Genomic DNA, 144,179 nt, shown 5'->3' with positions numbered 1-144,179 from the left:
GATACCTGAATCTAAAGAGAAACAATATCCAAAAACTGATTTCCTAGAATCAACATCTCTAGCCCAATCTGAGTCATAATGACTAGCCAAGGAAGTGCCCGTACCATAGGTGATGCAATAATCAAGAGTGCCCTTCATATACCTGAGCACCCACATCCCTGCATTCCAATGATTCTCCCAGGGCTTATTGGAGAACACCAACAGCAAAACTGATGTCCAGTCTGGTGTTGCATAGATAAATGAGACTGCCAACCAACTTTCTACACCTCCCGATGTCTGCTGGTGGTGAGGCATCCTCTAGAGACAGCCTCACATTTACCTCCATAGGTGTAGCTATCTCCTTGCTTTCAGACATACCAAATGCCTTCAAGATCTCCCTTGCATATTTCGACTGGGAGATGAAGATCTTGCCTGGCTCTTCAAACAGTAGTGCATCAAGCCTAAGTCTATCATCTCAAACTCCATGCTCAATGCCTTTCTAGTCTGTTGGATCATGTCTTCATAGTCACCTGTAATAAGGAGATCATCCACATATAGAATAATAATAGCATATTTTCCACCTTTCCTGTACACATACAAGTTAGCATCTGAGGCACATCTTTTGAAGTTTAATTTATGAAAGAATTTGTCTATCCATTGGTACCATGCTCTTGGCGCCTGTTTTAGCCCATACAGAGCCTTCTTCAGCTTACATACCTTGTTCTCAGAAGGGGGGGCTCAAACCTAGGTGGCTGAGCCACGTACACCTCCTCCTTGAGGTCACCATTCAAAAATGCTGATTTAACATCCATTTAATAAACTGGCTACTTTTTATGAGCAGCCACCGATAGTATTGTGCGAATAGTAGTTATTCTGGAAGTTGGAGCAAAAGATTCCTAAAAATCAAACCCTTCAACCTGTGAAAATCCTTGTGCAACCAATCTGGCTATGTACTTTTCTATACATGGTGTCATCATTTGTCACTTGATCCCTTTGCTCTTGCAAAAATCTCCAAACTCTATAGAAATAAACTCACCACCACGATCTGATCTGATTTTCTACACTTTTCTCCCTATTTCATTTTCAACAAGTTGTAGCCATTCTTTCAATTTACCAAAAGCTTGAGCTTTTTTGCGAAGAAAGTACACCCACACCTTCCTACTATAGTCATTGACAATCAATAAAAAATAGGAAGATCCCCCCAAGGCCTATGTAGGCATCTTACCGCACAAGTCAACATGCACCAAGTCTAGAGGAGTGTTTGCTCTATTCTTGCTTTCTTGTGGGAATGCCTTTCTCTGTTGCTTACCCATCATGCAAGCTTCACACGGTTCTTTGATTTCTACGAGTGTAGGTAAGTGAGCAACCATACCTTGCTTCTGCATCTCCTTCAGCACTGTAAATCCGATATGGCCGAATCTTTCGTGCCAAAGTCTACTTGTGCCCACTCCAGCAGTGGCTGTAAGAGCACTTAGCTCATACAGGTTGTTCCTCCTTACTCCTGTGCCAACAAGATTGCCTGCATTATCCAAAATTTTTGCTCCTGTCTTGTTGAACCTCACCTCATGGTCAAGGTCAGTTATGGAAGCAATTGATAGCAAATTTCTCTTGATTTGTGGAACACACAACACATTAGATAGTTTCTTAACATCTCCATTTATAGAAACAAATGAAATCGTACATGTACCCTCAACAAGGGATTTTGAGTTATTACCAACTGTCATGGTGATGGGTTCTTGTAGAGGTTACATGGAACAATATAGACCCTTCTTGTAGGTCATGTGATGGGAGGCACCACTATCCAACACCCATGAATCAATGGTTGAAGCTTCTTGAACTGAGGAACACTCTTCCTCAATGGCTAGAAATAGATTCAACTCTTCTTCCGCTCTGTTAGTTGTCTCTTTCCCCTTATCTATCTTCTTCAGGGTACCATTCTTTTCATTTGCTTTCTTGACCTGGAAATCTATAATCACATGGCCCTTCTTCTCACTGTAGAATCATTCTCCTTGAAACTTCTTCCTGTCGCCCTTCTTCTTTTTATCACCATGGATCCTTGTCTAATTCTGCATCTCATACTGACTCTTCAATGTGTTCTAGGCCACAGTTGCCTTAGATGTATGCTGAATTAAGGTCAAAACACTATCAGTAGTACTTATAACCAGGGCACATAGGGCATTTGCGTTCTTGCATTTCCAAGCTCATAGAAGGTCGGCATTAGGAGGTATCGTACTCCCTGGATTTGCTGGGTCGGGGATTCCTTGTGGTTCTAGGTTAGTCCCCAGTACTATCTCCAGAAGCTCATATGAATCTAGAATAGCAGTAATTTTAAACTTCCACAGAGTGTAGTTTGTACCATCTAGCTTGCCTCAGTGAAGGCTGGTGGGCGAATCCTCAACGTTTGGATTGTTGGTGTAGCTGCAGCTGTTGAACTTGAGCCGCGCTTCCTATTACCATCACTCCGTATGCTATTGAAGCCCTTACCTCTCTTCTACTCTTCGATCCTTAGAGCTGCTTGGGCTCTGATACCATGTTAAATTACACGGCGCAGTGGAACATAAACTGAACAAAGAATAGAGAGTACACAGCAAACTGGAGATGAACAAAATTTTTCTTCAATACTGATGTAGTATAGATGATGGCTCCATGCACCCGTGTGCTTTCACAATGGAGCTTAGATGGTGATCTAGACAGATACTAGGTGAAGAGCTACTAGTTGGAAGATCGGATCCGGTATAGTGGACTGGGGAGGTCTCCTCTTTATAGCTATGAGGGCGGTAGTCGGATCAATGTAGTTAGTGTAATCGACTAGCCAACCTAGTTGGTGAAGCCAACCAGTCAACCTAGTCAGTGGAACTGGCTAGTCATCCATGGAATATTTAGGGAATATTCTCTATACTGTCGCCTTGGGGGCTCTTGCCCCCAAACCCCCACCAGGGGGGCCACTAGCCCCCTTGGGACCCCCCAGCTAGCCCCCAGGCCCCAGCAAGAATAACGGGCTCCCACACAATCACCTTTCTACCATCAACGCTCTCATTGATAGACCTCATCTGACATGCAAGTCAGGATCCACATCCAATGTCTCGAGCTCACACATGGCTTCTCCTCATATGGGGGCCTTACAACTTGAGCACCTTGGACCATTGGGGGTTAGTAGGAGGGTGGGGCATTGAGCATATCTAACAGGTAATCCACTCCCAACACCTAGAGAAAAATCCATGGGGGGTCCTCCACACCCGAAACTGATTTCACCATACTTTTTAACAAGAACTGAAAAGTAGGACACATTTAGAATAAACATAATCATGTGAATCCATTCCTAAACTATAATTAGGCTTAATGCTACTAAGGAAGAATAAAGTAATGGATATCCTATCCATTACTTTATTCAAAATGATATCCTATCAATTACTTTATCCTATCAATTATTCCAAATGATATCCTATCAATTACTAAGAAAAATCAATCCATGTAATAAATAATTTGTTTTATGAACACCCATGTAATAAATAATTTTTAATCCACCTTTATCTAAGCTTCGTGTGCCATGTTGTTAAAAGGTTTTTTATTTTAAAAACACACACACACACACACACACAATCATTTTGTTTCTCACCCTTAGTTTCAAACTAACCCCTCTTTTAAGAATCTTTTCTTCATTATTGGCACACCCCCCTGATTTTATTTTGATAATGGAGTTTGATAGGAAACTTTGGTGGTGAACTCATACAAGTTTTGTAGGATTGCTGGGATGTTTATAATCACAAACTTGGCCAAAATGGCAATTATTTCGCAAAAGATGATGGATGCATGAAGAGAAATGGAAACAAATGGACAAGAGAATAGAACTAGACCGTTTCCCCCTCAAAAAGCAAGAAATGATATAGTACTTATGACATGTGGTTCTATTTAGTATACATTTAGAATCTATCTATAGTTCTAAGTCTCTTTGGTATAAGCAATAACAAGTTGGAGAACACTGGCATTTCATGTCTTCCTACATGATTCCAAATTTGTTCTACCAAGTGGTTTTCTATGGATGGTGACAGATAAGTGGACCCCAACCTTGGAGCATGGACTATTTGATGGATTCTACCATTTTGGTACCAGTTTTTATTATATAATGAGACACTTTTTTTGCCAGAGCTTTTTGTGCCATGTTTCTGAAAGGTTTTATTTTTTAAACACACACACCCAAACCTTGTTAACCCTTGGCCTAGTTAAACGTGTCTCATGTTAGTAACCCTTGGTTGGGTTGCCACGTGACGCATGCCATGTGCCACATTGGTCGTTAAACTCTTTTTAGGTCATGAAGGAATGTTGGAATGATTGCCTACAATGTCTTGGTTTCAAAGATGACATCGGTCCCCCTTGTAAACAAGGCATTCAAACTATTCTCATGTGTTTTCCTGGCAAACGATTTCATTCAAAGCTAATACAATTTGAGAAGGAAGCAAACGAGAAAGATACACCCTCGACTATCGGCATTGTGTCCATCTATGATTGGTTATAACTACTTTTAGCTTCCTAAAATGAACCACACATTTCTAATGCCACATTTGACTCCTTTCTTTGGCAACTCATCGACGTCAATACTTCGGATGAGTAGGACCTTGAATTTTACCACAAGTCACTCCCCTCCATTGTCAACAAGCACTTGCTAGTAAATAATCTACCTTTGATTCCCCTGCCTGCATAGGTTGCTTGTGTTCCTCTGAACTTAGTTGTCAATGCTAACGATCTTGGTCTGGCAAAAAAGGAAGCCTTAGCTAACCTAACACAAGACTTTGCCTTATGTGAGAGTGCTTATGACAATCCCCTTACCAAGTTTGCCTCTTTCATCCCTCTTCTTCCCACGTGTCAACTAGAGTTGGATTCCATCAGACTTGTGCACAAGCTTTGGGCTTTTGAGACCATTAAACACCGTGCCCCCTTCATGCTTGGGTCTCTCATTATCATTTGTAGTCTTTCTTTTGATGCTGTCAACCAATGTAAGGTGTCGGTATGGCAAGGCAAAGTCTTCCTCTCTGTAGATCTTAATTTTACCCTCCCCCTATTTTCCCTCCAAACCTTTGATCATTTAAAGACCAAGCAATCCCTACTGAAAAGTTTGGCAAGAGATATGTTAAAACTAGACTTTGGAACATAGGCCGCATATCAAATGCCACTATTCTACTCGGGATGGGTATGGATGCACTTCCTCGATTATGTGGTGGGACCAAGTCCTTTGGTATATGATCCATAACCTCCATCACCTTTTTAAACTTGAGTCCCCCAAAGGTCAATTCTGTGCCTTTATTGTATGGATTTCTTCCCTTTCAAGAGTGCTTTGAGTTCAAGACCAGTCTCATTGCGTATCACTTGTTTCAAGAGAAGCTTCTTGAAGGGGCTCATAACCTAACCTGTTCCTCTCCAAGTTCCCGTGTTCTCCCCAATATCAACCACACCCCTCTTGCTCACATCATTGGACAAATATTGAAGCCTAACCTTGTCATTGAGTCCTCCAGAGGATCTTTCAAGAAATCCAGATTGTCTACTCCGCAGGGGTCGCCATCTTCCACCTCCCCCAAGCGACCTATGCGTGGTGTCAAGAGATACAATGACAACACCGACATTCCCAAGCAAATCACCTTTGAATGATGAGCCCCAATGGAGTTTGAGTACTCATATTAATGGTATGAAGTCTCTTTTTGTGTAAAGAAAAAAAATTAAAAGGTTCATTCATGTGTGTTTTTTCGTCAAAGCTTTTGAGTTTATAAAGCCAAGGTGGGTTTTGACGGCAGAGGTTGTTAAAAGTTTTGATCTCTCAAAATTATATATTTTCAATAACATTGGATTTGCATGGTCTTACAATTCAAGTATGCCCAAGTGGTTCTATATTCCTTTGGACACCTTTACCTCTTCCAAAAACACTTCTTGCATATGCTTACAAAGCAAACACTTTGCCTCCTTTCTCAATGGTGGTTTCTTAAATGAGTCACATATCCTTGCCATGGATATATCTATATGCCATCACCCAAAGTTAAAGGAGTTTCTTTGTAAAAGTCTTAACCATATTCCCCCACTTCCTCCTAACACATTTATAGCCATTGAAGAATTGTATAAAGCATGGTGTGACTTATGTAAGATATTGGGTATCATGCCCAATACACTTCATAAAGATAAGATCAGGGCCCTATGTCTAAAAATAATTAATAGACGATGCCCTAATTGGAATGCCTCTCAACCTTGGTATAAAGATGAACGCATCATGAATGAAGTTAAGTATTTGAACTCACATCTTTTTTTGGTAAGATTGGATAAATCACCTCAAACCCCCACTTTTATTTGCAAAAGATTATGCCAAATGTTAGCCTTGAAGAGGATTTTTGGAAACAAACTCGAGGACATCCTATGGAATGAAGAGGAAATTACAACGTGTATTAAAGAAAGATTAAGATCTTTTGAGATAGGTAAGATGGATATTATGACACTTCCATTCCTCATGTGTAGTTACAAAGCCATAAGAATAGTTTTAGTTGGATCACAAATGCTCATTAATATATTTTCTTGAAAATCACGAGATTACGAGACTCAAAGAAGATCACGTCTAATATGCACACTGGAAGCTTTGCCACAAGAAGACTAATGCTTTCTGGTTAATCAATAGTTCTTGTGAATTTTTTATTAATATTCCATCATCTATGGTCTCTATGCACACATTTGACATTACCACATGTAATGAGGCCATCCCTCACACATGAGAAGATAGCCTAATGCATGCCTCGATATATCACATGGGATTTCTCTGGAGAAAAGGGTATTTTGGATTTAGAATGCATAGACATGTGGTGATACTTACCAAGGATAAAAAGACCAAAATTTCCTTTGATACATTTTTGCAAATCGATCTATATAGTTTGACTAATGCCTTTGTGAAGGTTGGAGAAAACATTGTCAAACAAGTGCTTGGGATACCCATGGCGTATTCTTGTTCCCCCTCATGGTGCAATCTATACCTACTCAGATTTAAGATAGCATTCATTAAAATACTTATGAGCCTTAATGAATGGGATGTGGTAGAGGCCTTCCTATACTCATTTAGATATAGTGATGATCTTAAATTTTGCAACTATGCATTCTAGCATGTGCAATGGGTTTTTTTAAAACAAAAAGGCATGTGTAGACCTGTTTATGGGATAATATTTGGTATGATACTTGGTTATGATGTGACTTTGAGGTATACTAAATCTCAATCCATTACGGGATATAGAGCCAAGGATTTGACCTTACCCTATAAAAATTTATTTAGCTCATAGTGTGGGAAAAAAATTGATATCTACCATAAAATAATATGCTACGCTACTCCAAGTGCAATAAAACTTAGCCAAACTATTTATTCCATGATGTATTAGAGTCTTATCAAGTTTCATGTTGTTTCTACCATCAATTTCCAACATGGTTAAGAAAAACCAATGTTTGTGACCCACATGTGTTCTAACTGTGCAACAGGGATTTTTTAAAACAAAAAAATATGTATGGACCCATTTATGTAACAAGATTTAGTATAGTGCTTGGGTACAATGTGACTTAGAGGCCTACCACCTCTTGGTACATTATGAGATATAGAGCCATGGATTTGACCTTACCCTATAAAAAATGTTTTAGCTTGCAGTGTGGCACAAAAATTGTTATCTACCCTAAAATTGTTTTGAAGTGTTTGTAAATTTCCCAATGAGAGGTGGAGGAGTGGTTTTTGTGTTGGTTAAGAGTGACTTAAGTCCTAGAGAGGTATTCAGAGATGCGAGGGGTTGCGTCTTAGGAGTGAAGGTGTGTTTCGAGGGCTTTTGTTTCAATGTAGCTAGAGTTTATGCCCTGAACAGTCTGTCGAAAAGGCAAGACAAAAAGATATCAGTTGCACAAAAAAAGCCCATCACATTTTGCCCTCCCCCCAACTGCTACAGCATGCACATGCTCAACAACACAAATCCTTGTCCTCCTGTTGTCATCCTACATCAAAAGGAAAAGATGAACTTGACCATTTCTTGAGCTTGATAGAGGAGGTGGACCCTCTAGGATCAAAGACCTGTTTTTATACTAGGAGGAAAATGGTGTATAATGCGTGATTGAGCATGCAAATCATATCCGATGGACACAATATTTTGCACGCATCCATGAAAATCAATGAAAAATTAAATGCTTGCTTTTAGACACTCTTGTTGCCGGAGACCCCAACTCACTACCTAGGGATTCTCTGTAATACGGGCTAACAACTACGGTGGCAGACTATACAACCATCTGATCCCTCTTAGGGTGATGTATAAAATGCCTCTGCAGGCCAAGCCTTGCAAAAATGTTCCCGTTGTGTGATGGTAGCTCAAGAACCTGGAGAGCCTTGCTCCTAAATGGCATGAAGCATGAAAATGATGTCCTGCCAGATGGCTACCGAGATGGTCGATGGTGGAACATGGTGCCTAGCCCATAAATCAGTTGCATCAAGAAACCCGGATGTTCCATGCCATAATGTTGGCTACTATCTCCCAAACGCCATCCTCTAACAAAGGAAGAGGTTGATGACTAGTGGGAGGGGTTGCCTCATGAAACTCAATGCTATGAATGCACAGGCCTGTATCCTATATGCTGGAGAGACCATATCAATGGGAAAGGCATGACTACCCTCTAACAACCAAGCAGCCATGCCCCTCATGAAGTCCCTCTACATGCCTGAAGCCTTGACACGATTCGAAGCACTCCTCGCCATATCCTCTGTTCAACTGGGGGTAGCTTGAGAGGTAGTGGGGGATCATCTCCAAAGTCCCAATCATGCATCTATGGCAGCTACCATCCACCTACATTTGCTCCAACCAAGGTCCCCAACCAAGGTCCAACAGGAAGACCTCCATGCGCTATCATCCAGAAAAAGTAGGAGATCTTCAAAGGTTGGAAACTGGACTAGAGGCATGTCCAGGACCTAGATCTCACCTCTTGAGGTACCTGCAATATTGCCCAATGCCTCTCTCTTGGCAAAGTCTAGGCTATTGACTCCAACTACAGGCGGCATCCTATGCATGTAGTATAAGAGAAGAAGTGCACCTCCTCCATAAGCGCCAGTGAGATGCATCCAAATCTGAGATGCTAGAGAGGTCGATTGACCACTCCTTTCCCAAACGGCCCACTACTCTGACCCTCTACCACCCTAACTGATCCAAGGCTCCATCTATCTCTGGATCTCCATTTGTTAGAGACTGCAAGAGTCCACTTAAACCCACACTGTAGAACCGGGCTTGCTGAGAATGGGAGGGAGGGGGCATAACTGAATTTGAAGAGGTACCCCTGTCCCTGAGAATTGGCCCAACCACTATGCTGGTGTGAAACTTTGAAGGCCCACCCACCAAGACTCTGGGGTAGCTGCCTCAATCTCTGCCATCCTTGGTTCTGCACCCCAAAGATGTGAGAGGGTCTCTTATCATACCTCTACGTCAATCGAGAGTCTTGCCCATGTCCTAAAAGATCAAGCTGGGCTGATGTCCCACTGTGCCCAACCAATGTGTAACCTCTGTCCTAGCATGCAACCATCCAAATCCCAGACCTCTGGGTGCCAGATCAGAGGCTTTGTGAAAACTCCTCAGAAAACTAAGGACTAGCTCGGATAAGACCCCCTGCCAATTGCTACCAAACTCTGAAGAGACTTTGCATCAAGGGAGAGCCTTTCCATGTAAGGGGGGCCTTCGAGAAGAGCCATTTGTGTGACTACTGCCACCCACTGACCACCCATGTGGGAGGTGTTCCGAAGGAGACCGCGTTGTAGAAGAAGCTTCCAAGGCTCTATGCCTAGAGTCAGGAGATCCAGGATTGGGGCTTAGCACTAGGCTTTTGGTGGATTTCGAGGGGGCAGTACTTTCCCAACAAGTCTCTGCTCTGCATCTCTAGATCAATGATGCCCAATCCTCCCTGGGCCTAGGGCAAGATCATTGTCTGTTAGGCTACCCTAACTTGAGTGTTATGTGTACCATCCGATCCTACCCATAGCAAATTGCACACCAAGTGCCTCAGCTATCCCATGCATCCCCTATGAAAACACTAGCACGAGGCTATTTACTCACTATTTACTAGGCGGTAGCAAGGAGGACTTGGTTAGCCACCAAGGCCCTTCCTAAAGAGAGAGTTTGGCTGAGCTCCAATACAAAATCTTGTGCCAAACACTCTCTAATACTAGGGAGATCTGTTACTCTGCTAAAATATCAATGCCAACCTGGCAGCCAAGGTATCTTGCTATTTGCCCCCTCGATTAACACCGGAGGCCTAGTGCTGAGCCCCAATCCTGGATCTCCTTTACCCCCTCTATCGTTGCGAGAAAGCCAACTGATCTGGTCCAGTTGATACTAGAGCCTAAGGCTAGACAATACAATGCCAAAGCCTCCCTAGCTGCATGCAAGCTTTGAGGTGAGCCCTCTACAAAAAGGGCTATGTCATCTGCAAACTCTGAGTCCAAAAGCTCCTCCTCCTCTTGAATTTAGAGCCTCATCCCCGTGAGTCCTACCAATTGAGACCTCAGAAAATACCCTAGGGCATAGACCACAAAGAGGAATAAGAAAGGGCAAGGGGGCATCCCTACCAAACCGAGCGGGAAGGCAAGAAGGCCTCCCTGGTGTAGCCACCAATAAGTATCTAGCTCAAACTACCTGCATAAAGGGTTAAGACACCCCTGATCCAGCGATCCAAAAAGCCAAGCCTCTACATGGTTCCCTCCAAGAAATACCACTCCACTCTATCATAAGCCTTCTTGAAATCCAAAAGCAAAATTGCAAGAGGCTGCGACTCCTCTCTGGCCAATCTAGTGCCTCCCAAAAAGTAAAGATGTTGTCCAAGATGCTATGCTCCTAGACAAAACTTGTTTGTGTGTCATGGATGATGTCCACTAGGTGAGGGTGAAGCCACAAGCTCAAGACCTTGGCCAAGTTCTTGTACACAATGTCAAGGAGAGTGATCGGTCTCCACTATCTCAGGTCCGAGCGATCCCCCCCTTCGGGATCAGGCATATCCAGCCACGACTCAAGGTCAAAGGGAGAGAGCCGATTTGAAGATCTCCTAAAAATCCAAGCAGAGGGGGGTATGAATGCACTCCCAGAAGAACCTAAAGAAAGTTGGGGACAACCTATCCTCCCCGGGGAACTTCTGGGATGGAAGAGCCCAAAGGGCCTCCCAAAGCTCCGCATCCAAAAAAGGCACATCTAACTGGCTATTCACACTCCGAGAGACGACCTTCGAAACATGTGTCCAAATTGAATCTCAAGCTGCCAAAACCTACAGGGACCCCTCCTTGGCTTGGAACAAGAGCTGATAGAAATCTAAAGTCAACTCCAAGATCTCCTGCAGATCTGAGTGCATCTACCCACTAGAGTCTCTCAATCTCTACAACTGTGCGCCAGCTGATCTAGGGCGAGTGTCCTTAAAGAACTTCCTGGTCATCACCTTGCTATACTATGATGCCAAAATTTGATATTTTAGTGGCTCTCACTTATTTCTATTTTCTAAGGTATTGTATGGGATTGAGAGGATGAGTGGAATGGATCATTGTAAATACCATAGGTATGAATTATAAATACCTTGGTATGGGGTGAGAGTTATTTGTGTATGGGATATTATGGGGTTTTTAGAAAAAGGAAGAGTGAGTCATATAAAGAGGTGGGCTCATGTCCATGTCTTCCAATAATAAAAGAGAGGCCACATGCTAAGAATGTGGAAGGCATGTGGAGGAGTGTGGAGTCAAGAGGAATCCTTCTAGAATTCCCATGTGGAATACTGAGGATGTGGACATATGGAAAAGAGAGGGTCCATATGGGCTCCATGTGGGGAGACTCTTGACTTTCTCAATATTTTAAGAGTCTTGAACATCTTTTGATGGGACACATGGTAAGAGTAGCCAAAAAGGACATGGATGGTGACATACGGGCTTATGTGATTGATGGGGAAAAGAATCTACAGGCAGCAATTGTAAATGGGTGAAGGAGGGTGACAAAATCACTATAAAAGGAGCCCTCCTCTCCCTTGTTCGTTATCTCTTCCACCATTAGGCCTCATGTTGCTATAGCTCCAGTCTCCTCAAGCCTCTTCCATGAGCCTTCTCTTCCTCTTGTAGATATTCTCTTATGTAGACTCTTGAGTCATTCTCTCTCTAGATTATTCTCTCTCTATGAGTAGTCTTGGAGCTTCCGCTCCCTCTTGTACGTATGAAACCTCTTCTTCTTCCTTGTTTTTGTAGTATTTTGAGTGTATTTGAGTGGAGTCTTACTCTCATGGCAATGAAAGTCACTTCTTATCATTTTCCTTGAGTCTCCATTCCTTTTCTCCATTCCTATATCCTTTTCTCTCTCGATTCAAGTCTCTAAAGTAGTTCTTATTCGGTCGCTCACTATGCACACATGGTCCATCCGTTTCTTGAGCCACCATGCAAGCTTCTTCCTTCCTTTTAGCCAAATTCTAGGGGTATTGGATCGTTGATAATTGTGGAGCCTTGAGGGAGTAGTTTGCTCAGGCAAAATTAGCATGGGTGGAGGGCAGTTTTTATGACAGTTTGACCCCCTATTAGTGTTTTGCTCATAACTTTCTGCTCGATAGTCCGATTTTGATGAAACTTATATCAGTGCGAAGTCTCTTCAAATTGCATGTTTCTATGTGATTAGATTTTAAATCAAATTCTATTGTAAAAATTTATGAGTCTCTATGTTTGACAGTTTGTTTTCATGATAGTTTTTACCCACTTTCAGTAAACTGTCCATATCTCTTCAACCGGTTATCTGTTTTCAACAAAACTTATATCAACATGAAGCTCTCTTGAAGGTGCATGTTTATTTGTAATTAGACCTTGAATCAAATACTACTGTAAAAAGTTATGAGTCTCTGTGTTTGATAGTCTGTTTTCATGATAGTTTTTACCCCCTTTCAGTAAACTGTCCATATCTCTTCAACCGATTATCTGATTTCAATGAAACTTATATCAGCGCAAAGCTCTCTTTAAGCACATGTATCTATTTTATTAGATCTTGAATCAGATACTACTGTAAAAAGTTATGAGCCTCTATGTCTAATAGTCTGTTTTCATGATAGTTTCTACCCCCTTTCAGTAAACTGTCCATATCTCTTCAACCGGTTATCTGTTTTCAACAAAACTTATATCAGTACGAAGCTCACTTCTATATGTAATGTAATTTCTAATATCAATTTTTTGCTGGAAGTTATAGACCTTTGTGTTTTTTAGCAATTTATAGAATGATTTTGAGCCATTTCTAGAGGCTTCTGTGAAGGAGGTGCCATGTTTCCCTCGAATTTACCCATCCAACCAAATCAACCCCTTCAAGCCCCTAGATATATATCATTTCATGTCATGTGGAGCCGAAAGATCTTCTTCCAACAATGCATTTCTCTTCTCTTTGGCGTCGACTGGCTTAGTGAGATAATGGCATCTGTGGATCCTTTTCTTCTCCCAATGCTAGACTACAACGTCACTTGGGATGTTACCATATTCATTCTCCTCTAAGGGAAGCAAGGAGAAAGATATGTTGTGGTTTTCTTTGCATGAAAATATTTTCTTTATCTCTCTTTGCAAGTGATAAGGGTCTCTATTATTAAGATTGGGAAGAGCACAAAGCTAAGAGGTGTGTGACGTTTCATTACCCCCAACTTCATGTCACATTTTTTGGTGGAGATGTCGAGTACGTTTGGTATTGGATTCATCACACCTTACTAAACAGTCTCGGGTGTACTTGATTGCATGTAATGCCTAGTATAGGCATGTGTTTTCTGATGTGATAAAGAAGATGCCTAGAAGAACTCCGTTAGAAGATATTGCAGCCCATTTAAGAGAACTAGAAGATTGTGAAGGTGATGCTCAAGCTATTCGCACAGCCATTATGATCATATCCTTTATGTTTGCACTCTTGAATATGTTGGTGAATCGACAATGCCGGCAATAGGCACAATGATAGATTGGGGATTGTTTCATGCACTAGCAACTTGGTGTGAAAAAGAGTTGAGTCTTTGGGTAGTTTTTGACTATAACAGTGGAGTGGTGATTCTCAATGCTTTCAACTTCTTTTGCTATGCAAATGATTAAGAGTACAATATCTTGAAGTTGTTATGTGCACTTTCAATTGTGAGAAAGGTGATTCTTCAATGCATGTATACACAATGTTTTCATGGTGCTGATTTGTCACTTATTTTTGAAGATTTTGTTGAGGATCACATTGTGGAGGGTTTTCAACAAGTGGTTATGCATAATAAGTTGGTCTTGGTATACTAAGGTTTTGTGGGATCTTGTTTGGATCTTGGTGTTTCATTTTTGTGTTTCATCATGGTGAAGATTCCAGTGTTTTGAGGGACCCAAGGGAAAGACTCGGAGTCTTATCGTCGGGATTTCGTTCCGGAGAATTAGCCAGCCAGACTTTCCTTTAGGACAAGGCATTGGAAGCTATGACTTGTTGTCCAACCTTAAAGAAAAGGAAGTGCATATCACCTTTGGTCAATTATTTGCTTTGTCTCCAAAACTAAAGAAGGAATGGGGAAAGCTAGCAAGCACAAGAGTGTCCAAGAAGAAAAAGAAGAAAAGTGCCATTCTTGTTGTTCAAAAGGTAGATATAGATGTTGGTGATGATGTACCTGTGGTTGATGTGATCATTCATGGTCAAGTGATTTCTAATGTTTACATTGATGGAGGTGCATCAATTAATGTCATGAGTGAGAAGACCATGAAAGATGCTGATTTAAAATACTCTAGTACTACCTCTCCTTATCACATCAAACTGGTTGACAACACTAGGGTTAAGACCTTGGGAGTTGTGAAGAATCTAGTAGTGGATGTATGTGGAATTTCTGTGCTGACTACTTTTCAAGTGATCCCTACCAAGCCAGAAGCACGTGCCTATCCATTGATTTTGGGAAGGCCTTGGCTACGCAAGGTGAAGGCTGTTCAAAAGTGGGATATTGGAGATTTGATTTTGCAGGGAAATGATAAGAAGGTGTGCTACAACATCAGAAGCCGCAAAAAGGAAGTTGTCAAGGAGGAGTCTTTAACATCAAAGAGTTCAAGCTCTGACTTAACCGATGAAGAAGAAGAGATAGGGTGTAGCTCCGAGGAGTCCAGCTCAGAGGGTGAGGTGAAAGGAGTGGCTTTTGGTCTTTGTCTTGGTGCTGATTGGGACGAGTTAGGAAGGAACAAGGTGGTGGTGCAAGAAGATCCTATAGAGACACTTCATGTGGAGGATGTGGAGCACACTAAATGATGCCCCATGCATGAATGTGTTAGTATAAGACATGCGCACAAAAGAGAGTCATAAAAGCATAATCCTATATTACACATGTAAAGACAACCACGTACCTACGCACTCTCCATATCCTGGGTAGTCATGCATGGTCCACATAAGATTTGTAACTCCTCTATCAAAGGTGCCATGTCCACATCCATATTTTTTGCCTTGTACTTCCTTGGCACAAGTAGTGCCAACATGAGGTGTCCCTTCTTTATTGTTAGCCATGATGGGATATGGTAATTCACCAAGACTATGGCCCATGTTGGCCAAGATGTCGAGTGTAACCCGAAAGGATTCACACCATCCATGGCGAGCCCAAGATGTAAGTTGTGTGGCTTCCTTGCAAAGTCCATCCACTAATTGTCTATGTGCTTCCAAGCTACATAATCTGCCGAAATCCTCAATTTGTCATCAGTGGACTGATGAGATGCATGCCAAGTCATCAACTCCGCCATGGATTTACATCGGAACATGTGCTGTATTCTTACAATGATGGAAAAGTGTCTTAAAACCTTTATCGGTATCTGCTCACCTTGTAAGCCATCTCTATATCATTGTTCCCCACACTTCGAACAACTAGCCAAATCTCCATGCTCATGATGAAAGAGAATACAGTCATTACGGCAAGCATGGATGGTATCATAATCCATACCCACCATTGTTAGCATCTTCTTCACTTCATCTCTTGATGCGGGCATGGTATTTGGTGCAGGCAACATCTTCTAGAGCAACCTCATTAAGGCTGAGACACTTGTATCTGACTACACATGCTTTGCTTGCAGATTCAAGATTGAGAGACAAGCTCGTAGTTTAGACATCCTAGCACCCTTGTACAACTCTATTGATTGCAACTCTCGCATATTGACCTCAGACTCGGACATCACATGTACATGTGATGTAGTGCCCCTAAAAATAAAATCCATCATGTCCACCATACCCTCGTCATCATCTAGCACATCCGGAAGACTATAGTCTTGCTCAAAGTGTGAAGGTATATGCGCACCCTCGCTACCCTCCTCATCCTGTCTCAAGATTTCGTGTAAATATAAGATCTTGTCTCAAGGTTTCATGTCATAATGGTATGCAATATTAATCATGAACTCAAATAGCATTGACTTATCGATGATCCATCACCACGTGCAACACCAACGGTGGGTATTGGTTCGGGCTCCTCGCCATACATCCGTAAGTGGCACATGACAATATGACGTTGATGTCGTACTTCTCACTTGCAATGAGTGCAATGACAATACAACCTCTCTGTAAGCCACTATGTGCTCCCGGGCATTGGCGCATCATCTGACGAGCTTCCATTTGTCCTTCCATCTGCACACCTCCAAAATCACACATGAGCTACAAGGAAATCTATTAAGATCCAAAAAATAGCCACCCATGAGCTCCATTCCTCTCTTCTAATAATAAGTGCCATGAACCGTTGCTATATAGCGATGCTTTGTCTTGTTTCATCACTATATAGTGATGCTTTTAGGATATAAATGTCACTATATAGCGACTGACTAGCATCGCTATGTAGCGAACTTGAAACCCTGCATGACGCCGTCTTTCACATCTCTATTGTGGGAAAATTAAAAATCTCTACTCCTACCTTATATTCAACGACCTTGCTTTCCTCCTCTCTATTCCCCACACTTCTCACCCCTACCTAGCCCCTCTTCCAACACTTGTGCTCCCTCTCCATCCTTCTCCCTCTCTACTTGTGTGAAAAGAAGTTTTTCAAGAAGGTGTGTCTCTTTAAGCAATGTAGGTTCATTTTTTGTGAGATTTTGTTTTGTGAGTGTTGAAGCATGTTTCTCCTTGTATTGCTAAGCCTATGTGCTAATTTTCATTCTTGAATGTCAGAGGTTAAGGACAAAAAACGAGATTTGTGAAAGAAAGAAGACTCACCTCTTCTCTTTTTGGTATTTCTCTTCCTCCTCTTTCTCCTTGTTTGTAGGCTTATGCTTGTCTCCTCAATCCAATCCCTTTGAAAAGTTGCTTCTCCAAACTTCTTTTTCCTAACTAGTTATCTGAAAAAATGGTATGTTTCCTCTTTTTTGTAAGGCCAGTCCACGAAACACCGAGCGGGACTTTTCCAGATAAGAAAGTGCTTCTCTTTTTCCCTTTTGTTGTTTTCGTTATTTGCATTGGCCTATAGCTAACGCCTTAAGTGCTAGTGGTAGTGATGGGCGTAGGAACCCTCTCTTTCCCTGTCTTCTCTTATTCTCTCTTCTTCCCCTCTTTTCCTCTTTCCTTCTCTTATGCTTATGCTTATGCTTATGCTCTTTTCCCCTCTTCTTTTTCTTCCCTCTCTTCTCTTTTCCCCTCTTCCTTATTTTCTTTTCATAAGCATATGCCTATGCCTATGCTTATGCTTATGCATGAGCATATGCTCATATGCTCATGCATAAGCATAAGCATATGTCTCCTCCTTCTCCTTTCCTTCTCTTCTTTTCCCCTCTCCTTCAATCTCTTTTTCTCCTCTTTTCATAAGCATATGTATTTGCCTATGCTTATGCTTATGCATGAGCATATGCTCATATGCACATGCATAAGCACAAGCATATGCTCTCTCTCTTTTTCTCTTATGCTCATATGCTCATGCATAAGCATAAGCATATGATTTCTTTCTTTTTCTCTTATGCATTTTTTTCCCTCTTCTTTTTCCCCTCTTTCAATCTATTTTCCCTTCTTCGTTCTCTTATGCTTATGCTTTTTTTCCCTCTTCCTTATCTTCTTTTCATAAGCATATGCCTATGCCTATGCTTATGCTTATGCATGAGCATATGCTCATATGCTCATGCATAAGCATAAGCATATGTCTCCTTCTCCTTCTCCTTCTCCTTCTCCTTTCTTTCTCTTCTTTTCCTCTCTCCTTCAATCTCTTTTTCTCCTCATGCTCTTTTCCCCTCTTCTTTTTTCCCCCTTTTCAATCTCTTTTCCCCCTCTTTCAATCTCTTTTTCCCTCTTCCTTCTCTTATGCTCATGCTCTTTTTCCCTCTTCCTTCTCTTATGCTTATGCTCTTTTCCTCTCGTGTTGTTCCCCTCTTTCTCCTTCTCCTCCTTCTCCTTTCTCTTCTTTTTCCCTCTTTTCAAACTCTTTTTCCCCTCTTTTAATCTCTTTCCCCCTCTTCCTTCTCTTATGATTATGCTCTTTTCCCCTCTTCCTTCTCTTATGCTTATGCTCTGTTCCTCTCGCATTGTTCCCCTCTTTCTCCTTCTCCTTCTCCTTCTCCTTTCTTTCTCTTCTTTTCCCCTCTCCTTCAATCTCTTTTTCTCCTCTTTTCATAAAGCATATGTATTTGCCTATGCTTATGCTTATGCTTATGCATGAGCATATGCCCATATGCTCATGCATAAGCACAAGCATATGCTTTCTCTCTTTTTCTCTTATGCTCTTATGCTCATGCATAAGCATAAGCATATGCTTTCTTTCTTTTTCTCTTATGCTCTTTTCCCCTCTTCTTTTTCCCCTATTTCAATCTCTTTTCACCTCTTCCTTCTCTTATGCTTATGTTTTTCCTTCTCTTATGCTTATGCTTCTCTTTTCTCTTACGCTTCTCTTATGCTTATGCTTATGCTTCTCTTCTTTTTCCCTCTTCTTAGTCGTATTCGGTTCTTTTTTCACATGTTCCTTAGCCATATTTGGTCCTTTTTTTTAATAAATAGATTCTAAATGGAACAACCATGCCCTCATCCATGGGTGTCCTCCCTAAACCCCAACCCGATTCCCCACGTCGCAGGGATTATAGACATAGCTTCTCTGCTAGCTCATGTAAAAGAGAAGATTACACAAGAGTGACTAGGTGAAGTACAACGTGGGGGTGCGTGCTTTTGGGTGGGGTCCAAGCCAAAGGGTAGTGGAGCAAGGGTGACTGAGGAATGCATGACACAACCTATGGGATCTCCGTAGGTGGTGGAGAGACCACCATGACCAGTGGAGCCTCAAATATGATTGTGTAAAGGACATAATAGATTGTGTGGAGGCATTCGTGGATTGCAAGTACATAATCACTGAAGAGCATGACTGCATATTAGAAGAGGTAGAGGATGAGGTCCCCAGTGACCCGCCTAGTGATGCGGAGGAGGAAAGTACCTCAAATAGTAACACAGAGCAGTAGACCTATATTGGAGACATTTTGCTTAAGCATACTTTTGGTCTCTATATTTTATATATATATGAAAATCTTATTGGATTCCACTTGTCTTTCATTAATATTTGTTGCCCCAACAAGACTACTTTTGTTTGAGCCAAATGACACTTGCTAGGATTTAGACACCCTTTTGCTTCATCAATCCCAGCTAAGGCCATATTTAACTTCTCCATGTGATCTATGCGCCGAGAATAAATGCAAAAATCATCCAAAAACACCCTTATGAACTTTCCCAAGTAAGGCTCAAGGACTTGACTCATGAACCTTTGAAATGTAGCTGGTGCATTGGTCAACCCAAAAGGCATCACTCTGTAAGCAAAAACTCCCCAAGGTGTGACAAATGATGTTTTCTTTTGATCTTCCTCTTGAATACGAATTCGAAAGTACCCAGAATACCCATCACATATAGAATACATCTCATGCCCTGCTACTTGGTCTAGTATTTCATCTTGGAATGGCAAAGGAAAATGATCCCTCTTAGTGCATGCATTCAAAGGACGAAAGTCCACACAAACGTGCCACTTATTTCCTTTCTTTGGTGTGATAACTACAAGAGATATCCATTCTGAATCATCAACAAAAAAGATGAATCCTGCCTCAAGTAGTTATGTTACCTCTTTCTTTAGTACCTTAGCTTGAATCATGCCCAATCGCCTTAAGTGTTGCACAACTGGCTTGCTTTCTGGCTTCAACTCAATCTTGTGCTCCACAAGAGAGACTGGTCGAACCTGTGAATAGCTTGTTGCAAAGAGACATGGAAAATCATCTAACATATCCAAGTACTGGAGCTTCTCACTACCTAATAGAGAATCACCAAGAAGCTCCCCATTGCGTTATGCTTGTCCTGTTTGTGAATTGGGTTTGAAACCGCTTGCACAATACTCAAAACATATGAGGAAAAATGTTTATGAAGGTCATGCTCGATACCTTTCGCTGGACCATCTCGCGCGTGGAGGTCAACTTGATCCACTACCACCATATTTGAAGGCAAGTGACTAGATTCATGCTTGGAGGGCGAATGGAGAGGAACCTCCTCGTGGTACGAAGAGGCTATCCATCTTTCATGAGCTTCCTTATTGGGGTCAATTACAAATCAATCATCTCTTGGATCCCATGCATATCTTCAAGAATGTCGGGGCTATTATTTGGGCACACTTGGTTGGATTCAAAGACTCAAGAGGAGTGCGAGAACACTTGCGTGCTATGAATAGGATGTCTCGTTTATGGCCCCAAGTGCATGCGTCTTATCCTCCCAAAAGCAACATCGATCCTCTCCAAGAGAGAGGAGGCAGTGGTCAAGGTGGACATTGCCTCTTTTCGAACACCCATAGGGTACATGCGTTGCTTGAAAGGAGCATTTTCAAAGGATAATAAGCTAAGTGGGCTCAAGTCCCATGATTGGCACAAGATCTTACAGGTATTCTAAGGTGTAGGATTAGTGTATCGATAATTGTGATGCGTTAGTGTAATTATGATTATGTTATATTATTGACATGACTTCTTTGTTGCTTTGATAGTTCATCCTCCCAATTATACTAAAAGGGTGCTTACAAGAAGACGTTAGAAATGCTATATTCAAGATCAGTGGTATTGTGAGGTATGCTTACTATCAAATTGCATTGATTGCATTTTCTTCAATTTAAGCTAAATAATCTGTAGACCAATCATGAATATATCTTACGTGGGCATGTGAAATAGGTGGATATCTCAAAAAGAGATCTCCATATCGAGCATCAAGAAGGCTAGGGTGGACTCCATTGAAGCCGTATGCTTGCTTGAGAAGCACTTTCCTTCGAGCATTATGACAACTCAAGTGCACTTGCTTGTGCACATAGTTAATGAGGTGGCCATTGCGGGTACCATTCATAGTCGGTGGATGTTTTTTCTCGAGCGGTTTATGAAAACTTTGAAGGGATTTGTAAGGCAAAGAGCAAGACTAGAAGCATGCATGGTAGAGGGATGGCTTGTACAAGAGTCGTTAGTATATATCACGAAGTTTCTTGCATCCATAGATCTCGATATGCCACAGGCTTGGCATAAAAAGGATGATGATCGCATCATTGGCGAGGTTCCCTAAGGAAAAGGGATGGAAAGAAAGATGAGCGAAGAGCAAATGGAGAAATTCAATAAGTTTTGTATCCTCAATAGCAAGGAGATGCAGAATCGGATTGAGAGATATGAAGCGGCGAAAGCAGAAAGAATAGTTGCAAGGAAGAGATTTAGAGTAATTTATAGGCGATAGCAACCATATCCACAGGACCTTGCCCTTCTCCCCACTCACATGTCACTTGATTGGCCACAAATGGCTCTACGTAAAGCCGAATGCAATGGAGAGATAATAAACGAACGTGAGTGAGACTTATCATGTGGATGTATGATGCATGTAAGTTTCTTACCTCTTAACATAATTAAGTAATTATTTGTGGCAAAATACGCTATAAAGTAGATGCATCTTCATTGTTTTAATGATGCTCTTTTGCAGTACAAAAAGTACAGTGCATTATGGTCATATGGACGACATTTTCATGTGGAATGGATCGATTCAAAGAGAGTCACGTATGATTGTGGAGTCATGGTTAACTTCACACAAGATAGCCGAGCAAGTGCTTCGGATACCAATCTTCTCTCCTCGCAGTTGGTTTATTGTGGGACCATACGCGAAATCTATGAAATTGATTTTAGACGATTTAGTATTTTCATTCTTGATGTAAAATGGCTTAGAACTATTTACAACGGTCCCCATGCAACAGTGAGAAAAGACAGTAGCAGTTTCTTTACAATATACTCCACCAAACTTTGGACCGATGAAAGTGATACCTTTGTTCTCCCTGAGCATTGTGAGCAGGTGCATACTAATGATTTAATTAATCGAAGCTTTCGTTTTTTAATATCCATTGATACATGTACTTAAGCATAATTTCATATATATAATTGATGGCATTTGGCACCCATCTTCAATATAGGTGGTTTTTCAGCCAGATCGTTCTGATCTAAGATAGTGGTATGTGATCCAAGTTGCACCACGAAGTAAGAAAATTTTTGAAGATAGAGATATGGATATGGAGATGCCACTACCAATGCCGGATCCAATTGATCCAGATGGATCTAGCGAAGAAGATGAAGATCACAATATGAGCCAAGAGGAAGATGCACATAATGACATCATACGGGAGGAAGATCGAGATCACGATATTGAGGAAGAAGATGACGATCATCAAGAATTACCACACTTTATTGAAAAAGATGATCAAGTCTTAGGTGAATGTACAATGCTAGAGTACGATGATGATATAGGAGATCAACTTGGTATAGAGTTAGAGATAGACTTGTTTGGTGCATGACTTGGCTCAAAGCCATTGATGTAAATGCTCTTCATTGATTTTTTTCATCTCAAACTTGGACATGAATATATGAGCTTCAACCTTGATGTACATGCTCTTGTACTTTTATTCTCTCAGAGGATCAAACATGTATCAAAAGGAAAAAAAATTTATCATTGGAAAAAGCTATCTTTAAAGGTCAATACAAGAAAAAACTCTCTGTAAAACGTCACTATAGGAAACTGTCTCAGTGTCACTATATAACGACCATTCACAAGTCTAGTAAGTGTCGCTATATAGTGACACTTGTCTAAAGTTGCTATATAGCGACACTTAACTAATCCCACTTTGATTATCGATGATTAGTGCCCCACGCATGCTAAACGTCGGTGCTTAAGCATCGAAATAGGACCCATGTGTAGTATTATATGAATGATCACATGTGAGCCGTTGAGGTTTTATTTAAAAACCAAGTCATTATAACTTCTGAATACTTACACACTTTTTTACAAGATTTCATCTATGACATCCCACACAAACTAATATCTAACAATTTATCTCATCCATGCATGAATTAATATATTTTGACACCATTGGGGTTTATTAAAAAAATAAAAACTCATATCTAATTGAATCTCTAAGTTCGTCAAACAATGCATAGCCACTATACATGATAGGCTTTTTCTAATAGACCCTATTTTTATTTTCAATTCTCTTTCAAAAAACATTCTCCAATGGTCTCCTCACCAAATTTTTATTCATTGTAAATACATAATGGGGATGACAATTTGAAATAATTTCTCTCAAATGTATTTTGTGTTTTAACTCTTAATACATTAATACATTTCAACTCTTAATAGATTGATATATCAAATATTACCATGGGCATACACACCTCTATGCCCATTCTATTCACATCACATCCCAAAGCAATCCATGACCCATCATTATTTTCCAATACCTAGATCTATACTCGATCTATACCGCATTTACATGATCCTACAGACAACTTAGTAGTACCTACTAACTATTGTCACCCATGCACAACCTAGGACACTTCATCAATAACTCACATGTTAAAAAAAGTTAACATGGCTGAATAAATATAAAAATTATCCTAAAGTGCTACATTTTGCAACAAATAATATGATAATGTATAGATATCCATTATAGAAAAATTTACTTTGTATATTAAATCAAGGCATGTTTAGCCACTGTACATGGAGCTTAATGCTTCCATTCAATGAGAACTACTATAATATCCATGTGCCTTTCCAATAAATTTTTTATCTATAGAATAAATAGTAATCATCGTATAACTTTGCCATATTATAGTCATGCATTTTCTTGTCATAGATATTGTAGTAGTGCTTGGCATATGACTCCACTTGTGAGAAATTTCTCCCCAATTTCCCCCCAGCTGGGGTGCCAACTCAATATGTAATATGTTACTACCATCGTCTAAAATCTAGGGTATGAAGGGACAAGGTCCATATATAACATGCATGGATTTCCTTTTAAAAATTCAAATGTGCAAGGGAAAAATATGAAAATTTCATGTCCCCCCCACCCATGAAATATGAGTATATACCTTGAAAAATATGTAAGATTTTAAAATTTGTACATATTTTTCATAATATGTGAGGCCCAAGGGGGGGGGGGGGCTCGGGGGGGGTAAAAGAAAAAATACAATAAAATATGAAAACCCATCTCCTTTCAAATTAATGTAACTTTTTCATATGTTACCCAAATTTCAAGGCGTAAAGACATATTTGAAGCTCTTTTACTGTAGAACACAATCATGTTCATTTGAATAATTTCTACTCATGGCATATTGTTGAATTCATCTCATACTCAAGATTTTGATGTGTTTTCTTACTAAAGTGAGTTGGTGCCCCAGGATTTCCCCACTACAAGGTAATTGGCCTGAAAAAATGATAACACAATCACACATCCATTCCAAGAGCATTGTTGACCCAAATCTCACTTCCCTAAACGGTAAATTTTGATTGCAATAAGCAAATCATTAGTATCTCTTTTAAGTTAATTTATTTAAGAATACTAAATCAAAAGAACAAAAAAAACACTTCAAATCAAATTAAAGCATGCAAATCTCTACCTTGATTGTGTTCACTACACTGCAATCCATAGGACTCTCTCTCTCTCTCTCTCTCTCTCTCTCTCTCTCTCTCTCTCTCACACACACACACACACACGCACGCACACATGGACTTGGCTAAAGATACAGCCTTTGATATAAATGCTACTAATGATTCTTTTTTGATAGAAAGGGTTTATTATACTTGGTCCTTTCACTCCTATACTTGTAACACATCAAAGTCCATATATTAAGTTCATAATGAATATATGAATATACTGATCTCAAACTTGGTGAATATGTTCTTAAAATTTTGTTATTTTAAAATTATAAAACTTAGAGATCAAAATGAATTTGGTTCCTATTGCAAATTACTCTCTATAATTTTTATATTGGCAGTGCCACCATGGAAATTATTTACTTTTCTATTTAAGTTATTACTTTTTTAAAGGAGGATTCCAAAAAATAGGAGTTTAAACTAAGATTTTTTAAATACAGACAAAGGAAGAAATTATGTTTCTTAGTTTATCCATTATAAGTGCAAAATGAAATGTGAGAAAATAAACTTTTTATTTGGAAATGATAGTGTTAGAAAGTTAACTTTTGATTTGGGAATGATTTTGGGTTCTATTCAAAAATTGAAAAAGAGTCCAAAATTGATGAAATGCATGTTAGTCATTCTCCAGTATTCAAATATCTATTGTCTACTTATATAACACTTATATCATTTAGTAGAACTCCAATTCATATTGTACAAGACCTTAATTGCTAAGGCTACTCAATGTACAACTTTGGAAAGCATACTAACTAGTAAAACCCTATTTGCTTCCCACATAAACAATTATTATTAACATATGAAAATGCATGCCACATCATTATACATCTTCAATGATGATATTTTTTATATGATGATACACCTTTGGGTTTTGAAGTCAATACATAAATATTAGCTTTATGAGTGGGTTTGTATATATTGTTAGCTTGTACATCTAACTAGAAGTAGTGAAAGATTAGAGTTCGTAATGCATGATGAGACTTGGAAACATAGCTAGATTAAATGATGGAGATAGAGAGATCTTAAAGCAAGTGTGTGTACACAATTATAGCAAACATATATAGTAGTACATTGGTGATATAAGAACAAACTCCTTGGTAGCAATAATTTACATCTCATGGTTTTGGGGTCTAGTAATGTAGGTCATTTTAACCTATACACCGATACGTCATGGGAATTTAGTCCACTATACACCAAAATTTGGGAACTTCATGTTTGGGAAGTTGGAGGAGCTAGCATAAAGGTGGGGTACGGTGCCGAAGGTCCCGATCGATTTATGTGCCCCTTGGAACAACTTCCCAAGGTCTCAACGGGGATGGAGAGTAGAGATGATGTTGAGGTGCTCTTGATTATCAAGACCTGAACAAAGCGTTGACAAAGGTTTTTGAAGGTGCTTGTGGCTCCTGTTCCAACATCATCTTCATCTTGGGAGGTTCCGGCAATCGAATGGCGTTATAGATCCATGCACCCAAAATCGCTCCAAGCACTGGGCCGGTTACGTATACGTACAGCCATTTGTAATTCCTCGCTATCACTGCTGGTCCGATCGACCTCGCCGGGTTCATTGATGCTCCGCTCAACGGCCTGCACAAGCAACACTCCACAGTTTCAGTCGTCTGGATGCAAAACATGCTACTCCAAGCAATACAATCACTCGTGCTTACCCTGCATACACCCCATTTAGGGCGATCGTTGCCCCTATTGCGATTCCAGCAAACTCTCCCACCTGCTCAGTCCGATCAGTAAGCTCTGGATCAGTATCGATGCTTGTATCCAGAGCAATTTCTTAGTTAGCCATCTCATGAAGATTAGTAAGCTATAGATGTTTGCATCCGGAGCAATATCATTCACCCCAGCATGCGCCTCAGCATTGCAGGCTGCCCAATCTATCAATAGAGCTTTAAACGGGAAGATCATCAAGGGGTCGAGAAGATGCCGCAAAGAATGAAAATTCTTCGATTACCGCTCGAGAATCGCTGGCGACCCCCGAGATGACGAACATGAGGATGAAGGTGATGATGGCTTCCACCACAAAAGATTGGAGCGCACCATCTGGAGGCTGGTTGACGGCCAGCCCTACTGCTTTTGCGTCGTGGAGGATGTAGCGAAGAGTAAAGGATGCGAAGGCAGAGCCTGAAACCTGAGCGATCACGTAGGGGAGCACCTGTCCACAGCAGCAGTCGAGATTTCATCCTAGTACACGTTCATCCACAATCCACATGCTCTCTCTCTCTCTCTCTCTCTCTCTGGCTGTGCTTTCTCTCTCTCTCGTTTGCAATCCTCCACTCTTCTGCTGAGAACAGATTTACCGATGCAGCATTAATCGAATTGCTTGCCTCTATCCATGGAAACCTCCCAACTGTCGCAAATGCAAGAGTCACCGCCGGATTTATATGCGCTCCGGAGACGTGTCCCGTTGCGTATATCATTATCGTCACCGCGACTCCAAAGCTCGTTGCAATCGCTACATGGGCAATGTCCCCGCCGTGCATCTGATCCACGATTATGGATCCGCACCCGGCAAGCACCAGAAAAAATGTCGCAACGAGCTCAGCTATCATCTGCCAAGAAGCTTGCGATTGTGACTACCATGTCGAATTGGACTGAGAAACGAGCTTTTTGCCCTGCATTTATAATTCTCATTTTACCTTCTGAACTAGAGTTGTTTTAGCGGTAACGGCCTCCATAGACGCACTCATCATTGTGCCGGAGACTTTGCCTGACTCCATGATTGAGGCAGAGTCCATTTTCAAGCCCTCGAGCTCAAACATGGAGCTCTTTGACTCATTCGTTGGGCTCCTAATCGACTGACTCTGGAAACCGACGAAGTCGAATCGCATCTTGCCCGGAGACATGCCAGCAGGCGCTGCTCGCAAGTCAAAGGAATCCTGAGAAGTGCTTCTGATTTCTTCATTCATTTTCGCTGCCATCGACTTCATATCTGGCAATAGCTCGATTTAACATACACTAATGGATCATACCGACGGAGCTCATCAGCTGGCTAGCATATCTCGAGCAGCAAGCTCTGTCGAGCAACAAGCGATCTTGATCACGATTCATGTAATTCTAGCTAGTTTTTCAGCTCAACCATGCAATTCTGTTAATAACACAGCCATGCAATCTCAGTCATGAATTAAGCTTTCACCCGGTTATCAGAAGTTTCGGTGCTAACAAAATTAAACATGGAATTTCATTCACAAATCTTTGAGGACGAAACTAATAGTTAACTTACTCTCAGGAGTGCTTAAAAAAGATGGAAGCCGACAACCGTCCCCAGCCAGCAGATCACCAAGAGAACGTTGGCAGCTCCATGATGGTGGCCGAAGTGCTGGGAGTCCTATTAATCCAGTATGGAAACAAAGAGAAGCTTCTTTGTAAATACCGAGAAGCCAACCCGAGAATAAACATACAGAATTGAATGCGGTTACCTTGTCCAGTGGAACCACGCCAAAGGGAGGAGAATCGAGGCCCACGTCTCATCGGTTGCCTGTGACGTTGATTTCCGGTGCTATCAGTATCAGGGAAGCGGCTAAATACGTCATTGGTCCTGGCCGGCAATTAGTCCTAGTAGTGCTATAGAGTAATTTTGTTGGCCTGCTCTGAATATTTTGGATAGAAGGAGCTAATTCGCTAATCTTCTTTCGCTGCCATGAGGATATTCCAATAGACTAGCTGCATGCACAGATGGAACTGATGAACATAATTGGAAGCCGCTACTACTCTTTCTCATTCTTGTTAGCGTGGCTGTATCATAAGCGCAAACTCAATGACCAATGTCACCATCCTGCCGTGATTAAGACACCCTGGCCCAGCATCCTAGGAGCACTGATAGAAAACTTTACAGCTTGAATAAAAAGTTTACTGTGCTTGAATTCACCCTAGACTTTCAGATAGAATGGACAAAAGAACTTACATTCTGTGATTCCTTCATCGCCGGCCAGCACATGCATGAACATCGTCAGTTAGCTGCGCATAAGTTATAGTGGAAAATTGGGCATCTGAGAGGCAGACTACCAGCACCACACGGCTGACATTGATATCCTCGCCCTTCGGCATGCAGGAATAGAATATGAAAAGAGAGACGGTTCTTGTCCGGACGAGGGAAGCATCTGCAGCATCTTCGTGCTAAGTAACGTTCGTGCTCAATTAATTAGCGCGGTTCAAACGGCCAAACGATTTTTGTCATTTCTCTTGAGTATGTGGACTCATTTGGCTCATCAGTTCCAAAAACTCATGCCCAATGAGCCACATGACAAATTTCTTTTGGCTGCTTGCACCTCGCTAAATTAAGCACAAAGATGCTTAATCCTGAATTTTCTCGATTGTATAGTGACACCTCGCTAAATTGAGCACAAAGATGCTTCCTGAATTTAGTGAGCTGCGAATTACTTGACATAATATTCCATTGCCTTAGAAAGCAAAACATATTTAGTAGTCTATTATTCTAAGGATCGAAACTTCCGTGAAAGTTATTTTGGAACATGATGATTAGTTGTGTTGCATGTCACTTGTGAGTGGTTTAATTTACATTAGCATTGCAAATTTGCATGTGTAATTCATGTGTTCTTTATTTTGAAGTAGTTTGAGTGCTTACAAAATGATTGTTGCATGCACTAGATCACTACACACCCATCCTTAATGATAACACAAGAGCAGTTAAAGATCGAGGTTCTGATGCTTGTTCATAAGTTAACAATCGAACACTTGATAGGACCGAGTGATAAAGAAATTCGGGCCAATGCAACCTCAAAATATTTACGCAATCAAATGCTAACCCGAGTATTTGTCCTTCTGTACATGAGTTGGCTCGAATGTGGCCGAATGCCACGGTTGGATGTAAAATTGATAGTTGATTAGTATTTTCCTCGAGTGTTGGGAGATCCTATAGATCCATGGGAAATATATGCAAAGACGAACAATGTCGCCTTGCCTGTCAATGGAGAGGAGAAGATGTCCATTGCTGCTATGCTATTGCCAGTGCTATGAGAGCAGTCCATCAATAGAGATATGCGCACAATGATCTATAAGCAACCAATTACATGTTGGACTTCACAGGGGATGACGAGTCTATCTGAGTAGGGATTATTGATTGGGGAAGAAGCCTTCACTAGACCGAAAGTAGGTATCCGCAAGACCCGGCTCATGCTCCTCTAAAGGCATTTCCATGGTTAGCACCAGAATTTTATGCCAGTACAAATATACTTACAAATCCTAAGGGCACATGGGCACCAAAGTCAGATTGTTTTTCTGTTGTTTGGCTATTTAGAAAAATTGCCAACTTTCTCATAGATGCTGCAGGAGCTCTCGGTGACAAGTCGGTGAAGGGAGACATTGCAATCAAACTCTTGGTTGATTGTGAAAACTCGCTATGCAGGATTGATCCAAAGGAGCGAGCTACATGGAAGCAGTTTTGACAAAAATGCATAGTTCAATGCAAACGAGGATGTGGCAATGCAACCCATTGAGGAAAGGAAGACATGTTGAACTTAGGCTGCATCTTTTTTTATCTTGACCCATATGACCACAATTTTAATTGCCTATTTTTTGTAGTGTCTTTGGATTTAAAATTGTTTCTATAACATGCATCTTCAACTCAATTGTAATAATTTGCAAGAGTTGCTTGTTTTATTTGTTCAAATTAATCGATCGTGATAAATCCACAATTAAAATAGTTAGATAAATTCTCACATCTTGTAATCTGAATTAGTATGTTACAATTAAATGTTTCAACAACATGCCACTCATTCGTTATTGGCATTGTTATTAGATCTTCACTCGCTCTCTCACTCGCCATGGCATCCTCATTGCAATGGTCAATGCAGCCTACATACGAGTCCCAGGACCAAAACGGTAATTCCCGTTGCAAGTCTCTTTCATGATCCGAACAGTTGGAAGTATGACCACATCAACACCATGGTCTCAAACGATGACGTAGCAATAGTTTGAGATTACGGTGATGCCTCACATGGACGGCAGCCCATCAAAAATTATCACCACCATGCTATGAGGGAGAATGCATATTATATTCATTGCATGATCAAACCATAAAAGCCTCATAGCGGGGCCATGCCACTATACTCTGCAAAGATGTTATATGCAAAGCTCATGCTCAACATGCTGGTAGACTTCACCTCCTTTCCTCGAACACACAAAAAATGGCCATCACAACCGAGGACATCTGTCGCCTTTGCTATCCCCATGGTTCCATCACCCCCTGCTAAAGTGGAAAGCACTCTTTCAAGTGAGCAAAGTACATGCCAATTTGTCCCATCTGTGCTCATAGTTGTTATATCGTAGATAATGTACTCATTAGCCACGTTTTATGTATCCGTGTAGTTTCTATAACAAGATCCAAACTATTTATGAATGTGCGTGAAGCCACAAGAGATGAAGGCGCAGGGGGGGTGACGGCGGAGGGGGCCCATAACCAACATCGAAAAGTGTAGCAAGGGAAGATTTGATGTTTCCAAGCATCATAGTTCATGATGCTATGTTTGAATATCGATGGGTACTGAGATGAGTGAGAATGAGTGGTTCCTTATTGAATTGAATCGATTGAATGCATTGCTCCAAAAATTTGGACACATGCAAGACATTGAAAATGCATACGAGGAGTAATGCCACATCTCCACTACATATTATCAACAAGCACGAGATGCACAGGCCGCACTCCAACATATTGAAGAAGGAGGTTGTGTTCATAACTTGGATCCTAATTTTGTAGTCCTGGCTGTTGTAAAACCTTCTACCATTCCAGCATGTATTAGTTATGTGGAGGGTCATTGTTTGCTTGGGTGTAGCCATTTTTGGTGAGATTCACAAACTTTTCTGTATATAGGCATCTTGCATGACCCATAACTTATGCATTGCTCAACAGAATTCAGCAAACTTTGTCTTCAAGTTGTAGTACCAACTTGAACATGAGAGCAAAAAATTATGGAATAAGGATTTGTAATGAGACTATTAAATCATTACAAGTGCTATGCTTCATGTGAAACATGCATCCTGAAGACTATATGATATAGCAATTTATTCAAAAACATCAAAATTTTATTCTATATATACATGCAACCAAGTAATCACTCTAAAGTACACTACGTGAGCTTCTCCTCAACTCAAGGACACACCTAAATGAGATCATTATGCATAAGTTAATGGGCCTCCAATGTAGTGCTAAAGTGATGCATACCCATTTGAGGGCACGCTCCATACCTTTTTTTTTATTTGTTGAAAACCAAAATGGATTGAAATTTTAGAATCCAAACTATTGGGACTAGTGCATGGTGGTCTTAAAACATTGACAGTTACGTTGTTGGTATTAGTATCTAGATTCACCCTAAAATGGAAGGAGTTGGAAAAGTGCAATTTATGCATGTGAAAATATATTTTAATAAATCCAACACTATTTACAATTTTGAATTGTTTCTTTTTCCATGCATTTGCTTTCTATATGACTCATAAGCGTGCCAAAGGTCATTGCATTTAATAAGACACAGCACCAAACCTGATAGCGTGCCCTTTGGCTTATTTGTGTTTTCAAGCATTTTAGGCCACATTGCACTTGTTTGGGATATCCAATTCTGCTGGTGTGTCATCGGAGGGGGAAAAAACCGACGGCTGAAATTTTGCTATTCCCTCACTGCAACCCACACGCACCTCGACATGACCTTGCACAGACTTTGGTTTGCCATTGTCTTCTTTCGGGTAAGTTGTCTTCTATTCTTTGCTTGCCTCACTAGCTAGCTTCTCTCTATTTTGGTTTGGCATTGTCGTCTTTCGATCGTTGCCATGGAAACATGCAGCTCACCATGGATTACAAGAGAAGCAAACAGAGGCTGTGAGATAGAAAAGCTGAAAAACTTGGTCAAGGCACAAGGAACAGAAGACTCCTTGCAGAGCAGCAGCAAGAAGCAGTTGTTACAGATGCATGCATTCGATCATTGCCATCAAAGAAAAGAAAATGAGCTATGATGTCATGATTGGTGGTAGCATTCGAGGAAGCAACATCAAACCATTTAGGTAAATACCATTCTTGAGTCTTCACAAGCTTTAGCTTGCACTCTAAAGTTCATAGAGTGACAACCCTACCAAAAGCTTGTATTTTTGTGCCAAAACGTCACCACTATTGCAATGACTTTTATACTTAGGCTGTCTCTCCTTTTCTTGCATTCTGTTGAAGCCCATAGACTACTCGGATCGAGATGATTAGGCATTGCTTCCACTCTTCGTGCATCTCTTGAGAGTTTTTGCAAATAATAAGGACATCTGTAGAAAGCAGACGGGATACAAGATGTTTGACGATCACATCATACACATGCTTGATACAACACAGGTCAGTGGTTGCCTAAACCATCTCGGTGGTTGCCGGTGATTGAGCTTTGGGATAGTTTACTACTTGCTTCATTTCTTGATACAACGCAAGTTAGTGGTTGCCTAAACCAGCTCGATGGTTGTTTGTGATTGAGCTTTGGGATAGTTTACTAGGCTGGCCTAGACTTAATGTGATTGTCCTAAACCAGCCCGGTGGTTGCAATATCATGCAACCGTGTGGCTAGTTCAGCTCAAACACCAGAACCAAGCTGGCTTGGACTTAATGTGATTGTCCAAAACTAGCTCGGTGGTTGGAACATCATGCAATCGTGGTTGCGTCAACTCAAACGCTAGTTATGTGATTATCCTAAACCAGCCCAGTGGTTGGAATATCATGCAACCGTGTGGCTGGTTCAGCTCAAACACCATAACCAGTGGCTTGGACTGGCTTGGACTTAATGTAATTGTCCTAAACTAGCTCAGTGGTTGGAACATCATGCAATCATGGTTGGGTCAACTCAAACACCAATTATGTGATTATCTTAAACCAGTCCTGTGGTTGGAATATCATGCAACCATGTGGCTCAAACACCACAGCCAGGCTAGCTTGGACTTAATGTGATTGTTCTAAACCAGCTCGGTGGTTGGAACATCATGCAATCGTGATTGGGTCAGCTCAAACACCAGTTAAGTCTAGAGGAGGTAGGCACTAGCTAGAGGAGGCAGGCACTAGCTGCAACGAAATGCATTTTTATTAGTTTAAGATTACCTACAACCCCCACAAAATATAACCTTTAGTAAATCCCAAACAACCACCGCGCTTGTTTCAGTAAATCCCAATGAATAAATCCCAAACAAGGAAAAATGTAAATCCCAAACAATGAGACCAAGCTTGCTTTAGTGACAATGACTATGCATGAGGGACCATCTAATTCATAGGTTCATATTAGCATTCAGTCAAAATCAAACTATAATAACAATGATTGTGCATGAGGGACCATCTCATTCACAAGCTCAGATAAGCATTGAGCCAGAATCAGACTATAATAATAATGACTTTGCATCTAGTTCACAAGCTTAGATTAGCATTCAGTCAGCTTATCAGGCTATAATAACAATAGTTTAGAATGAGAACTAGCATTAAGGTGAGATAGACTATAAGAACACATCACACGGTTAGAATTACCATCTAATCACATGTCATGAGTGAAGTAGTCATAAGAAAATAGAACCTTCGAATCCAACTAAATGCAACATTTTTAAATTATAAGGTCCAGCTGAGTGAAGCAATCGTATCCAAGGACATATAAATGGCGAATTATTGCTTTAAAACTCAAGTTATATAGAAAAGCCAAATGTATAGTTAGCCCCTAAAGTTATATACCCAGGTAATATACAACCAAGTTTTACTCTTCTACAGTCTGAAAAGAGACCACCATCGTATCTAAGTATGGATAAATACAAAGACAATTTACTTTTTTTTTTTTCAAAGAAGACAATTTACTACTTAACTCAAGTTTTATTGAAAAGCCGACTATATTAGAGGGGTGGTCAGCCCCTAAAAAAGTCCCGGGTAATATATATCCAAGATTACAAGAGATAAAGTCTGAGATCTTTGAAGGACTTTATATTTACACAAGGATTCCAGGACACAAGCTCGACACTTCGCACAGTGGGAGCCTTCAGTAACATACTTCACAAACTGTGGGTTCTTATAGTATTGAAGGCCTTCCCACAGTTCCTCATGCAATATGACCATCTTGTGAATGACACTCTTGGGAACTCTATGTTCCTCCTCTAAGTGATTAATCTCATCTACGACAATCTTGGGTTGTTGAGGGACCCCTTGTGAAATAGCTTCATCAAGCTCAAGACAAGCGGTAAGACTGTGGCTTTCCATCTCTGTTCCTTCGTTGCACTCAAGACCTATCGGGTTTTTAAACTAGCTTGCTCTCTTGCTATCCAAGATGTAATTGTTCACATATTCTAATCTGTCAAATCAAGCCATCTTGACATGCTCAACGATGTAATCCAATGAGATCTTTGCCATCTTTGAAGACCCGCGTACCGATAGATTCCCCACACATTACATTGATGAATATGATAGGTTAGTTGTATGATAGTTAAGACTAGAGGAGGTAGGGACTGGCTAGAGGAGGTAGGCACTGGCAACGAAAGGAGCTTGTGAATTGATTCAATATTTTAAATAAACCCTTCTAGCTGGTTAACCATAATAGTTGTATTTTTTCTTAGTTATTTTATGAGGGATTGGTTCTTATAAAAAATCCCATCAAAAATATCATGTATCAACATATAGCAATGCTTGGATACCAAAATTTAGAAACCTATATTCTCATTATAGGATATCCAGGTGTTATCACGTTAAGTTTCCTGTGATCAGAGGTCCCTTCTTCTAAATCTAATAGCTATCATTTCCCTTCTCACTTTTCAACAGTTTTGTGATTGTTGTTGGTTGAGAGAATATTTAAAGGCTCCTCAATTTGGCCTGGTAGTTTTTTTCAGCTCAAAGAGCCCAGGACTAGATTTAAACCAAGAAAGACATATAGGACCCTCTCCAAAATCACAACCTAAAGGTTAATGCCAATCCACTTAAATTTTTTGCTACATTTGTTCTTTAACACCCTTGATTATTGTGCCCTTCTCTATTCATCAGTTAGTTGTGTTCTTCACCATCTTGAAGTCTCCCACTACTATAAAGTTGTCATCTTGGAATAATAATTTTGTTATGGGTTAATAATTTGTTGTTTTTCAACTCCATACATCTTTCCAAAACCTTGGAAAATCTAGGCAACTTGATCACACATATAAAGGAGTTTAACCTAGACTAGAGCCAGGATAAATTTGGGATTATCGAGAGATAATTCAAGAAACTAATGCTCTAAGTATAGTGGTTGGATTTTGATCACCCAAATCCCATGACAAATTGCTCTATTTACCCTGTTTATTATTAAAAAAGGAAAATTAGCTTGATTTTCCTAACAATGTGATATATCATATTTGTGACTGCCAAAACATGCTTGTCCATAAGTTTCTAATCCGTGATTCTATGTAAATAGGAGGGGTTCCTAGACAAGGAAAATAACAAGAAAGAGAAATTGGCATGTTTAGATGGCTGGAATTCAAGAAGGGATTTGAAGGCTTGTCAGGCATGAAATCTTTGAGATTAAATATTCATTGAGAGCTTTATTGAGTCCTGATTGAGGACTCCTCAAGTTCCCTTATCTCTTAAGCATGTTTTTATATTTTGTATCCTTAGCTTCCATGCATCTTTGAAGTTCCCACATCTCTCCAACATGTTCAGATCTCCTCTCACCTTATAGCATACCATTATGCAGCACATTGTGTCCTAACTCCCTATCAAAGTGGTCATTCTTAATTTTGCCAAGGATAGCGACATTCTTATTCTTGTGTTCAAGTGGTTGGTGCGACTTTATTCTGTTGGTTGCAAGATTTGGAGGCTGCTACTCTTGGGGCATTCTCTCATCTAAGATGTTATCGTAGGCTAGGTAGGTGATTGTCATGTATGCTTCCTTTTTGTTTTTTATCTCTTTATGGGTGTTTCAACTGAACTCTATGTTGGGTGAGCTTGCAACATTCATGTTTGGCATGTTTGTCCTCTTGTGTTCACCTCTCCAATGGTAGCAAAAATCCTACACGATGCATTTCAGTGTGATTTCCCTTTAATATAGGAAACCTCTCGTTCTTGTGTTTCTTGAGCCTATCATAGTAGAATATCATGCTGCCAAGACTCATTGTTGTTCTTTGAATTGGATCCATGTAGGTAGCTCCTTTCGGTATAGATCTACATCTATGACACTATTTGTGATGTTGCTTGCTTCTAGTTAGCCCATCGACTGGCTCGATAGTCCCTTTCTTTCTTTTTCCATCCATTGCAAATTTGGTTGGGGTCATCTCTCTCTCTCTCTCTCTCTCTCTCTCTCTCTCTCTCTCTCTCTCTCTCTCTCACACATCTGTTGCTAGTGTCTCTGGTTTGGTCTTCTCCTACTCCCCAAAAACTTAGAATGTCAATTCTAATATACCTATTGATCTTGTATGAGGAATGTAGTACATGCACTTTATATTTGGATAGATTAATTACCAAAATTTGATCATTTAAATGTCGTATGTGCATTCTCCAAAGTCCATCTAGTAGTTTAATTACCATATTTTGATCATTTAAATGTGTCAGACTTCCAACTATAACATGACCATTCCTTTAGTGTCATAATTAATTAACTAGAATAGGTCCATAACTTGCATTCACAAAATGTATGCCTACAAATCCTCGTTGTAGAGTACCCTTTTAAATTCAATATTTTCCCACATTTCTACGATTCAAGAAATCCCTAATAATTCCTCATTCGAAACTAGTGTAGGTAGGTAGATTTAGGGCCCAAGTATTACTGAGACAAAGCTGCAATAGTGAGATAGAGGAAACCTATATGAGCATGGGAACAAAATCTATGGCATAGCACTAAGGCGTGTAGTAATGTAGTCAGATACTTAACACAATTTGATATTTACAATAACTTTCTTGATTGTGGAGGCTTAATTAGCTGTACCATGGTATGTCCTATCGTGGAGCAGTTGTGTTGACTGCATGAAGCATTTTGAGAGGTATATCGTTATTGTGATATGAGGTACATTGTGAGAGATAAAATCAAATTTGTGCCACATGCCAACATTTTAGCTAGTTTCACTGGCTTGGATGAAGGATTTTTAGATAGTCAACTCCATGAGATTTGGTCACTATGTTGCTACAGATGTCACCATGGTGTAATATTTTTCTTTGATTGGATCTGTCAACCGCTTTTGGACTTTTGTATTTTTATGGGAAAAAAAATGAAACCCTTCTAAGTGTTTTATGGGAAGACCCCTTAGATTTAGTTCATTTTGTTTGTTATTTAAAGACAAAGAAAAAGTAGAGAAGAAATATATATGATGAAGGAGAATCTTGAGTTCACACTTACACCGTTGAGTGATAGAGGAGAGCTTGGAGTCCACGCAAGGAAGGTGAGAGCTTGGAGGTGTAGGGTCGACACTTGATTTTCGTTCAAATCCAAGGGAGGCTGGTGCTGATTCATTGTTTGAGTTGGAGATGTCAGGGAGGAGGGGCAATGGAGAAAATCACCCTTACATTAAACATTGAAAAATTCCTTTGAAGGCTGTTTGGAACTCCATCAACGATGGGAGGGTACTCCCATGTAGAGCTATAATGTCCACGGTGTAATGTAAGAGGAAGCAAAAAAGGAAGGTCGATGGAGAACAACCAACTCTAGTCACTCTAAACAAGGGCATAACACGGTGTTACGTCTCTCTCTTCCTACAAAACATCACTCTCTAGATTAGCATAACAAGAGCATATCCCAAAAGTCCCCAATACCATGGGAGGTAGGGGAACATGAAAGCTAGAGAACCAATAGGTTTAGAAGTTGGAACTGAGAGCTAGCACACCCAAGGCAGTCCTCAAGATAAGTTGTTGCAAAAATGGCCATGGAGATATAGCCTTATAGCTGTTGATAGCAAGTCTGATCTTCTCATCACACCAAGAATTTGTAGAGCAATTTTCTATGGCCTGAGATCAGTAGTTTGAACCAATCCATGTTCATGTATTTCTTGTTTGAACTATAATGCATTGTGCCAGTGCTTGCGTGTAATGCATTGTCTCCATGGCATCCCCCCATTGATCCCCTCATTGAGCCACATGTTGTCGGGAAGCTCACTGTAAGCCTTTACAAGCCAGGCCTCATCGGTTTGGTACTTCAAGATGACATCCGCCTTGTCGTCCTATATATATATATATACTTCCTATCTTTTCCCTTAATGCTTTATACATTTCCCTTTGTCCCTTTAAAGGGTGCTATCTATATATTACCTTTGTTATATATATAGTCATCCATATGCTTTACCATATATATATATAAATATATATATATGGTTTTTGGTGACGTGTATCATATCTTTTGTATGTAATATTTATCTAAACTTTTGTTATGTAAGGGTTTAATTATTATTTTCCATAATATTCAATCTTTCCATTATGCTTAACCCTAATGGTTGAAGTATTTTTTGTCTCTTTTATGCTCTTATGGGTGTTATTAGTGTGGCCTTTTTTTTTTCTTACACCTATATTGGAGATAAAAATATCACAACACCATAGAAATCCATTGGATGGCTCATGTTCAATTACATTGATTGGCATTTAAGCTTGACATGCTTTCTCTCTCTCTCTCTCTCTCTCTCTCTCTCTCTCTCTCTCTCTCTCTCTCTCTCTCTCTCTCTCTCTCTCTCTCTCTCTCTCTCTCTCACACACACACACACACACACACACAGATGCCCCTTCATTTGATTGTTCTGCACACAATTTGTAATGTCTTAGAATATTTGGAAGAGAAAATGTCTTGGTTTTCAGTTTTGTTTTGTGGGACTGAAATATCTTAGCTGAAAGGGTGACAAGAAATTGATATATATCATGCAGTGTCAAAGCTCCAAGGTTCAAGACCAGCAAGATAATAAGGTAAGCAACTATTTTCACATGCAAGAGCATTGCCCACACCTATGTCTTGTGGTTGATACTTAAGCTTCTCTTGGCCTCAAGGCAAACCCCTTGACTATCTGCCTTAGAGTCTGGATTTTGACTTGTTGCTTTAGGGGTGACTTTTAGTAGTCACTTGCATGGTGTGAATGTTGTTTAAGGTTATGGTGTGGCTTATACATCTTCCCAACTGGCCAAGTTGAGAGAGGCAGTAATTCTAGCCTATCCCTGAGCTAAGATGGTAGTTTGAGTTCTTAGTTTAACCACTTTAATTTCAAACGGTATGGTTGTGGAATCTCTTAAGATAGAGATAAAGCCTTAGCAATGTGTAATCTCTCTCTCTCTCTCTCTCTCTCTCTCTCTCTCTCTCTCTCTCTCTCTCTCTCTCTCTCTCTCTCTCTCTCTCTCTCTCTCTCTCTCTCTCTCTCTCTCTCTCTCTCTCTCGCCCCTTCTTTTGATTATTTTGCAAACATTTCATGAGTCTCATATTCTAATATTTGGTAGAGAAAGCATCTTGGCTTTTAATTGTCTTATGGCAAAGAAATATTTTGGGTGAAAGAATGACAAAAGCACAATTCACATGATGCAATACTTCCATGGGGATTATGGCTTGGCTTTGATGCTTGACTTCTAGCTTATCAATGAGCTAAGGGTTGCAAGGAATTAGAGCTAAGTTGCAATCATTAAAGCAATTTAAAATAACATTGTCTTACAGATTGTGATTTTCATGGGGATTACGGCTTGGCCTTTATGATTGACTTCTAGCTTATCAATGAGCTAGGAGTTGTGGGGCATTAGAGTAAAGTTGCAATCCTTCTACTTGCTACAATCTCTCCATGGGGATTATGTCTTGGACTTTATTGAATGAATTTTTTGGGGTGAAATAATGACAAAAACACAATTCACATGATGCAATACTTCCATGAGGGTTATGGCTTGGCTTTGATGCTTGACTTCTAGCTTATCAATGAGCTAAAGGTTGCAAGGCATTAGAGCTAAGTTGCAATCATTCAAGCAATTTAAAATAACATCGTCTTACATATTGTGATTTTCATGGGGATTACGGCTTGGCCTTTATGGTTGACTTCTAGCTTATCAATGAGCTAGGATTTGTGGGGCATTAGGGTAAAGTTGCAATCCGTCTACTTGCTACAATCTTTCCATGGGGATTATGGCTTGGACTTTATTGAATGAATTTTTTGGGGTGAAATAATGACAAAAACGTGATGCACATGATGGAATACTTCCATGAGGGTTATGGCTTGGATTTGATGCTTGACTTCTAGCTTATCAATGAGCTAGGGGTTGCAAGGCATCAGAGCTAAGCTACAATCATTCAAACAATTTAAAATAATAGTCTTACATATTGTGATTTTCATGGGATTTATGGTTTGGCCTTTATGCTTAACTTCTATCTTAACAATGAGCTAGGAGTTGTGGAGCGTTAGGGTGAAGTTGCAATCCTTCTACTTGCTACAATCTCTCCATGGGGATTATGGCTTGGACTTTATTGAATGAATTTTTCTGGGTGAAATAATGACAAAAACATGATGCACATGATGCAATACTTCCGTGAGGGTTATGGCTTGCCTTTAATGCTTGACCTCTAGCTTATCAATGAGCTAGGGGTTGCAGGGCATCAGAGCTAAGCTGCAATCATTCAAGCAATTTAAAATATCATTGTCTTACATATTGTGATTTTCATGGGGATTATATAATGGCTTGGCCTTTATGCTTGACTTCTAGCTTTTCAATGAGCTAGGAGTTGTGGGGCATTAGGGTAAAGTTGCAATCCTTCTATTTTCTACAATATCTCCATTGGGATTATGGCTTGGACTTTATTGAATGATTTTTTTGGGTTGAAATAATGACAAAAGTATAATGCACATGATGCAATACTTGCATGAGGGTTGTGGCTTGGCTTTGGAACTTGACTTCTAGCTTATCAATGAGATAAGGGTTCCAGGGCATCAGAGCTACATTGCAATCATTCAAGCAATTTAAAATAACATTGCCTTACATATTGTGATTTTCATGGGGATTATATATATAATGGCTTGGCCTTTATGCTTGACTTCTAGCCTATCAATGAGCTAGTAGTTGTGGGCATTAGGGTAAAGTTGCAATCCTTCTACTTGCTACAATCTCTCCATGGGATTATGGCTTTCTTGGGCTTTATTAAAATAAATATTTTGGGTGTGAAAGAATGATAAAAACATAATGTACAGGGTGCAGTATTTCCTTGAGTTTATGGCTTGTCTTTAATGCTAGAATTCTAGCTTAGCAATGAGCTAGGGGTTGTAGGGCATCAGAGCTAGGTGGATGTCATTCAAGTTATTTAAATTAACATTCTCTTACATATTGTAAATTTCATGGAAATTATGGCTTAGCCTTTATGCTTGACTTCTAGCTTATCAATGAGCTAGGAGGTGTGGGGCATTAGGGTAAAGTTATAATCCTTCTACTTGCTACAACATTTCCATGGGGATTATGGCTTTATGAGTTGTGGCATTAGTTCACAGTTGTAATCCCTTCAAGTATTAAAATATCTTTGTGTTATGTGTTGTAATCTTGCCATGGAGGTAATGGCTTAGCTTTTATGCTCGGGTTCTAGCTCATCGATGAGTTGTGGGACATCAAGTCAAAAGCTACAATTCCTTGAGATTAAGTAGCTTATTCGAACTTGATCATTCTAGACAAATGGTGCATCTCTACACCACCCTTACACCTGGAATATAACAAGCTCTTGAATTACTTTATTTAAGTGAGTATTGAGTCAACTAGATCATTGTTGAGTGCAATCATTCCATAGGGATTATAATTTGGCCTTCATTCTTGGCTTTTGGTTCAGCATTGAGCTAGGAGTTGGAGCTAGGAGTTGTAGGGCATCAGGGCTAAGCTAAAATACTGACTTATATGTAGAATTCAACAAACTCTTAAACTAATTTATTTTTGGAGTTATTTGAGTAGGAATGACATTTTAGTTGTGGTTATTAGTGTAAGCTACAATCACTTGAATTGTGAGGCATCATGATGAAGCTAGGATCATCCATAGAAATGTTGTTTCAAGTCATTCTTCTTATAGTTTCATGAGTGAAATGATTGAATGAATGGCTAATTATGGTATTCTTGCTATGTACTACAGCTTGCTATTAGTAAGATATCATGGCTCTTGAGACACAAGGATGTAAAACTGATGACAATAGAAGATACGTCACTATGTTATCAGCATCCAAATGGAAGTGCAACTTTTGTCAGGGTATATTTCATGGCTCGGGGACTAGGATGTGAGCACACCTCCTTGGTCAAAAGAGTGGAAATATTAGAAAATGTGATGGTCCTAATGTCCAATCAGCCATTGTTTCTCTCTAAGGAAAGGCCTTTCTTGCAATTGGAGAGAATGCAACATGTTAATCCATCCAACATTCCTTCAATGCCACAAGGTCAACAGAATGAGGAGGTATTTACAATTTCAAGGAGACAAGGTCCTTCCGATTTTTCTACTCATGAAACTGAAGATCCATCCTCCAATAACCTCATGGCTACACCAAAACTTCAACGAGCTGGTTGCTCACATAGAGGTCCTATGTATCAACAACCATCAATTGAGAAATTATTTAAAGGTCAATTGATCAAGCAAGCAAAAGAGGAAGTTATGGATGCAATATGCCGAACAGGATTTCCTTTAAGCATGGTAAATAGCCCACATTGGAAGAGAGCATTTGGTACAGTTGCTAAAGTTGGGCCAAGGTTTAAAATGCCATCTTACAAGTTAGTGCGCACAAGTATGCTTGATAAACTCTATGAGAAGTATAAAGGTCATGTACAAGCTATTGTGTATGAAGGCATAGAAAAAACTGGATTTACCATTGTGTGTGATGGCTGGAAAAATGTTGCTCATTGTCCATTATTGAATTTTATGGTTGTTACTCTCCGAGGTGAGGGATTCTTTAAATTAGTTGATTGCACAGGGAAGATGAAAATAGGTCGCTTCATTGCAACTGCATTAGGTGAGGTCATTCAGAATGTGGGTTCTAACAATGTGCTTCAAGTTGTAATAAACAATGCAAAGAATTATAGGAAAGCTGGGAAGATAGTTCATCATAGACATAAGCATATATGGCCTACTGGCCGCTCTTTCCATTGTCTCAATCTTGTATTGGAGGATTGGTACAAAAGCCCTGACACTACTTTCTTTAAAGCTGCCATCAATGAGGGAAAAAGAGTTGTGACTTTTTTCCTTAATCATGAATGCATCCTTGGGGCATTTGGGAATAGGAAAGAAAACAACAAGAAAGATTTTATTAGACCTATTGACACTAGATTTGGCTCAAATTATTTGATGTTGAAGCATTTACAAGATTTGTGTCCATTTATGGTCAAGACATTATACTCTTGAGATGTGATTGCATGGTGAAGTTGAACGTCAAGAGTATATGCAGATTAGAAACATGTGTCAGAGTCAACACTTTTGGAAGAAAAGGATGATGCAATTTCAATCATGAAGCTAGTTTACTATGCAATCCATAAGCTTGACCCAAAATCACCTATGATGCGGAAGGTCTACATGGTTTGGTGGGAAGCATCAAAAGCTATGCTTAAGAATGATCCAGAAGTATGTCATGAAGGACCCTATAACCTAAAAAAATGTCGTATTCTACATTCTTATCTTGATAAGAGATGGAAACAAGCTCACTCAGACTTACATCATGTGGGCCATGTGTTTGATCCTGAATGGTGGTATTATAGTCCAGAGACAGTTGAGGAGACCATGCATGGTTGAATTAATGCATTGAAAAGTTTTTATATGAATGATGTCAACTTTAACCAATGCTCTCTTGAGCTTTCAAAGTATCGCAACAACAAGGAAGGACTATTTGCAGATGAAAGGGTACATGAACAAGTGAGTGAAGTTGCTTTCAGGATGGAAGTGGTGGGCACAATGGGGAGGTTCAACACCTCTCCTACAAGCAGTAGCTATGAAAGTCTTAGCTCAAACTACTTCTAATTCTTCAAGTGAGAGGAATTGGAGTCATTATAAATATGTACACAATGCGACACACAATAGGCTCCTATCAGCACGTGCAAAAAAGCTAGTATATATCTATGCCAATAATATGTTGCTTGATCAAATAACTGGAGAGAACTACAAAGAGGCTATCCCACAATGGACGAATGAAGAAGAGTTGACTCTGATCAACTATCAAGAGAACAAGAAGAGGAAGAGGAAGAACATGGTGATGAAGTAGTACAAAATGCAGTTCAAGTAGTTGATGGAGAAGAAGTGGAAGAAAACTCAGATCATGAAATTAGTTCATTGCTTGGATATGCCGTTTAAAATTTGTAATGCCTTTTTTTTAGTGGATGTTAAGATGTCATTTTCTAATTGGAGTGAAATTTAAATTTCTATTTTGGAGCTGAGAGAATAACTCAATGATATTGTACATGATTGGCTCTTTCTACATGATTATGTGCTTGTAGTATAGGATTTCTAATCATTTATTTAATTCTTAAATCATGAGTTATTTCTTACTTGCTATGCATATTTAATTTGAAGAATCACTCCACCTTATGCACATGGCATCAAATGGCAATATTTGTGTAAAAGAAATGAATGTGAGACAAAGGCTTGGACAAGCAGACAAGGAAAATGCAATATGCATATTGCATATGGTGACACTTAGGGAGATTGGGTTACTAAATCAATCACAAATGGAGGAAATAATAAACAGCTCAGCAAACTTGCATCTCTTCAAAGATAAAATTATAGCTATAACCCAAAGACAATTCATAGAATAGGATTTAAAAGAACTTCAAGAAAAGCTCGATTGGAAGAATCAAGTCATAAATTTGATTGAAAGTTTTATAGGATGCAGCATCACCACATATGAGGAATCATCAACGGCGATAAAGAACTTGATAAATGTTTCTAACTTGTATTTGTGGGATTCACCATGGAAGAATATGAAAGCAAAAAAAAAGACAGCTAAAAAAAGATTACTGGACATTGATGCAACACTTACAAAAGCCAAGATGGCTTATTCTAAGTCTCAAAGAATAAATGATAGCATTGGAGATGAGGAACATAGCCTAAAGCTGAAGCTACATGCATCTTATTCTCACTTTGAGAATTGTCATATAATGGTATTTCTGACAGAAAAGGAGATTATAAAGGGAGATAAGCTTGGTGAGGGAGCATATGGGAATGCTTATAAAGTCAAAATCATAGGAAATCCATGGCTTATGGATTTTACTTGTGGTATGCAGGGAAACAATGCAAGGGTCAACCAACAAGGCAAGCTAGTGAAGCAAGACGAGAACAATCGATGCAAATTATGCCACTTGTTCTTGTCCGTGTAATTGCAGCCACTAGTGTAAGACCTTTTTGGAATATTACACCATTATTTAATGGAGGAAGCTTACACCAATTCATGCTTAAACTTCCATTCAGCAAGGGGAGTTACACCAGATACATCCATAGAAAAGGAATTGAAAAAAGAAAGTTTGAAAGGTTTCAAGGGAAGCTTCCTGAACTGGAGATCGCACCAAAGGACCTTGAGCAAATTTGTGATTTTGGTAAGGATTTACCAAGCTGCATGCCCGCGTACAAGGAATGCATGCACTACATGATGGACAAGGGATGCAACTAATTTGCATGCAAGCAACATCATCCTCGACTTCACTTCTAGTGGGGACTCTAGAATAGGCATCATAGACTGGGGAAGGGCACTTGATGTCACAGAGGATAGAGTGGCATTTGATGTAATGACAAAGAATGAAAAAGAGAGTGATGAAACTTTCCAAGCTTGGGCTGCAATAGAAGTACAAAGGAGGTGTGGAATGAAGTGGTTAGCCCCATAACTACATAACCCGTCGAAAAGTGTATGCTATTCTCGAGCAACGGATATCTATGCATTAGGTTGGATTCTAAAAGAGATGTGTCTCTTTTATGAGGATTCTAGATACCTTCTTGAGAAGGTGTCTAGACTCCCAGATATCCAGCTTATAAAGAAGGTCAAAGAATGGATTATAGACAATGTGATGAATGGAGATCCACATGTTTGTTACTCTTTAGAACAAGTGGACAGCTTCTTTGCAGGTCTTGGTTTCAAAGGGTTTCTTGCCATGCATCCTCAACATGAAATGGATCCTGAAATGGTTTTGGGAGCTAATACTTGTAACTGAATTGTTTGTATCTTGAAAAACATTCCTTGAGATGTTATCATATGTGATATTATAGATCTTTGGTATTTTTCCATTTTGGTTGGATTGACATGTTGATTGAGTTTTTGAAATATTATCTTCTTTATATAAATATTAAAATGATAAGGCAAATAGTATTATGCTTCAATTAGGAAGAATATTTTGGTGATAAAATCTTTCTTATGTTTCTAAACATCATTAATTTTCCCTTGTTCATGTACCTATTTCTTGGGCATCCTTAAAATTGTGTATCTATAGCTTGAATATCAACAACTACATATGAATTTATTATCATGTCAAAAACTTGTTGATTCTTATAGGACACAACAGTTGTATGCAAAGTTTGAGATGGGATGGGAGGCAGACTTCTCTAGTAGGGCTCCTTATAAGAGAAGACGTGTCTCAGAGCCAGCAAGTACATCAAGGGGAGGTGAGTTTGACAAGTTAACTTGAAATCTTTTACATTTTGATGCCTTATTTCATTTCTAAATATTGTTTTTTCTTTGAATATATGCAACAGGCACAACGCATGATACACCATACATAGAGCATGCATTGGAGGATGAGATATGTAATGCCACATTAATTGAACAACATAATGATGATGAAGAGTTAAATTGTGCAAGTATGCAAACATCACCAGATACAGCAACACTTACAATTCCTTCTATCTTGTTGCGCAATGCACTCCATGAAGTGACTAGTGAAGCTGAAAAAAAGGATCTAGTACATCAAGAAATAATTGTGCAATTGAATGAAGAGATTGCAAATCTTCAAAAACAAAACTTATGCTTGCAAGAGGAAATTCAAAAATTAAAAACAATAGAGAGCACAGATTTTCAAGTACAAAGATTGGAAATACAATTAAAAGAGCAAGTACTCGTAGCACAATGCTTTTCACATGATGCTGAAGATGCGAGGATTGCATTACAACACATTGATAATGGGGGTTGGGTTTTTCATTTTGATCATGACATGGTGGGACTAGCAGTAAGAAGACCATCAACTTTGCCAATTGCACTGGTGATCAATCTAGATGGTCCTATATGTCCAATATGCCATGATCCTTTTGATAGTAGCACTGGATGGTACACACTTTCATGTGAGCATAGCTATCATTTGGCGTGCTTGGCAAATTATTTGAAGGCAAGAAGCGCATGTGTCTTATACAATACATGCATATCAAATGATTTGTATGATGTGTTGGGTATATCTGAGACTTATAATTCAAATCCCCAAATTAGACACATTCGAATAGGCCATCATGTGGATCACAATTCCATACCTAACTTTGTGGATGGTGTGAGCATGGGTTATATCTCTCCTTGAGATTTCAATAAATCAAACCTATTATCTGACATTATACGGCTTTGATATGACAATATTATTTCCTTTATAATGTGATTTTGTAATCGTTTGTAGCAAAATTCATGTATTGTTTTGATATAAAAATTCAAAAATAGTAATGCGGAGCTCTTCTCCCTTCTCTTCTACCTTTGTGCTCCCTCTCAGAGGGAGAGGGAGAGGGAGAGGGAGACAGAGAGGAGAGGGAGGGCAATGTGAGGGAGAGGGAGAGGGAGAATGGAGGGGACCACGATGGAGGCAAGAGTAGAAGGAAGGTGAGAGTAGAAGAGAGAGGGAGAGAGGAAGGAGAGGAAGAGAGGAAGGGAAGAGTAAGAGAGGGAGGAATAATTTTTAAAAACAATTTTAATTAAAAATAAAAGGGAGAGTGGGTGACGAGGAGGAAGGGAAGAGCAATTTTTTTTTTTTTTGGGTCGTTGCCATGGCAGCACGATCTCTTGGGCACATATAAAACCTCTTGATTTGAGGTCAAGAGGACACTTGAAAGGGTAGGGAAGAAAGGGAGGGAGAGAGGAGATGAGGAGGGGGGAGAGAGAGAGGAGAGAGAAGAGAGAGAGAGAAGAGAGAGAGAGAGAGAGAGAGAGAGAAGGGAGAAAGACAGAGGGAGAGAAGGGAGGAGAAAGGAGAGGGAGAGGGAGAGGGGGAGGGGAAGGGGAAGGGGAGGGCAACACGAGAGAGAGGGAGAGGGAGAGGGGAAAGGGAGCACAATGCAATGCAAGGGAGAGGGAGAGGGAGAGGGAGAGGGAGAGGAGAGAGGAAGGAAGGGGAACACGACGAGAGGGAGGGTGTGATTGAAAATGAAATAATGCCCTCAAGGAATTCAAACTTCCCACTCCTCCCTCCCCCCCCACCTCCCTCCCTCCTCTCTCTCTCTCTCTCTCTCTCTCTCTCTCTCTCTCCTCCTCCTCCTTTTTCCCTTCCCCCCACCTCCCCTTCTCCCTCCCCCCTGCCTTTCCCCCCCCCTTCCCCCCCCCTTATCCCCCTTTCCCTCCCTCCTTTCCCCCCTTTCCCTCATTTCACTCCCTCATTTCCCCCTTTTCCCTCCCTCCCCACTTCCCCCCCCCCCCTTCCCCCCCCTTCCCCCCTCCCCTCCTCCCTCCCCCCTTCCCCCCCCCCCCTCCCCCCCCCCTTCCCCCTGCCCCTTTCCCCCCCTCTCCCCTTTTTTCCTCTCCCCCCTTTCCCCCCCCTCTTCCCCCCCTCCCCCCCCCCCCCTCTCTCCCTTTTCCCCTCCCTCCCCTTTCCCCCCCCCCCTCTCTCCCTTTTCCCCTCCCCTCCTTACCCCCCCTAAACCCTCGTCCAAAAATTAACATAACTTTATCATATGAGGTCTAAATTTAGCCCTCCAAGTAGTCAAATTGATCGGCATAAGCCATCTAAAGTCATCTATAGGGTTAGGATTTTCAAATTCCAGCTTATTAAAAACATGTGAATGAAGTTTAATTATACTTAAACCAAATTCACTAGATAATATTTGTAGCATGGCTAATATTTGTAACTCTACCCCATACCCTAAATCTTAAACCCTGCTATTTCCTATAACTTAAACCCTTAAACCTATACCCTAAATCCTAAACCCTATACCCTATACCCTAAACCTTAAGCCAAAAAATAGTATTTGAGGTGTGTTATTTGACTGTGCACATAATCCACTTTTGGTTATGTGTTCACCTTTGCAGGTGGTGCAGTGTCGTGGATGTCTCGCGCATAGAAGTGCGTTGCTTTGTCTACCACAGAGGCTGAGTATGTTGCAGCCACAAACGGTTGCAACGAGGCTATATGGCTTGATCGGCTAGTGGGAGATTTGGGAATTCATATAGGTGTACCGACATTGCATAGTGATTCCATGAGTGCTATTTAGCTAGCAGGGAATCCGGTCTTTCATGCAAAGACCAAACACATTGAGGTCAGGTACCATTTCATCAGGAAGGTACTTGAGGACAAGCACATAGAGCTTGTCAAGGTTCATACAGATGATAACCCTACAGATATGCTAACAAAGAGTCTACCTAGTCAACGGTTTGAGTGTTGTCGTGTATTGATGGGCATTGAATAGTATGCTCACTGGTTGTTCTCCCTTAAAGGCACATTGTCCTTTAAGTGGGAGGTTGTGGGGGTTAAAGGTCACTGTGCCTTTACCCTGGTTATGTACAATACTCAAACACATATATAAATGAATGAAAAAGAAGATTAGGGTGTTCTGCACCCACCAAAACTTGTGTGGCTCTCTGTTTCTCTCTCTCCCTCTTCCGTTCTTGCTTCCGTTAAGAGCACTCTCAGTCACGTGCACTCACATGCTTTTGCATAAACACATAATCGAGTGCATGAATAATTGTGCCACACACTTTCATTCCACACTCTCAAAGCATGTGTAAAAATAAGATCCCTCACAAACACACACAAATGCCATGCACGCATGCCAACTAATCTAATGTTCAATGGTACACCATATGGACATGGATGCAGATTTAGAAACAATGCCGCCACTAAAGAGGATGCACAGAAAGAGCCCACCGCCTCAACCACAAGACCCCCTCCAAAGTTTGCAGCCATCTACCTCCTCTCAACCATGATGACCACTGGAATTTGTGGTCCAGAGTGATAGCTTTGAGGAGGATTCTGTACATGACATGGAAACCCAAGAAGTGAGAGTGCTCTCAATGGAAGCAAGAACGGAAGAGGGAAAGAGAGAGACAGAGAGCCACACAAGTTTTGGTGGGTGCAAAACACCCTAATCTTCTTTTTCATTCATTTATATATGTATTTGAGTATTGTACATAACCGGGGTAAAGGCACAGTGACCTTTAACCCCCACAACCTCCCACTTAAAGGACAATGTGCCTTTAAGGGAATACAACTAGTGAGCATACTATCCAATGCCCATCAATACATGACAATACTCAAACCGCTGACTAGGTAGACTCTTCATCAGCATATCTGCAAGGTTATCATCTGTATGAACCTTGACAAGCTCTATGCGCTTGTCCCCAAGTACCTCCCTGATGAAATGGTACCTAACCTCAATGTGTTTGGTCTTTGCATGAAAGACCGGATTCCATGCTCACTGAATAGCACTCATGGAATCACTATGCAATGTTGGTACACCTGTATGAATCCCCAAATCTCCCACTAGCCGATCAAGCCATACAGCCTCCTTGCAACCCCCTGTGGTTGCGACATACTCAGCCTCTGTGGTAGACAAAGCAACACACTTCTATGCATGAGACATCCACGACACTGCACCACTTGCAAAGGTGAACACATAACCAAAAGTGGATCTCCTACTATCCACATGCCTTGCATAGTCTGAATCTATGTACCCAAGTACATGCATGTCTCCTTTACCAAAGCAGATGCACATCTCCTTGGTACCCTTCATGTACCTCATGATGCACTTAACTGCCTCCCAATGTCTCTTTCCTGGATTAGCCATATACCGGCTAACAACTCCCACTGCAAATGCAATGTCTGGTCTAGTAGCTATCATAGCATACATAAGACTCCCAACCGCTGATGCATAAGGAACCTTGGCCGTCATGGCCCTCTCCTCATATGATTTGGGACTATCTGTATGACTCAGTTTCACATATGGAGGCAATGGAGTACTCATTGCCTTTCCCCCCTCCATATTGAAACGTTGCAATACTTTTGTAACATCCTCCTTCTCTGAAAGCCAAAGGAGTTTCCTACTCGATCCCAAATCCTTCATATCAAAGGCCTCATGCAACTTGGCCTTTAATGCATCTAGCTCATAAGTATTCTTGCTAGCCAATAGCATATCATCCACATATAGTGCCAGGATTATTAGGCTATTATCCTTAGCCCTTTTAGTGTAGAGGGAGTGATCAATTTCACTCCTTCTAAAACCCTGGGACCGAATGAAAGCATCAAACTTCTGATACCATTCTCTAGGCACTTGCTTAAGACCATAAAGGCTCTTCTTCAACTTGCAAACTAAATGCTCTTTGCCCTTTTCTTCAAAGCCTTCCGGCTGCACCATGTAAATTTCCTCATGCAAATCCCCATGCAAGAAAGCTGTCTTGACATCCATCTGCATAAGCTCCATATCCTGTGATGCCACTAGTCCAAGCATGCATCTAAGTGTGGTCATCTTCACAACCGGAGAGAATATCTCATCAAAGTCCACACCCTTCTCTTGCTTGAACCCTTTAGCGACCAAACAGGCCTTGTACCTAGGCACATCATCACTTGTGACCTTCATCTTGTAGACCCATTTACATGGCAATGCTTTCTTTCCATGTGGCAAAGAAACCAAGTCCCAAGTCTTATTCTTCATAAGTGATTTCATCTCTAATTGCATAGCATACTCCCACTTGCGTTGATCCTCGTGCATCATAGTCTCTCTATAGCAAGAAGGCTCCCCGCAATCAGTAAGCATCACATAGTCTACCCCTGGAACAAACCTATCAGGTGGTCTAAATACTCTAGATGATCTTGTCAAGGGCATTTCAGCTTGCTGTCCCACCTGCATATCAACCACATTTGGTGCATCATTTCCACCAATAGATAGTGTGGGCTTATGCCATAGCTCAGAAGAGTGATGTGTTCCAGGTATTTCAGAAATGGTTGGCCTTGGTTGAGAATCAGTTAAGTAGAACGCTTAAATGCCTACGAACTAAGAATGGTGGAGAGTATCTCTCTCATGACTTTTAGCATTTCTGTGATACACGTGGGATTAAGAGGGAGCTCACATCCCCTTGTACTCCAGAGCAAAATCCAGTTGCAGAAAAGATGAACCGTACCATTCAAGAAAGGTTGCAATGCATGCTTTCAAATGCAAGTCTTTCTGGTGGTTTTTGGGTTGAGGCAATGAAGACTGTAGTGCATGTGATCAATAGATCACCTAGTAAGAGTTTGGATGGTGGTATTCCTGAAGAGGCATGGAGTGGCAAGAAGCCCTCTTACTCTCATTTGCATATATTTGGGTGTGAGGCATATGCACATGTGCCAAAAGAGCTTCAAAAGAAGCTAGATCCTAAGTCTAGGAAATGCATCTTTATGGGTTATGGTGAAAGTGGAGAGATGGGCTATCGTCTCTAGGATCCAGAGGCAAAGAAGATCATACGCAGCCATGATGTAGTCTTCAATGAGACGAAGATGCATAAGGCACCCATGAGGGATGTTGAAATGAGGAGAATCACTTTCCAGGATGTGAATCCATCTGCATATGTTGATAGACAGCAAGCTGTCCATGCACCAAATGTGTAAGAAATTGTACCACCAAATACTCCCACAGGTATACAATCAAGGGTAGATGATGGTACCCTTCACCTCTTCACTATAGCCCAAGAAAATACACTTCTGGCTCTTTGGTTCCCATTCAGTCCTGGTAGCATCAGGGACATGCACAAAACAGTCACATCCAAAAACTCTGAAATGTGCAGCTGAAGGTTTCTTACTAGAAAAGGCTTGCAGTGGAGTCATCCCATTCACAGCCTTCGTGTAGCTATAATTCATGATGTAAACTGCAGTGTTACATGCTTCAACCCAGAAAGTCTTTGGCAAATCTTTCCCATTCATTTTGCAGATGGCACGCATCGTGCGTTCTGCTACTCCATTTTGCTGTGATGTATGTGGCGGGGATTTCTACCTCTTGATTCCATGACTTTTGCAATAACTTTCAAATTCAGTTGATGTGAACACTGAGCACACATGGCTCAAACTACAACCAGAGTGATATGCATAAGGTATGCTCAAGAAATCATGGTCCCATGGAAAAGACCGCTACTGAAAATAGAACCTCAGATGCCTCAAAACATGGGCGCCATTGCATAATCAGACTCAACAAGAAAATTTGCAAATATCTCTCTTCTATTGGAACTCCAAAATCCCAACCAATGAGTGAGAAATGGGAGTCAACACTTATCCACTGCCATGTGGCATAAATCTAAGGTTTCAAAACCTTAGAATGAAAAATGCATAACAGAGAGACGAAATCGAATACACAGAGATCTATAACTCTAAAAATACTCCACCGAATCATGCAAGAACTGACAAGTATGGGTTTTTGGGTGTCCAAATGCAATGGGACAGACGGTTTTGGAAACTGTGGTCTCAATCAATGGGTCCAACACACAGACTGAAAAACGTTTTTGGAAACACAACTATTTGTAAACTCCACCGGAGTGCAAATGATGAGAAACATAGAAGTTTTAGGACCTCCTGAGTCCACCGAGACTGACAGATCTGCAAATGGTTGCTCCAAACTTGAGTTCCAACACCCAGGCAGAAAAACGTAGGAACTGACACAGTGAGTCAAAAATCCAATGAAATGATCCAAGATTCAAGAATGAAGGTGTTTCCAAGCTCTTGAAGTGAAGTGGACACCAAAAGGAAGCAATAGTTGCCTCTACAAGTCAATACGGAGTCTCTGTCATCGAATAGAATAGGGAAAAGCTCAAAAAATGACTTTTTCTTTGAAAACACTTAATAGGCTCTCAAAACCACTTCGCAAAGCCAAAGTGACTTTTCCAAAGGTTCCTCCAAGGTCTCTACACACTTGGATGCAAGTAAAGTCACCCACAAATCTTCCCATAGATTTTCTCCTTCCTCCCGCAGAGCTACTAAGCTTCCAGGCATTCACGCATGCTTAGCTAGATCACCCGAGCTCTGATACCAGTTGAGAGTGCTCTCAACGGAAGCAAGAACGGAAGATGTGTTTGAGTATTGTACATAACCGAGGTAAAGGCTCGGTGACCTTTAACCCCCACAAGAAGAACAAATGCCACCCTAGTCACCACTGGGATACACAGCCCTTGATGGGGCCTAGTCATTGTACTTGTGTGGCCACCTACATCGACATATGCTCTTTCCAATGCAACAACATCTTTCTTAGAGCAAAGGGTCTCGGTAGTTTGTATGACAACCTAAAATCCTTGGAGGACAGTCCTACAATGACCACATACATTAGGGACTTTCTCCAGTCTTACCACTCTAGCAATGCACAAGTTGGCAAGTACGGCACCATCACTGTACATCAGAGCCCACTCAACATTATCCTTGATTGTATAATCATTCAAAGGGCCTTCTCACTCCCAATACAAGGTGCCAAATACCCTACAAGACCTGTCGATGCTAAATTTCTCGAAGCATAGCCTCTCCTCACCAAGGGCACAATGTTCCATGGGGATGGCATATTACTTCGCACCATCATTAACCCTCGCCTCAAGGAAGTAGCACAATTCCTATCCACAATCCTGGTGGTTAAGTGCGGTAAGAATCAATCCCTTCCACTCCACACATTTGTTTTGCTGAGTAGGAAACTAAAGCAAGATTGGATCCAACACTTAGTCATCTTCTTCACAAAAAACTAGATGGTTCATCAGGCCAAAAATGTAAAATTCCACACTTATTGGTTGTAATCATCAAAAAAGGGCTACAGGAACGAGAAATGACTCTGCCCTAGTCACCAAAACCTATTGAGGAGTTGGAGATTCCCTTCTCACCAGCATGGGAGCCGTCACCAACTTCTCCTACTATCACATTGGCAAATGTGGATACCTCAGAAGATATGCCTATTTTGGAGGTCGGAATTAAGGAATTGCCCCACGAGATGTTACAGCTCGGTAGCAGTAGTCATAGCCTGAGGCAAGATCGGCATCAGAGCTTGAGGCAAGATTGGCACCAGAGCCTGAGGCTACATCGGCACCAGAACTGCCCATCGACACCATGCTAGTCCATGAGCCACAACAAGGGGAGCTAGTGCCAGATCAACAGTATGACTACTGTACCCAAGTGACTAAAATACCATTGGAACAACCCCCAACAAGTACCATAGAATCATCAAGATGGCTACATGGGCACCAATTGTATTAGTAGTATCGCCAGTCCTCATCATCGTCTATCATTCTCCATCATCAAGCTAGCCAAATAATCCAAATGTCCGAACTATTCACTAGCTTGGCCAAGGAGGAACATGCATGAGTGGACAGATAGACTGCAACAACAATCGAAGAACAATTCCAGGAATTGCCAAAGAGGTCAAGGAACTTTGAGCACAAATAGATGAGAAGGAGGTTGAAAAAGTACGCATGAACCAAGCTCTCCAAGCTCAAGAGAAGGTAGTGAGGGATGTGACCTCCGACCTCCACCAAAGGCAAACATAACAGACAACAACAATACAAGCAACGACAATCCTACATACCTACTATAACTCCTTGACCTCCGCACATGCTCAGCAGACAGAGGCAATGGCACAAGCTCAACTCACTCTAATCCACAAAGAAGAAGATCTCCAAGATTTCCAAGGCAAGCTTGAAAACATGCAACAGTCTTTGGAAATACGCATGTTCAACATTGAAGAGCTTACAAGGGAATGCAGAATCTTAAAGGATCAACTTGCTACTACTCAAAAGGCTAGCACTTCACAAGCACAAGTCTTGGACCAATGGTCCAATACCACTGAAGACATTCCTCAGCAGGCGAAGGTCACCTTGCAAATGAGAAAGCTTAAGGAGGCATATACATCCATCTACCATAAATATAAAGAGAAAATGGATAAGATGCAATCCCAAAAGATAATCATCTCCAAGCTTGAACTCCAATTGCTAGTGCACAACAATGAGGCAATGGAAGACAACACCAATGAAGCCCCACTACAAAGCACAATGGTGTACAAGAGCTCAATGTGGCTGCTCCATTAGTGGAAGATCACCTCAACACAGGAGTGCTTATCCAATGGAAGCAACTCCAAATCGGGATCATATCCACTCATCCAACAATCAAATAGGAACATTCCATAGGGACCAAAACTTTGCACATAATTTGCCAAGACTTGTTCAAAGATGAGAAAAATATATTCTGCCTATCTAAACATGTCGGGTTTATAACACTCAAGATAGATGCTTTCATCGCATATGTATGCCTCATGGGTAGTCCTCCCCTTAGGGTTATTGCTGGTTTGTTGCCATTGCTACAAAGGCCATCACTATTATTTGCAAGACATGACATAAATGACATCCCACCCTTGCTAGCTAATGATCCCATCGCACTAGCAAAAAGAAGTGTCGGAAGATGACAGGGCCTTTCTCACATCCAACTTCCCATATCTAACCACTCTCTCTACCAACCTCATAACCTCACTTACCCTTGCTGCTACCACCCTCTTAACCTTCCCTGAGCTCCATCCTAACATCTATTCCCTTCATCGTCTCTTTGCTCATGCCTCTCACCATTTTCAACTAACCCAATAGTCATAAACTTACGAGCCCCTCACACCTAGCTTCTTCCCTTCCCTTGCTAATCCTACCCTCGAGGATTACCAAGCTACTCAAACCATTTGCCCAGTTCTTCCCCCCCTCCCCTCTGGTCCCCCTTCCACAACTAACACTCTTCCATATTTCTCCCCCATGTCCCCAGATTCTCTTCCTGCCTCGCCGTCATCACCTCCGATACTACTTGTGCTGCCATCAGCAGAAAATGACACAGTATTTGATTTTGAATATCAGGATCCGGATAATCCAATTCATACTCCCATGGCAAATTCCAATGATGGGTATGATTTTGATGAGATACCACTTCTCAGTAACCCCATCAAGGAATTCCTCCCTCCCCCTCCCTTCTTCTCTCTCTTCTTTCTGCCCATGCTCTTACATCTTCTTCCTCTCCCACTCCTATGCTCCCCCTAAGCCCTTAGTTCCTCAACCCTTAAGCTCCATGAACTACAAGGGAGACGAGTTCTCCACCATGTACTCTACCCTAAACCTTGGATCCTCCTTCTAACCCTTGAGCCTCTTCTAAACTCTGGAACCTCTCTCTGAACCTTGGAACCTCCTTTTAAACCCTGAACCTCCCTCTAACCCTTAAACTTCTCCTAAACCCTTCAACTCCTAATGAAGGTAAAATCCTTCATTACCCCAACCATGATGATGCATGTCCCTTCCACACATTAATGCACTATGTTTGCTTGCCATACTTAAGTCTACGTCTCTCACTAGAATATGACTCGAGGTCCTAAGCTACACTTATACTATAAACGACTACACCGATATATTTGTAGGTGACAAAATGCCTCGGAACCTTGCATATACTGAGAATACCCTGCTCTTCCTATGAAAGCCATGGGAAAGAGCCAACATAGTGACATCCTTTGGCAAGGTTCAATGGTACTTTCCTTTTATCCTTTCAAATCGATAAAGTGTAGTAGAAAAATTATCGGCTATAATGGAGAGGGACATTGCCTATTTAGGCAAAGGAGCTACAAAGTTCATGTCCACTGCACCTATAGGGTGCCTAAAAGACATGGTTTCAACATGCAATGCATGAGTATTATATGTTACACCATTCTACACAAAAAGGCCTCCATATTTGACATCCTAAATTAAAGGAAGACCAACAAATTGGTACTGCAATCATCTAATGATCACTTCATCTCCAAAAGTTGGCATGTGGTAAATTTGGTCTCTTCTTGTAACCACTGTTTCACAGTTTTTCAGCATTATGCAGTAGCTAGAAACTTTTACCCCATTGATAAAGAAAACCAAAAATTATATCTAAACCTTTCTCTGGTAATTCTCTGCCTACATCTTCTTTGGCACCTAGCATGCCCATGACCTAATTCGATAATTATTTAGTCCTAGATAGGATAGGGACTAATAAATAGGCCGACATAGGTCTTCTTTACTTCACAACTCGAACGTATGTGTAAACTTATCAGCCCACTATTTTGTATTTTGTGACAATTGTTACTCGAGATGAGTAACATGACCCATCTATGACAGGTTAGGAATCTAATCCCATTAGGCTTTAAGGGTGGGATCCTAGGTTCCCTTAAATTTCAAGAAATAAAATTTTAATTTTTCTTTCAAATCGTTAAATTTAACTGCCTTTTAAAGAAATTTTGAATTTAATCAATGTTAAGCCTTAGCATTGATTTAAGATAGAAAAGGTGTTTTTCATAGCATTACATAAAATATCTCTCTCTCTCTCTCTCTCTCTCTCTCTCTCTCTCTCTCTCTCTCTCTCTCCCCCCTTGTGTGTGTGTGCATGCATGCATGTGTGTGAAAGTGTGCATGTGTGCGTGCTCTCTCTCTCTCTCTCTCTCTCTCTCTCTCTCTCTCTCTCTCCCTCCCTCCCTCCCTCCCTGTGTGTGTGTGTGTGCGTGTGTGTGAAAGTGTGCATGTGTGCGTGCTTGTGTGTGTTTGCATGCATGCGTACATGTGTGTGTGCATGTGTGTGTGTGTGTGTGTGTGTGTGTGTGTGAGAGAGAGAGAGAGAGAGAGAGAGAGAGAGAGAGAGAGAGATGTAGAGATGTATGTGTGTATGGAAACCACTCACATAATTTGCATTTTTATGTACACATGCTCAAGTGCATGTGTGCTCGTGTGAGTCTACATGTGTACATGTCTATGTATACACATATATATATGTGTTTACCTATGTATGCATACACGTAAGGCTATGTCTACACACATGCACATGTGTGCTGATTCCTTGGGCATGTTTGAGTATGGGCATATGTGTGTGTCTGTACAAAGAGGGGGACATAAATTTGTGAGTGTGCATGCATGAGGAGGGGGGGTTACGAAGACTATGGATCGATGATGTGAGCTAGCTATTCCTCATCTTTGCATTTCATTGAGGCTAATATAACTCTACTCAAGTATGTGAATCTCAATCTTCACATATGATCTTAGAAACTCAAATGATGTATCTTCCTCAATGTCATCTCTCTCTCTCTCTCTCTCTGTCTCTCTCTCTCTCTCTCTCTCTCTCTCTCTCTCTCTCACACACACACACGCATACACACACATGCACATGCACACACACACACACATACAAAAATGCACGCACACAAAACACTCAATCTCTCTCGATCGTAGCTCTTAAAAAGTAAAACATAATTAAAAAAATCTAAAAGACGAAGACATATTTAATAGATTGGTGTATATTCAATGCATTTCTTCTATTTTGAGGTTAAAGATCAAATGAAAAGGTTAGAAAAAAATCCTTCACTTGAATACCGACAATGTGAATAGGGATGATGGTAGAGAATGTGTAGAGCTAACATGACACTCCATCTCCCCTTTGCGGTGGAGCTAACCAACTCTTTGTTTCTCTTAACAATTTGCAAGGCAATTTTCCTAAAGAAGAGAGGGAGTTTGGAAGTAGAAATTGACATTCCATAGAACCTCAAGAGGATTGAGTAGCCTTGCTTGGATTTAAGAGGACCAAGTAAAGCGAGGGTTTGCAAATGGGAGGTTGAGTTCTATGGGATTTTCACAAGCTATGCAGTTGTTGGCTCTTTCCCATGGCTTCCACAGGAAGAGTAGGCTTTTTGTCACCTATAGATATATCGGTGTCATCGTTTGTAGTATAAGTGTAGCTTAGGACCTCGGGTCATATTCCAGTGAGAGACATAGGCTTAAGTGTGGTAAGCATGGATGATTTTTTCCTCTTAGTTTCATTAAGAAGCGAAAGTTTTATATTAGATTCGAAAGTTTGTATGCCCTAATGAAAATAAAGGATTGAAACATTCACCAAGATTTGAAACTTTTATGGTAAAAAATGTAAATTTTCACCAGGATTTACAACTTTTTCTTCAAATTTCAAAAGAAAATATATAGAATTGTAATATGTTCTATTGATATCATCCCTGGTGGTAAGCAAACATAGTGTATGCATGTGTGAAAGGAACATGCATCATCATGATTGGGGTAATGAAGGCGAAAGCCTTCATTGGGGGTTGAAGGGTTCAGGAGGAGTTTAAGGGTTAGAGGGAGTTTAAGGGTTCAAAAGGAGGTTCCATGGCTTAGAAGGAGGTTCCAAGGTCTAGAAGGAGTTTTAAGGGTTAGAAGGAGGATCAAAGGTCCAAGGTAGAGTACATGGCAGAGAACTTGTCTTCCTCATAGATCATGAAGGTCAAGGGTTAAGCAAATAAGGGTTTAGGGGGAGCGTAGGAGTGGGAGAGGAAGAAGGTGTAAGAGCAAGGGGGAGGAGGAGAGGGTGGAGAAGGGAGGAGGAGGGGGGAAGAGAAGGGAGGAGGAGGAGGGAGGAGAGGGTGAAGAAGGGAGGAGGAGGAGGGAGGAGGGAGGAGGAGGAGGATTTAGGAGGAGAAGGAGAGGAGGGGTTGCAAGGTCAGAGGAGAGGGGAGGAGGAGTTTCAAGGTTAAGACATGCTTTTGGACATGGAGTGCAAGGAAGCGTGGACACTTGGAGACAATTTCTTGGAATATCAAAGTAGAAATCAACACAATGCCCCAAAGAGTGTTGGCTTCATTCCATTATGGGGTATTTATACAAGTTGGAGAGCTTATGTCTCTACATGTAGGAATTGTAATACATTCTCTCTCTACATGTAGGAATTGTAATGCATTCTCTCTCTACATGTAGAACTTGCATCTAGAAGTTGCATGTAGGCATTGAAAGATGCATGTTGCATGTAGGAGTTGCATATAGAACTCACATGTAGAATATGCATGTAGGAGTTGCATGTAGGCATCATATGTAGAACTTGCATGTAGAACATGCAAGTTGGAATTGCATGTAGGACTTGTATGTTGGAGATGCATGTTAAGGATTCCTAAGAGATTATTCCTAGCCTTATACAAGTAGAGGTAGAGATTTGCCACTACTCTACACACACATTCTGTGCTACCTAAGTTCGTGTTGTCATAGAGACAACATACTCCCGGATCCATTTTATTACCCATCCTCAGGTTATGGATTATTATGATCAGGGAGTTGGGATGCCATGCGTGTAACCCAATGGCTATGGAACTTGTGGCATGCCAATTGATTTTGCTATAAAGCCTTGGCACCATACATTTTTGTCTCTGTTTCTAGGAAGCATGTATCCACCATTTGTTCGACAGTGATATGTGGCATGCTTCTAAGAAGATGACTCTTTGATAGAGTCGACTGAGGGTTGATCCATTCATTGGGATTGAAACTAAGTGTAGGAAAATGACGGTCGATGTGGATGGGGACCTCCAAAATGTATTCCAATGTTTTGTAGAAGATAGCACTTTGGTGAAGGATGCAATTAATGTTGCCGTCCATTATTTTCTCATGATGTTAAAGTGCTCGGATTAGTGTGCCTTGGATGTTACATTCTACAACAGAGTAAGGCTTGATCATTGGCCACTTAATGGTGTGATCCTCACCCAAAGTGTGTATGTTGGCCTCCCATCAGTGACATCATGGGACTACATAAAACTTGGGATGGGTTATAAGCCATGGAGGCACACATAGGTACTCTTTCAAGAAGATTACATCAAGTTGGGATCCAACTTGCTGACCCAAGCTTCACTAATTTGGTGGTGACAAAGGTTGGTAGGGAAGTTGTCCAGGGTCCATCCACCTTGAGTTGTCAGATCAGGATATTTGCTCCAGAAATCCTTGGTGGGGTTACTGGAAAGTGGTATTACATCAAAATAGTACCCATCATTGGAATTTGGCATGGGAGTGCAAATTGGATTATCTAGATCTTAATATTCAAAATCAAATATTGGGTCATTTTCTACTGATGGCAGCATAAGTAGTGTCAGAGGTGATGGTGGGGTAGGGAGATAATCTAGGGACATGGGGGAGAAATATGAAAGAGTGTTAGTAGGGGAATCAAAGGGGGGAGGGAGGGAAGAACTGGGCAAATGGTTTGAGTAGCTTAGTAATCCTCGAGTGTAGGATTAGCAAGGGAAGGGAAGAAGTTAGGGTGAGGGGCTGGTAATTTTGTGACTGTTGGATTAGTTGAAAGTGATAAGAGGCATGAGCAAAGAGACAATGAAGGGAGTAGATGTCAGGCTAGAGCCATGGAATCTTAGCAGCAAGGGTAAGTAAGGTTATGAGATTGGCATAGAGAGTGGTTAGATACGGGAAGTTAGATGTGAGATAGGTCATGTTATCCTCCGAAACCTCTTTTTGTTGGTGCAATGGGATCATCAGCAGCTGCTGCTGCTGCAAGGGTGGGATATTGGTTTTATCATGCCCTGTAGATAATAGTGATGGCTTTTGTAGCAAAGGCAACAAACCAGCAATAACCTTGAGGGGAGGACTGCCATGAGACATACATATGCAATGAAATTATTTGTCTTGAGTGCTATAACCCGGCATGTGTAGACAGGTAGAAGATTATTTTTTCATCTTTGGACAAGTCTTTGGCACATTTTGCACAGAGTTTTTGCCCCTATGGAACATTCCCATTTGATGTTTGGATGAGCAGATATGATCCTAAGTTGGAGATGCTTCCATTGGATAAGCACTCGTGCTTTTAGGTGATCTTCCACTTGTAGAGTGGCCACAAGCTCTTAGTACACCACCGTTGTGCATTGTAGGGGGATTTCATTGGCGGTGTCTTCCATTGCCTCATTGTTTTGCACTAGCAATTGGAGTTCAAGCTGACTATCTTTTGGGATTGCATCTCATCCATTTTTTTCTTATACTTATGGTAGATGGATGTATATTCCTCCTTAAGCTTTTTCATTTTCAAGGTGACCTATGCTTGTTGAGGAAAAACTTCAGTGGTATTGGACCATTGGTCCAAGACTTGTGCTTGAGAAGTGTTGGCCTCTCTAGTGGTGGAAAGTTGGTCCTTTAAGATTTGGCAGTCCCTTGTAAGCTCTTCAATGCTGAATGTGCATGTTGCCAAAGATTGTTACATGTCTTTTCTTGGCAATCTTGGAGCTTTTCTTCTTTTTGGATTAGAGTGAGTCGAGCTTGTGTCAGTTCCTCCATCTGATGAGCATGTGCTAAGGTCAAGTAGTCATAGGAGGTCTGTAGGATTGCTACAGCTTATACTGCTACTGCTGTCACCTATATTAGCTCTAGTGGAGGTTGGAGGTCACATTCTGCACTTCCTTCTCTTGAGCTTAGAGATCTTGGATCATGGGCACTTCTTCAAACTCTTTCTTGTCTATTTGCCCTGACCTCTATGGCGATTCCATGGAGTTGGTCTTCGGTGGCTACTATAGTCTATCTTTCTAATTCTCATGCATGCTCCTCCTTGGCCAAGGTAGTGAATAGTTCTTACATTTGAAGCATTTGGCTGGCTTGATGATTGAGAATGATAGATGGTGATGAGGATTGGTGATACTGCTGATACAATTGGTGCACATGTAGTCATCCTGATGATTCTGTAGTACTTGCTGGGGGTTGTTCCAATAGTAAGTCAGTCACTTGGGTACAGTACTCGTATTGTTGATATGGCACTTGCTCTCCTTGTGGCTCATTGACTAGCATGATGTTGATGGGTGGTGCTAGTGCTGATGTAGTCTCAAGCTCTGGATGTTGCTGTTGATGTAGATCTAATGGTTGTAACCATGTGCCGAACTGTAGCATCTCATGGGGCAATTCCTCATTTCCTACCTCCATAATAGGCATTTCTTCTAAGGTATCCGCATTTGCCAATGGTGACAGCTCCCATGCTAGTGATAAGGGGATGTCTAAATCCTCAAAAGATTTTGGTGACTGGGGCAGAGTCATTTCTTTCTCTTTTATTTCCTTATTGATGATTATAGCCATTAATTGTGGAAATTTGCATTTTTGGCCAGCTGAACCATACAGTTTCTTTGTGAAGAAGATGACTAAGTGATGGAACCAGTCTTGCTTTAGTTGCCTACTCAGCAAAACAAATGCGCGGAGTGGGAAGTATTGATTCTTGCAGCACTTGACCCTAAGAATTATGGATAGGAATGTTGCTGCTTCCTTGAGTCAAGGGTTAATGATGGTGTGAAGTAATATCTCATCCCTATAGAACTTGGTGCCCTTGGTGTAAGGAGAGGCCATTTTTCAAGAAATTTAGCATCGCAAGCCTTGTGGGGTATTTTGCACCTTGATTTGGGAGTGAGAAGGCCCTCTAAATCAATGTACTATCAAGTATAATATTGAGTTGGCTCTGATGTACAATGATGGTGCCGTACTTGCCAACTTGTGCATCACTGGAGTGGTAAGAATGAAGAAAGTCCTTGATGTGCGTGGTCATTGTAGGATTGTCCTCCAAGGATTTTAGGCTCTCAAGCAAACTTCCAAGACCCCTTTTCTCTAAGAAAGCTTGTGTTGCATTGGAAAGAGCATATGTCAATGTAGGTGGCCACATGAGCTCCAAGGACTGGGCCCCATCAATGGTTGTGTAGGCCGGTGGTAATTGGGGTGGAACTTGCACTTCTTGTCTTTCCATGTCATGCACAAAATCCTCATCATAGCTATTGCTCTGAACCATAAATGCCTATGGTTGCCTTGGTTGAGAGGAGGTAGATGGCTGCGAACTCTAGAGGGGGTCTCATGGGGCTGAGGCAGTGGGCTCTTTCTCTGGATCCTCTTTAGTGGTAGCATTGTTTTTGAACCTGCATCCATGTTCATATGGTGTACCATTGATCATTAGATTAGTTGGTATGCAAGTATGACACGTGTGTATGTATTGTGAGAGATCTTATTTTAACACATGCTTTGAGAGTGTGGAATGAAAGTGTGCAGCACAATTATTCATGCAATCGACTATGTGTCTAAGCGAAAGCGTGTGAGTGCATGTGACCTAATAACTAGGTAGCGACTAACTATATGCTTTTTTTTGCTAGGATTTCATAGGGCATGTAGGACTCAGGCATCACTTTTGAGCCCTAGGTTTTGACATCAGTTGATGCTACCTATATGTGCTAAGATGTGCATATGCAAATGAGTGCTTGTGATATAATTTAATACTAACTAAATAAGACTTGGTCTTGATTATTGTTGGGGATGGCTTGCGTGTTGATTTAGTAGTGCTTCAGTCGGATCCCATTTATGGTTGTGTTGAATTGGAGTCCATCCTATGTTTATAGCAGCACAGCTCCGATGGGATTCATTTTCTTACTCAATAAGGTCCTTGACCTAAATACTTGAGTTTGCCCTTGTGGACTTTGGCATTGTATACCAAGACCATGTCACCTTCCTTGATGTCTTTGGCTTTAAGGTTTCTGTCAAACCATGCCTTTCCTTTAAGTTTTTTTGTTGTCATGGCATGCATGGTAGGCGACTAATGTAATCTTTGTTTGCTTCTCCAATTGATATAGTCTGTCTTTCAGGGATGCATGATCTCCATGTGTTCCTGTATTGGTATGCATAGGCTTGGTATTACAAATTCTAGTGGGACCATAGCTTCAAGGCCGTACACCAACTGAAAAGATGTATTCCCTGTACTAATCTTGAGTGTGGTTCGGTATGCCCGTAAGGCTGCATTATCAGAACGTTGTGCCTCTACTACCTTGGTGAGGATAGATCATAATATTTTGTTGGTGGATTCGGCATGTCCATTCCCTTGGGGGTAGTAGGGTGTGCTTTTCCTATGGATTACCATAAAGCCAGACAAGAGTTCTTAGATAAACTCATTGACAAAATGCGTGCCTCTATCCGACACAATTTCAATGGTGCATTCAAATCACGTGATCACATTCTTGTATAAGAACCTTGTTGTGCTTTTGGCATCTGCCTTTCTGACTGCTTTAGCTTTAGCCCATTTGGTAAAGTAATCAGTGGCCACAATGATGTAGCATGCCTGTGTTCCTTTTGCTGCCGTTGGATGGATGGGACCCACAAAATCAATCCCCCATTTTTTAAATGGTTTTTGTGCAACTGTTGTTGTTAGTGGATTGAAGTCCTTGTGCTATGGTTTAGTAGTCCGTCAGCATACATCATAGTTTTTGACATATTCATAGGCATCTGCCCAAAGTGTTGGCCAAGTAGCCTATTGTAAGGAATTTTCTCGGTGTGGCTTCCCCTTGGAAGTGTCCTCCTGCAACGCCTTCATGGACTTCACTAAGGATTGGAAGGATCTCATGAGGCATTACACATCTTCTTAAAACGTGGTCCTTGCCCATCTTATATAGTTGTCCTACAATGAGTTGATAAGGTGCAACTTTAAAATTTAGTTTTCTGGCATCCACTGCTTTCACTTCAAGGGGTGGGCTTCCTGCCATTAAGTACCCAATGATATTTGCACACCAATATGGAACAACATCTATCTGAAATAGTGTGGCATTTGGCAAGTCATCTTCTACTCCAGTGGCTTCTTCTCCCAACTTGACATGAGACATGTGATCGGCAATGTACTGTTGGTCACCTTTGTAGACCACTATTTTGAAATTGAATTCTTGAAGCAAGAGGAGCCATCTGGTTATTCTTCCTATTGTACATGGAGGGTTCACAAGATAAAGCAATGCTTGATGGTCGGTGTAGAAGAGAAAATCATTTGCCAATAAATAGTGTCGAAATTTCTTAACACTATACACCATTGCTAGGGCTTCTCTTTTTGTGGTGGTAGAGTTGATCTCTCCATCATTGAGTTGTTGACTAGAAAAGTAGAATAGATAGTCTTTCTTATGTTCACCAGGTTGGCAAAGAACACTCCCAATTGCATACTTGGAGCCATCAGTCAATATCCCAATTGGGAGCCAAACACTTGAAACAACATCCTGGCGTTGAAATACTGGATCTTGGCACCACAAACTCGACTCCCCACCAAGGTCAAACCATCACACGGATACAAGAGTCGAGCAACAAATCTGCACAGTCCATCAATCCTATGTCAGCCACCTTAAAATTTATGCCAATCAAAGCTGCCTAAAACCGCCTTTCTACTACCAAAACAAAATCAGCCTATCCTACTCTAATGCAAACACATCTACTTGCAAACATATCTACTTTGTTCTTTTAAGAGTGATGGAGGTGGCTATGGCGTTATCTTATGAGCGGACATACCCATGACTATGTGTGAATAATAATAGAAAATCACAATGTTATTCAAGGAGAGTTTTTGGGATGTGAAGTTGTGACTTTAGTATCTATGCAAGACTCCATAGTCTAATATCTTAAGAAATACAAGTTCTTTTGAGTTTCAATTACTACTTTATTCCATAATTGTTCATGTCTGAAGTTTGCTTCATTATAACTTATCTCAAGTTTCAACTTTAAGTGAAAAAAATATTTTTGAGTGGTTTATTTTCAAGATTCATGCCAATCCTTAAATATGAAGGTGAGACTTAATAAAATCATGTGTTTGGAAGAGAGGGCAAAGACATGGAGAGAGACTAAGAGAATAACATAGTGCAATAACATTGACAAAGAAGACTACTAATAACTTCTTTCTATGGGATGTGATGTAGGGAGAGAGAGAGAGAGAGAGAGAGAGAGAGCAATAACAATTACAAGAAGAAAATTTTATTTCAATGAAAATGTGACAAAGGGGCAAACAGAGAGAGAGAGAGAGAGAGAGAGAGAACTTTTGAACACGCTCGCCAAAAAAATGCACCTAGACTGTTTTATTTATTTTTTAAAGCAAACATTAGAGTGTTCTTAGCCATATCTCATTAAGACCAAGTCCTAGCTTCACATTATGAGGGTCTATTTTTAATATTTCCTATGTCCTTTCATTATGTTTAAATGTTTCACATCCACCTAGAATATGCCATCCCATTGTGCTTTGATCATTTACATGCCAATTTATATATTTGTCCTAGTATTGGGCATCAAAATACATGACACATGGTATGCTTTTAATGTCTATTAAGAAATTCCTTTGCAACTTAGTGGAAGATTGATTGTTGTTGTGACCTTTGTACCATGACTCTCCATATGTTGGATAGCTTGTCAATTTCAAAGTCAACCTATCATCGATTACATCATCCTATATATGTTAAGCTTCATAAGACCTTAGCATTTGATATAGTGTAGGTTCTCTCTCTCTAATCAAGTTAACATATTCCTATGATAATTGAGGAACATGAGTCCCATGGTAAAGACATCATCATCCTCATCTTCATCACCTATCAGCATTTATAATTTGAGGATGTGGTAAAAACCATAATTTATAATCAATCCTAAGAAAATATTGATTTGTCAATCAAGCCCATTATGCATGATCAATACTAACAAAAGATTAAACCATCATTCAAGATGAGTAAGATTATGACATCATCTAAACCACAAGCTTCCTAATCTCCAAGGCCATACTTTAAACAAGACCATCATTTAAATTATTATTTAAACAAGGATATCATTAGTAAAGGTATTCTTTATAGACAAAGTTAAAACATAATCATTAGCGAAAAAATGCATAGAATGTCATCATTAGGTGAAAAAAGAAAGTGTTGCCTCATATAATTTTAAAGCAAGATACATTTACAAGGGCCATCTATATTGTCATGCATGAATCATTGGAATATCTAGTGGCTATAATTATTGTCTCCAATGAGGTGTTGACCAAAAAGTGTAATTTTAGCTCCTCTCTGACAAATGGACTCCTCATGTTTGCAAGTAATATGTATCAACCGATAGGATAAAGCTCCCTATAAAGCTCTTTATTAGTGATGCTATGTTGCCTTTTGTATAAAGCCTCTATTTACATAGACATGATGATCATCATTTGACAACCCTTTTTGAGCCTTCATTAGGCCACTTGACACCTTGATGCTTCTCAAATTCTCTATAAGGTGTCTTCATTCACTTATGTTACTTCATCTTTTGACAAAGAAAACCTTAAAATTTTCATGACTAAATTTAAAACGCATACAAATAGCTATTATTTTGTAATGCTTAGAGTCAAACAATAACTACACATAATACTGGTACTAGTTGCATAACTTATGAAAAGGAATAGTTTGGTCAAATCCCCATTATCCTAACTTTGACCATTGTGAATTAGGTTAGCCTAATAATGGTGAGAAGAGGAAGGATTCCCTCACACCCACATGCAAGGAATGCTTCTTGGGGAGTGTGCAAACGAATGACTATGAACCTGGGTTACTCGTTGGGTGTTCGTGGAGAACCCAAAAATCATGTTTGTTGACTTGTCACCCTATTGATAACTTAAATGAGAACACGATTTTCATACTCGTGAGACATTCCAGGTATCCTCCAACCATGAGAAGCAAGAAGAGGACACCTAACCTCTCATTTCTCTAGGTTCCCATGAAGTTCTAACATCTCATTTTCTCTAGGTTCCCATGCAGTTCTAAACTTCAAAGCTAAACTTTTAGTGCTCATAATGCATGAACTTGTATGTTTGCTAGGAGGCTTCAAAGTGGCACAAGGAAAAGCGACCATGTGTCTTAGAGTCAAAAGATTATCAGGAGATAAATATTTCAATAAACAAAAGCCTTTGTTCCACAAAAAGTTTATGCTAATGATCATCCAAGAGTAAATGATGGTTGTATCATTAGTTGTGTGGGAGTCCTAGTCACTGTTTGTTCATTCATTTGTTTAGGGACTTTTATGAAGCAAGCAAGGTTTCACAATTGCCTACCCTTAGGTGCAAGAGTGCTTAAGTTTAAAAAGAAAAAAGATAATATTGGGTGGCAAAATTACAAAAGTAAACCATTATAGATAACATGTGAGTACTGCTTTAATAGACCATTTAAAAGAGGGCAAAGGAAAGAAGAATTTTAAACTGATTTTATTACATCTAACATTTTATAGGAAAAGGGACTTTGGAAAGGTAAAAAAAGAGTGACAATAATACGAAACATAGGAATGGTGATATAAAGCTTGTCCTTACAATCGAATTTAAGAACTCAATTTGCTATTTCTTGTCAAGATGAGGCAAGAAGGAACTACGAAAACATACAAAGTGGTGAGAGGGCACGTATGAGAAAAGATGAACTAGATTTGTGGCAGGCAGTCTTTCCATCGTGGAGCAAGTAACTACTAGTTCTTGAAATTGGAATCCTACAATTTTATCAATTGTTTAAGGAAAAAAGAGAATGAGTAAAATAGTGGACATGAGACGAGATACAGGGTTCGTTAGGACTTGATCCTCCCTGCAAATGTTAGGGGTGGTGGTTTATTTTTTTATTTTGTGATGTCCATATTTGGGAAGTTGAAGTCCAACAAATACATGAATAAGGTGATACAATAATTGATCCTCGTTGCAATTTTTACAATATTGTCACATGGACTACAACCATATGAATAAAGGTGTAGTCATCCTTCAATCTTGCATTTTCTTGCTCCGTCGCATCGATAACATGCATTAAACGAGAGGAATGTTGTAAGAATTCACATCGAAAACAAGATATTTTAAATGAATCAGCAATTGAAAATATTTATATTATAATATATAATTATTATAACCACACATAATGTGGGTGGGGAGGTGGCGTGCTTCCTTCCCCAAAGAGTTATAATTCGAGGGAACGGGCCCTTCCCTGGGTGCTGAGATAATGCCGAGAATATAAACGTTGAGAATAAATATCTCAAGAATAAATAAGAAATTGGCATATTACTTGAATGTCAATAGTCATAATTGTAGTCGAACGCCGAGAGACAATATCCGGAAAAGTTGCCAATGTGAGCATGAGAGGATCTGTGTGTGTCCTTGAGCGGAATAATTCCAACATTCTCAGATCATTCAGTAGACTTTGGACAAAACAAAAAGAAAACTATCATTAGAGGAAGTTTGAAGTAGAGCACGTAACATTTTCACTCTCCACTTAGCCAGCGTTACGTGCCTCTCTAACTTTGGGAAAATGGGAGTTTGATCACTGTAGTAAGTCAAGCTTTTAAACTTGTGAGAGTAGAGCATAAGGTCATCGCGAGGCTCTCCAAAGCTTCACATGCCAATAAGCCCAAACTTGCAAATCAAGTAGACCATCTCTTCAAAATCGAATAGGTTTGAAACGTTTATATAGTCTTTTTATTGTGAAAAGCACCTATATGCTTTTAGTGCTTTAGTCAAAAGCTTAGCTTTTACATCAAATGAAATCAAGGGCATAAGATGAAGGGCTTAGATTCATGACATGTGGCTCAAGGGGTGTGAGAAAACCCAAACATCTCCCTAGGCTGCCTGTCGTAATGATAGTGGATACAAATAACACTTGCTGCTCTATTGATTCAACATCTAAATAAGACCTAAAATAATAATGCTAAGCACCCACATTTATGTTGTTAGATATTATCTATTATCATTGTATCTTGTGTATCCCAAGCAATGCCAACTAAAGGGCTTACAACATTGTGGTAAATGGTAAATTTTAATTGCAAGGTGGCATGTGGTCTCATACCTTCTTTCCCCACAAAACTTGTGAGCTCTTAAGGTCAATGGTTTCATGGGAAAAAAGAGTGTTAAGCACTTGAGGGTTGAACATGACATAAAATCCACATTTTCACCAAACATTATGATATTTTACATGGGGAATTATTTTTTCCATCAAAACCCTTTTCCCACCATGTCCCCACGATGTTCGAAAATTCTTATTAGCAAATCGATGTTTTTGTATATGGAAAATTTCTTTGAAAATGAAGAATGCAATCCAATTGATTCGAGATGAAAATTGTGTGTAGTTTGTTAGTTATAGATTTTTTCATTAGTGCTTAAGAGTCACTATTATGAGACAAGCTATGTGAGAGATACCATACATTCATCCTAGTGTTGATTTCTTTGCTCTTGAATCAACCTCATATGTACCTTCAAGCACAGTGAATGAGGTCTTTGTAGGAGAAAGATCTCGGGAAAAAGTTGAAACAAAATCGACGATGCAATTTCGTAGTTCTGTTAAGAATCACTCTTGCCATAAAAATTCATCAGCAGAGCAGTGTATATCACACTTGCACCTTTGGTCCCAACAACTTTTATGTAGCCCCTCGATCACTCTGTCCACACCAACTATGCGGTCTTCTTTGATCCCGTATCATTCGACATAGATTGTTTACACACATCTGGACAGGAGAAGTGAGTATCCCTGTCTGGAGACGGGTATTCCATTCACACATAGGGCAAATGGAGGCAAACGGATGCAGAGCTAAATCCACAATTGCTATCTTTGAACATTGAGCGACCGGCCCATTGATGTCGCATGAGATTTCGAACAGTGCACGAGCGCGCACTTTTTTTGATAGACGATGCCAAAGGAGAGGGAGATTTCAAAAAACAAGAGAAACTTCTAGCTAATTTCTCTTGTTTTTTATGGATTTCAAAAAAACAAGAGAAACTTCTAGCTAATTGGAACCACGCACGTGATGATATTCAGCTTCTTCCTCGTTGTCTGCACATGTAACCCTAATTCTGTTCGCCATTTTTTTGCAATCGCTACCAGGCGCGATTCCTTCCTCCTTGAAATCTGTTGCGGCAGATCCATTTTTCCAGGTACTTTTCCCGTAACCTGGTAGTCCTTGTCTTGCTGCTTGATTTCCTTTATCTCTTCCTCCAATTTGCTCTCAAATATTCGAGTAGCGCATGGAACGACCTCTTAACATAGTCAAATGACAAAGGGAGAGAGGCCCCGACACTAAGATTCCCTTGAATTATAACCATCGCATGGAAGCCGTACTTTCCTTTCTCTGTTTTATGTACCTCGCGTGGAAGGAAAAGCTTGCGACGTGTCTCCGGGTCCATGTGCCTCCGTTTCATTTTGTCTGTCAGCAGTCACAGACTCTGCTGAGGACTCTGCTGGGATAACCTGCTGCTTTTGATCGCTGCGTTTTTTCTAGAGTTCTTTTCTGTTATCCGTATAACACAATGACAATTTAGTTGTACTTAGTAGAAGTATGCACGAAGACATATGTGATTTTTGGACGCTCCACACGTGTAAACTGTGTGCTTAATCTTCCGAGTGGCTATTGGCAAGTGTGCTTTTTAAGGTGATAGTCATTCTACCACACTATACAAAAACGCACAACAGGCATCTCATCCATACTCAGGGCCTCACCCACATCTGCACAAGAACGCATACGAAACCAAATTTGCACAATCCTTATTGTGTTGTTGTTACAGATGTGATGGTGGGGCCTGCTGAGATGACGTTTTTGAGGATGAATATCCAACAAATGGACTTTCACAAAACCAAAAACAGAAACTACAAATGCTTATGTTGCTTTATATGCTTTAAATTTCATCTTGATGGTCCGAGGTCAATATATCCAAGGAAGATGCCCTCATGCCGTACTTACCAAAATGTTCCCCCTTCTCTCAGCAACTTTGTTCCTAATGCAATGACGTATTGCTATTGCTCTCGCTTAGGAAAGAAATGAATGGAGGAAAGCAATCAGCTACCAAGCTGGAGTGGAGTGGAGCAAGAGCTATCCAACTCTTGTTGTATCAAGCCATGACTTGTCATGCTGCCTTGGTATCCTGATAGAGGGAAGTCTCCTTTGTAGTCTTTATGTACCCTTCATGTGTGGATGATGTGCCCAATGTGGAAGTAGATCTCTTGCAGTGAAGGCTATTAGCCTCTAGATAAGGGGTAAGGATCAAGCTGAAGCTGGATTGAAGATCTGCCAAGCATGGGAGAAGGAGAAGGTAGGGAATCGTGATGGTAAATGGATCTAGAATAAAAAGCCTTGTACAGGGCACAAATAAGGAACTCTAAGACCAAGAAGAGAAGACATTGCTGAGACCAATGTGGACAGCTACAGGTCAATCTTTGACACATGTGTGTCCCACTTCCTATCTCTTTCATCGGAGCATGGTATTAGAGCAGTCGAGATACTTTAAGTAAAAAGGCAGCTGATTTTTGTTGGAAAAGTGGAGTAGTAGAAGGAAAGCCATTTTGCTGATGTATAGTGAGATGTGCAAAGCAAAATTGAATGGTTGTGACTGATCTGTCAGAAAACAGCATCAAATCTGGGCGATCCACTTTTCGGAGGCATGAGATGCCCTAAACAGGAACCAGTTTTGTGAAACTGCTTTGCTGAAATTAGTGTTTCCTGTTGGAATTTCGGTGAAAAAAGAAACAGCAAATGTGTCCAAATTATAATTTTGGATCTTAATTTGGTCAAAAGTCTGCTTAGCTTATTGCTCTGTCATTAGTAAAGTATCTGGCTGCAAAATTGAGGTTCAAAGTCCTGAAAAGCTGTTTCAAAATTTTCACGTTTGGGTTTCACTGTATGGGCAAGTTGCAGATTGCTACATGATAGGCAAGGGCAGCACTTTCCAATGTTTTTTTGCAGTTTCCAGCAGCAATAGTACTACTCCCAGTTTGGGCTTGATAGTGGAGGTTTCCATACATCGGTTAGGACATACATGACCTTGAGATTTTGGAGTTTGGATGGCTAGACAAGTTATGAAATGTTACGGTAAGTGCAATGAGGTGTAACAAAGGTCAATTTACTTAGCTAAAATTTAGTCTAAGCAGCCTTTAAATGGCTTTGTAAATAAGTAGTAGGAGGGCCTAATGCTGCCACGTGGCATCCTAGGGTGGCCATCCCATAAGCATTGTGGCATAATTTGCCTTGCCCAGGCCTATACCTGCAAAATGGGGCCCTGCTGTAACATGTATTCATACTTGAATATCTCATGGAATGGTCACCTTCCCATCTGTAAGCCCCCATATGAGGAGAGCATGGGGGAGGTGGACCTAGGGATGTATAGACTGCTACATAGGCAGAGAATGGGGCTGCCACATGGGCAGCACATGAGCTGTCATGTGGACAGCACAAGAGTCCTTGTGCAGGAGAGATGGTGGGGGCATGAAGCCCTGGATCTGACCTGGCAAGACAGGTGTACAGGCTGGAATAGGCCCCGAATAGAGGCGCACAATTGGCGCTGACATCAGCAAGTGTACGGAACAATTGGCGCTGACATCAGCACGCGGGCTCAGAGATCTATAAGTGCTTTACATCCAGTAGGAGAACCTTTTGGTATTGTATCCTGTCCTACTTTGTGGACGGACGGAAATATAAAGAGTTGCTTCTATATTTGTTTCTGAGCATTCTCTATTTACTGGCTTGCACATCTATGCACATTAAGTTAAGAAGTTTGTGATTCCACACCCCACACCACACTGTGTGAGCTCCTGGGCATTACTATCAGTCTTCCGCTGTGCGTACCCTCTGTTGGGTAATTTCTAACAGTATTCATACTTGAATATCTCATTCTTGGAATGCAATCTAATGAACATGCATTTACAGTTGAGCCTGCTTTCTTTAAGCTGAACTGAACTAGGACCCTTCTACCTAGCCTATTGCTGGTGCAGCCCATCACAAGACTGTTGCCTTGTGCAGCCCCTCACAAGCCTTGGATACCATGGGTGTCCAGGTACTCTCATTGTGCAATGTGATTATGCATTTGGATACTCATGATTACATGCTGTTCTGTACTTTTGTACCTAGCTGCTATCCTTAGGCTTCCCTAGCTAGTGGTCTAGCTAGGCTGTTAGCTGGCCTATGCTACATTGGTATCAGAGCACTTTTCATGGGATTTTGTGGGGAAAATCTTGTCATTTCATGCTGAAATTTGGAGCATGTACTCTTGTGCCTTGGGCCTACCCCTGCAAAAAATTATCGCAGCCAGATGCTCCAATCTCCTGATGGCACGTGTCAGCCTCTAGTTACCTTGATTTTCCTAACTGCTCAGATTTGCATAATTTTTACATCATTGAAATCAGGCTGATTAGGATATCACCAGCTGCAGCGAAATTCCAGCATTTGAGCCAGAATTACTCCAGTTTAAGTGACGTATGAATCTTTGCAGTGATTACATTTATGGCCTCGATTTCTGTTCTGATTGTATCCAGGGAGTTGCCTCTGCTCCAGGAACATATGTACCAGGTTGATTGCCATCAGGGTTCATTTGCCCTTTCATGGATCTCAAAGCTTGGTTTCCAGTAGCGCAATTTTGGGGCTTTTTTGCCCCCAGACTCTGGAATTTGTGTCTCTTCAGTTCGAAGTGCTCCTACTCTATTCTATACTGTCCATGCCTAAAAGGGAGTATTTGTTGGAGAATTGAGCCCTAATTCAGTCAATTGGGCAAACTGTGCAATCTGTACACCTGCCACATGGACAGTGAATTTGCTGTCCCTGGCAATTGGCAATTATTTTAGTGTTTTCCAAACAGTGATTCTACAATGTTCAAGTAGTATCTTTTCACAGTGTTTTGGCAGAGAATCCACTGTTAAAATAGTGTTTCTAAGTTCTAAACAGTGCTCTACAGAGTGTTCAATCAGTGCTTCTAAGCAGACTGCAGACAGAGCTTTCACAGAGTCTTTTGGCAGTGAATTCCCTGTTCAGGGTTTTTAAAATTCCCACAGAGGTCGGATAGTGTCTTAAACATTGTCCTCAAATCTAGATTGATTGGATGGAGGATCTTGATGCCATCGCTGAGGATGATCCTGCAACAATTAATTGAAAGAACATAACAATTGGAACCTAGCCTTTTGCATGCAAATAAAAACTATAGACTAGTCCTAGTCTTTGTGGGCATCCCCATCATGCAAATGAACACATACTCTGGATGACTATGGTCAACCCTTTGTCCAAGGACAAGTCTCTTTCCTGCACCCAACAGTGGTATCAGAGCATCTAGATCTCGACCTCCGAGCTTCCCTTGCTAGACCCTTCCTTTTGGTGTTGGTTCGTTGTTGGAACAACTGCTGGTCACTGCATTCATCGTCAACAACATCAACGTACAAGTTTGTGCCAGTCTATCGTACATTGTACGGTAGTCGTCTGTACACATGACCTGCTTGCCGTAAGTGTGATCTGCTGTATCAGAGTCCGTACATTGCTGTATCGCCAGGCGCCAGCGCCGTACAGCTGGCATCCATACATCTACAAGTCAGCGTCTGTACAGCCAGGTGCCAGCTTTTATACATCCCTACAAGTCCATACCCCTAGAACTCCTGTATGCGCATGTCGTCCGTACACGTCCGTACACACATATCTTCGATATCTATCGTACATGCAGATCTTTTGTGCACCGTATGTTGTACACCGCACACCTGCGTCGTACAATCTGCACGTACAATCTGTCTGCAGATTTTGCAGCCAGATTTGGACATTGCAGATATTTGGGGCTTTTCTGGATTTTTCCCTCTTTTGCTGCAATTTGCCCTCTAGAAATTGGGGCTTGTTACATTGAGCTTCAATTTTGCAAAGGACAAGGCCTTTGGCAAATTTGTAGCACATTGAGTTACATTTGCAACTTGCAGCACAATTTGGGGCTTTCCCCAATTTGCCCTCTTTTTGGCATATTTGCCCTCTCAAAATATGGGGCTTTTGCCAGATTTGCTGTCCATTGTGGTGACATTCGCTTTATTCAGGTAAATTTGGGTATATTATGCATTTGCCCCTTGATTTGGGCTTGTTGTCCTGTTAGATTTGAGGCACGCAGCCTCCATCTTGGACATTTACAGCTTAATTGATCATTGGATACATTTGCAGACATTTGCCCCTTGTTTTGGGCTGATATTTTTGCAGGACAGCTATCTTTGGCAAGGGGTCCTTTGAACGGACAGATATTGTTTTGCAGGTCATATTTTTGGGGACATCACGTGCATTTAGCTCATTGTTTGAACAGTCAATTTGCTGTCATCAGCTCATTTTGCAGTGAAAGCCCTGAGGCTACTCTTGAGCATGCATTTTTCCTTCAGGGATTTATTTTTGCAAGGGGAAGCAATGATTGGATGGGTATGTTCTCCATTGAGGACAATCTCGATGGACCCACTTATCCCATGTGGTCATACATGGTGAAACATTTGCTGGTTGCCAAAAAATTTTGGGGTATTGTCTCAGGATCGGACCTTCGACCTCCCTCTGTGGCTTCCACTCCGGCTTCTGCTATAGCTAGTGCAGCTGTTACAGCCACCTTTAGCTCTACTCACGCTTCTACTATTACTCCAGCCCCTCCTCCCACACCCGACCATGCCAGATGAGATGGTCGAGATGCCAAGCTCATTCTATCATTGCTTTTTCAGTCAAGAGACACATCATTCCTTACAGTCGGTCTTTCAAGACATCAAAGGATGCGTGGAACGTCTTGGCTAACCTTTACCAGGTTCGCAATGAGGCACGTGTTGCTTTCTTATGCGGGCAATTGGAGAATGTCTGATGTAGTACTACATTTTGCTCCAGCTTGTTGTTTGCTTTCCGCATCCTCTCCCATTTCATTGCTTCCTGCACCCAACAATAACTTTGGCTTTTTCGAACTTCAAAAGTACCCAATCCCCTCGCTTGAGACCTAGTTGTATCTTGTGCTTATCTCTAGCCTTCTTATGCTTTTCTTGAGACCTTTCTATTGCTGTCCGAACCTGGCTGAAAGCTGTTTGGAGGTCTCTGACATACTGATCAGTTGCAAAGATCTCGTCTTTGGTCCTCAGGATAGGTAGCAGAATCACCTTTTTCATAATTGATCTCAAATGGGGCTTTTCCTGTGGAGTTGTGAGAATGTTATTATATGCAGACTCCACTAGTGGAAGGTACTTTTCCCAATCTGATTTTTGTTCATCCACGTACAATTTCAAAAGATCCAACACTATTGAATTTGCTACTTCACTTTGGCCATTTGTCTGGGGATGGAAAGAAGAACAAAAATTCAGATTCGTCCCATATTATCAAATAAGGCTCTCCAGAATAGGTTGGTCATTTTGGGGTCTGGGTCATTGACAATGGACTTTGGCATTCCATGATGCTTAAATATCTGTGTCATAAAAACCTTAGCCATATGATCTGCCTTTATGGTTTTGCATATTGGAATGAAATGGGCTTGCTTATTGAATCTATCAATGATAGTCCATATCCCATCATTTCCAGATTTTGATATTGGCAAATAAAAAATGAAGTCCATTGCTATACTTTATGTAAGAAATCCTAGATTTACTATATTTAGAAATGTGCTAAGGAACAGAAAGGAGACTGAAATAGCAGAGAACAAGGAATATCTGTATTGCTTGAGTGTCTGTAGTGTGTCATCCATACAGTTGGGCCTCTCTTATGTAGAGAGTGAAGAGTCACACATGAAAAGGTGTGTACTCCAAAGTGTATGTGCATGAAGAGGTGTGTACCCCTTGTGAAGGGTGTGACCCTTGATGAGAGGGTACATTACAATGGGAATGTCTCTTCAATAGAATGTCTCTTGTGAAGGGTTGTGCCTCATAGGAAGTGTCCCGTCGAAAGGGCATACCCTTCCACAAGTGTCCATTCATCAAACCATCCATAAGTCTAAGATATAGAGAAAGGAATACGTCACAGATCGTGACATCCCCTCCCACTCAAAATAAGACCCTGGTGGAGATAATGAATTGATGTAGAAAATATCACGGTAAATTCTGAAAATACTGCTGTAAAATGTCAAGGTACTGCTGTAAGTCTTCATTAGATTGCCAAGTAGCGTCGGAGTCGTCCAGATCTCGCCAAAGAACAAGGAATTCCGTGATAAGTCGATGTTGAGTCTCTCGCTGTTGATGGTCCAGAATACGCTCAGGAATAAGGAGAACATAATCGTCTTCGATTTCTGGGACATAATCACCTGCAGGAGGAACTGCTTCATCGCCTGGAATGTACGTCTTTAGCCAAGAAATATGAAATGTCGGATGGATTTTACCCCATGATGGTGGTAATTCCAATTTGTAACTTAAAGGTGAATTTTTCTTGACGATCCGGAAAGGTCCATAGTATCTTGGTCGCAACTTAGGAAACACAGACTTAACCGTCTTATAGCGATGTGGGGCTACAAATAATAGCACCATGTCACCAGTGTCAAATTCCAGGTGACGTCTATGTTTGTTGGCAGACTGTTGATACCGCTCTTGCGCTTTTCGCATATGATTCTTAACTTGGAGGAGAATGTCGTGCATTTCTTGAACCAGTTGATCAGCTAGGGCCACTCGATGTTGAAGTACAAAATTCGTTGGTACAATCGGAGTGTGTCCATAAGCTGCTTGGAATGGAGTCATGCTGATGGCACTATGGAAAGAGTTATTATAAGCAAACTCAAGGAGTGGTAGATACTCTTCCCAAGCTGCTAGGTGTGACTGAATATAATGTCGAAGCATTTCTTCTAGAACTTGGTTGACTCTTTCAGTCTGGCCATCTGATTCTGGGTGGTAGGCTGAACTGAACAGTAGAGTTGTACCCAAAGATTCGAACAGTGAAATCCAAAAGTGACCGGTAAACTTAGGATCTCTGTCGGATATGATATTCTTGGGCAATCCATGGTGTCGGAAGATGTGTTGTATGAAGAGTTTGGCGATGTCCGGAGCCTGGGCACTACTTTTGCAAGCAACAAAGTGTGCCATTTTGGACAGTCGATCAACAATTACCATAATCTGAGTGTTGCCTCGGGAGGATCGTGGTAGTGTTGTAATGAAATCCATGGAAATACTTTCCCACCTTTTAGTTGGAACTGGAAGAGGCTGAAGAAGTCCTGCTGGAAGTCGTCAGCTTGCTTTCATTTGTTGACAAGATAAGCAAGATGCAACTATTTTGATGACGTCGCTTTTCATCTGAGGCCAGTAGTATGTTGCATTGAGTAACCTATAAGTCTTGTTGATACCTGGATGGGCAGCATAAGGAACTACATGATGCTCTTTTAACAAAAGATGTCGAACATCCTTGTCATGTGGTACATAGATGCGATCTTGATAATACAAAAGGTCGTCCGTATAAGAATAGGATGAGAAAATCTTCTGTTCGGAAGTCGAAGGTTGATCTTTTGAAAGAACTTGTACTGCTGTGCCGAAGTCTTTATCATTGAAATACTTTCCTTTGAATGAATTTGGAACATCCACAGATAATGTAGAGATTACCATAGCTGATGCTAGAGTTAACCTGCTGAGAGCATTTGCAACTACATTGCGTAGTCCTGGAATGTACTCAATGGTCATGTGAAAGTTGGCCAGAAACTCAACCCAGCGTGCTTGTTGAGCGTTTATGACTGGCTGAGTAAAGATACACTTTAGAGAGTGATGGTCTGTCTTGACCACTGAGTCGGCTCCCATGAGATAATGTTTCCAAGAGCGATAAGCATGTACAACGGCAAGAAACTCCTTATCATAAATCGGGTATCGGGTTTGGATATCGGAATGTTTATGGCTGTCAAAAGCAATAACTTTGCCTTCTTGCATCAAGACTGCTCCTGTAGCGATGTCAGAAGTGTAGGTCATGACCTCAAATGGAAGGTTTGGGTCAGCAATAGCCATAGCTGGTGTGGCAGTGAGTGCTTGCTTGAGTTGTTGGAAACTATACTCTGTTTCGGGAAGCCACTGAAAAACTGCTATGCTTTTCAATAATTCGGACATAGGAGCTGCGATTTCGGAAAACTGATAGACCTTTGTGTGGTAGAAGTTTGCCAATCTGAGAAAAGAGCGGACATCAGGAGGAGTAGGCCAGTTTCGGATTACCTCGACCTTCTTGGGATCCACAGAGATGCCTTGAGCTGAAATAACATGTCCCAAATATTCGAGTTAGGTCTTGAAGAACTCACTCTTCTCAATGTTGATGTAGAGAGAATTTGCGCGGAGAACTTCAAAAACTTGGTGAAGATGTTGTTTGTGCTCATGTAGGGATCTGCTGAAAACGAGGATGTCATCGAGGTAAAGGATGACAAACTTATTGAGGAAAGGCGTGAAGATGTCGTTCATTAGTGTCATGAATGTGGCCGGGGCATTGTTTAATCCAAAAGGCATGACCAAACATTCATAGTGTCCATACTTTGTTCGAAAAGTTGTCTTGTACTCATCGCCTTCTCGTATGCGAATGTGATGATAACCTGAACGAAGATCAATCTTTGAGAATTGTGTTGCGTGTAGAAGTTGATCGAAGAGGTCATTGATGCGAGGCAATGGATACTTGTTTTTTATAGTGAGCTTGTTGAGGGCTCGGTAGTCGATGCAGAGGTGCATTGACTTATTCTTTTTTTCCACAAGTAGTACAAGAGATCCGAAAGGGCTGCGACTGGGTGGAACCTTTGTCGAGTAGTTCGGTCACCTGTCTTTGGATTTCTTCATTTTGAGTGTAAGAAACCCGATAAGAAGGTTTCGACGGTGGATTACTGCCGGGAATAAGTTCGATTGGGTGATCCACTGGTCGTCGAGGTGGTAACTGCTTTGGCAATTCCTATGGTAAAATATTCAGGTAGGGCTGGAAAAAAGGTTGGTTGAGGTATTCAGGAGGATCCTTTGTTGATGACTCCTCTACTGCCGTAACCAACAGAAGTGAAGTCTTTACTTGATGTTTACGAACCCACTTCTTTACTTGTAGGGCAGAGGCCACTGGGGTTGAAGGAGAGTCCCTAGAACCAGTTAGCGCAATAAGTTTTCCCTGGTGGACAAACTGGATAATATGGCTGCAAAAACTGATTGATGGATCATAGTCGTAGTGCCACTGTTGTCCGAGTATGACATCGTACTGAGAAAGAGGCATGATGTCGAAGTTCAACTTGTCCGTATAATGTTGGATGCGAAAAGACAAGTTTTTGATCCTGGTGTTGCATTAGAAGGTAGTTCCATTTGCGAGTTCAATCTGATAGTCCATGGGACTAGGACGGGTGGCCAACCGAAGTTTGTCGACCATAGAACTAGCTAGGAAGTTATGAGAGCAGTCACTGTCGATGAGGATAGTGACCGTTGTTCCACGAATTGATCCTTGGACACAAAGTACTTGAGTAGCTAGGGAAGGTTCGGGGTTGCTGGCAAGGCTCATGTGGATGGTATTTGCCATTCGAACAGCTTTGCCTTTCTTGTCTTGTGTTGGGGTAGCATCTTTTGTTTAGGAAGTGCTAGGTTCCATATTGGAATTTTGCTTTGGTCGCTTGGGACAATCGAACCATCTATGGTCCCCTGTACAGATGGTACAAAGTCCTTTTGTGCTGGAGTTGTTCTTCTTGTCAGTGGCCGTACCTTTATGTTGGGGATGACGGTGATGACTTTGTGAAGAAGAAGAGGCGCGATCCTTGGAGGAGTGCTTCTGTTGGAATCCAACATACGATTTCTGAGACTTGTGGGGATCTTGAGACTGTCGCTGACCTTGATTACCCGAGTTTTTTCTAAACTTGGGGTTATCTTGAGGGTGAGCACCTTTGGCCATAGTAGAGTTCGGTGTTCTATTAGCACTCTGCTTCCGTGTGTTTTGGAAATCAGTAATGCGCTCTGCGTAAGCAATAGCGCCAATTGTGGTGGTGATGTTTGCTTTGAGGACATCAATGCGTAACAAGGGATTTCGGCTTGAGATGAAAGCATGAAGGCGATCATCATCAGTTAAACCATCAATCTCCAGTCCCAATGTGGTGAACTGAGAGATGTAGGAAGATAGGGAGCCTGTTTGCTCCAACTGTCTAAGTTTTGATCGTGCTTAGAAGTCTGCATTGGCAGGTATGAACTGCTTATGGAGCACGTGTTCAAAACGTTCCCAAGTTAACACACTTTTGCCGTCCTTTAAGCGTCGTTGCTACCATAGGAAAGCTGTATCCTTGAGGAGGGAGGCTGCCAAGGCAATCTTTTTGCCTTCAGTGAGGTCAACATTATCAAAGTACATGCGCAGTTTTGCGAGCCATTGGTCAACTGTTTGGTGATTTCGTTGACCAGTGTAGGCTTCCGGAAGTTTAATGTAAAGTCTTTTAGTTTTGGAAGCTTGGAGTAAACGGTAGAGGGCACGGAGTTCAGTGTTTTCTACCTCTGGTGGGAATGAGTCCACAGTCGTCTGGTTGCGTCACGTCATCCTCTGTATGTGTGGTACTGCGAGAATCTTGGAGTTGTTGGACTTTTTGGACCAAGTCGGAGATGCTGTCCTGAAGCTAGGAAATTTGAAGTTGAAGTAGTGCTTCGCCTTGTAAGTTGACTTCAGGGGTCTTTTTTGGACTTGAGTCGCTTATCTCCGGAGAGATTGCACGCGAGCGTTGCGACATATCTGAGATCCCTGTGAGAAAAGCACGAACCTGCGCTCTAGTTTGTACCATTCCTGGAAGAAGATTCGGGCTGCTTCCTGAGGTTGCTCATGTTGGAGGGGGCAGGAGAAGCAGGATGGAACCAGCCGTGGAAATCTGGTAAAGGAGGTCCTGTCTGAGGTAACACTGGTGATGCCGAAATGGGTGTTACTGCTCGTGAGAGTACAGGGGTAGGTTGCAGAGTCCACGGATTTGAGAAGGGATAAGGAGCTGCTGTCGGAAGTGGAGGATATCTAGGAGAAGGAGTGCCTTCAGAGTGTAAATACTGTCTTGGGGAAGGTACAACCTGTATAGGAGGATATCTGGGAGCTGAAGGAGGTGGAGAGTACCTTGGAGATGCTGAAGCTGAGGGGTAAAAGTCTCTCCAAAGATGGAAGCAAACTCGTGAGGAATATCGGGTTCTGGGTATCTACGTGTCTCGTGGAACACAACCTGGACTGTGCTGAGGAAGTAATGTAATTGAGGTGCCTCACGCAGAAGGTATAGGATGTGGTCCAAGTCACTGGAAGGGCACGTGACACGGAAGACCCACGATGCAAAAGCTCCAAAATGGGCTGGTTGTGCAATATCTGAACACGATATTGTGTGGTAGATGATGCTTGAGGTGTCCTTGAAGGGACTGGGGAATTACCAGGGGTTTGCTGGCAGAGACTGCTTGCATCTGGCGCTGCTTGAGGGAAGTGCCTTGCTTGCTTCCAGGGCTGATTTGCGGCAGCACGGGCTGATGATTTGGCGCTGGAAAGATGACGAATTTCTGGCACCTACGCTGTTTGCAGAAATTGAGGCAGCAAGATGACGATAGAGGCTGAAAAGGGGATCTGTTCGATCACAACGTCTTGTAGGCAGGTAAGCAAAAGAGTCGGACGATGCAGGCCATCGAGAATGACGCAAGATGGAGGCCTGACGAGGGGCACAGCTTGCTGCAGGGATATGGCGCAAACAGGTACTGCAGAAAAAACGAAACGTTTTGCAGGAATTCGCCTTTTGATTTGTGCGCCTATTGCTGGGTGGTGGTTACCAAAAATTAAAACGTGGGTTTGGAGAACCCTTGGGTAGTCTAGGGTTAGGTCTTGGGTATAGGGCTGGTTTTCCTTTTTAGCCCTTTTAGGTACCCTTTTGTGGGGTGCTTGGTGCCAAAAGGTGTGCCTATTCTAAGGGGTGTGACCCTTGGAATAGGTGTACCTTTTCATGAAGGGGTGTGACCGTGTTTTAAAAAGGGGTGTCCCCACACGAAAAGGTGTGTCCTTTTTTCCACGATGGGGTGTGTCCCTTGGGTGAGGAGTCAAAACTCTTCATCAAAAGGTGTGTCCGATGGTAGAAAAGGTGCGTCCCTTGGTTTTGGGACAGCCCAAGCACATCAAAAGACACGATTTTTGTCGTGTCCATTCACATCAACTCGTGATGTGAGGGAGTCGGAGAGGCCACTGATGACTTTAGGTGGGGTTGGCGCTAAAAATTTTTACGCTCATTCTCTCCATTTCTTCCATGCACAAAGTGTGCGGATATCCTTCTAGCGGAAAGAGATGTATCAGATAGGCGCTAGAAGGTGGGGGGCATTTCCTACAGGCAAGAGCGAAATTTGCTCTGATATCACTGTAAGAAATCCTAGATTTACTATATTTAGAAATGTGCTAAGGAACAGAAAGGAGACTGAAATAGCAGAGAACAAGAAATATTTGTATTGCTTGAGTGTCTGTAGTGTGTCATCCATACAGTTGGGACCTCTCTTATGTAGAGAGTGAAGAGTCACACATGAAAAGGTGTGTACTCCAAAGTGTATGTGCATGAAGAGGTGTGTACCCCTTGTGAAGGGTATGACCCTTGATGAGAGGGTACATTACAATGGGAGCGTCTCTTCAATAGAATGTCTCTTGTGAAGGGTTGTGCCTCATAGGAAGTATCCCGTCAAAAGGGCATACCCTTCCACAAGTGTCCATTCATCAAACCATCCATAAGTCTAAGATATAGAGAAAGGAATACGTCACAGATCGTGACACTTTCCAATGGTGCTTGAGGCACGGGAAGAGGCATAAGTAGGCCAGGTGCGTAACAAATTGGTGTATATCTTTACGGCAGGCAGCCTAAAGGCAAGTTTGGTTTTCTTGAGTCCTTGTTGAACCATGTGTCTGATCTTGGGCCCTTAGATTTAATATTGAGTAAAGGCTTAAAAGAAGCTTTTAAAATTGAGTAAAAGCATAGGAATTGGTTGCTTTTCGAAAATCAGACGAGTTCTTCTTGCAGTGCTTGGCCATGAAGAGGGGCAGATTTTTTTCTCCTGTTGTAGATGGATTCCGAGGACTTGCACTTTGGTGTTGATCGCCAGGTTGATCATGGTTACTGTCTCCTCTAAAATACAAGAATCCGATGCAGCCACTGATTCCATGAACAAACAAAACAACACAACAGGCGCTCCTTTTCTCCTTGTCCGAAGCTTCTCTCTCGCACAAAGCTCTCTCTCTCTCTCTCTCACACACACACACACACAAAGCTCTTAAACGCCTTATTCGTTGCACAGAATATCTCCGTCAGGGACGTCTACAAGCATTTTGGTTATACCCACATTCTGATGTAAAAGGAAATGGATCTCAGTCAACTTGGAAGTGGGGAAGGTAAGCATTTTATGAGCGAGGAACAACCTCATTATAATTCAAACCAGGGTGTTAGGTCACCTCTAATCCAAACTACATTGAAGAAAAACGAAGGTTGAAATAGAACCTTTCGCTAGACCATCTCCCTTGCATGTCTTTGGGTACTTTCAGGATGCTCATCTTCTCATTGGCTGTCGATACACGTTTGTATACAGCAATCTTGTCATCATGTGTTGTATCTGCACACAGTCCAATGGAACTTGATTTTATAGTTGCAATGATTCTTTTAACGTGGCTGTGTTTTTGTTATTGAATGTATACATAGAAATCCAAGCTAGATGCAAGATCGAAAGATATTGACACCTTTACTCATATGGTTGTAGTCCATGTGCCAATATTGTAAAGACTTCTACGAGTATGAGTTATTATTGTATCACCTTATTCATGTATTTCTTGGGCTTTAGCTTGCAAATTTTGGACATCACAAAGTCAATAATAAATCACCACCCTTGACATTTGCAGGGAGGATTGGGTCCTAACGGACGATGTGTCGCGTCTCATATCCACTATTTTACTCATTCTTCTTTTTTCCTTTGACAATTTATAAAATCCGAGGATTCAAGTCCAGTTTCGAGTTAGTAGTTATGTGCTCCACGATGGAAAGACTGCCTGCTGCAAATCTAGTTATGCATAGCTGGCCAATAGAAATACCTCTCTAAAGCTTTAGTGGTAGCTGCAATTCCTCTATGCCTAGCATATGGAGGTGCATGGCATTCCTCCAGAATCTTTTGCCTCATATCTTGGGTGATGCATAAGGATTCATCCTTTATTAAATTCCCTTCTTTCAAGGAACACTGACTTGAAGAGTGCCCCTCTTGCATTTGCTGCAATATTCCACCAAAGTCTTGCATCAGCGGTATAGTGCTCTTTCATGTCTTCAAGATCCCTATGATAGGCAATAGTCACATTATTAGCCTGGGGTCTTTGAGACACAGCATCAGTCACTCCGTGGTGCAAAATCTTGTGTTTCATGTTCATAGGAAACACATTGAAATTTACTATGTATATGTTAGGGAGCAGCTACATGCACAGGATATTAGCTTAGTCTTCTATACACAACAAAATGTGGCGATCTATTTGCCAAAGATTTATCTCGTCCAAAGTTTGAGGCTTTTCGCAAAGCATCTGTTTGGTGATTTATATTTACTTTGTAGATTACGACATTGTCTCTGTAGGGGGGTGTTAGTAGTCATATTTCCTAAGGCAGTGGCCAATGTTATGTAATAAGGGGCTAGAGGCAATTTTTTTTATTAAGCTCTTTTTCTCCCAACCTCAGTTAGAGATTGAGTTAGTCACCATACATGTTTTGACTCTAGTTAGGGTCCATCCTAGGGTTTTGTCTCTTTGACTAATCTAGTCTTGTATTTCATTCTTGTTGCTGCAATTTCAGTTCAGCTCCATTCTCTCGCGTTCTCTCACTTCCATTTGTAAACAGGCTGTTCTCGCCCTTCGAGCATTGTGACCAGCCAAAATCGAAATAGGGCTGCAATCCTTGGGCCCATAAAAGGCTGTAACCAGCCAAGGAAACTGCCAACCAGCCATGAACTGGCTCCTCCAAGCTGTAATAGGTCCATCGCATCCTTCCAAGAAGATGGTCAACCAGCTGTGGAGATAAGTGGCGAAGTTTTGAGCCAGTTGTGAACATTCAAGCCTCTTATAGACCTCCTTTGGCTGGACATAAAAGAACCAGCAGCAAGGCAAACGAGAAAACAAGGGATATTCCATCCAAATTCTCAAACCCTGTAACTCGGTTGTTTGAGCAACACCTCCACTTGAGTATTGGGGAATGCACACCTCACAAAGAGATAAAATGGAAAACCAACATGATACTTGAATCCTTCTCTCTTGGAATGAAATCACATCAAGTGAGAGGATTTCATTGCATGCCAACAACTATGAACCAAATCCATAATGCTAGACCAATATTTTGCACAAATGGTTATTGGAAAAAGTTTTCATTCGTCCAAAGAATTAGAATAGTTTAGCTAAGCGAATACTTGAGTTTATCTTGGATGGTTACTGGCATTGCTTCTGACTTGCAAAACATGCAATAGTCTAGCAAGGACCGTACGGGGATCTGCTTAACTGTAGATCCAATAAGTTGGATCTCCCATCGAGCTTGAGACCAGGCTAGCACTAACCCCCCACCTCCTCTTCCAAGCATCCAATCTGTTACGATCTGTGACGTATTCCTTTCTCTTTCTAGACTTATGGATGGTTTAATGAATGGACACTTGTGGAAGGGTATGACCTTTCGACGGGACACTTGCCTTTTCGACGGGACACTTCTTAATGAGGCACAACCCTTCACAAGAGACATTCTAATGAAGAGACATTCCTATTGTAATGTACCCTCTCATCAAGGGTCACACCCTTCACAAGGGGTACACACCTCTTCATGCACATACCCTTTGGAGTACACACCTTTTCATGTGTGACTCTTCAGTCTCTATATAAGAGAGGCCCAATTGTATGGATGACAATCACATCCACCCTACAGATATTCAAGCAATACAGTTATTCCTTGTTCTCTGCTATCTCAGTCTACTTTCTGTTCCTTAGCACAGTTCTAAATATAGTAAATCTAGGATTTCTTACAGTGGTATCAGAGCAAAATTCGCTTCTGCCTGTAGGAAATGCCCCCCACCTTCTAGCGCTGATCTGATACATTTTTGCCGCTAGAAGGACATCCATGCACATTGTGCATGGAAGAGATGGAGAGGATGAGCGTAAAATTTTTTAACGCCTACCCGGCCTAAAGTCATCCTGGCCTCTCCATCTCCCTCACATCACAAGTTGATGTGAATGGACACGACCAAAATCGTGTCTTTTCAGGTGCTTGGGCTGTCCCAAAACCAAGGGACGCACCTTTTCCACCATGGGACACACCTTTTGGTGACGAGTCTGGACTCCTCACTCATGGGACATACCCCATCGTGGGCAAAGGGACATACCTATTGATGCAGGGTCGCATTCCTTTTAACAATAGGGACATATCCCCTCATGAACAGGTGCACCTATTCCAAGGGTCACACCCCTTCGAATAGGCACACCTCCTAGGCCCCAAGTACCCTGGGAAAGAATAAAAACTTTAGCATAAACGCTTCCTAATAGGGGAGTTAGGGGTTAAGGCATAGACACCCTGCCCTACTCCTGCTGGCTGAAACACGTATGACAAAGGGTACCTAGAGGGGTAAAAAAGGGAAAAAAATAAACCCATCCTCTATCCCTAGGTTTACCCTAGCTACCTAGGGTTAACTAAACCCCCATTTGATTTTTGGGGCAACTAACCCATTAGGCAGCCCTAGCGAAAAGTCGCAGCCTCTCTTTCAACAAAAAAACTGTACGGACTTCCGTACCTTCTGCGCCAGCCGTACAGCCTGCGCAGCCAGCCGTATAGCCCTGCGCCATCTTTCCGTACCTCCCTGCGCAGCCAGCCGTACAAGCCAACCGTACAACTAGCCGTACAGCCAGCCGTACCCCCTGCTCACAGCCAGCCCCGCATACGCGATCCCGCTACAGCCCTGCGCTGCCAAGACCGTGTTTCGCCATGCACGCTGCCAGCCCTGGTTACTCCCAGCCCTTACCTCGCCATTTTCGCTGACAGCCCCCCTCGCTATTTGCAGCCCTGGCCTTGCCATTGCAGCCCTGGATACCTGCCTTTTCCTGACAGCCTGCTGCCCTCTCCTTGTTTCGCCATTTTCGCCCTGCCAATTCAGCACCAGTTGCCACTATTCGCGCGATGAAGACAGCCCGTTGACAGCCCGGACCAAACAAGCCTCGAGCACTCCTCGCACAACACTGCAACATGGACCTCCGGACAACGATTTGCAGCCTTCTTCTACGCAATCACTTGGCAGATTAAAGTATTGCCAGGTGGAGTCTTTCCAATCTGCTTTTTACGGATTCTCTTTAACAAATTACAGCAAATGAAAGAATCCACATTAAAGCATGGAAACCCCTGGTAATTCACCCGGCCTTTCAAGGACACCTCAGGCATCTGCTACTACACAATATCGTGTTCAAATTGCACAGCCAGCCGATTTTGGAGCCTTTGCATCTTGGGTCTTCTGTGTCACGTGCCCTCCGAGTGACTTGGATCACATCCTCTACCTTCTGCGTGAGGCACCTCAGTTACATTATTTCCTCAGCACAGTATAGGTTGTGTTCCACGAGACACGAAGATATCCGGAACACGATATTCCTCAGGAGTTTGCTGTTCATTTTTGGAGAGAATTTTACCCTTCACCTTCAGCATCTCCAGGGTACTCTCCACCTCCTTCAGCTCCCAGATATCCTCCTCTACAGGTTGTACCTTCTCCAAGTCAGTATTTACATTCTGAAGGCACTCCCTCTCCTGGATATCCTCCTCTTCCGACAGCAGCTCCTTACCCTTTTTCAGATCCGTGGACTCTGCTACCTACCCCTGTCTTATCACGAGCAGTAACACCTTTTTCAGAATCTCCAGTGTTACCTCCGAAAGGACCTCCCTTACCAGATTTCCACGGGTGGTTCCATCCTGCCTCGCCTGCCCCCTCCAATATGAGCAACCTCAGGGAGCAGCCCGAATCCTCTTTCAGGAATGGTACAAACTAGAGCGCAAGTTCGCGCTTTTCTCACAGGGATTTCCGACATGTCGCACCGCTTGCGTGAAGCCTCTCCAGAGATTAAAGAATCAAGTCCCAAAAGATCCTTGAAGGCAACGTCCAAAGCGAATCTCTATTGCAACTTCAAATATCTCAGCTTCAGGACAGCATTTCTGACTTGGTTCAAAAAGTTCAACAACTTCAAGATTCTCGAAGTCCAGCACATACAGAGGATGACGTGACGCAACCCGACGACGATGTGGACTCTTTTCCACCAGAGGTAGAAAACACTGAACTACGTGCCCTCTACCGATTACTTCAAGCTTCCAAAACTAAAAGACTTGACGTCAAACTTCCGGAAGCCTACACTGGTTAACGCAATCGCCGAACAGTTGACCAATGGCTCGCTAAAATGCGCATGTATTTTGACACTGTTGACCTCATGGAAGGCAAAAAGATCGCCTTGGCAGCCTCCCTCCTGAAGGATACAGCATTTCTATGGTGGCAAAGACGCTTAAAGGACGGAAAAAGTGTGTTAACATGGGAACGTTTTGAACACGTGCTCCGTAAGCAGTTTGTACTTGCCAATGCGGACTTCCAAGCACGTTCAAAACTCCGACAGTTGGAGCAAACGGGTTCCCTGTCTTCCTATATCTCTCAGTTCACCACATTGGTGCTGGAGATTGATGGTTTAACTGATCGCCTTCATGCTTTCATCTCAGGCCTAAATCCCTCGTTACGCATTGATGTTCTTAAAGCAAATATCACCACCACAGATGGCGCTATTGCTTACGCAGAGCGCATTACAGATTTCCTAAACACAGGGAAGCAGAGTGCTAATCGCACACAGAACTCTCCTATGGCCACAGGTGCTCGCCCTCAAGAAAACACCAGGTTTCGAAAAAACTTTGGTAATCAAGGTCAGCGACAGTCTCAAGATCCCCAGAAGCCTCAGAAATCATTTGCTGGATTCCAAGAGAAGCACTTCCCCAAGGATCGTGTTTCTTCTTCTTCACAAAGTCATTACCGACAGCCCCAACATAAAGGTGCGGCCACTGACAAGAAGAACAACTCCAGCTCAAAAGGACTTTGTACCATCTGTACCGGCGACCATAGATGGTTCGATTGTCCCAAGCAACCAAAGCAAAATTCTAATATGGAACCTAGCACTTCCCCAAAAGAAGATGCTACCTCAACACAAGACAAGAAAGGCAAAGCTGTTCGAATGGCGAATACCATCCACCTGAGCCTTGCCAGCAACCCCGAACCTTCCCTGGCCACTCAAGTACTTTGTGTTCAAGGATCGATTCGTGGAACAACGGTCACCATCCTCATCGATAGTGGCTGTTCTCATAATTTCCTAGCCAGTTCTGTGGTCGATAAACTTCGGTTGACCACTAGTCCTAGTCTAATGGACTATTAGATTGAACTCGCAAATGGAACAACTTTCTTGTGCAACACCAGGATCAAAAACTTGTCTTTTCGCATCCAACATTATACGGACAAGTTGAACTTCGACATTATGGCTCTTTCTCGGTACGATGTCATACTCGGACAACAATGGCTCTATGACTATGATCCATCAATCAGTTTTCGCAGCCATACTATCCAATTTGTCCACCAGGGAAAACTTATTGAGCTAACTGGTTCTAGGGACTCTCCTTCAACCCCAGTTGCCTCTGCCCTACAAGTAAAGAAGTGGGTTCGTAAACGCCAAGCAAAGACTTCACTTCTGTTGGTTACGGCAGTAGAGGAGACACCAACAAAGGATTCTCCTGAATACCTCAACCAACCTTTTTTCCAGCCCTACCTGGATCTTTTTCCACAAGAATTGCCAAAGCAGTTACCACCTCGACGACCAGTGGATCACCCAATCGAGCTTATTCCCGACAGTAATCCACCGTCGAAACCTCCTTATCGGGTCTCTCACACTCAAAATGAAGAAATCCAAAGACAGGTCACCGAGCTACTCGACAAAGGTCACATTCGGCCCAGTCGCAGCCCTTTCGGATCTCCTGTACTACTTGTGGAAAAAAAGAACAAGTCTATGCGCCTCTGCATCGACTACCGAGCCCTCAAGAAGCTCACTATCAAAAACAAGTATCCATTGCCTTGCATCAATGACCTCTTCGATCAACTTCTCCACGCAACACAATTCTCCAAGATTGATCTTCGTTCAGGTTATCATCAAATTCGCATACGAGAAGGCGATGAGTACAAGACAGCTTTTCGAACAAAGTATGGACACTATGAATGTTTGGTCATGCCTTTTGGGTTAAACAATGCCCCGGCCACATTCATGACATTAATGAACGACATCTTCAGGCCTTTCCTCGATAAGTTCGTCATCGTTTACCTTGATGACATCCTCGTTTTCAGCAGATCCCTACATGAGCACAAACAACATCTTCACCAAGTTTTTGAAGTTCTGCGTGCAAATTCTCTCTACATCAACATTGAGAAGAGTGAGTTCTTCAAGACCCAACTCGAATATTTGGGACATGTTATTTCAGCTCAAGGTATCTCTGTGGATCCTAAGAAGGTCGAGGTAATCCGAAACTGGCCTACTCCTAAGAATATTCATGATGTTCGCTCTTTTCTCGGATTGGCAAACTTCTACCATACAAAGGTCTATCAGTTTTCCGAAATCGCAGCTCCTATGTCCGAATTATTGAATAGCACAGCAATTTTTCAGTGGCTTCCCGAAACAGAGTATAGTTTCCAACAACTCAAGCAAGCACTCACTACCACACCAGTTATGGCTATTGCTGACCCAAACCTTCCATTTGAGGTCATGACCGACGCTTCCGACATCGCTACTGGAGCAGTCTTGATGCAAGAAGGCAGAGTTATTGCTTTTGACAGCGATAAATATTCTGATATCCAAACCCGATATCCGGTATATGATAAGGAGTTTCTTGCTTTTGTACATGCTTATCGCTCTTGGAAACATTATCTCATGGGTGCCGACTCTGTGGTCAAAACAGACCATCACTCTTTAAAGTATATCTTTACTCAGCTGTCATGAACGCTCGACAAGCACGCTGGGTTGAGTTTTTAGCCAACTTTCACATGACCATTGAGTACATACCAGGACTACGCAATGTAGTTGCAGATGCTCTCAGCAGGTTACCTCTAGCATCAGCCGTGGTAATCTCTACATTATTTGTGGATGTTCCGAATTCATTCAAAGGAAAGTATTTCAATGATAAAGACTTCGGCACAACAGTACAGGTTCTTTCAAAAGATCAACCTTCGACTTCCGAACAGAAGATTTTCTCATCCTATTCTTATACGGACGACCTTCTGTATTATCAAGATCGCGTCTGTGTACCACATGACAAGGATGTTCGCCGTCTTTTGTTAAAAGAGCATCATGTAGTTCCTTATGCTGCCCATCCAGGCATCAATAAGACTTATCGGTTACTCAGTGCAACATACTACTGGCCTCAGATGAAAAGCGATGTCATCAAAATGGTTACATCTTGCTTATCTTGTCAACAAATGAAAGCAAGTCGACGACTTCCAACAGGACTTCTTTAGCCTCTTCCAGTTCCAACTGAAAGGTGGGAAAGTATTTCCATGGATTTCATTACAACACTACCACGATCTTCCCGAGGTAACACTCAGATTATGGTAATTGTTGATCGCTTGTCCAAAATGGCACACTTTGTTGCTTGCAAAAGCAGTGCACAGGCCCCGGACATAGCCAAAGTCTTTATACAACACATCTTCCGACACCATGGATTACCCAAGAATATCATATCCGACCGAGATCCTAAGTTTACCAGTCACTTCTGGATTTCACTGTTCGAATCTTTGGGTACTACTCTACTGTTCAGTTCAGCTTACCACCCAGAATCAGATGGCCAGACTGAAAGAGTCAACCAAGTTCTGGAAGAAATGCTTCGACATTATGTTCAGTCACGCCTCGCAGCCTGGGAAGAGTATCTACCACTTCTTGAGTTTGCTTATAATAACTCTTTCCATAGTGCCATCAGCATGACTCCATTCCAAGCAGCTTATGGACACACTCCGATTGTACCAACGAATTTTGTACTTCAACATTGAGTGGCCCTAGCTGATCAACTGGTTCAAGAAATGCAAGACATTCTACTGTAAGTTAGGGATCATATGCGAAAAGCGCAAGAGGGGTATCAACGGTCTGCCAACAAACATAGACGTCACCTGGAATTTAACACTGGTGACATGGTGCTATTATTTGTAGCCTCACATCGCTATAAGACGGTGAAGTCTGTGTTTCCTAAGTTGCGACCAAGATACTATGGACCTTTCCGGATCGTCAAGAAAAATTCACCTTTAAGTTATAAATTGGAATTACCACCATCATGGGGTAAAATCCATCCAACATTTCATATTTCTTGGCTAAAGACGTACATTCCAGGCAATGAAGCAGTTCCTCCTGCAGGTGATTATGTCCCAGAAATCGAAGACGATTATGTTCTCCTTATTCCTGAGCGTATTCTCGACCATCGACAGCGAGAGACTCGACATCGACTTATCACGGAATTCCTTGTTCTTTGGCGAGATCTAGACGACTCCGACGCTACTTGGCAGTCTGATGAAGACTTACAGCAGTACCCTGACATTTTACAGCAGTATTTTCAGAATCTACCATGATATTTTCTACATCAGTTCATTATCTCCACCAGGGTCTTCTTTTGAGTGGGAGGGGATGTCACGATCTGTGACGTATTCCTTTCTCTTTCTAGACTTATGGATGGTTTAATGAATGGACACTTGTGGAAGGGTATGACCTTTCGACGGGACACTTGCCTTTTCGACGGGACACTTCTTAATGAGGCACAACCCTTCACAAGATACATTCCTATTGTAATGTACCCTCTCATCAAGGGTCACACCCTTCACAAGGGGTACACACCTCTTCATGCACATACCCTTTGGAGTACACACCTTTTCATGTGTGACTCTTCACTCTCTATATAAGAGAGGCCCAATTGTATGGATGACAATCACATCCACCCTACAGATATTCAAGCAATACAGTTATTCCTTGTTCTCTGCTATCTCAGTCTACTTTCTGTTCCTTAGCACAGTTCTAAATATAGTAAATCTAGGATTTCTTACACAATCCGTATGGAAAGCCCACATATGAGCCCCTAGCTCAGGGTGTCCCTAACCTATGGGTGTACTTTACATAGTGTATAGTGCAAGCTAGCCCTAGAGTTGACTAACTCTAGAGAACCCTTGTAGAAGTTCCAATGCTTGGACCTAGCCCTAGCTCATAACAAAATGCGTGTGTAATTAAGGAAGCACAAGTACGTAAGTGCAAGATTTTAGGTCTTATGATCTAGGTTATAGTACATGAGTCTAATGTTTTCATGACTTTATGTCTCATAATCTGAGTTCAATATAGGATACCTAAATGCTATGTGTTCTTTCATTTGTAATAAGTGAAAGGGAGACTATAGTCTTGCTAGTTGCAAGTAGAAAAGAAATTCAATGTTTTTGAAACATTACTTAAAATTTTCAAGCTTTAACATTTGGTTTTTCCATATCAATGGCTTTGTGCAGGATACTGTGCTTGATCTCACTTGTTAGCATCCAATGGCAGAAGTGGGTTCTTAAAGCTTAACTTTTTTGTGATAAGTGGATTTGTTCATTGTTGCAATTTATGTTGATGCTTGAATTGTATAATTTTCAATTCTAGGGTCAATTTGCAACTATGCTCGTTTATCTTGTAGGAAGGACACAGAGTTGCCTTGAATGTCTATGATCTTAGCCAAGGACTTGCTCGCCAATTATCTACTAGTTTTTTGGGCAAGGCTATTGAAGGAATTTGGTGAGATTATTCTTCATCCTTTTCCTACCTTTATATACTATCCATGGAATGTATGCTTGGACTCTTAAACAAGTCTTCAATTATTGCATACATGATTCTTTTTTTTTGAAATGGATGATATGCTCCAAGAATTGTTCTAATCTTATTTTTGGAACGAATTAATTGCTGTAGTTATCAAGAAAAAAATTAAATTGAAAAGGCAACCTATGAGGAATTTAGAGATGGATTTTTTAGATGATCCAAATATTTGTGCTAAAGTTACATCCACATATAGTTTGCATCACTTATCTTTCCTCATTACCAAGATTTGGTTCTGCATGTAAAAGGCATCCCACTCCGAACCATAGCCCTTGGTCATAGTTTTTAAGTCACTTTGATCAATGACTAATCATAACCCATGGTGTGTCCATTGTTAATGTAAAGAAGCATCCCTTGATGTGATCTTGGCGCTCAAAGGTGCCTTTGCAATTTTTAGAGTTTTTTTTTTGGGGGGGGGTGGTCCTTAGACCTTATACTCTTACCTTGGATTAGGCTTGATCTATTGCAAGTTTTGTTTTGTACACAAGCTACTTGAAGCCTTTCGGCAAGACAAACTCAACTTTACTGACTTTGCCCGCTGCCTTCCTTCCTCTCTTTTTTCTATTATTATTATTATTATCCTAATTACTATGAGGACCGATTTGTTTTTCAAGGAAACCAAGGGATGTTCATTGGTTTTTTTTTGGGGGGTGATGTTCGTTGGTTATTAGTACGAGTATTTAAAGGATGATGGTTGTGAAAGAAGATGGTACACAACGGACGATGACAATGAAACACAAAGTACACAATAGAAAAGTGGAGAGAATAAAAATTTTGAGATACCAAAACAACTGATACAACTGATGGCTAGTGTTCTCCAACCATGCGCTCTCACTGAGAGCTTAGATGGTGATCTGGACAAATGTTGGACCGAGGACTATTAGCATTGAAGCTTCGAGTTGACTAAAGATAAGAGTCGTGTAGTGCGCCATGCGGCTCGGTTAAACTAGCCGACTATAGATCCTTTAAAAGTCGTATTGTTAAGCCGACTATGGATCGTATACAAGTTGTACCATCAAGTCGAGGCCCTCGGATGCGGGGGCTGGTCGCCCCCCCAGATCCCCTCGCTTCTTGGCGGGGCTAATACCCCCCCAAACCTTGCCTCGAGGCTGGGATCAAGCTTCATCCCAAATGTCAAGTCCCCAGTGTACACTGGGGACCCTCCCAATATTCGGTGCCCATTATGGCTGCTCCTCATGTAGGGGCCTTACAACATTGGACACTTGGAATATAGGTGGGTAACTTACATGAGATGTGGACATTTGAGCTTACCCCAACATGTTAATGATCTGATTCTTACAAGCCATCACAAGGAGAAGAGCTTGCTAGTCAAGGAGCTCTTGATGAAGGAGTTCCGTCTCCACTACTTTCTTGTAATTGAAGTCAAATAGAAATTGCAACATCTTCATCTTCTAGGAGAAGTATTGTTGTGAGATTTTAAAGCAGTTCCAACTTCCAGATTGAGGACTACGAGGAGGTATTAACAATGATGGAGGTCGGGCTGAAGCTAAGTATTGGAGATATATCTCAGTTGATAGATGCTAGCAGATATCGATACTTACTGGTGGGCAGTTTGCTTTATTTGACTAACACTTGATCGGACATCTCTTTTGCCGTTAGTGTACTTTGCCATTTTTCTTCAAAACAAAGGGAGAATCGTTGGAAGGTAGGATTACGTGTGTTTAGATACCCAAGGGGTACTAGCATGTACGGGATCACTTATAGCACAGGGGAGGATTTTGTGACTCAGATCAGGCAAGTGATTGGGACACCAAATTAGGCTACTATTTCATGCTTGCATCAGGTGCCATTTCATGGCTTAGCAAGAAATAGCTAACGGTTGCTCTTTCTTCAAAGGAGGCGAGAGTACAAGGCTGCTTGTATTGCAGCTTGTAAGACACTATGGTTCAATTGGAATTTTGATGTTATGGATGTTCTTCAGGAAGGTGAACGGTGGTTTTGTACGACATTTAGAGTTGCATAGCTATTGCCTAGAGCCCTGTGTTTCATGCACGAATGAAACATATTGAGGTCCACTACCATTCATCATCGACGAGATTGTGGAGGAGGTTCATGCACAAATGAAACATATTGAGGTCCACTATTCATCATCGACGAGATTGTGGAGTAGTGTACGGTCTGACTTTGGACAACATCTCGGATGTGTTCATGAAATCTCTTTTCTCGTAATGTTGCTGTGAGATGAGTATGTTGCCTTGTCTTTGTTATATATCCCGTACCATCGTGCATTTGATGGACTCCTCCTTAAGTCCAGCCAATAGTATGGAAATAGACTCTAATGTGTTGGACCTTGGTACCATTCTTTGGGGGTTTGTTTCAATGGCCAGCTTGAATAATAAGGCTAAGATTTGTTCTAGAAATGATGATAACACTAGGTAAGGCTCCACCTATTGCTGCTTGGAAGCAGAATGCTTAGATGAGGAGGCTCGTTGGTACCATTCTTTGCGGGTTTGTTTCAACGGCCAGTTTGAATAATAAGGCTAAGGTTTGTTCTAGAAATGATGATAACACTAGGTAAGGCTCCACCTATTGCTCCTTGGAAGCTGAATGCTTAGATGAGGAGGAGCCTCCATGACAGCTGCCACATTGTGATGGATGCGCTTTGGTGGGGTGATGGATGATTTGGAGGCAAGGGCCCAAAATTGTAGATCAAGATGCCTCCAATGAGATTCTTTAAGCTTAGATCATGCCACCACGGACACCACGGATTGTTAGAAACCCAGTATAGCTGCGTATGCTTGGGCAATGATGGCGTTGCTTTGCTTGCAAGCTTATTCTAGTCTTACAATTGTATATATTAGATCATGCCAACCTAGTGGACTCTGCCCTCATGGTAGATGTAGTCAAATTGAGCATAGTAGGTGGCCATGTAGTCAAAGCTTTCAGAGCTTGGTCTGTTCCGTTCAGAAGAAATCGATTACAGGTTCGTCAATCTATGGGTTTGAGAGGGCTCGACCCGAAATCTTAGGGGTATGATGTATTACTAACCATAGTAGATCCTAGAAGGATATGTTGTGGGCATATGTCTCAAAGAGGCAACGCGATTAGGAAGAGTATATTCCAATTGCACAATTTGCTCATACAATGCAAATAATACACACGATGATGTATCCACGATCACCAATCGCAGTTGGTTTGCAGGTACAAGCTACAAAAGACTTTGTTCAAGATATGGAAGACATGCTTAAGGTGCACATAATAGCATTAAGAAAGCTCAAGTTAGAGCATTGTGCTCATAATAAAAGAAGAACGATAGAATCTATCTTAAGACTTGAGAAATCTGAAACACTCAAGACTAGCGATTGTGATAAACTTTGTAATAGATCTCGTGGACCGTACCAGCTTCTAGGAGAGTGGGAGGAGAGTTTAACAATTAGCTTCACCAAATAGATGTCATGTACATCCAATATTCTATGCCAATCATCTACATGAGAGACAAGTAGGTAGGGAGAATCTAGTAGCCAACGAAGTGTTGGTTGAACTTATAGAGACACCACAAGTTTCCCATGAACTAGAGTCAATTCTGGATGTTAAGAAGACAAGCACACAACTTAACGTGTATCCGAAATACTTGGTTAAGTGGAAGGAGTAAAATTGAAAAAAAGAAGCCAAATTCTCTCTCTCTCTCTCTCTCTCTCTCACACACACACACACACACACACATGCACGCACACACGCACGCACGGCAGGCTGAGGGTCAGCCTCTGGGCAATTATAGGTGGAAAAAGGGGCAGATCTGAGCATGTTGGTGCTGGGTATAATGTTTAGGCTCTATTTTTAGGTGATCCGTGTGCCCAACCAACATTGCAATGCTGTCTTGATTTGTGGAAGATCGAGATTTTGCACATAGTGTACACAATCAACATCGCAGCACCACCCCAAAGGAATGCTTCATCGAGGCTCATTTGCTTGGCCTTATGAACACCATTACTCCTTGTAAGACATTTTGTAAAGTGGAATTGATTTTGTGGGTCAGATCAGTGCACCCACCATGATTCCTTGCTGGATGCCTTTGTAGGCCACCATGAAGAATATGTGCCAAAGAGTGTGTAGCTTACAGGGTGTCATGCTCCCAAGTCTCTGCCAAGAAGATCACATTTGGGCCCATAGGCCACATCTTCCTATTGAGAGAGAGAAAGAAAGAACGAAAGTTTATTATAGTCTAGCGAAGATTGATGGGCCTATGAGACTGGTAGAAAACCTGATACAACTATTGTGGCCTGAAGAGGCTCAGATACCCTTGTAAGAAAAGGCCATGTGAACTGATAGATCCGTCATAGAAACAGGCCAACAGGCAGTCCTATAACAAGATCAGAGACAACTCACACTTTTCCTTGTTGCCATTAAGACTGCATGCTACTGTTTGTAAGGGCGCATTAGATGACTTGGGCAGGGACGCGTATCACTTTTGTTTATGGGAACCCTGAACGCAATAGCAAGAGGAGACCTACAGAGGACTATCCCGCCATCTCGGACTGACGGATTAGAGTATGTCTTACCTATCTAGACATTTCTCACTGGCATAGCACACCCACCATCACGAGGGGTCAGTTTGGATTCCTCCAGGTAAGTTGTTGAGATCAGGCACCCTCAGCCACAGACTAGACAGACTCCATATTTAGTAGAGGCAGATTGGTGACATGTTGCACTAGTGCATGTTGCCCCCTGCACAATACCTTAACCTCAGCTCCGTTCTACATGGGATCACTGAGGATAGATGGGTAGAAAGAGAGGCAGACAGATTAATTAACGTCTAAGAAAGACCCAAAGGGTCTATGGGACCATAAAGTAATGTGTGATCCATGAGTAAACTGATGTTTATGAAAATGAAGAAATTCACAATTTGCAAGGAATGGAATGGGCGGAACTCATCATGTGAGCATGCTCCTTTTAGTACAGTCCCATTGTGTCTGATATTTAGTTTGCACCTAGCTGACATGGTTGGTTATTTTATGGATTTTATACTTGGAGGTGGAAGCTGGCACATCGATATTAGCCTAATAGTGTGATTAAAAAGAGGGAGGGGGAGGATTGGGAGCTCTTTCTTATTTTTGGATCACAAATTTCGCCTTGCTTTTAGCAAGGTGTTGAAACCCATGTCACATCCTTTTATGTGTGAGATGCCTTCGGAGAAAACTGACTTCTTTTACAGGTTCAGGTAACGTTAATCTCCTCTAGGGAAGCTTCTAATCTTCACCTGTGTCCTCTAAAACAAATCAATCTACAAGGAAATTTGTTCAAGGATCTGCTTTTTAAAGTATACCTTCTGACATCACTGCTCAGATCAAGATGGATCTTGCTAACATTATTTGATGTACGGTGAAACATGGCTGCTGGCTCAATCTGCGTAGGTGGCATGACATATAACGCCGTGCCAAATTACGACTAGTAAAAAGTGCAGTGTGCAGTGTAACAATTCATTGATCATCATTCATCAGTTGCATGTCCCTTTTTAAATTATTTGATAATCTTCTGAATATTGTAATATCTTTTTATTTTGTTTGTGCATCTTTTATATGAATGGACTGTGTCCTGTGATGCTGAAATGGTCATGTGTTTTCTGTATTTTTAATGGTATAGGCACACTGGAATAGTGGTTTTTGGCAAAGAGTACTACTTTGGGGGTGGAATACAAAGCAGTCTTGAGGGCCAAACACCTTATGGAAAGCCACTGAAAGTTGTTGAGCTGGGTTTTACTCATGTTCCCAAAGAGGTGTTCGAAGAGTATTTGCAAGAAATTAGTCCACGATACACTACAGAGACCTACAGTCTTTTGCAGCACAATTGCAACAATTTTAGTGATGAAATATCCCAATTTTTACTGGGAATTGGTATTCCTGACTTTATACTCAAGCTTCCCGAGGAAGTCATCAGCAGTCCTATGGGTGCACTCATCAGTAAGTATCATAAATCTATTCAGAAAGTTTGCAGTGCCTGTTCAAAGCCTAAGGTTTTGTTCTTCACAAAACAATTGCCAGTGTTTGTGTTAACAAATGGTTAACACCACAGTTTACACCACTTCAAGTTTGTCCCGGGAAATTTTGGAATATTGTAAGCTAGTGCCTGCTGTGCATCAGATAGTTGATAGTTTATAATCTACTGAATGATTACCATGATGTTGTCGAGAGCACATTTTGTTCTTTTACGTCTAGGCATATATGTGAAATATAGAAGCTTCCTGCTCTAATTTTCCAACCATGGATCTTTTGAATACAGTGCCTATGATACAACAATTCGAGACAATTCTTAGGCATGGTGGTGTTCCTCAAGTACCACATGCAGTTCCATTTCAAGGCACTCCTAATTTCAGCCAAATACAGGTTCCTTCATCTGTAACTTCCTCTCCTGTCAGTACCATTGTGAATGGTCATAGTCAAAATTCTTTAGCAGAGCCTGCAACCACTCGCCAAGCAAATGTTTTATCCACTGCCTCAAAATCTGCGGTACCAGCTATCACAGGAGTGGAAGGATCAGGGAAGAAAGCTGCAAGTGGACCAGATTCAAGTACAGGGACAGACAAGCTTGAAGCAGCAAGGGCACAGGTACAGGAAGAAATCACTAGGGAATTTGCTGTTCTAATGGCTGAAGGTCACTTACGAGCAAGTGACGCTGCAGCTCTTGCTGCTCGACGAGTCATGGAAAGGCATGGGAGTGGGGGAGGCCTGGCTTCTCAAAGCTAAATATGTCTACTAATTTCTCAGGACAACTAGTTTGACAAAGTGATTTGTGGATCCTTATTATTGATGTTATACCACATTTTTAGCACATCATGTGCAAGAGGGGCTGGTATGGAGGGCCCCACTTTTGCAGTTGAAAGACATGTGAAGCTCGCATGTCTAGCAACTGGTCATTTTTTTTTTCTGGAAACACCTCCAATGAGACAATTCAATAATAAACAAAGTAGTCAATACTCCCAAGGACTGTCCTCTCATGAAAACAAAGGGCCGAATTTCAAGCAAAGACAACTGGTTAATATACTGGCATTGGTTTTAACAGTCTCTTTCCATACTGCCCCTTGTCCCTCAACATACCTGAAAAAAGTTTCCATAAGGGAGATTATGAAGGGGGCACCTTATGTTAGCAGCCGTTAATTACAGATTTGTGAATACGTTTTTGATGTTGCACGTCCTTTTTGCTTGTCTTCCATGGAAGGTGACCATGCATCTGTGCTGAGATATGTTTGAAATAATAGGAGATTAGGGGGACTAGTTGTTGGCCATAGAATGGCTTTGTAGAGAAGTTCACTTTACATAGAGGTGAGTTGAGGTGGAATTGTACTCTATAAAGGTTTTTGTGGAGGGGATGGTGAGGTAGAACTTGTCAACCTATCTTGTATAATAATTGAACAACAGTTCAATGTGCCTCTTAAAGGATCTCAACCATCATGGCTCATCATCTAAGAAAGGGGCCGTATTTGATCCTATGTCATGTTTTCTTGATTTTCAAGTTCAAGGTGGACCTTCCTATTAAAAATTGTGTACAAACCTTAAGGGATGTTTACATAAAAAGTACATTATCATGTGACTACATAGAGTAGTTAGTTTGGCCTAAAATGTATTATATTTATGGAGGGCTTTTTTAGGAAAAAAAGAGAAATTTTGATTAGAGTGGTATCAAAATCTTGTTTCGCCTATGTGTATATGAGACACCTTTTCCATTTAGGCTTGTGAATGCAAACAACATGTAACATTGGTAAAAAGTTCACCCACCATGGGGAAAATGCTGAGTGGATATTCTTGAGTTAGCAAAGAGCATAATTAAAATTCGACAGGATCTTGTACCACCACCTTGTTCCCTTCTGACTCATCTCGATCAACACCAAGACAAAGACCAAAGGCCACTCCTTCCACCTCACCCTTTGAGCTGGACTCCTTGGAGCTACTTGTCTCTTCTTCTTCATCGGTTAAGTCAAAGCTCCAACTCTCTGATGTTGAAGACTCCTCCTTGACAACTTCCTTTTTATGACTTCTGATGTTGTAGCGCACCTTCTTATCATTTCCCTACAAAATCAATTCTCCAGTATCCCAAGCCTTCACCTTGTGTAGTCAAGGCCTTCCCAAAATCAATGGATAGCCACGTGCATCTGGCTTGGTAGGGATCACCTGAAAAGTAGTCCACACAGAAATTCCACATACATCCGTTGGAGTGGAACAACACATCTTTCTTGAATTTGGAAATTTTTTCGTTCAAGCAACAAGGTTTTTTTTTGCTCCAAGGCATTGTTGAGCAACAAGTTTCATGCAACATAACATAGAGACAACCTGTTTCCCACTAGGGTGCAAGACAACCTCTTGCTTGAATTTAGAGATTTTATTGATTTAAGCAACAATTTTCATTCCAAGATGTCCCTTCAGCAACATATTGCATGAAGCACAACAAAGAGACAACCTAGTTGCTTGAACAACAAGTTGGGGTGCAACACAACCACTTTCTCAAACCAAGAGATTTTGTAGAGTCAAGGTTTCACTGCTAATTGAGCAACACATTACATGCAACACATCAAAGAAAAAACCTATTGCTTGAGCAATAGGTTGAGGTGCGATATAATGTAGACTTGCTCGAATCAAGAGATTTTGTTGATTTAACAAGTTATATTTCACTCAAGGTTTTACTTGAGCGACAGGTTATATGCAACACAATGTAAAGACAATTGTTACATGAGCAATAGATTGGCACAATATAACCTATTGCTTGAATCAATAAAATATCGTGATTTGAGCAAAGAGGTTATGTTTCATCCCAACCCGTTGCTCAAGTTGGGTGCCCAAAAAAACTAAGTGTCATCGTGATACAATACATAATAATTTTGTAGAAACGCCTTCTAAGAAACTTGGTGATGGAAACTCTAAAAACTCCTCAAATATCAATCACTTAGCCATGCCCATGATTAAGAATCTAAATTTAGTATTCTTAGATGATGCTATAATTGTGTGTGTGTGTGTGTGTGTGTGTGTGTGTGTGTGTGTGTTGACTCATGAATAACATAAGCATAAATTTGAGTTATCAACAAGACGAGGCTCATAAAATAATATGCATGAATAAAAAGATATTCAGGATCGTAAAGGCAAATATGCAATCATATTCCCTCCTTCAAAGAATATTACATGAAGTATATATGTCCGCGCATGCATGTGTGTGGTTGGGCACCACCAGTGGGTTCTTTCTTAGCTGCCAAGCGCATCGCTTCCTCGCGTTGTCCATCTTATTTACATTCGAGGGAGACAGTCATGCATCTACTCTCGACTTACCTGGTTTCCCGTGATTTTCTTCCTCAATTGGGACTTATCTTCGTGCCTGATTTCCTAGCGTTGCTTTTGGTAGGCAGTTTTGGTTGTTTGGGAGATATGCCTCTACACTAGACTATATTAAGTTTTTTAGTTAGTATTATTATTGGGCACTATGGTCCTAATCTCATGCCCGTAACTCTTAGATCTATGGACACTCCACTGTGGATATTTACCATTTATTCAGTTCTTCCCTACAGCATCACTTCCTTTATGATGCGCATTTCATGGGAGATCTTCATGCGACCCAGCTTAGTTGATTTTAGCTTTGTTGTACTAGCTGTTCTTCATTGGAGAAGCTATCATATGTTTTCTTTTCACCTTTTAGTGTATACATAGTAGTTGTCTAGGACAACTATGAATGTATATTCGTCTTAATGCTTCTTTTACAAAAAAAAAAGAGTACGCGCGTGCGTGTGTTTAGATTAAAAAGTCCCATAAAAAATTAAGCCATACAATTAATTCCATCAATTGGATAAAAAGTAAAAAAAGGAAAAAATATTTGAGACATTTAAGTTGAAAAATGCAATAACTAGAGTTTACAAAAATATCGACAGAATTTAAGGATTTTTAATAATATTGAGTTTGACAAACATAATATTGAAAAAAGATATCGAATCCTCAGGCGGTCCAGCTTCTGAGGTCAAGGTCCACTTACCTACCGCCATCCAAATAAACTAGGTGTTAAAACATCATAGTTACATTTGGGTAGACAAGTTATGCATGTTTTCCCCGACTTGTTATCACTTTACCTAAGAATATAGACAACATATGGATTCTTAGATAATTAAAAAGAGTTTAAGTTACAAGTGAAGTTTAAGTCACGTGGAGTAAGGAGCGAATGAGTGCATGGATTAAGAAAGGATTAGAGGAGATATGGAACGATTAGTGGGCTTGGTGTGTGGGGTGGTAAAAAAGAGTATAAAAGGGAGATTTCACGAGATACAAAAAAGAATAATTCATAGTTGGAAAATATACATGTGTACGCACGCGCACGCGCACGTGCGCATCTATTATCAATAATATTAATTAAATAATTACCAAAAGTGAGGTGTATTTATTATTTAGATTGTTCAATGATTCCACAATTAGTTTATGCTTTCGTATATACTACTTATTTTTCTAAAATATTATAAATTATCCTTTTTACTTGTATATTATTTGTTTCAATGCTATTATTTGTATTATTAAGTTTTAAAAATATTATTTAAATAATTTAACAAACTTGAAAGAAGAGTATTAAACATTTCAATGGTATTGTTTGTATTATTATATTTTCAATAATATTATGTAAATAATCTAACAAACTTGAAAGAAGAATATTAAATATTTGTACGTTGCAAATCCTTAAATTAATTTATGATTTGTATTATATTTGATTCCCAATTTGTTTTTTAGTAAAAATGATATTATTTTATTGCAGACTTCTTGGTGGTGGTATTGAATTTCAGGTGGCTGCATCACTCCAATCCTCTGTGTTGCTAGGTTAGAGTTTGACCCTTATCATTCTAGGCCCTTTGGTGATGTTGCATTGACCAAATGAACTTTCAGTAGTAATTTATGCTTCTTAAGAACAGTCAAATTGTCTCCTTCCTTCCTTGTTCATTCATTTCTTTATATCAACCTGTTGGTGCCTTGGGTATCTTGAAAACATCGGAATGTTCTCGACTTGTTCAAGTGATTGTACCAATGTTCCAGACTTGATCCGGTTGTTTGTGTAGATCCTTGGGCCTAATAATGAAGACGACATCTTTGACATGTTCGTGAAAGCTTTAGCATGGGAGCTGAAGGAGGTTCTCTTAAACCTGGTGGCTATTGGAACACGGCGCCATTGAGGGGAGTGTTGGAACACCCCACTTGTTGGCCCCCAAATGAGGAGTGCAATCACGCTTGATACATATAGCGAGTTGGGTGTATAATGCACCACACGGCACATTTAGGAAGATTAAGAGAGGCTGCCACGTGAGCAGCAATGACAGATCCTTCTTATTTGAGGAGGCCACCCTGGAAGCACTGGCAGAGCTGCGGTTACATGGGGATGCTGTGCAGACCTACATAGGCCTTGGTACAGGCCCACGGAATGGGCAGATGGGCTGGTACAGCCAGCACAAGGCAGAGAGCCTTATACAGGCCAGAACAAGGGAGCAGCTTCTGCTGGTCAGTTTACAGACTGTATATAGGCACAAGAGCAGTTCAGACAGTATCAGTCCCTCAGACATCTGGAGCAGTCCTTGGTTCATATCGTCAACAGGAAAGAGAGCACGACTCTGCAGGAAGAGACAGCCTGAACGGCTCACCCTAGAGCAAGCTACTAACAGGATGCACACAGCAAGTTAGGAGGGGAGAGGCAAGTGGTGGTGCTTTCAGCAGTGTTTGCTGCAGGTGTTGTTACAATTTTGGAGCTCCTTTTTGAATAGATTTATATATCTATTTATAAGATCTATCGTGCCGTACGTCTCACTGTGCTCTCTCGTAGATCTGCAAATGTTTTCTATCTTCTTGTATGTACATGTGTCCTGAAGTGAGATGAAACAAGGTGCCAAGCCCCATGCTTTTACCGCTCTATAACAATTGCAGGCCCATATCAAGAGTAGTAATCCATCCACACCTATCCCAAATGGGTTATGAAAAACACACCAAGAAAACATGATCATACATTATTGTTTCTTCCAGAGGCTTCTCTGCCATCTTTCGTTTCCACATTTCAACTGCTGTAACCCAATCATTCTCCTAATTTTGTTTGGAAGACTCCTGTAAGCTACTTATTGTTCAACAAGAAACCTTGACCAGTAACACTCCGAGTGAATTGTTGCTAAACGCACCTAAATACCATAAAACTTTCGCTACTTTGCCATAAAAGAATTTTGAAGTAGCTACACATATTTCCCATTCTTGGAAACTGTGCATGTGCTTTTTGTGAAATAATAGATTTGAAAGTTTAGGCGCTGACTTCTCAGAAGCCTCATCAAGGATACTGGAGAATTATTTGACACATCCCCGCACTCCTGAAACCTCTGATCTGCGAACAAACCACACACCACGTGAGAAACTGAGCAGGCTGCTCACCACCCAACCATGACATCTACGGGATGTGATCCCGAATGAGGAGATGTCCCCTCCGAGCCACGAGCTGAGCTACTGGCACGAACTCCCAATCAGATCCAAACCAGCCTGGTGTCCCATACCACCAGGTGGCGCTGTGAAGCCCTGGATCTGCCACTGGGCCTTGGGCTACGCTAAGATGCAGGCGCGCGTCCGCGACTCAATCCAGGAACAGACCTGGCACCTGGGAACGAAACTTGCTCCCAACTGCACACTGAGAACTGAACCCCCTGGGCCCCTTTTATAGACTCGGGCCCCGAGCGCCAAAAATAGCAAAGACCTATAAATAGTTCGTACCCTTGCCACTCAACCCAAGAATCAAGCCTGCCTAGCTCTAAGCCTCCCCAGGCTACCTGAGCTAGTCCTATGTACCTAGTACACGTCAGATACCAATCCGTGCACATGACATACTCCCTCTCCTCTAAGAACTCACCCCTGAGTTCGCTAAAAAACCCGGAAATGTTCTCTAGAGGTTTTGTAATGTCTCCCATGTTGCATCCTCCTCAACACGATCCTTCCACTTGATCTTGTATTCCGTGATAGATCGATTGCGAATCTGTCTGTCACGAAATTCAAGAATACACTCAGGTTCGTGGGGAATAAAAGTCAAATCTGTAACTTCTATTATCTCGTGAGGAGAAACAAGTTGATCATCTGCACCCAATACTTCTTTCAGTCTACTGACATGAAAGACTGGATGTACTTTAACATCAGGAGGCAATTCTAGTCGATATGCAACTGGTCCAATTCTTTTAATGACCTTGAACGGACCACAGTATCTGGGGGATAATTTCGGAACCAAACCAGTACTTAGGCTCTTGGATTCCTTCGGAATTCGCAAATATACCATCGTTCCTTTAGAGAACTCTCTAGGTGAACGATGTCTATTAGCATAAAATCTGTCCCGATCTTGGGTACTTCTAATAGACTCCTTGGCAAACTGCAACATTTCCTGCATGTCTAGCAAGAAGTTCTTAGCAGCATCATTTTGAATTCCTTTTAACCCAACCATAACTGGTGACTTAGGTTGAAACCCGTACATAAGCATAAAAGGACTGTAACCAGTACTAGAATGCTTTGCACTGTTGTAAGCAAATTCAATCATAGGTAGATAATCTTCCCATGAAGACTGTCTCTTAGATACATATGCCCGAAGCATGTCTTCAACCAACTAGTTGACCTTCTCTGTACTGCCATCAGATTATGCATGATCCGAGGAACTCATACTTAGAGTAGTTTCTAACTTCTCAAATACAAGTGTCCAAAAGTTACTTGTAAACTTTGAGTCCCTGTCACTAACTATGTCAGATGGCAAACCATACAGCTTAAACAAGTGGTCCACAAACTCGTGAGCCAGCTGAACAGCTGAAATAGTTGTTCTAGTAGGTAGGAACCTAGCCATTTTTGTCAACCGGTCAACTATGACCCAAATGGAGTCATGACCCTTGCGCGTTCGAGGCAAACCAGTAATAAAATCCATGGAAATACTTTCCCATTTATTACCCGACTATAATGGCTGTAATAAACCCGCACTTCTAAGGCATTCTGCCTTAGTAACTTGACAAACTCGGCAACCTACTACATAGTTCTCAATAAATGCACGCATCTTAGGCCAATAAAAGGTATGCTTCACAAGAGACAGAGTCCTATGTATACCCGGATGTCCAGCACTAGGAGCATCATGACACTTCCAGAGAATCTTGGATTTAAGGTCCAGAACATCAAGCACACAAATCTTTTCATTCCGGAACAGCAAGCCGTTCCTAATCATCCACTGACCTCCCGCCGCCTATACCATAGGTGGCACAATCCCTGAGTCCTGATCAACCATGGAGCTCCCATCCTGGACTCTCTGCCACTAAGAACTGAAATAACTATCAGTTGCGTATAGCCCTCTCAAGGATTGAAATAGGTCTGAGGATATTTCCGTAAATGACAAAGCATTTACAAACTTAACTCGACTTAAGGCATCCGTCACACTATTCAACGAACCCTTACGATAACGTATTTCAAAATCAAAATCTTGCATTAATTCTGCCCATCTAGCTTTCCGTCCCCTCAATTCAGATCCATCACACACATACTTAATTGACTGATGATCAGTCAATACAAGGAACTTTGAACCATACAAGTAGTGTCTCCAAACCTTAAGAGCATACACTACAGCATAAAGTTCCTTCTCGAGTGTTAGCCAACGATATTGAGTATCGTCAAGCTTCTTACTCTCGAAAGCTACAGGTCTGCCCTCTTGGAATAGAGCTGCCCCAATCGCATAATCACTCGCATCGGCCTCTAAAACATAAGGCCGGGTAGGATCGGGTAATGCAAGAACGGGTGCTTCCTTGATAGAAAACTTCAAGGTTTCAAAAGCCTTGTTCATTGCATCATTCCAAGAGATCGGCTGGGTAGACCTGCGTCCACGACCTTTCAATATGTTTGTCAATGGTGCCGTGATATGTGAATAATCACGCACAGATTTCCAAAGAAATACCGTAAATCCTAGGAAAGAACGAAGTTGTTTCACAGTCTGAGGGATAGGCCATTCTAAAACCTTCTGGATACGATCCAGATCAATGCTAATACCTTCAGAAGAAATCTTGTGTCCTAAGTAAATGATCTCCTTCATAAAGAAGTCACATTTACTCATCTTGGCATAGAGCTTATGCTGTCTTAGAATAACTAAGACAATCCGGAGGTGTCCTATGTGATCCTCAAACGTTCGACTATATACCAAGATGTCATCTAAGAACACTACAACAAATTTGCCCAGAAAATCCCTGAATAAATCGTTCATCATCTGCTGAAAAGTAGCAGGAGCATTGGTCAAACCAAAAGGTAATACCAGAAACTCGTAATGACCATACCCAGTTCGGAATGCGGTCCTATCTATGTGTTTAGCATAGATACGGATTTGGTGATAACCCGTACGCAAATCAATCTTAGTGAAATACTTTGCTCCGACCAAACGGTCTATCAAATCATCGGAACGAGGTAGAGGATATCGATTCTTAATTGTCACTTTATTTAATCGTTTATAATCTATAGACATTCTCCAGGAAGAATCTTTCTTCTTTCTTAGGAGGAGAGGTGCACCCCAAGGTGATTTACTTGGGCGTATATAGCCCATATTCAGATAATCCTGTAGCTGGATAGCTAACTCATCCTCCTCTACCTGGCTCATCCTATAAGGTGGTACACTGATAGGTTGAGCCCCTGGGACTAAGTCTATGCGATGATCTACTGCCCGTTCTGGAGGTAAACCTTCCGGCAGTTGAGCAGGGAATACATCCTTAAAACTATCTAACAACATTCTCAATTCACAGTGTTCAAACACACTTAAATCATTTTTGTTTATTACAGAGACAACAAATGAAGAAAGCGGAATCAAAACACACTGATAGACATCATAATGAGAATTGTTTAATATATTCCGAAGCTGCATCGCAGATACAATAGGTCCCTGAGAAGAGGGAATTTTATCACACTGAATACAAAATTGGGTGTCCTTATCTACAAAAGAAAGTATATGCTCCGTCCATCCAATCTGAATATTGTGGGTTTTAAACCACTCTATTCCGATCAACAAGTCTACATGCTCCAGGTGCATAACATAACACGTGAGAACCCCTGTGTAGGCTTGAATCCGGATAGGAAGCGCTTCAACCTTGCGATCCCAAAACTGCTTCCCAACTGAAAGCTGCACCTCATAGGTGTGATCGCTAGGTACTGTGGACAGCCCCATCTTCTGCACAAATTTGTAATTAACAAAGTTGTGAGAGCTGCCCGGATCAAAGAGAATGTGAACCTGTTGGTCCATAACTTCTCCATAAACTCGGAAAAGATCATGAGAACCAAACAACGAAGTATTGAAAGTGCAATTACAAGAAAGTGGGCAGGTAATGACATTTACAGAAATACCTGTCATCGAGACTTGGTTCGCTCCCTTGGCTGTGGTACGTGGACCCGCCTGGAGCTTCGGTCCAAGCACTAACTTTTGATTCTTGCGCTTTGGACACTCATTCTTCGTGTGGTCCCGCTCCTCGCAATAGAAGCAACGTCCTTTCTTGAGCCTCAAAGTATGAAGGAAACGGGCTTTACCATTCTTAGCCTGAGTCAAGTGTTTCTTGGAGGCGTTGTCCGTAGACTTCGTCTCTCCAGTACCAGTCGTAGGCTGAAAGAACTTGCATTTGTTCTTTCCACTCGTGTCGGAAACTGTAGTTGCTTTGGCACCGGCCATGGTATCATCATAAATGTGCGCATAATTCATGGCCTCCTGCAACGTTGTGCATTTGTTGTTCTTTATTTGCAACTTGTATGAATCTGGCAAACCATCCATGAAGAAACCTAACAAGGTCACTGGATCCATCTTTGTGGCCCTGGTTTGCAGATCCCGAAATCTTTGAAGATAAACTTCAAAGGACAAGTTTAACTTTGACGTATCGAGGACTTTAAGCTTGCCAACGATATCATAATCGTCCTCCTTCTTCAGGAACTCCTTCCTGAAGACCCCTTCGAAATCTGTCCATGTATCTGACTTAGGCTGGAGTTCCTTCCACCATAGCAACGCTTTACCTGACATGAACCCAGCTGCAAGCTGGATTTTCTTCTCATCTGGGTATGGGTGGAACTGAAAGTGTACCTGCCACTTGTGTAACCAAGTGTCAACTACCTCCTTTGTTCGAGACTTTTGATCTCCCGGAAAAGGGTCTGGAGTTATATTCGAGCCTAGCACTGAAGCCATGGCATCCACATGCGTGAGTGCCTGCACAGTGCTAGCCAGAAGAGAGAGAGTCGCTTGAATCCCTTGGAGTTGCTGTGTCAACCCCGTTTGATTTGCATTAACCTACTCGAATTTTCCATCCAGAGCAGTGGTGAATTCACTGAAGGCCTTTTTTGTAATCAGGTCATCATAAAGACCCTGATCCTCCTCTCCCACAGGAGTGTAATCCAAATCCTACTCTCCCATGGTGAACTCGGGATTTGCAGAATCAGACATAACTGAAATCTGATTTGAATATAAACTGAGAGAAATAACCGACTGAATCGAAGCGCAAAGGAGAATGGAGCAGAGGAAAACCGTCCCAAGAGATGCTGACGGAAGGAGATGCTGAAAACTGGCGAACCGGAGGCGCAATAATCCCGGAGTCTGGCTGAAATCGATGCCGGATGCAGCGTACGAAATCCTGCAGCGATCCGGAATCCTGCTGACTGTACAGGTGACACAGCAGTACGGACAGCTGACGTGGCTGTACGGCTGCTGACGCAGTCCGTACGGTGGCTGACGTAAGCCGTACGGCTGCTGACGCAGGCCGTACAGCGGCTGATGCAGGCCGTACAGCGGCTGACGCAGGCTGTACGGCGCAGGTGTACGGATGGCTGGCGCAGGCTATCCCGCAACTTGATGGCACAGTGAGGGCTGTTTGCAAAGGCTATGGCTGGGCTGGAACCCTGCCTATCTATATAGGAAACAGGGCAGCCTAATTAGGAAGCCCTGCTTCCAAAAAAGGCTCACCCTCCCAGCTTTGGAGGGTGATGCTTTTTCGAAAAAAGCAACCCTCTTCGCAGGGTGGTCGCACCCTGTTCCTGCACATCGCGCCTCTCCCTGCCCTTGCCGAAATTCCGTACCAGCCCTGGCGTCCAAACTCCGCCTCCCCCGCAGCCCTTGTCAGTCCCCTCGCCTCTCTTTCCTTCTTCTCTGCTCTCTCTCTGCTTCCTACATCCTTCTCTCTCAGCCCCCTTCAGGAATTTCGAAACTCTCCCTCCTTTCTTCTACCTTTTCCCTACCAACTGACCACCCCTGATAACCCAGGAACCAATCATAATTCTCAGCAGCAAATTTCGAATTTTAGGGCATACCTGGAGAAAGAATTCGTCAAAAATTCTCGCATCAGAAGTTCCTACCTCAAGAGCTGGCTCTGATACCAACTGACACATCCCCGCACTCCTGAAACCTCTGATCTGCGAACAGACCACACACCACGTGAGAAACTGAGCAGGCTGCTCACCACCCAACCATGACATCTACGGGATGTGATTCCGAATCAGGAGATGTCCCCTCCGAGCCACGAGCTGAGCTACTGGCACGAACTCCCAATCAGATCCAAACCAGCCTGGTGTCCCATACCACCAGGTGGCGCTGTGAAGCCCTGGATCTGCCACTGGGCCTTCGGCTACGCTAAGATGCAGGCGCGCGTCTGTGACTCAATCCAGGAACAGACCTGGCACCTGGGAACGAAACTTGCTCCCAACTGCACACTGAGAACTGAACCCCCTGGGCCCCTTTTATAGACCCGGGCCCCGAGCGCCAAAAATAGCGAAGACCTATAAATAGTTCGTACCCTTGCCACTCAACCCGAGAATCAAGCCTGCCTAGCTCTAAGCCTCCCCAGGCTACCTGAGCTAGTCCTGTGTACCTAGTACACGTCAGATACCAATCCGTGCACATGACATTATTCAAACTTGTGCACATCCCAATCTTAACTGTTTAACGTGTAGGAAGACCCTCGAATAGTCCCCTTCTAATGTTTCGATGCCAGCTGGTCAGCCAACTGGAACTTGATTCTTACTAGGTGACCCTTCTCTTCTAAAAATAAGTCATGAAAAATATGATTGCTGTGAGAAGTATACCTGTGTGCAGATGCACTTGTTTAGCTCCAAATGGTACTAAGGTTATCTGACAAAAAGAGATCTAGGGAGAGCTGCTGGTTGCTTTCTTACTTCCTGTTTTGACTTCCTCAAAAAGAAAGAACTGGCCAATGCAGCATTTACTAATCTCAATACCAAGCTATTACCAGATAGCTTGGAACATATATACATGATATACTTGTAATCACATTGTAAATTATTTGACAGCTCTTGTGCTAATTCTTCAGCAATGCACTCACTCACTATGAGCAGCAGTCATCAGGGAAATTCTTAGGAACGGCCCATCTTACACATTGGTAATGCACGAGTTTGATTCACAGCTCAGCAAAATCCAGGAGTATGATGGAAACATCACGAAGCATGTACAAGGCAAGACTTCAGTGTTACTGTTCTTGAATGAACAAGGTTGAATAGAAAATCATGATGTCAAGCAACTATGCTTTTACAAAAAGAACGAAAGAAAAGATTTCACCTCAAACTTGACATTGCATCCTTTTTGCTTTGAGGAAGCTTTCAGTCTCCACTTCCGAGAGCCTATTCAAAACACTGAACCACATATATAATGTGAACCAAACAGTCCTAGTCGCCTGTGCCCATAACAAGGTACAAGTAGATTATTGTTCATTTTTACCAATGACAGATTCATGGGCAGAGACTGACTATCACATTGCAGAATATCAAAAAGTTATCATGAACAGAAAAGAGCTGATGACATGTGTCCAGATGTGTAAATATAACATTCATAATTCCACACTAGCAGGATAAGTAGTTTTAAAATTGTCCATACTGAAATGTGGATCAGTGAACAGATGAATATTCTGAGCTTCCAACATACACATGCACAAAGAGAAAAGGAGAGGTGTGGGAAGCTCTGCACTGAAAAGTATTGAAACAGGCTCCGTTTCATTTTCAAGTAAAGGCAAGGATTTGACTTTTCTTGGATTGCCCACCAATTCTTAATGCGGTATTCAGAAAAATCTCATTACTCCACAAGAACTATCTGCACTCACTCCACTTAATCAGCTTGCCCCACCTTGCCTTCTCTGGAGTGAATGATAAGCTAAATAGAGAAACCAAGCAAATAAGCTGTCACCGAGTAAATTGATTGTGACATGCTTCTTCTCAGATGACTCTTCATCCTCGTTTGAAACTCATATACCCATGCCACTGTCTGTAGGCTGTTGCTAGTTCGCGGTTGACGTAGGAGGGGTAGTGTATTACAACATGTCACAGCAATATGAATTAATCCCTGAAACAAAAACAAGAAGCTATTAGACATAGAGACATGCCCTGAAGTAAAATCTTATGCCTACCCTCACTAATAAGAATTGTCATAACATTTTTGTACATTGATGTTTCAAGATCCTTGGAAACCTAAGACACACTTTGCTTTGCAAAACTGAAAGTACACAGCAATACAGAGGGACAGCACTATAATCAACCTTATGCAAGATATTGAAAGACACTAAAAATAAAGAACAGGACTCAAGTGATATCATAACTGAAGTAATCTACTAAGAAACCTTTTTTTAAAAAAGTAACAGTTCCAGTTTACAGTATACACACTCAAGATTGTGAGCCTCAAGCCAGGTCTTCTGGACTTTTAACCTGCTCATGCACAACAGCTTGCTCTGTACATTTCCCTATTACATGGCAGCTTCTTTGCCACATACCACTACAAGAACCTGCTTTTGGACTCAAACCACATTACACCAGCCAATACATACATACATGCATCTATCTATTTATCTGTGTAACCACGTCAGCAGAGTGGTAAAACAATGCAATATTTAACGTAGTTTATTAACGTCTTCAAGAGAGCAGAATGACCTATGAGACAAAGAGTGGAGAGCCTAACTTCTTCTCCTATATAGTACATATTACTCTCTGGACTATGCCCATGCGAAGTACAATGTGCCTGAACCAATGTGGAATCCAAGTCAAGGGAGGGTTTTTTCTTTTTCTTGGGGGGGGTGTGTGTGTGTGTGTGTGTGTGTGTGTGTGTGTGTGTGTGTGAGAGAGAGAGAGAGAGAGAGAGGGCTTTGTTTCTTGGGCTGTAGGCTGTGGTTACACATCTCTTGCTAGAGTATTTTCGGTGCCAAGTAGGGATCAGGGTTTCCAAAACGGATTCAAATACTGGAGTTTAGGCTATCTGCAAAGGGAATTTCGAAAACCATTAAAGAATTTCTAGAATCTTTATGAACCTTCACAAACCGCAGGTACTTTCTGAGATGCATGTTGACATTTGCATTTTTGGTAAAGAATAATCTGGTAGATAGCGAGAGAAAATATGCACTTGTGTGGCCATGTGTAAGCCTCATGACTATTATCTGGTGTTCCTATGATTATCTGCCGAAAACAATTGAATACATTTACTCTAACAGACATAGATCTTTCTCAAGTATGCAATCAAGATACGAGAGTACGATAAATCTCAGCAATTTTTTATATAAATCACACTGTGTAGCAGGAATCAACGCAGAAAGTGTTTTATCCACAGAACGATTCGCACCCAAAGTCAGAGAATCCACAAAGAAACCAGCTCTTGGCCGAGAACATGAAAGTCATGTCAGAGAAACATACCAGTATTTGATGAGCCCGTCCCATCCACATGTTGCAACCTTGCTCTGTTCTAAAGGATGCCATTCACAGCCGATGCAAACACCTTCATGGCAACTCAGTGTCCGGAAAACCTTACAAGTTTTCCAATCCCAAAACCAGCATCGGCCCTCACCATCACCAGACATGACAAAGCGTCCATCTGGAGAGAAGTTCACTTGACAGGCATAACCTGCTGCAATGTGCCCTGCAAAGCGCTTTTTTTTGTTGAGGCGGAATCTTTCTCTAGTGCTGTAAATAAGAATTTGATTATCCAAGCTCTGAGCTGCAAACCAATTGCTGTTGGGATGCACTGCAATGGAAGGCATAGAGTGCATATGCGGTTCACTTATGTATTTAATTACAACAGGGATCCCAAACTCCCAGACTCGCAGAGATTTGTCATCACTGGAAGTTACAAACCTGCGATTATCATCCACAAAAGTGATTGTATTGACAGCCCCCAGATGCTGATCATACTCTTGTGTAATTTCCCCTGTGTTTATATCCCACTGAACAATCTTTTTGTCACTCATTCCGGCTAGAAGAACATTCTGCTTATCCTCATCAGGGTGAAGCTTTACAACATAAGGAATCTTCCCTGTGGAGAAGGTGGAAATTACATTTCCAGTCTCCGTGTCCCACAACCTAATTCTCCTGTCATAACCGGCACTTAAAAATTTAGATCCATCGTTATTGAAGGAAATATCACGCACAGCCTTGTCGTGCCCCATATATGTCCGCATGCACTTGCCACTACCATGGACATCCCAAATCTTCACCTTCGTGTCCATACTACCAGAGAGAAGCAGATGCCCATATTTGGGAAAGAAACGAATGGCAGAGACACCTTTAGTGTGCCCACTCCACGAATGAACCCATCTCTTCGGGATGTAACAGTGATCGTTCGTAGCCTTAACGTCTTTAGGAGGAGCAATCCAAGACCTTCCCTGGTAGTCATGCTCCTGCTTGCCATGAAACGTGCTTTTGTGTTGCATCTCAGTTTTGTCCCCCCTGTCTTTCTCACCCTTTTTCTCAGCGTATTCCTCGGCATACTTTTTCTGTTCCTCCGTGAGCTCCGTCTGCAACCCTTCCTTCTTCCCCGCCCAAGGACTCTTGGAATTCTTTAGCAGCCATAACTCGGAAGCAGGGTTCATGGTTTCTTCCCGCTTCTCCTCATCCATTTCCTCGTCTTCCTCGTCCTCCTGCTTCTCTGCCTTCCTGACCGCTTTTCTCTTGCGGTGCTCGTGCTGCGGAATGTTATACACAGACGCCCCAGCATTGGTTTTGAGCGCCTCCGTATCTCCGACGATGTTGCTCCCTACGTCTGCGGAGGGATCCGCAGCATAACCAAATTTGTGAAACGTATTGTATTGCTCATCAAAGACAAAGGAAGAGATAGAGGCATCCTCCACAAAACCCAGCTTGTGATTCCGCATCCCCTGCGCTATTCCATCCTTCGCATACGGGTGTGCGGGTCCAGCGATGGGCGCCCAAAGTTGATCGTAGGAGGGATTGAAGTTCACCACACGCTGAGAGGGATTCACAGGTCTGGGCGCACCCAAGGAGCCACTGCTGCCGACACGACCGAGGGCAAGAAGTGTATCATCGACGTCCGGGGCACAAGATTTTCTCGGGACCAACAATCGGAGAGGGGAGGAATCAGGCGAGTCAGAATGAGGCGAGTCAGGAGGGCTGTTCTGAGGATCAATCTTGGGGGCTCGGGCGTCCTCATCGTCGTCTTCCTGGTACTGAGCGAGGAGGTCCATTTTTCGGGAGTTCTCTTCCTTCTTCTTCTTCTTCTTCTTCTTTTCTTCTTCTTCTCCTGCTCCTGCTTCTGCTGTTCGTGTTCCTGCTCCTGCTCCTGCTCTCCTGCTTCTTCTTCTGTTTCCTGCTCTCGCGCTCTTCTTCTGTTTATGTTTGTGTGCTAGTGCTTTACAAATCTTCCGGTGGAATTTGCAACCAGCTGCTCTCTCAATCCGTCGATCTCCTCCCCTAACATATTTTCTTCGTCTCTGCCTGCACAGAGAAGCCTAACAAAGAGCAACAGCAAGTCGGACCAATTGCAAGCTCAGCTCATGCACAGGAGATTCAAACAGAAATGGCCTCTCAAGTCGGTGAGCTTAATCTAACCAACCCTGGTTAGTCCTGCACATAACCCTACACTGTTTAATCGTAGACACCATGAGTTTAAGTGACATGACCTCAATCTAACTAACCCTGGTTAGTTTTTCATGAGTTTGGCAATGAACAGGCTGTTCGATCTCAACCCTAGTTTCTCATACTTAACAGGTTTTCAGAAAAAGTACTCAAGGATTGAGATCTCGTAGAGATAAAGGGTTAAGGAGCCACAATCACACCTTGTCATCGTTACCTCAGCTCACATGAATGCAATTGGACAAACCATCGTTCCTTGCATCACATGTGTATCCCCATCTCACATGAATACAACAGAGAGAGGCACCTCCTTCGTGTATCATATGTGCCGTTCAGTTCGCCATATTAAGGCAGTCGAACATGATTCTGTCCCTTTCATTATCATTAAACATGTCTTGAGGTTAGACCTTCTAGCAAGCCCCATGGTTTTCACTCCCGCCCTTATGTGTCCGACTCTACTCACATGGCTACTATCATTGTGAAATTGAGATTCTTCACCCACCACAATATTGCTATGGCTTTTGCTAGCACTATAGGGAAAGTAGACACATATTGGTATGGATTTCTTCAATTCCAAGGAATGCACATTGCAAAAGATCTTTCTAGGTGGGCACTAGGCTCGATCATATACTTTAAAGCCCTAACACGTGGCATGGCAATATGTTTTAAAGGTATATGGTATTCCATGTACAATTGTGAAGGAGTTTATGGAGTTATTAGGAGGAACCACTTTAGATGGAGCACCTAGCACTATGTATCAAACAAATAAGAAATAAAAGAAGAAAACACTGACTCAAGTACTTGCTTTTACTTGTGCATCCTTCCACCCATGCAACAACTTAATCACAACTTGGAAGGAGAAAATACACTTAGCGTATATTCAAAAACACCATTGTGATGCCCAAATAACAGCGGACGACTTGTAGACAATGAGTCCATTTGTGGTACTTGATCACTTTCCCAACCTAACCAACCTAAGCATTGAAAAACATTGGGACACAAGTTTTTTCCTACATGAATGTGCACTTCTTTGGGGGTTGTGAACCACCCAACAATTATCAAACTTTATAGCCCATAACTTTAAGCTAAGTCTAACTGGGGTCATGATCATTTCAAATCAAATGGCTAGAGATTTCCTACAAATTTGTTTGATTTTTACAAAGTATCATCCATAAATCGATGTATTTTGTGAAGGTATGCATACTTTTAACTCCCAACTTGTCCTTAATGTGAGCAAATTACACAATAAAATAATTGGCAGCCTCAACATATAAATAAGCTAACCAAAGTAACCATTTAAAAGCAAGGGACATGCATAAATAAGCTAAGTATTAAAGGCAAGGACATGCAATGAATGCTAGGTTTTTACGAGAGGAGAATCCTTAAGTTCACATTGGGCTCAACTATCTCATGCTTGTGATAAATGAAATCTAAGATCTTACAATCTGGAAAGGTAAACATGTATAGGAATAGGCTACAAGAATCGGCATGCACATCAAAGGAGATAGTTTTGGGTGTAAAATAGGGTTATCATTGTATCTTAAATTGCACATGAGCAAGCATGAATTATTGCATGGAGACACCAATACATGTACATATTGGAAATAAGCAATGTGCAAAATACAATATTTGTTGACGTGAGAGGGTCATTGGTTGGTCCAATACACATGGTGTCGTGTGTCTATATATAAATGAGTACTCACCCTTTCTAGTCAATTAATGGAGCAACATATGTAGATGATTGACTCCCTGGGCATTCTCAGCTCACCTAAACCAAACTCTATTACCAAAAAAGGGTCTCCTTGAATCTTGAGGGAAGGGAAAACTGATTGAGGTGAGGCTTGATAAAATTCTTGCCACACAAAGACCCCTTACCAGGAAGTAGCTCAGCTATCCATAGATTAGGCCAGGACAACATTTATAGTGCCCCTTACCAATTCTGTGACCCTTGTTATTCGTCCAAATAGCCTTATGTACAATTATCTAGAGAAGGGTAGCCATTTTTTCTCGTATTTATTTTGCCCAGATTATACCAAATCGAGCCTTCTAGCATAGGATCTAGGTTTGATCTGGAATTCAGGACCCTAACCATCTCTCCAATATCATTTGTGGGAGTAGGGATGGGAAGTAGGTGTGAAGAGTTCACCAACTGAACTCCATTGCATAGTTAAGGCTGATCCTCCATGCCTTCCTTCCCATAAAGCTGCTCTTGAACTTATTAGCTCAACAAATTGGTCAGAAAGCCTAAAATGTCTTCTAATCTCTAACTAGTTCATCCACCTGACCTGATCTTTTATCCAAATAAAGAAGTCAGCACTTAAAGGGGAGTCCTTATGAATCACAGAGGCCCATATAGATTTTAGACACATAAAATATCCTTTCCTAGAGAAGATGAGTTGACTTTTAACAATCTCAAAAGCTATCTAGATAGTAGAGGGAAATATAAAGCTAGTTACCTTTGGTGGAGCAAGGCTCAGGGCAAAAAATAGTTGAGAGTATGGGATATCCTTTCCACTTGATAGCCCTAATGGGTGTGATCTACTTAAAGTTTCTAGAGAAGAGCTGAGCCAGTCCAACTCTAAGCTGAGAAGAGCTTTGATAATCTAGGAGGTAGCTAGTTTAGCAACAGCCTATTCCACATCTAGTACGCCAAGACCTCCTTGCTTGGGAATTGTGCAAAAACTCCATTGTACCTTGGAAATTCTATTGCTACCTCCCCATAGAAAATATCTACATTTGGAAATAAATTTGTTAGTGTCATCTGCAAATTGCTAGGTTACTAATTACTTCCTTAAGGGGAGCTTAATACTTTTAAGTAACCCCTGCTATTTCTTGTCCAATAGAAGTCAACCAATAGAATCTACTTCTATAGCAAATAGGAGGGGTGCAATAGGTTGGGGTGGTCCCATCATGCTGCTTTCTGATATGTCGTAGTAGTGTCTCCCTATGTCATCGCATCTCCATCAGCAGGTAGAGCCCAATACAGACCTGGTCCTAGAAGTGGATCAGTCGTGATAGTGGGCCAAAGCCGTGCCCCTCCTAAGAGAGAGAGAGATACAAAGAGAGAGATAGAGAGACAGAGAGAGAAAGAGGGGGCGAGTAGGAGAGAGAAGATGTTGCAAAGATATAGACAGAGGAGCTGCTATAGCCAAATGATAAGAGGAGGAGGGCCCAGAGCAAGAGGAGTAAGAGAAAGAGTGCTACAAGAGAGGGAAACCCAATATTCAAAAAATGGAGGGAGAAACAGGCTAGACCAGAACAGTGGACTAGAGAAAGAGGGCAGACCACCTAGGGCAAGAGGGAGAATAAAAAATCTCCCAAGAGCACCCACCTCCTCTCGAATGCCATTTGGGGTTGATTTGGGGAAGGTACACATGGAAGGAGGGTCAGTAGGCATGGGTAAGGGGGGGGGAGGATGGTTTGAGTGGTGAGGATGGTTTGAGAGTTAGTAGGCATGGGGTTGAGATATCGAACTCCACTAGCGATATGCCAGGGTGACCATTGTGCATTTATGTCACCGACTTGTTAGCTGCAGATGCGGTTGGTACACCGCCCACGAATAATAGCTGGATGACAGCTATCCTTATCTACTCTAGTTCGTGGCTCAGTTAGTATGCCACCCTAGTTAGTTGAGTTTGGTTTGAGACCCACATATAGGGTTCTTCTATTTCTTTGTACTAGAGTTCTTTTGGCTTTCACAACTAAGAAGAGGAAAACTGTTTTCAGCCTCCACTTGTGTGTGTATTCCCCCATTGTGCATGTGAGAAAGCCGCAAGTGAGACTCCTTCCTTCTCTCCCACTATCTTCACATGGTATCAGAGCCTTGTTCGTGGTAAGGAGCTCAAGAAAGCAAACCAAGTTCATGGTGTCTTGGTAAGAGGACCAGTGTTGCTTTCCTCTTTCGAGTTTGGGAGCAAATCTCTGCAGGTAGCACAGCCAGAAGTGCAAGAGTACACTATCTCAGATTGAGACGCCCTTCGCGGTGTGGCGAGAGGGCAGTACATGCTGTGGGACAGGACGAAGCCCTTGGTGACTTTATTTTTCTGATTTGAGGCCATTTCGAGGCCCGTTTTGAAGGCGGAAGTTCTTCGCAGGCACTTAGGAAAAGGCCCTGTTTTTGTTGTGCGACCACTACTCGGCTAGTCGGTGAAAAGTTGCCACAGAAATTGCATCGTATGCCTGTGTGCAGAGATATTGGGAGTTGCAGAATCATGCTTGTTGCCTGTTGATGCAAAAGCGTCACTAGGATGTGACTGTGTGGTCAAATACCACTTTCGTCAGTTTTGCAGATCTGCCCGTGTGAGGCAAAAGCTGTGTTTTTCGCAGTGACAGAATATTTTGCAGTGTTCTGTAATGGCGTCTGATTCTCTTTCACAAATTGTCACAGAAAAGCTTGACAAGAACAACTTCCAGGCATGGAAGTTTAGAATGACGAATTTCCTTATGGGAAAAGGCTATTGGGAGTTCATTACAGGAAATGAAGAAGAACCAGTTCTTCCTAATGTTCCCAATCAACAGGAAATGCCGGCATTTAAAGGATGGCATGAGAGAGCCAGAAAAGTTATGTACTGGCTGTCTATCAATATTTCGGATTCTATGATTGTGCATATTCAGGATGCAAGTACGCCAAAGGAGGCATGGGATACTTTGGCAAAAATGTACAGCACAAATACGCAAGCTAGGAAAATGCAACTCAAACAAGAGTTGCACAATGTGCAGAGAGAAAATTTGAGCATAAATGACTACCACATGAAGGTGAAGAAAATTGCAGATGCACTTGCTTCCATTGGGTCGCCAGTGGAAGATGATGATCTAGTTTCTGTGACCTTGAATGGTCTAGGAAAGGATTATGCACAGTTCCGGACATCCATTGCCATCCGTGAAAAATTTCCTGATTTTAAAGAGTTGTTTGCTCTTCTAATTTCTGAAAAGCAGAGAAATGGGGGTGCATCTTCTTCAGGAGGAACTTCAAAAGAAACTATCTTCTACTCAAATGCTGGAAGAGGTAGACGCAGAGGTAGAGGAGGCTGATCTGCACGCCGTGGTAGAAATCAGAATATGCAGCAAACTCAAGAAAACCAGTCCTATGGAGGAGGACGTGGTAACTAAAAAAACCTGAACAAAAACTCCAAATCTGTCCAAAATCATCAAAAATTAGTCATGACATAGCGCATTCCTATCCCCACGGGTCGACAACTTAGCGCTATCTCGCTGATCATCGCCATAGCCCTATCCCACCAGTCAAACTCCATTGACCCATGGCCATAGCACCTATCCCCACGACCTAGCTTCTAACCATGGTATAACCCACTGCCCTAATTAATGTGTGTCAGAGTTAGCTATCCCGATAGTTGTTGACTCGTGGCCTTAGCGCTACCCCCATGAATGTTGCTATACTAGTATCTTGCCAATCAGTGCCTTCAATTATCCCCACGCCCGTCACCATATTTGTATCCAGCCAATCAAGATATCCCACCGACTGGCAAGTTAAGTTCATCCCCGCGATCGTTACCATCTTGCTATCCCCACACCCGTGGCCATACCATTATCCCGCCAACCTCGTTATCCCTCCGCCTATAGTCTTACTCATCCCTATGACCATGGGGATACCACCTATGACATCCTACCGACACGTGGCACTATCCATCCTGCCAACTGGTGCCTTAATAAGCACTATCCTATTGACTAGAACCTTAAGAACTATCTCGCCACTCGTTGCCATACTGGTATCTTCTTGTTGACCGACACCTTAAGAACTATCCCACCACCCATTGCCATGCTGGTATCCTGCCACCGACTGACACATTAGGCTATCCCTATGACCATTGCCATAGCCATATCCCTACACCCGTTGGGATACCTCTGGGGTAGTCTCTCTCTCTCTCTCTCTATATATATATATATATATATATATATAGAATTAAAGTTTCAGCATAAGTGTGCCCTATTAGCGGACTTATACATGCACTTGCAATCGGGAAGAATTTCGTCCAAGGAGCCCACGCCTGAAGACAGTGCTTTGAGCTACACTCAATCCACCTTTTGCCCTAGTTGAGGATCGGCCAAATCAGAAGCTTGATTCCTAGCTCCCACTTTGTAATAGGACCTCGACAGGAGGATCCATCTAGCTCCAATGAGACAGAGAGATTGGATGAGGAGATGCAAGACCTCGCGGGTCCAAGGGCTTTCAAAGCCCCCTTCACTAGTGTGGCCTCTTCCAACTCTCCTGCCCCTTCTGTAGCATCTAGGTTAAGAGGTACATTCACCAACATGTTTGGATGTTTAGGCCAAACAAATTTGGTAGACATGGAGAACCCCTTTGCCAGCATGTCAGTGGTAAGGGAAGGGTAGCAACAGCCAGCTCTTGAAATGCACATAGGGTCTGAAACCACCTTTGCGCACCCAGGGCCCACCTCCTTTGCAAGGCACCCTCAGTGGGAACACATGGAGGATGAAGATCCATGGATGAGGGACTTTCCCGTACAAGACCCTAGCCGAGGAGATGTGAGAGGCCCACAAGGAAGGGTGTCTAATTATGAACCCCTAACTTTCCTGGTGCCATCGACCTTTGCTAATTATGTGGCCCCGAGGGATCATCTCCAAGAAACCACTAGAGTAGCTATGACAGTGCCCCTCCACTTGCATCTGCTCCAACCAGACTCCATGGGCAGCCAGCCAAAAGAAGTAGAAGATCTTCCTTGGTTGCAAACTAGACCATAACTGTGTCCAAACCCTTGAATAGACCTCCTGGAGCACTCTCAGGGTCACCCAATGCCTCTCCCTTGAAGGAGTCCACATTGAAGTGTTGAGAGTTCATGCTCAAGTTGATTATAATGCCGAGATAGAACAATGGATTTGGACTTCAGTGAAATGTGATGCCTTATGCTTTCAGTGGCTCAAGAAATTAAGTTTTAATCAGCCAGGATCCTCGCGCCCCCTATTGGATCCAAGCAAAACAAGAGTCTTTAGAGCTGCATGGCATGTGACAGAGCCATCACCATCTTCCCACTTGATGGGCATCTCTTCCAAGTGGAGTATGCCCTTGAGGTCATCGAAAAGGGGAATGCTGCGGTTGGAGTGCGTGGAGTTGACACCATTGTTTTAGGTGTCAAAAAGAAATCCATTGCAAAGCTCTAAGATGCAAGGTCTACCTCCTTTTACCAGTGTTTGAGATGAGGTTATTTCGTTGCCCTGACATCAAAGTCTAGACAAAAAACCTAGTCAGAATTCCGTTTGGCAAGTTGTGTAGTGGATCGCCTTGGTGTAACTCCCTTCAACACCAAAAAGCCTCGCAATCCACAACAAAAGCAACTCAAAGGCTTTTTCGATATGATTGCTCAACCTCACCAATGGGAAGTTATATCCCAAGGTGAGTCTGATGAATCTCTACTAGAATGCTTCGAGTCTGATACTCCTAAATGTCTTCATTGCCAACTAAGAGCATCTGGATCTTCTGAAGATGACAATGTATATAGCATGATGAATTTCCCTCATTCTCGATAGCCCTTCCATGTTGATATCAAAATCTCCTCAGATAGCTCAGATGGTGAACCTCCTGAGGAACCTCCTCTCCCTAGAGTCCTTAGGAAATAAATAGCACACGATGCACAAAACCTCACAAGAGAAACATGCACATCGACTCTTTGCTTTGTGAGAATAGACTAAACGAGTATATCTAAAGCAAAACACACTGTTAAGGAAAGGGCTACCGATTCTGCTTGCCCATCATGCAAGCTTCACATACATCGGGCAAATCTGAAATTTCTAGTAGGTCTGCAATCATTCCACTTTTATGCATCTCCTTCAAAGAACTAAGGTTTAGATGACCAAACCTCTCATGCCACAGCTTAGTGTTCTTCACATCCGCTCGAGCACTAAAAGCTGAGAGTTCGTAAATGTTGTTGCGCCATGTACCTTTACCAACGACCTTCCCTTGATGATCCAGGATCTGTGCACCATTCTTATCGAATTGAACTTTGAGGTCCCGATCCGTGATCGCAGAAACGGACAACAAGTTCCTCTTGATATCTGGCACATAAAGAACATTGGACAATTGTTTTACAACTCCATCTGACTTGAGAGAAATCGTACCTTTTCCTTTTGCTAGACATTTTGCATCATTGCCGACTGCTACCATGATGTCATGAGAGTGCTCTCAACGAAAGCAAGAACGGAAGAAGGAGAGAGAGAAACAGAGAGCCATACAAGTTTTGGTGGGTGCAGAACCACCCTAATCTTCTTTTTCATTCATTTATATATGTGTTTGAGTATTGTACATAACCGGGGTAAAGGCACAGTGACCTTTAAACCCCACAACCTCCCACTTAAAGGACAATGTGCCTTTAAGGGAGAACAACCAGTGAGCATACTATCCAATGCCCATCAATACACGACAATACTCAAACCGCTGACTAGGTAGACTCTTCGTCAGCATATCTGCAGGGTTATCATCTGTATGAACCTTGACAAGCTCTATGCGCTTGTCCTCCTTGGACCTTTTCATAGGGAAAGGATCCGTCATAACTCCATTCACACATATTCATTATAATAGAAACAAATATAGGGTCAAGCCCCATGTCTTGGAGTGTTTGTATCAAAAAACCTAGTCCATCCTGTCTCCTAGGCCTTGTCAAAATCCACCTTAATAAAGAAAATGCCTTGATGGTTTCCCTGCCATACTCACAATAGCTTCCAATAGGTGTCTCCCCTTCATGAAACCTTTCGGTTCTTGTAAGATCCAAGAGTCTAGTGATTCTTGATGAAGATCTTATAGCAGCAACTAAGCATAGTGAGGGGTCTCTAAATCAACACAATAACATTTATTCCTAATTAGGAATGAGCTTGATGATGCCTCCATTTACATGGGTAGAGAGCTGATGGGCTTTAACACTTTCTTCCCACGTAACCAGTAATGTAGGTCCCACAACATACCAAAAAACCTTGTAGAACTGCACAGTTAGGTTGTCTTTACCAAGATTGATATTACTCATGTGGTTCCTCCTAAAGAGCAAGTAATGCATGAAAAAGGAGGTTATTGAAGATAAAGGGGAGCCATCTTTTATCACAAAGAACCCCTTTGATTCGCTTACAAGGTAGGATATAGATGAGCAGATGCAAGAGAAGCCCAAGGAGAATGTTGAGAGTGGTTGGTCAAAAGAGTTTGAAGATGGAAGTCAATAAGACAAATGACATGCTGATATAGGACAATGATGAGGACTCAGAAGAAGAACTTCCCTTGCCTTCCCACTTGGAGAAAGATATGATTATGTAGAGTAAAGCTCTTGCAATTATCCCCGATAAGAGGAGGATCTCCCAACTTAAGGAAGCTTCTGCCAAAAGAGGAAGAATTAGATGAAGAGGCAATTGTGTCCCCAGCCAAGAAGCAGATGATTCAAGTGAGCTTCAAGGAATTTTGAGTCTCACTGGACCTCAGTTTGGCATAACAAGTGGCTTAAAAAGGTAGGCTTGCTTGGCTATGCTAGCTTGCCATGGAACATTTGGAAATCTCAACCAAATGTGATGCAACAATATGAGCATTTCAAAGAATAGGTGGCATGATCGGACTAGGACTAATGGTCAATCCAACAGCCATTTCCCATGTCTTTAACCTCTGACTGATAGAAGAGGAGATTTTGTATGACAAAGATATTGAGGCTGACATGAACAGAGAGTTCGGACGTGCAGAGACAACCAAAAATTACTTCTTCATTAATAAGGTGCAAGATCCTTATCGAATACAACAGTCTGAATGGTAAATTGGAAGGCTCCAACTCCTAATGAAGACGAACACCATGAGCACAAAAAGCTATGCTATCCTCAAAGCTACTAAGAGAGCTAGCAAAGTTTCTTGGTAAAATCTGTTGCACTCAAGGCTAATGAGTGAAATGACAAAGAAAGACTTGAGCAACACCAACAAATGCTCAAAGGTAGCACCTTTCATCTTTGCACTACATGATTTTGGTTAAAAGTCTACTATCAGATTTTAGGAGATGCCTATGCAACAGAGAGAGGAGAGAACAAAGGATAAGCATGATATGCAAGAAGAAAAAGCAAAGTGGAAGGAAGTTGAAGCATTGAAGAAAGCCAAGTATAGCACTGAGGAGTCTAATATGTTAATCTTTGGTAAGTCCTTAGTAGAAAGTCTATGGGATAGTCCCATAGTACAAGACGAACTGTTGGCAAGCACATCCGATGAGTCCAGGAGAGCAAAGAAGACAAAGTTAAAATCCCGAAAAAGATGCCTGTCAGTAAACTTGAAAAACAATTCAAAGCAAGCTGATGATGATCTAGACATAGTCAAGATGACACCACAAAATAGGTCTACAAAGTATAAATAGACTCCACAAAAGGTAGCTTCAATTTGCAGGTATAGTGGATAACATATCTATCGTGGAAGTTGACTATGACATGGGTATTTTGAAATCATTTCATGAGCAACAAGGCAATGCAAACCAACATCTAACCAAGAAGATTCAAGACTTACAAAAGAGAAAGATGCCATTAAGCACAAGCTAGACATGCAACAACATTAGCAAAAGGAATTGGTAGACTACCAACAGGAATTGAAAAAACGGGATGAGTATCAAAAGTACAAAGAGTCAGAAGTCAGCATGTGGCAAAATTGCTTGCTTAAGTGAGAGTTTAGAAAGAATGCAAGCCCAAAGTAACTAAATGGCTGGAGGAAATAAAGACTAAATCCTTCTTGCAGCTCTAGAGGCTAGCAATAGACAACACAGACATGCAAATCGAGAATACAATCCTCAAGGAGAGGATTAGAGCACTGGAAGGAGTAGAATAATCATTGAAGGAAATGACTAAGGAAGTTGATGGCACTTTCATGTCATCAACTGAAGTTGATGAGTTGAAAATGCAATTAATTGAGACCTTGCAAGGCCAATTTGAAGAATAGGATGCTGGTAGTTGCAAAGAGACCCTATGAGGCCTTTGCATTAGCTACTTTGCATATGATATCCTGGCCCAATAGATGGAGAAGATGCAGGCCCAACTGAACAAAGCCCCTGATTTGTTTTCTAATTGCAAAATAGAGTTTTTTAACTCTAATGTGTAGATTTTGGCTAAGGCAGTAGAGTTGGAGAAGACACTACTAAAGAAGATGTGCTACCTAATGAGTCTACAAAGCCTCTCACTAAGGCTGATGCTAAAGATAAAATGGAGGATGATAAGCAGATTGTTATAGAACTTGAGGCTGAATCACAGTCATTGGAAGACTAGCCAATTAATGAAGGTATCTCTACATGGGAGGAGGCCACCCTATTGAGCATGAGGGAAAACATTGGAATTAAGTGTAGCCTAACAATTAACTTGCCATACGGCAAGGAGTACTTTCAATGAAAGGGTTTGTGTCTTTGTCTTTTTGTTCCAAAAAGTCTATCCACTAGGAGTGTCAGGTGTTGAGGGGTAGTTTTGCCACCCTACCAGGTCATCATCTCGAGATGGACTAAGATAGAATAGAATATTTTGATACATTATATGGTACGTTATCTTGTGTAGTAGTCGGTTATAACAGTTAGAAAACCACTACTTTGGATTTTGTCCCAACAATGATGTTGTCAAGGCCAACTATTATCAGACTGTTGTAATGTCTCTTGCTTAGTTCAAGAAGGATGCTCTTGTGATTTCCAAGATAGAGAATGAAGGAGAAGTTTTGTATGCAACAGTGCTGTAGCTCTTGACTCTCAAAATGTGTGTACAGTTGATCTTCCATTGTCATCCCTTCCCTATTCTATTCTGATTGTACATTCAATTCTCAAGTCCCTATTGATTTAGTGCATAATATATTGAAGTGTTCTGCATTGTGCATACCAAGAACAATAATTTAATATTATTATGATTCCTTTACTGCCCCACAATGGAAGGTAAGCCTATACTAGCTTTTTTTTGAATTTGAAAACATTATGAAAAAAAATACGTATGAGCATTTCATATGCAGAATATTATTCTTGGCCATCTACTATTGTAGTTTAATATGATGCAATAATATTGTTTTTCCACATTCCTTCTACACATCTTAGACATTGCTTTTTAAGAACTTCATGAGTTATTTTCTCCGATTACAAAAAAAAAGCATGGACAATTCAAATTGTTTTTTAATAAAAAGAAGGCAAAAGGGAGTAGTGATACACTTGGGCAAAGGAGGAAGGCACACCTTCATTGCTCAATTTGTAAGTATAAGTATGTTTAATAATTCCATTCATTTGTATTGATTTGAAACTAATATTTTTCAATTTAATTACACACAATATATTATAGATTCAAGTCGACCAGGGAGGATTTGAAGTAGGCTACCCTACTAGGATATCTTAGAGGCTATGAGAGAGAGGCATGGAGCCTTTGATAGAGGTAAGTCATACCTAGACTGATTGTCATTTTTCTATGGCTCTATGTATTTCTTCATACGAATTAGTTTTTTTGATAATGACCTTTTCAAGAAATAGTATGTAATTTGTCTTGCTTGAATATAGCTAGAATGATAATATCTTCAATAGTACAGACAATTTGTAAATATATATAAACTTAATGTCTAAGATATGGATGTAGGAGTTGGAGGGAGAGAGATATGGCACAAATGTGGAGAATGAAATTGAGAAAATATTGTAAGATGAACATAAGGACTCCAACAATAGCAATGATGACAACAAAGTTTGTGGTGATGATTGGAACACATTGGGACATAGTAGGTGAGGGGTTCGGGGGTTGGGGGAAGGCTCATAGATAGCATTGGTATATCCAAAATTTGTACAGCCAACAGATCAAGGATGGGGTGATTGATATGTTATGATTTAGGTATATTGCAATCATAGCATTGTATATAAAACAACACATAATCTATGATAGTTTCAAAACAACTTCCATTTTTGTGTGTATACAACTAGCATGTTTCTTACTCTAACAATAAAATAAAATACAACTTTTGAAATAAAATATAGTATCCCCATCACAAGTGGTCACGGCTTACCATGGTTAATCACAATGCATGCAATATACTTCAATATAGCTCTATCTTTTCTAGTATGGCTTCAAACTATTAAGAAAACAATAATTGCATAATAATCCAACTATATGTATGGTTCTAGCTCAATTTGTACTCCATTGTTAGAATAGTAATTTCATAATAATCCACCTATATGTACATTTCTAGTTCAATTTATATTCCATTCTTAGAATACTCTATGAATCATGTTGCAAAGTATAGAGCTAAAGCGTGTATGATAAACAAACAGAGCTAAAGCAAATGATAAAACTTTCAAGCTAAAAGGAAAATATCACCAAAAGCTAGAATTCCATAATAAATGGAGATTTAAATGAGGGATGGACAATAGGAGATGGAGAGGTTGAGAGATATTAATGGGGATTATAGATAACACAATAGTCAAGATGAAAGAAAGGCCTACCAAAATTTGCAGTCACTTGGAGAAGAGACTCCCCAACTCAAGAGCTTGGGAAACAGATAGGGATGGAGGAGGACTCAAATGGGACAACCCATCTTCTCCCTCCCAACTTTCCAAGTGTCCTTACATGCTCTCTTCCTCAAGTACAATCATGCATTCAATGGTTTTAGACATGATACTAATGTGACACTGATATCTACCTTAGATTCTCAAGAGGCACCTTGTTTGGAATAGAAACTAGTAGACCACTTTGTCTTCCCCCCGATATCTGACAAGAAGCTGACTGTGCTTCAGCTTTTCACTAATGCTCCTTCCTTATACGACCAGTATGGCACTACAGACCTTCAGCTTGTTTCTAGCTCCCAACGAAGAGGCCAAGGAGGAACCTCTAGAAGGGCTGGCTCAATTCCAAGGCGTGGTGCAACCATTGTGGGCAGGGGCACAATAGGACGAAGTAGTTACAGTGAGCACCCTGGAAGACATGTAGTAGGCCCAACTTTGCAAGACATTGTGCCCATCATCTTTACACAAGCACTCTCTAGAAGATGAAAGCAGGATTTTTTGTCACCCCTTTTTGCAAAGGAAAACCTCTTCCGACAACTTTTGGATTGGGACCAATACAAACCAAGGTACCCAGAAGGGAGGAAAAAGCTTCGGAGCAAGAAAAAATGACTGAGTTCCCAAGATTCCAATGATAGAAATATCATCAATATTTGGACCTGTTCTCCTAGGAGGAGTCCAAGCCACTTAAAGAATCACATCCATTGAAGAAATGAAAAAGCCAATATTGTATCATGATTCGAGTCGCAATCACTCACCAGGCCTTCCTCGAAGAAGCCAGAAAATAATAGCACTTTTCTTGAGCGCGAGCTTCATTCAAGAGATCTTGTTCTTGATATAAAGGGAACAACGTCTCCCCTCGAGGCCAATCTTATTAGTTCATCCACATTTATTCAAAAGGTATCAATGTATAGCTTCATCCAAGGCTTTTTCTCGCTTCTTTATAGAAGCTATGGTTTCTTATTACACATGGAAAGTTGCCTCGTAATTAACCAGCTCTAGTAGTTTCTCCAATAGAGCAAGGGCAATTCCAAACCTCTGTAATCTGCTTTGAGAGAAAATAAGCTAGGATTGGATTTGAACTAGGAAGGGACTTTGCTAACATTCCCAAAATCACACACCATCATAAGAGGCTTATGATCTAAAATGGTAAGAGAGGAGAGAATCCATATTTTGATCTAGTTTCTAATAAGAGATCGTGGGATAAGGGCTCTATCAAGCCTTGCTTCTCTTTTGAGTGTACCCACTTGTCTCTTAGACCAAGTTAAAGTTCCAAGCCCTCTCTCTCTCTCATCCCTTTGGGGGGAGATAGAGGTATGTGTAGCTAGGAGGCAGGGCATTGGGATCCCTCGGTAGTTGACGATGTCTTTGGGACACATGGCAGCCTTACATGCTACCAACATGGTATCAAATTAGGTGTTCCCTCCCACCACAGGACTGTGGTAAAATTTTGTGTGGCCATCGCATGAGCAACACATGGTAATTGTGTGACTATGGCGGACGGGCTATAATGTTTTAGGCTGTGACTTGAAGTGCGACCTGGGGGGCACTATGTAAAATGTCCATATAGCACGTGCAATCAAGAGGTATTAGAAAAAATCCCTAGACTCCCATTCCTACAACTTATTCCTTGAATAATTGATCCTTTACCCAACCATATGTCCCCCCTACTTTCCACCATGTTAAATCTCTTAGCACAATAGCATTGCCACCTAGAACTTCTAAGGACTCCCAAGTCTTCTTTCTTTCCAGGCTACCAGTAGGAGCATATACAAAAGCCACAATAAATTTAACACCTTTGACTATGCACTATAGTGCAAGCCATCTACTTTCCTTGTCAAAGAGATTCTTGATGACACCTTGCTTGTAATATGTAAGAGTCCCTCTTGGGGCGCCAACTCCCTTTAGTAAGAAAACCTATCAAAATCATGAGTATGAGATGAATTTAACAATATGCCATGAGTAGAGATTATTGGAATTAACATGGCTGTGTTCTACACAAAAAGCTTCCTTAAGTTGGGAGATCCTCCTCTTATCTCATGCCTGCAAGGGTTCCCAAGGGTGTGAGTTTCACAGAAATGGGATAGTCAAAACACATATCACATGGTCTACATCATATGGTGACGAGAGGTGATTTACATATTCTTTTTGGAGTACTACTCGACACAGAGAACCTCAAAATTTGACCAAGTGATGATAAACAAAAAAGACAAAGTGCCTAAAAAGCATAGTCTTCATCATGTGGAGACTCATCAAATGAAAGTAGATTGGCAGTTTCTGACTTTGTAGCTTCTTCCTTTTTGGCTCTACAATACTTTTCATGGTGATTGTTTTTGCCACAATGTTTGCATGGATTGATCTTGAAGTAATCTTTTGAGAGGTGATTAGTCTTCCCACAATGTTTGCAAGGTGAAAACTTGCCCTTCTGAATTTTTATGGCATAGACTGTGTCATTGCCTCTCTGGTAGGCTGTGTCATTGCCTCTCCAAAGTTCCATGTGCCTTTCTTCTTCTTGAAGAGCAGTAATAAGACCTTCAAGAGTAGGATTAGGAAGATTTTTTAGAGTGGTAACAACATGATCATAATCTTCAGGCATACTTTTGAGCAATACTGTCATTGCATCATCTGTAGTGATTGGAGAGTTGATAGAAGCAAGTTGAGTCATGAGACTCCGCATATAATTGACATGGGCAGCCAAAGGAGTGCCATTAGCCATCTTCAATTCAAAGAAAGCAATTTTAAGTGAAAATTTTGAGATGTGAGAGCTAGCACCAAAAATAATGTCAAGCTTCTGCCAAGCTTCAGAAGGAGACTCTAAATCAGAAATGTGATGAATATAGTCATCTCCTAAGCCAAGAGCAATGATGCCATAGGCTTTCTCCTCTGTAGCAAGATCTCTTGCCGAATGTGTCGAAGCTGAGGATTCTCCAGCATTAGAGGCTGTTGAAGAAGTAGTTGAAGCAGGTTTGACAAGCCCCTAGAGGTTTTCCCTCATCAATGCAAACTTAATCTTCATCTGCCATGTGTGAAAGCCTTTACCATTGAACTTATCCATATTCAAGATGGTAGCCATGAGAGGGCCTAACCCAAAATGGGTAGTGTCTACTCTCTTACAAGGCTAGAAAGAGTTGAAGAGCTTCAAAATACAAGCATTTAGAGTAGCAAAGGCTTGTAACCAAATTCCATACTACAAAACATAATGGAAATGATGCTTTCACTTGCATGCTTCAGAGAGGTGGCTAAATGAAAGCATTCCAAGCAAATCCAGGTGTAGCAACTTAAAGCAAAGCTATAGCCATAGTTGTACTAAAGCTATTCAACACTTTAAAACATCAAAAATGCTAAAGTAGCATCTAATGTAGCATCAAACTCACAACATTGTCAAAACTATCCAAAACAGAGACCAGAACTTGGAGGGTGCAATTCTCATAGCTCATAGCTCTATTCAAGGGGATTTTTACGCAAGAAGAAGAGCCTTATACCAGAGAAGGGCTACTAGAAAGGAGAGGTGAAATGCCGCGTCACGTCGCCATAGCCAGTAGCTTGAAAGTCGACTGGTTTTTTTGCTATTTCTCCCTCCCTGGTGAACCATTTCCCTTCAAATCTGGACAAAAGCTAGCTCATCTATTGTGCAAGCTTGGCTCAGAGGAATTTTGGAATGGCTACTCCAGCAAGTCGCATTGCAAGAAAAGGCATCAGAGAGTGTGAGTGTTGGCATTTCTCATATAGTCGAAATTTCACCAAAAGCTTGCAGGTGGAAGTTTGCCCATACAAGAGGAGTTTGCAGCTCAGAGCATTTGGGCAATGGTGATTTGTAGGCAGAGAACAGAGCTCTCAAAGATTTTGGGAAGAAGGAGGAAAATGGAGAAGGTGAAGAAACTTGTAGTTTATGCTAGAGATAGCATCTAATGCTAGGCTAGGCTAGATCTAGAACCTAAAGCTCGAATACCATTTGTAGGATCCCGTAGGATAGAATAGATGCATCTTGCAAGAGGTGTGAGAGCACAATGAAAGCAATATGGTAGATCTCTATTATGATTGTGAGAGAGAAGACTCTCTTTTATAGAAAGGGGGAGAAGGTAATACCTTCCCTACATAGTGGCAATCAATCCCTACATCAGTGGGATTCCCTTTGTCTTACATCATCACTTAGGTCACACACTAGACACATCATAGCACTTGATGTGCCCTTACAACACACACACAAACACACATGTGACTCCCCTTGATGCACATATGCACCATAGAGCAAGCCCTTGATCATAGTTACCCCAACAGTACTGTAGTTACTAAGAGACTCAGTCTTAGTGCCATTGCACCTGTTGTAGCTATAAGAACAACTTCTTTTCCTTGTTCTTTGTACTTGTGAGTGATTTATTTGATCATGAAGGTCTTACCTGATCTGGGTGTACCACAAATCACATGAAGGCCTCCTGATAATTTAGTAATTTTATCATAAACATCGTGTTGCTCAGATGATAGAGTTGCTTTCTCAAATTCTTTGAACTCGTCTATCATTTGAAGGATTGAGATTAGAGATTTGTTGTTGATGTTGTTTCCTTCGTCAAGATCTGTTGATGTTATACAATTTCCATTCAATGCATGTAATGGACTCTTTTACAGAATCATATTTGTTAGTTGGTGGTGATTCTCATCAATAAGCATGTGCATCTTGCAATATTGTTCGACGATTGATTCAATGTCATCTTCTATTTGTATGAGTTGTCGTATATGGCATTCCAAGAAGTATGAGTTTGAGTGATTCGCCTGGGAAATAAGCTCATTTTCATTTCTGAAATGTACGTGCTTTAGTAGCATATTATAGAAAAATCCATCAAAATGATGAACAGGATGATAATCTGTGAAGCGTACAATGCATGTGGAGGGATATATATAGTTACCAAAAGAATCCTTAATGATTTGATTTGAATTGTTCTTGCGCTTGCCTTTTTGAATCTCATATTTTTTCCAGAATTCATAGAATGTGAGGTTTTCCATTATGTTTGGTCGACCATAATACGTATCTATTGGATGCATTGTTGTCACACAATACTCTCGAAGATATCATTGGCACAATGATGGTGGAGATGAATCTATGAAGTATACAGCCTCGCTTCTTTATATTGTAGGAATTTTCAAACATGATAGTGTTGCCTCTGTTGGTGATGTTGGCTTTGATAAAATACATGCAGCTATCATTTTCAACTTCAAAGGATCTAGATTGTCAAGTCCAAGGAGCTTTGCATCCTCAATGTTCAGTTCATATGTCCCATTGGCTCTGTTTTCAAAGCATACCTTAACAGATAGTATGATAGGTCTGTATTTGTTATTCTTTGAATGTTCATGTGTGCTTGCCACAACAATAGTATGCTAGCATGATATGGAACAACATTTCGATGTTTAAGGGATGGGCGATAATAGAACCATCTATGTGTAAGAGGATCCAACGTTGGGCTTGTTTCTGAATGGATAGCAAATGGAAATCCATATTTGCATCTATGGTTGTTATCAGAATCCATCGAACTACATATTGCTCAGCATGTATGAATTTGCTTTCTTTTCACTAAATCATGTAGCTTCTTTTCCAAGGAATTCTGAAGTAGTATATTTAAGTCAGTTAGGTATGGTATATGTGCATCAATTTGATTTGATATAATTTCAATATAATCCTCCTCAATCCACAACATTATATGAGCATGCATTGATCCATGATTCTAAATCTCGTATCTCACTATGTGATGCTTGACTCTTCCTAGTAGTCCTTTATTAGATATAACATATCTGGACAAGAATCGTTGTAGTTGAACATGAAATAGTATTACACACTCAACTGGACAATCTCTCCATGTGAATTTTTTATTGATTTGTCTTGCAATTGTTTCTATTTCATCGATCTCACACCATCTTGTGTTTGAGACCTCATCTGCTGTGAGCATAAGAAATATGTTAGGAAGTCCCCATGTTTCAACCATTGCCATTAGATCTTTAAAGTTTCTACAATGCCATGAAGGCAATCCGGGTATCGACCCTGGTACTTGAAACTTGATTACATGTTTCGTTATCGCATGTTCAGATATTCTTGGATTCTGTCATCTTTGTTGATCAATATCTCTTTGTAGAATTGTTGTCTGTGTTGAGTTTGCGATAATGATTGCTTGTCGAATTTGGTAAGTAGCAAGTATGGCTTGTAGAGTGAATACTGAGAGTAGTGATCCTATTCTCATTTTTAAGTACACATTTAAGAATAGCTTACCATCATGGCTACCATGTCCAAAAGGATACAAAAATGGAAATAATGCTGTCTCAATTGTTAAACCATGAGAATCAGATAATCCATCTGTGGATGTAAAGATTTTCCATTCCACAATTCTTTCTGAATTACAAAGTACAACTGTGCCAACTTCATGTGAATCTTGTTTTTTAAATTGATGGGTTGCAGGGACTACATCTATGTGCTCCAATAATGATATATAATTGTCCTCATGTGCAGCTCGCATTAGATCAAAAGGAGTATTTGCAAAGTGTCTCTCTAGAATGTCAACAATAGCTTCTGAGGAAATGACACTAATTCCAAGTTTTGGATGGGGTCTTTCATACATTGACAAGTATTTTATAAGGATAGGATTTGATGTTGAGTTGAAAGCTAGTATTTGTTTAGTTGTTGACAATAGTCTCGTTGGATTTTTGCAAATCTGTTGTTGTCGATCCCAACATGTTAAAGGATTGTCTAGTATTGATCTTCTTTGCAATGTTCCTGTGGCCAATGATGTAATTGCTTTAGAAATATTGAAAGATACATCAATGACTGATAACATTTGCATTTGAAATATGTCTGCAATGAGCATATTTCGTATGTAGTTAGGATCATATGGAATTGAGTATAGTTTTCTAAAAGGAGACTTTATGCAAGCCTCACAAATCATTCTTGTTTTGTTTCCTTGAGAAATATCATTCTTCTTCTCAATATATATACCGAGAAAATTATTTGATAGATCGTATGGAACGACCTCAGAATCTAGTATAGATGGTATCAGTCATAACTTCGAAAACGAATTTGTAGCAAATTCTACTCTACCATAGTATACACAATATTCCATTTTTGTTATAAATTTAAAGCACATAGTTTGCCATTCTTCTAAATGTGTATCCACGAATGGCCATGCTAGAATACTGGGTTGTCATCGTCTTTTCTTATTTTGAATACTAATGTGATAAGCATATCTTCTTTTTTCTGTAAATTTTTGTTTCATTTTTGCAAATGAGAACAAATATATCAAAAAAGTACCTAGTCTTTAGATGTGCTCGTAGATGACTACTCGTATCAATCGCTCGCAATCCACATGATAGTTGAGTAGATGGCAAGTTGTTTCAATTGATGATGAGTCACGTCTGTACATTTCAAATGTAAAGACATATCATGAAAGTATATAAGAAACAAAACACACTTGAAAATGCATGAAAAGTTTGCAGTGTATATAATCTTATGATCATGTGATAACATGATCATCTTTGTTTTATGAAGTAGATAGAAACATGGTATTATATATAACCATATGATCACGTAAAAGCATGATCATCTAGGTAGAAATTTCATAATACATATAACCACATATGTTCATGTAACTACACGTTCATGTGGGGGGAGAGTTGGCACAGTTTCTCTCCAAAAATTATAAGACCAAGGAATGTGCCATTTGTTGGGATTTTGTAGATTGCATAATGTATTTTGTAAGTCACATAATGTATTGTGCATATTGGAAAATGTATGTTTTCGTAAAGAATATTCTTGTTGTTTTTTTATTTTAATAAAGAATGCGAGAAGAAATAGTAAAGGTACCTGTTTAATGAACGTCCTTGTGTCAAAAGTGAGCATCAGTTACTCGCAGTACCTGTAATGTAAATACGTAGAAATGTTATGGAATTCAAAATTCCTAAGAAATAGATGAACATTATTCCGATGAGAAGGAAGACCTTAGATATGCTTAGCAATTTGATGCATGTGATATGACACCAGGGAGCTCCAAAGCACTCTTTTCATGTTTTACGATGATTTGAAGCTAAACCATTGATTCAGTACTTCTCTCAACAAGCTTGCAAGCTCCCCTCTCTATTTTTACTCTCAAGTAAAGACTTCTCTATGAGTTTGATGTTAGTATATAGATTCTAGATGAGTCACTCTTACCATATAGGATTGTAATTCAAGGTTCTTCACCATCAAATTCAAGGTGATGTGCAAGGTGAAATAGAAAAAATGAAGGACATGACTTCTGGAGCATTCGTTTAAGTGGAGGAAGAAGATAACTACTATGGAGCTGGGACAAGAGAAAGCACTCCGGTGATGAGCTTTCGAATCAAGCGATTCGTGAATTTACAATAGTGGACTATTCAATACGAAAGGTGGATATATATCCAGTGGATATACAAATTGGTCGATTGGGAAGGAAGCTGTACATAATTTGAGCAGGTCTTCTAGTTAGGCATCAAACGTTCGCCATGCTTTTGATCCCCTCCTCTTCCACTTGATTCAAGTTTGCACTTCGCCACGTTAGCTTATCGTTTGCATCGCTTGTCATCCCACCCACCCTATTGATTATGTTCTTCGTCATCATGATGAAAACTGGCTGATCCTTGGCCGAAATCACGCTATTGGCCGTTTTCATGAAATTGGATCAGTGCCATAGTAGAAGACGCACCATCTCATAGTGCTAATGATGGTTGAGCTTAACTGGGGTTTTTCTGTGACTAACACAAGCCTTGTGGCTTGAAGCTCACAGTTCACATCGAACTATTTCTATTGGACTTGTGCAAGTTTTGTACGATTGCAAGCTCAGCAAAAGCAAAATAGCCTAGGACCAATCCGTTTCGGCACTCTATATTTT

At 41.4% G+C, this 144,179-nt stretch overlaps 3 protein-coding genes across 4 annotated transcripts; 1 reads left to right on the top strand and 2 right to left on the bottom strand.

The window, feature by feature from the left end:
* Window positions 1–26,239: 26,239 nt before the first annotated feature.
* LOC147900748 (aquaporin NIP1-1-like) lies at window positions 26,240–27,805 on the bottom strand. Its single transcript, XM_087375733.1, has 5 exons — window positions 27,536–27,805; window positions 27,224–27,448; window positions 26,851–27,051; window positions 26,552–26,613; window positions 26,240–26,471 (listed from the first exon to the last, which is right to left on the bottom strand). Exons 1-5 carry the CDS (start codon window positions 27,803–27,805, stop codon window positions 26,240–26,242), a joined length of 990 nt encoding a protein of 329 aa, XP_087231859.1.
* Window positions 27,806–73,215: 45,410 nt separating this feature from the next.
* LOC147900747 (uncharacterized) lies at window positions 73,216–105,145 on the top strand. Of its 2 annotated transcripts, XM_087376257.1 has the most exons (6): window positions 73,216–73,380; window positions 87,802–87,891; window positions 97,679–97,720; window positions 97,849–97,946; window positions 103,626–103,942; window positions 104,262–105,145. In XM_087376257.1, the coding sequence occupies exons 3-6, from the start codon at window positions 97,712–97,714 to the stop codon at window positions 104,723–104,725; spliced, it is 888 nt and encodes a 295-aa protein (XP_087232383.1). In that variant the 5' UTR covers window positions 73,216–73,380; window positions 87,802–87,891; window positions 97,679–97,711; the 3' UTR covers window positions 104,726–105,145. The 2 variants fall into 2 exon arrangements, with proteins under 2 accessions (XP_087232383.1, XP_087232382.1); XM_087376256.1 differs by lacking the exon at window positions 87,802–87,891 and having other exon boundaries at window positions 104,262–105,144.
* Window positions 105,146–117,554: 12,409 nt separating this feature from the next.
* On the bottom strand, window positions 117,555–121,765 carry LOC147900746 (Transducin/WD40 repeat-like superfamily protein). The gene is made up of 2 exons (XM_087375952.1): window positions 119,660–121,765; window positions 117,555–118,325 (listed from the first exon to the last, which is right to left on the bottom strand). Exons 1-2 carry the CDS (start codon window positions 121,441–121,443, stop codon window positions 118,319–118,321), a joined length of 1,791 nt encoding a protein of 596 aa, XP_087232078.1. The 5' UTR covers window positions 121,444–121,765; the 3' UTR covers window positions 117,555–118,318.
* Between the last annotated feature and the right edge of the window lie 22,414 nt (window positions 121,766–144,179).

This window comes from Dipteris shenzhenensis, chromosome 6, assembly GCF_047967505.1.
Source record: "Dipteris shenzhenensis isolate YYH24624 ecotype China chromosome 6, Dip_SZ_1.0, whole genome shotgun sequence".
NCBI classification, from domain to species: domain Eukaryota; kingdom Viridiplantae; phylum Streptophyta; class Polypodiopsida; order Gleicheniales; family Dipteridaceae; genus Dipteris; species Dipteris shenzhenensis.
Note: the sequence above shows the minus strand (reverse complement) of the source record. Positions and strands in the feature narration are given on the sequence as shown.

Bases quoted from the DNA above. Each gene is read 5' to 3' on its own strand.
- LOC147900746 (XM_087375952.1), bottom strand. From the start codon at position 121,443: ATGGACCTCCTCGCTCAGTACCAGGAAGACGACGATGAGGACGCCCGA.
- LOC147900747 (XM_087376257.1), top strand. The intron at 97,947-103,625 runs GTGAGATTATTC...TTAATGGTATAG, and splicing joins AAGGCTATTGAAGGAATTTG to GCACACTGGAATAGTGGTTT. The intron at 103,943-104,261 runs GTAAGTATCATA...TTTTGAATACAG, and splicing joins TCCTATGGGTGCACTCATCA to TGCCTATGATACAACAATTC.
- LOC147900748 (XM_087375733.1), bottom strand. From the start codon at position 27,805: ATGAATGAAGAAATCAGAAGCACTTCTCAGGATTCCTTTGACTTGCGA. The intron at 27,052-27,223 runs GCAAGCAATTCG...TGCTGTGGACAG, and splicing joins GGAGGTTTCCATGGATAGAG to GTGCTCCCCTACGTGATCGC. The intron at 26,614-26,850 runs GTAATCGAAGAA...CGGACTGAGCAG, and splicing joins TCGCCAGCGATTCTCGAGCG to GTGGGAGAGTTTGCTGGAAT.